This window comes from Pinus tabuliformis, chromosome J (assembly GCF_031772625.1).
Source record: "Pinus tabuliformis cultivar Carrire ecotype Pingquan chromosome J, CPIR1, whole genome shotgun sequence".
Classification (NCBI taxonomy): Eukaryota; Viridiplantae; Streptophyta; class Pinopsida; order Pinales; family Pinaceae; genus Pinus; species Pinus tabuliformis.
The window spans coordinates 759,805,194-759,949,372 of NC_142295.1; positions in this window are offsets into that span (position 1 = coordinate 759,805,194).

Consider the following 144,179-nt stretch of genomic DNA (forward strand, 5'->3'; position numbering starts at 1 on the left):
CAATACTGACTAATTCTAAATGGTTTGAATACAATGTAATGCAATAATTTTGGCGAAGTGTTGTCTGTTCACATGGTTGTCAAAGCGATTACACGAGGAAGGATATGCATGCTCTCACTTCTTATGATTTACTACATGTTGTTCCTTAACAGCCTTATGGCACACTACAAATAGAGCTCTATGGTTGAGAGTAAAAATTTGGGTGTGTTGATTGGAGATCAAGATTTCTACTATAAGCAGTGTTTCACATGGATTTAGTGGTTTCAGCAAAAATATTGCATTGTTGATGAGAAAAGGAGGTTATGAGGCCTTTGTTAATTGAAGATAAGGGTAAGGAGATATTTTTCCAAGGAAACCTTGACAGTAAAACTGAAGGGGTGCTTCCCTATAGTTGAGGATATGTTGATATAGATTATTTGGTTGCAACAAAGGGATTCAAATTGAAACCTATTCATACGAAACTAGCCAAGTGTCTAACGACATTGACAAAAATTAGTTAATCCATCTTATTGGAATAAGATGAAGACAAAGAAAGTAATAAGATATGCAAAGTAATTTGAACAAGATGATTCAACTATGTTTTGAAATGGAGGCCCTTCGAAAGCAAATTTGCAAATTTTCATTCCTGAGATTCAAAAGTTAACAATTAGATTTCACAATGTGAAAGATAAAAAGTTGAGAATACCTAATATTTAATCCCTTGGCCTTAAATGTTATACAATTCGTTAATATATTGGTAAAAAAGAAGAAGGAAAAGGTCAAACAAGAACACAACCAAATTAAATGGTTATATGATTATATCTACTAATGTATCAAAATACAACTAAGGGTACCCCCCTGGGAACCATGTAAATGGTAATTGATTGTTATCCAAAGGATTCGAACCTACAGGTCACTTTGAAGAATGACTTCAAGCACAACTAAACTTCCAGTGTATGATGCACTTATCAAGAGAGTCTACATATGAATATAGACATTGATTCAGGACTTTGAAATAAACTTTGGGACATAAATCAATAACTAATAGTCTATATAGTTGTTTCACCTACAAAGGATGTTATGCAGGCATCTTCCGACAAAGTCAAAATTTGACTCATTGGATCAGTGTTTCAAAGATAGTAATGCCTTAAAATTTAACACCTATGTCATAATATTTTGGCCAATGCAATAGACAAATTTTTGTGTTTATAGCACAACACTTTCTTTCCGAGTTCCAACAGGATTTCTTCTTGATCATTTTACGTTCCCTCGTGACAACGATGAATTTAGTAACATGCATTTTAATGTATTTGTTTTTTTTTAAATAATGGACTAGTCTCTTTTATGTGTTTGTATAGATAGGATTTTTGTTGTATGTGTTTGTGTTTCCATTTATTTTCGTAGTGTTTTGTATAGATGGCTGCCACCTGAGAAGTTCATTAGAGTAAGAGAGGGAGAGATGACTACTAGAGTGGCGGATTGGAAAGCGAATCAATAGAAAAATAATGGTGGCACAAGGCAATGATCTTATGGTCTCACTGGACGATATCAATGATCTTCATACTATTGATAGTAATCCAGAAGAGACAGATGTTGGGAATTTTACTCATCGAATCCTTGACATTGAGACATGTTCTAAATATTGATATGTGTTTTAACATCAGTTGATTACACCATTGGAATACCTTTAAAGTAATATTTTACGAAACAAACATCCTTATAAATCCCATTATATCATAGTAAAATTAGTTTGATCCTTGCATAATGAAAATGTATTTAAATTTTAAGATCAACATTGAGATATATGGCAGATTTTTGGAGAGTTGTAGCAATCGCCAAAGCTGAAAATGTTCAATCTTAGATCATAGGATTTCTCTACCAAAGAAGCTCGAATCACAAAGTTGAAATCTTTCAAACACGGATCAAAGGATTTCATTACAACGAAGCATGAACCACACAGAGGGAAAATGAGGGTAAATATAGTTGGTTGGAGTAAATTGAGGAGGCGAGCAAGAGTAAATTGGGAGGAAAATGAGTCAGCATTCAGGATCCATGAATATTTCTGCATTGAATGTGATTGGGTTGTGATTGAGTGTGTAAGTACTAAGGTACATCATGCAACTGGTAAGATGCAGATGGATGAGATGATGGATGTATGGCCATGAATTTGTCCTTAGGGAGTATTAATTAGTCTATAGGGTTGGAAATATTAGTATAATCCATTGTAATATATCAAGGTCACTCAAGAGTGTGAGATAGACAACACACTAGGACAAAAATATTGCTTACAATCACACAAAGAACAATGTATTAATGATCTACAATTTTAAATTAAAAATTCATGTGCATGACACCATAGTTGTCCATCCATGTGATAATAGAAACAATAGAAACAAAGCTCATTCCCCCCTACCAATCTAGATTAGCTAATTAATATGCAAGGATGAACCTAAAGACTAGAAATTGTGAGCTTACAATTTGCAAAAAATTATAACCAAACATCTCGTCTAAACTTTAAATTAAAATTCCTACTAAAAATAAAATTCAAATGACTTGAAAATACCTATATGAAAACAATGACACAAATGTTAGGATAAAAGAATGACACATTCATGGAATTTGCTTCAATTTTGAAGAAATGAATGCACACGCTACTATAATGCAAAAAGGTAAATTATGCATTGAAAAATTAATGGAAAATGGTTGTCAACATCAGAACAAGGTGATTTAGAAGCCTGTAAGACAATGGAAGTTAAATAGAAATTCCTAACATTGTAAAGTAGAGGAACTTTGGGTTGGAACATGAGTGAGAGACATCAAATTAATTGGGGATATTTGTCAATAGGGTGAGAGAAAGTATTTATCGCTAGTTTGTAAGCTATAAAATAGTCAATTGTTAGAGGGTGAGTCCATTTACATGAGTTTTATCCCAAAAAAAAAAAAAAAATCAAGTTAAAACATAAAATTTGAAGAAAGGAATTAAGGGAAGCAATAATAATCATATTACCTATTGTTTTTCCACTGTTCTATGCTTAGTACAATCACTTAGCCCAATTCTTTCTTCAATTAACAATCACTTTCAAATCATGTAATCGTCCAATAAAAAATAACAACTGTAGATAGAATAGTAAATTCAATGTAAAAGAGAAGACAACCAAGAGCAATGACAAGTGACACGAGATTTGGTCAAAGACCAAGGAAAAATCCCACCAGGGGGAAAACCCTTTCAAATTCTTCCTCTATTAGATTGTCATCAAATGTTCAACAAAGAGAATACAATGTTCCAATTCAACAATAAACAGTCAAAGTCAAATCTTTGAGTTATCCAACAATTAACCAACCAATATCCAAAAGATGATCCCAAAAGTCAAATATGGTCAACAAGTCAAATCTAGTCAAATTCAATAGCAGAAAATGATGCCCTAATTAGTCATCGTTTAGCAGTCAAATTAGCTCCAAAAAATTTGGTCCTGGCAGTAGAAGACTTAGCCTCTTTTTCTTGTCAAATTCAAGTCAATACAGTCCCAAAAATTCCTCTAAAATGGTCAAAGTCAAAGTCAACTTCTGAAGTCAAATGGAAGTTTCATATCTACAATCAACCAAAGTCAAAGTGCTTAGAAAACTTCGCTCTCCTTGCCAAAGAATTCATACTCCAAAACAGATGCAAAATCTGAAGTGATCCAGATGGCTCTAGAGAAGCTCAAAAATTGAAGTCTTAAAATTTGATTGAAACTAAGACCAGATTGAAGAGCTCATCATCCTGATTCCAATGGTGCAGATGATACCTCAATCTAACTTCGTATGTGAAACTTATCGACAGTCAAAGTTTCAAGTCAAAGAAGCAGGATTTTTGTTGCCATATAAATTTGGAGGCTCACTAAATTCAACAGCTCGAACAAATCTAGTGGATTCTACACAATTCGGTAGTGACAAACTAAGCGACAATTTAGCACTAAATGGTGGATGAAAATGAGAAAATTGTCGAATCGTTAATTTTTCCAGTGATCCCTCGGAATAAGGTGGACAGGTTCTATTTCAATTCAAATATATATATATATATATATATAGATATAGAGGTTGGTAGGCCTAGAGGACCCACCAACCCTCCAAACGATTGCATTTTATCTATATCTAATATATTAAAATGGTCAGGGCCCACAAGTTTAACCTTAGGAACCCGCCCAATGGCCCAACAACCATGTATTAAAAAGGGTCTGTGGGACTTGAACCTACATTGACCATCAGCTCGTCGACCTAATAGGCGGCCCTAAAACTTAAAACAAGGATAGCATATGTTAAAAATGGCATGGTCACGTATTGAACTTGGAACCCTCGTTAGCCGAATGCCTTAACATGGATACGCCTGCTAACCAACAAACAGGGAAAACCTTGTTTGTAACACTAACATTTTTTTATTTAAACTAGGATTTTTTCCCATACAAGTGGTAGAGGAACTAGGCCCAGAGCGAGCACGTTTGGAATAGTGAAAAGCGAAATCACAACAGGGACTATAGGCAGAACCATGATGCGCCCAATTCCAAGGGTGGAACCTTGATGTAAGGAGAATCTTTGATGAATCTTTTAGATGCCTTGGATGCCCAGATTTGACAGTGTCAGAATGGGGTCAACTTTATACTAAAATTTCATGATTTTTCGCAAGGGTCGCAACGACACAATTTGTTTTGGCATTTGAGCTACCAATTTTCAAGCCATCGCTAGTATGGGAGGTATAATGATACATTTTGGCCACTTTTTTTGTTTTTATTTTGGCGAGAGGATGGATGTATGTTGCAGGTTCTGGTGATCTTTGATGTTGTAGTAGGACAGCGAGATCTGAATCTTTACAGGAAATTCATCATTTTAGTCCTTGAACAAAAACCGATATGGTGCAATGATGAAAGAGGGCCATGTTACACTTTTCCATAAAGTAGTCACATTTATAGCCATTGGTCTCAGAATTTCGAGACGATTATGATGATGATGAGTATGATTTGAATTTGATCAACAGATTCAAGAGGACCTGTTACCACTTATGTGAGAGTATCCATTTATGCACATTTGTGAGAAATAATTTATTTGTCTTGTTGAAGGAGAAGTCTTTGTGGCTGAGAGTTCCTTGTATGAGAACATCTCTTTCTAAGAGAGACATTTTCACTCAAGATGAGAGTTCCATCCTTGTGTTGATGAATATTTTCCATGTATTCAATATTTTTTTTTGAAACTAATGAAGAAGCTCCCCATTATTAACCCAAATCCCGGATATGTAGTCCACACTAGACGAACTCCATTATCATGTCTTGTGTTATGATTATTTGCTTCTTATTTATGTTGATGGACTGATGAAGTATTGTTTAAATAATGTATTGGTAATTTTTAGCATGCAAATATAAGTGTCAGTAAAAGATCCCGCAAAATGAAGAGTTTTCTTTAAGAAAGTATTCAAAAAAAAATTCGGATCAAGTGGTAACAAAGTGATCTTACCATTTTTCCAGGGATTTTGAATGCCATCATGGGCAAAGGATTGAAGTGATAAATACTTCAAGAGTTGGAAGGGATTAACCATTGCATTTAAGAAGAGAATGCAAAGCTTCAAAGGTTTCTACAAGATGTAAAGGAAGAGAATCAGTGATTCAGGCTCATGTTAGAGTAGGTTGTGGAAGAACAAATGGGAGAATGTTCTACTAAAAAGGAGAGTTGGCCAAATAAGATGAACAAGTATCACCAAAAAGATGGAAGGTAAGAGAAATTCATTCTTCTCATGATGTTATTTTTATTGGAAGCATTGAGATACCTATTTCAGGAATCGATGTGAGATTCCTCACCAAGATGTGGTACAAAGGAGGAGGACTTGGTATTAATGGCCAAGGAATTACACAACGATTGGATGTTGTAAGAAGGCCTCAATTTGTAGGATTCAGGTATCTTAAAGGAGAATGTTCAAAGGCAACAGAAGAAAGGGATTCCTCAAACAAAGAATCCAAGACATTACCAAAACCATCAAGGAAAGAGGATGTTGAGAGCACACCACAATCTTCTTGTGATAGCGAGCATTGTAAAAGAAGAGCTAAGGTAAGTACTTCTCACCAGGATTGCACCAGAGACAACCAAGCAAGGTATATATATATATTTATATATAATGCAGTCATTGGGAGGGTTGGTAGGTCCTATGGGCCTGCCACCCAATTTTATATTTTTTGAATTCAAATAGAATATATATATATATATATATATATATATATATATATATATATATATATATATATATATAGGGTTGAGGTCCGCAGGTTTGACCCCGGGACCCCTCCAAATGGCCCAAAAACCACTCATTAAAATATTCGGTGGGATTTGAACCCGCACCAACCATCAACTAGCTTGCCCAATGGGTGGCCCTAAAACTTAAAACAAACAAACCATATGTTAAAAATGGTATGATCGAGTATTGAACCCAGAACCCCCGCCATTGAATGCCTTGACATAAATATGCCCACCAACTACCCAACGGGATGAACCTTGTTTGTAACATCGACATTTTTTTATTTAAACTCGGATTTTTACCCATACAAGTGGCGGGGGAACTAGGCCAAGAGCGATTGTGTTTGGAACAGTGAAGAGTAGAACCACAATAGAGGTCGAGGGCTAAATCATTACGTGCCCAGTTGTTGGGGTGGAACCTTGACACAGGAGAATATTTGAAGAATATTTTGGATTCCCTATAGGCTTAGATTTGACAATGTCATAATGGAGTCAACTTTATACTCAAATTTCATGATTTTTCACAAGGATAGAAATGGTGTAGTCTGTTTGTGAATTTGAGCAACCAATTTCCAGGCCATTGTTAGTATGGGAGGTATAATGATGCATTTTGGCCACTTTGCTTGTTTATATTTTGGCAAGAGGATGGATGTATGTTACAGGTTTTGGTGATATCTGATGCTACAATAGGATGGCAAGATCTGAATATTTGCATGAAATTCATCATTTTAGTCATTGTACAAAACCTGAGATGGTGTAGTGATGAAAGAAGGCCATGTTGGCACTTTGCCAGAAAGTAGTCATGTTTACAGTTATTGGTCTCATAATTTTGAGATGATTACGATGATGATGATGAGAATATTTTGAATTTGATCAGTGGATTCAAGGGGAATTGTCGCCACTTATGTGAGAGTGTCCATTTATGCACTTTTGTAATAAATCATTTCTTTGTCTTGTTGAAGGAGAAGTCTCTGTGGGTGAGAGTTCTTTGTAGGAGAACATCTCTTTGTAGAAGAGACATTTCCACTCAAGGTGAGAGTTACATTCTCTTGTTGATGAATACTCTCCATGAACTCATTATCTTTTACTGAGACGAATGAAGTGACCTCCCCACTATTGACCCAAGGCCCAAAGACGTAGTCCACACTGGACAAAATTTGTTATCACATCTTCTATTATTATTACTTCATGCTTATTTGCTTCCTATTTATGTTGATGGGTTGATGAAGTATTGTTTAAAGAATGTATTGTTCATATCTAGCATGCAAATATAAGTATCAGTAAAAGGTCCTAAAAAGTTAGTATTTTTTTTTAAGAAAGTATTCAAAAAATAAAAATTGGATCACCAAGTCAAACCAATCCCAAACTCCAAAATGTAAATGTTAGTCAAAGACATAATTCAACCCAATTAGAAATTTTCTCTCTCCTGATTGCATATGTAAAAGAGACCTGCAATTTGCAGAAGTAGTCAAACCTCCAAGAGAAGAAGAAGATATGTGATGATGATGCCTCCAAATGATGTGACATTAGGTGTATTTATATGTGTCCAAGGAGGTTGAATTTCCTTGCCCAAGCCAACTTGTACTTTTGTGTACTTGTGGATTTTACTTCAAAAATTAAATTTTTCCTTAACCAAATTAAATTCGTCCAAGGGATAGAAGTGGTCTTTCTTGATGAGGAAGGTTTTCTAAAGGAAGGATTTTGTCCATGAGCTACCAAATTAACAGTCCCTCTCGGTTAGGGAGAAATTTCCAACTTCATCGTGAAACTCATCTCAAACATCTTGATATTTCCATCACTGAATCAAGTCATGCCTCATCTATGCTCATCTCCATTCATCTATTGAACAATCTCGAAACTAAAGAAGAATAATCATCATATGGGAGCTCAAGCTACCACCCTCTATCCAAGGACAATAGGCAGGATACTAATTACAGTGAGGTAAGATCACAACTATCCTATTTCATGTTGATCTTCCCAACTTGACCCTAAAGATTCAGAGGTAGAACACCTCCATCCCCTCACTTGGGCAGGATACTACTTACCATAAATGGTAAGGATCACAACTATCCCAATTCTCCTCACCCATTAGGTAGATGGCTAGAAATCCTAACTAGCCCAGCTTATGGGTAGGATGCCAACCGGGGTATACTCTTCGAAGTCCCAAAGATGAAAATAGGTAGGATACTAATTACCATGTGGTAAGGATCACAATTATCCTATTGTCAGACAATAGACAGACTACTACTTACCGAGCGGTAAGGATCACAACTATCTTATCGTCCATAGTTCCCTCGACCCCAAGGTATCTTTGTCTCAATTCCTCTCCCTGGGAGCTCAGAAAGGGGGGAAGAGCATAACTCGGTGTCCTCGGCCAGGCGATACCCTTACCCAGGAGGGTTACATCCATCAATCCAAGATTCTCTCTGAAGACCAATAACTTCCATTTAAACAAAGCCTTAGTGAGTATGTTTGTTATCTACTCATCAGTTGAAATATGATGGAGTCTCATGGCTCCTCTCTACACCATGTCTCATATATAGTGATATATGATCTCAATGTTCTTAGACTTGTCATGAAACACAAGATTTTCTACTAATCGGATCTCACTCTTGTTGTTGCAATATATCACCTTCGTATCTAGGACTTGCTTAAACATCTCTCCAAAGAGCTTCGTCAACAATACTACCTCATGGCTAGTCATGGTAGCAGAAACTATACTCAAAGCTACGAACTTTTTCTGCCCTCTCATCCAATATATCATGGCAGAACCCAAACTAAAGCAACACCTTGATGTGTTCTTCCTGTCAATAACATTTCCATCCTAGTTAGCCTCAATATACCCATGAAGTCTAACATCTCCAAGAATATATATTAGACCAATATTAATCATCCCATGAAAATATCTCAGCACATGCTTGGTAGCAACCCAACGTGCATGAAGAGGCTCAATCATGAATTGACTCAAAGAGTTAACTGTAAAACATATGTCTAGACAGGTGTTCACGAGGAACATCAATGCCCCAATCAATTTTCGATACTTAGAGGGATTCACCAAGTCAAGTCCCACGGAATCTACACATAGATTATTGAATCTCATATCCATCGGTGTGGCCGGGGAATTTCATTCTACCATTCCAAATCTTTCGAACAATTTTACAACATATTTTCCTTGAGAAAGGAAAATCTCTTCAGGATGTTGCCACACTTCTAGTCCTAGGAAGTAATGCATCAATCAAAGGTCTTTCATTTTGAACTTAGCGTCCATATCCCTCTTACATTCAATCATTAGAGTCTCACTACCTATCAAGAATAAATCATCAACATATAAAACCAAAATGAGAGGCATACCTTGGACCATTTTGAAGTAGATGTTTGGGTCAACATTGCTTCTCGTGAATCTAAGCTTCACTGGGTAACTATCAATACGAGCATACCAAGCTCTGGGGCTTACTTCAAACCATAAAGTGCCTTCTTCAGCCTACAAACATGAGTCTTCCTTTCATGTACTTGAAACCCCAGTGGTTTCTCATGTTGAGAAATGTAACTAGTTTTGGTCTTCATAATTGTTGTACTCATTTCAATATGTATCCTTTGTAACAAACAAGTAAATAAAATAAAAATTTATTATTATCAAAGCATGGGTTTCATGCTCATTATTTATAGTATTCTAGGCAAAATCATGTTCTTCATGCTTCTAGGGTTTGCTAGGTCTTAGAATTTATTTTCTACAATCAAAGTAGTCAACATCATGTTTATAAGACCCTTCCGAGCAAAAGTAATCATAAAAAGGATTATTTTTTAGTTTGGAAAGTTTCGAAAACTCCAAAATTACAAGTCAGACCTGGAAGCATCAATTCAGCCTAAAGGAGGGAATTCCACCACTTGAGAAGGCTATATAAAGGAAGTAGTTTGACCTAATTTGGACACACTCACTTCACAAGTTCGATCTATCAAGAAAGACTTTGATATGAAGCTGGGAAGAAAGAAGAAGAAGTTCGAAGGTCTGGGAGAAGGAATAAGGAAGAATTATCTTGTTTCTGGGATCTATCTCTCTCACACATGCGAAGATATAGGGTATCTGGTGCTACAAAAGAAGGTAGAAATTGCAGGACGAGTTGCAATAGGACGAAGTGAAGAATCTTGTATCTGGAAGAGAGAAAACCCTATATTGACCTCATTGACCTTGGGAGAGTTGTCTTTCTCTAGGAATGTCTCATGAGGAGGCTATTTTAGGGTTTACAGAGAAGTTTCAAGGCCAAAATGGCAGGGTCAAAGTTGTAGGACGAGTTTAAGTATTGAAGCTGGCAAGTCGAAGCTGTAGTATTGAAGTGTTGATCTAAAGATGATCTGAGGTTGTCATTGATGTCAACCCAAGTAGCACGAAGGATGACCCTGAACTTCCATGGTGAATTGGGCATCATCATTCATGGTTTCTCGTCTCATAACAATTATAGGAATACTCTACTCAAAAATATATTTCTATCGGTATATAGCTCTCCTCGTAATTCCTCACGGTTTGTAAGTTATTCAAGATTGAAGTTAGTAACCCCAATTAGTGGGCTAAAACACCATGGGGTTGTGGCATGGCATTTATCATTGATTTTGGTCATTTAATAGTCAATAATTAATAATTTTTTAAGGTCCTAAAATCCCTCCAACATTCTCTATAGAAACCCCTCTCAACTCTATAAAACGAAATCGCATATATCCTGCAAAAGTAGTGATCGTGGAATTTTCGCTATAAATTTATTTCTGTGAAGTTTTAGATTCTGAAATTAAATCAAATTTGAGCCGAAATCTTGATGAACATCGTGACTGAATTTCATATCTTGGTTCACTATATTTTCGGAGATATGATCTATGAAAGTTAGGGTTTTTGCAAGGCTCCCAAATTTCATCTCAAAGAGGCGACCTTGGGAAAATATCCATAACTCTCTCTTTGAGAAGCGGATTGGAATTCTATAAAATGCAGTCTATAGTGCATGGAATGTAGTTTTCTATGTATGAATTTCATAGCCGAAGGAGGAAATAGTGACACATGGCACGCCATACAATTTCGCTCTACTAAACTATTCCATAATTAGATCATTGTGAGAGATTGGGTATAACTTTGCCTTGAATAATCCAAATCAGGTCAGACCTGTGGCATTGGAAAGAAGACACAGAGGGATACTACAGGACCGAAGATCACATATTGGGGATCTGAAATCACAGAGATACATCAAATTCAATATCGTGCTCCTAGAAGGCAAGAAAAAAAACTAGATAAAGTGTTGTCAAGGGGTGCAAAGGACCAGACTTTCTAGGGAAGCAAAGAGAAAGATGCAGCAAAATGATGCAGCAAAGGTAAGCTCTAGGTAAGTATATTCTGTATATGCATGTTCATACCTTAATTTCATTAGGTTATTTTTATTCTAATTTGTTTCTTTTCTTTAGCACTGACATATGCTCTGCAGGATGAGGTAAGTTTTGCTATTATCATGTCATGGGTATTTCCTTGAAGACTTTTTGCAGGTACTATATATTCATCAAGAGAAGACCCAATGCATAATCTAATGTTCTGAAGAGTGAGAAAGGGTAGCATGAAAAGAGCAGCAATCAAGGTGCAGAACAACAACAAGAAGTTCACCACATGAAGTCTTCAAGTGGGTAGCACTACATACAGTCATTGTAAAAGTATCATTGTACAGAGTCATTGTAAAAGCATCATTGTAAAAGTTGTACAAGTGTCTATCTGCCAAGATTTGAAGAGGCACTGTCGGGAGGTCTAGGATCGTCATTGGGTGGTTGTGTCATAGTTGGGGTTATGGTCTAGTGTTTCTTCTTCTTCTACATCATTCTATATCATTGTAAAGTGGATCATTTTCCCTGGTACAGGAGTCCATTCTTCTTTTATTCTTCTATAGGGAGGTAGGGTGGTGCTACGCTGGTGCATGAAGTCACCAACAGGTTCAAGCATGTGAAAACTTCAGGGTGGTAGGGTGGTGCTAGGGTGAATTGTAGCTCATTGGGTGTTGGGGCATCCGTTCAGTTGACTACTAAAGAATCTCGGGCATTGGAGCGTCCATTCAGTGGGAGCTGGAGAAGAATGATTTTCTAGGTTCTAGGAAATTGGAGCTTTCTTTTCAATTGGAGTTGAAGATTAAAGGATTATTAGAAAAGTGTTTAGGTGGTTTTTGTCCCGGAGAGGGTTTCCACCTAAAAAATTGTGTGCATTTGTGTCCCTTTTGTTTACGGCTATCATTTTACAAACACTGATAATAGTTTAATATTAAGTAATACTCTGGAAGATTAATAATAATACTAATTGAAAGGAATACTGATTCAACCCCCCCCCCCCCCCCAGTATTTCCAACAGTTGGTATCAGAGCTTGGTTCATTTAATAGCAGTTTAACAACTAGAAGGAGATCATGGAGCATACCAAGAATGGTGTACCTATGTTCAATGAAAATAATTATGCACTCTGAAAAGGAAGAATGGAGGTCTATCTCTTGGCGCAAGGTTATGAAGAATGGGACATTGTTCAAAATGGCTTTACACCAACTGTGGATGAACTAGGTAAGAAGAATTTGGTAAATGATGCAAAAGCAAAGAATATTATTATCTTATTGAATTTTCTTATCATAAGGTGTTGGGTTGTAAAATGCCAAAAATGTATGGGACAAGCTTGAGAATATATATGCAGGTGATTCAAATGTCAAAGAAGCAAAGCTTCAAATCTATAGAGAAAAATTTGAGCAACTCAGAATGAAAGAAGATGGAAACATTTCTGCATACTTCCAACACATTGATGAAATAAACAACACTCTGGAAGGATTGGGAGAGCCTGTTGACGAGAAAACTATTATACGAAATATTCTTATAACGTTACCACGAAGATTCAACCCAAAGGTATCGGTCTTATAATATAGTGAAAATATGGCCAAACTCAACAAATAGGAATTACATGGAGTTCTCATAGCATATGAAATGAGACTTGATGAAGAAGGGGGCACTTTGCATCTAGAAATTGTGTTCGCTGCATCTAAGAAAACTAATAAGGACAACCAATCAAAGGCAAAGACCTACACCTGCAAGTATGAAGAAAAGGAAGATGATGAAGAAGGTTTTTTAGATGGAGAATATGCTTAATTTACGAGAAAACTAAAAATTGGTAAGGGAAAATTCAAAGGTAAACTTTCATTGATATGTTTTGGTTGTGGTGAGGTTGGGAATTTCGTAGAAAAATGTCCAAACAAAAGTGATGGAAACTGAAAAGGAAAGAAAGGCTTTAAGAAATTCAACAAGCAAGGCAAGAATAAAGGATTCAAAATGAACTTTCTCTCTAAAGAAGATAGCTCATCATCCGATGAAGACAATGATAGTGAAGAAGAAGCCAATGAGAGAGTATTGTTTATGGCCAAGCACAATAAGCAAGAGGTATCAAACAACGAAGAAGAGGGGTTGATCATAGAATAATTTTCTAAGGAGGAAATCAAGCTTATAAAAGAGCTCAAGGTTGAGAAGATTCATTCTAATACTCTTGAAGAACAAGTTCAAGGTCTCAAAATTAAAGTTGAAGAACACGAATGTATTGAAGAGTCACTTCAAAAGAAGTTGGAAGAAAGCAACCGAGAAAGGGAAGCATTAGAAGCCAAAGTAGGTTCGTTGCGTAAGGAAGTGAAGACAAGAAACACTGTCCAAAACTATGCCAACATCTCAAGGGCGTTGGAAGAATTCATCAATAATCAACAATCTTACAATGACAGAACTGGCCTCGATTACAAAGAAGAAGAAGAAGGACCTTCTACAACCAAATACAATGAACCTATGAGATCTGACAGGCATGTAGACTTCATTGGACAAGATTTGCAAGAACAGCCTTGGAATACAATTCCTTGACGAAGATTTCCATCCAGGTACCAACATATTTTTCATGGCTATTGTTATTCATGTGGAAAAATGTGTCATAAAGTTGTAGAATATCGCACATCCCTAGGAACCAATACAATTCCAGGAGATCTGTCAAATATGAACCTCCAGGGCTCAAAGAAACATCAATAGATTTGAACATTTAAGAAATAATATTGAATGTTACAAATTTCGAAACTTTGGACACATAGCCAGAGACTGCAAACTTGAAAATCCTCCAAAAGAATCTTCGAAGCCACAGAACGAACAAGCATGGAAGAAGAAGAAGACTGATAATTGTGCTCTCACTCTCAAGGCTCAAAACAACAAAGATGTGTGGTATGTTGATAGCAGTTGCTCAACACATATGACTAGAGATAGAAAGAAATTTGTATATCTGACAGAAAAGAAGGATGGAACCATGTCCTTTGGAAATGATGGATCTTCAAATGTTATAGGATCAAGTACCGTCGGTCTCAGAAGAAAAGATGCTCTAGCCAAGAATGTTCTATTGGTTAAAAACATGAATCATAATCTGCTCAATGTTGGACAAGTCTATGATCAAGGAAACACAATGCTATTCAACTCCACAAAATGTGAAATCAAGAAAGGCAGGTATGCTAAAATTTTGGCTACCTCAAGTCGAGTTCCAAATGACATATATGTTCTAAATGAAGCAATTAAAGCATGTCTACTAGCTAAAGAAGATGAAAGCTAGTTATGGCACAAACGAATGGGTCACATAAACTTTGACAATCTTGTAAGGATAAGCAAAAAGGAAGTAGTACGAGAAATGTCGAAAATCTCAAAACCTTCCAACACACTATGTGAGACCTGTCGGCACGACAAGCAGACAAAATTCAAATTTAAAACAAAAGAACACTTTGCATCACATCCATTGGAATTGATACATATTGATCTATGTGGTCCTATGAGAGCAAAAGGCTTAGATGGAGAATTATATTTCATGTTAATGATAGATGACTATACCAGGATGACATCCGTCAATTTCCTAAAGAAAAAATCTGGAGCATTTGAGTGCTTTAAGATCTACAAGGAGTTGGTCGAAAATGAAACTGATTTTAAAATAAAGTTTCTAAGATCAGATAATGGCAAAGAATTCACTTCCAAATTATTTCAGCAATACTGTGATGAAAATGGAATAAAAATAAAATTTTCAACAGCACGAACACCTCAGCAAAATGGAGTTGTTGAAAGAAAGAACAGAACCGTACAAGAAATGGGTAGAACAATGCTGAAGGACCCAAAATTGGATGAAAAATTCTAGGTTCAAGCAATTGATACATCAGTCTTCATTATCAATAGAAGTCTTCTCAGAAATAATTGCAACAAGACCCCATATGAATTGTGGAAAGGAAAACCGCCTAATGTAAAATATTTCAAAATCTTCGGAAGCAAATGTTATATCAAAAGAGAAGATCAAAAGTTGGGTAAGTTTGAATCATGTGTTGACAAAAGTATCTTTGTTGGTTACTCACACAAACGAAAGGCCTGTAAATGCTATAATCTAAAACGAAAACAGATAGTGGAGCGCATAAATGTTACATTTGACGAAGATGGTGCTCTAATGAATAATGATGAGGATCTAGAATATTTGAAACTTGAGACAGAGACTAAAAAAGGTACAGAGGAAATTCTAGAACAAGAAGCAACTACCAACCAAGAAGAAGTAAATAATGATCAACAAGATATACAGGAACAACAACAAGAAGCTCTTCCAAGGAGAATAAAAGAATCGATTCAAAAGAACCATCCATCAAATAAAATCATTGGTGACATAAATGAAGGAATTGGAACAAGAAAAGGTCGACAGCTTCATTCATCACAACAAGCTCACATTTCTTTTCTAGCAACCTTTGAGCCTAGTAGTTTTGAGGAAGCCAGCTAGAATGAACATTGGGTAGAAAATATGAATGAAGAATTGGATCAAATAGAGAAGAATAACACCTGGGAATTAGTTCCATGACCAAAAGATTAAAATGTCATTGGAACTAAATGGGTGTTCAGGAACAAATTGAATGAAGATGGACAGGTTACCAGAAACAAAGCAAGATTGGTTTGCAAAGGCTATGCACAAGTGGAAGGAATTAATTTTGACGAAACATTTGCACCAGTTGCCATAATGGAAGCCACCTGGATGTTTCTCGCCTATGCATGTTCAAGAAAAATAAAAGTCTACCAAATGGATGTTAAGTCAACATTTCTAAATGGCGAATTAGAAGAATAAGTTTACATCGAACAACCTGAAGTTTTTCTACTATCAGAAAAGGAAGACTATGTTTGCAGGTTAAAGAAGGCTCTATATGGTCTCAAGTAGGCTCCTAGAGTATGGTATACTCATCTTGATGGATATCTACGTCAACAAGGGTTCAAGAAGGGTACCACTGATAGCAATCTTTACGTACAAATAGATAAAGATAATTTAATAATCATTGAGGTATATGTGGATGATAGAATCTTTGGTAGCAATGATGATCGACTAAGTAAGAACTTTGCCACAAATATTCAAAGTGAGTTCGAGATGTCTTTACTTGGTGAGTTGACATACTTCTTAGGGCTTCAAATATCTTAGCAAGGGAAAGGAATATTTATATGTCAAGCCAAGTACATCAAGGAAATGCTCAAGAAATTCAAAATGGAAGATTTCAAACTTGTCCTTACTTCGATGGTAACAAGTTACAAATTGAGCATAGACAACTCATCTAAGGATGTGGATCAAAGGTTGTATAGATCTATGATTGGTATTCTTCTATATGTAACAGCCTCCTGACCAGATGTTATGCAAGCAGTTGGATAGGTAGCAATATTCCAAGCAGCAAAAAAAGAATCACATATTATTGTCGTCAAAAGAATTCTTCGATATCTGTGGTATCCCAAGGGCAACAATCTCATTATTCAATCCTTTACAGATGTAGATTGGGCAGAAAGCGTTGATGATCGTAACAGTACTAGTGGAGCAACATTCTATCTAGGTGGTTGTCTCGTATCATGGTTGAGCAAAAATCAAACCTCAATCTTGTTATCTACAGCGGAAGCAGAACACATTGTAGAGGAAGCTTGTTCTACTCAAGTCCTTTGGATGAAACAAACTTTGCAAGATCTTCAAGTACAATTTAGTGAGCCTATTCCCATCTTCTGTGACAACACTAGTGCCATTAGCATCTCCAAGAATCCTATCACGCATTAAAAATAAAAAACACATTCCGATCAATTATCATTTTATTAGAAAACAAGTCACTGAAAAGAATATAAAACTTGAATATGTTGGCACAAAATAACAAATCATTGATATCTTCACTAAACCTTCACCTCGTCAAGCATTTGAATATCTTTGTCAGAAGCTTGGGATTCTCTCAAGTTCTCATTAGATTTTCCTTATTTAGAAAATAAAGGGGGAGTGGAAGTGTGTATACATTTGCAGGATGGTTGTGTGTCAGGGGGAGTTACCCTTTTCCATTAATTTCAAATAGGGAGAGAAGGCAGTAGGAAGAGGTGCCCTGATTGCAGGGGAGTACTTGTGTTGTCATCAATGCCAAAGGGGGAGACTGTTGATCTAAAGATGATCTATGGTTGTCATTGATGTCAACCCAAGTAGCACCAAGGATGACCCTGAACTTCCATGGCACATTAGGCATCATAATTCATGGTTTCTCATCTCATAACCATTATAGGAATACCCTGCTCAAAAATATATTTCTATCGGTATATAGTTCTCCTCGTAATTCCTCGTGATTTGTAAGTTATTCAAGATTGAAGTTAGTAACCCCAATTAGTGGTCTAAACCCCCATGGGGTTGTGGCATGGAATTTATCATTGATTTTGATCATTGAATAGTCAATAATTAATATTTTTTTAAGCTCCTAAAATCTCTTCAACATTCTCTATAGAAGCCCCTCTCAACCCTATAAAAAGAAATCTCATATATCATCTAAAAGTAGTGATCGTGGAATTTTAGCTATAACTTTATTTCTGGGAAGTCTTAGATGCTTAAATTAAAACCTATTTGACCCAAAATCCTAATGAAATTTGTGACTGAATTTCATGTCTTGGTTTTCTATATTTTCGGAGATATGATCTGTGGAAGTTAGGGTTTTTGCAGGCTCCCGAAATTCATCTCAAATAGGTGACCTTGGGAAAATCGTCATAACTCTCTATCTGAGAAGCAGATTGGAATTCTGTAAAAAGTGACGGATAGTGCATGGACTATAGTTTTTTGTATATCAATTTTAGAGCTGAAGGAGGAAACAATGACACGTGGCATGACGTACAAGTTCGATCTATTGAACTAGTCCATAATTAGGTCATTGTGAGAGATTGGGCATAAATTTTCCTTGAAGAATCCAAATCGAGTCAGCCCTGTGGCAATGGAAAGAAGACTTAGAGGGAGACTAAAAGACCTAAGATCACATATTGGGGATCTGAAATCACAGAGATACGTCAGATTCAATATCGTGCTCCTAGAAAGAAAGAAAAAAACTAGATCAAGTGTTGTCAAGGGGTGTAAAGGACCAGACTTTCTAGGGCAGAAAAGAGCAAGGTGCAACAAAAAGATGCAACAGAGGTAAGCTCCAGGTAAGTATATTCTATATATGCATGTCCATCTCTTAATTTCATTAGGTTCTTTGTACTCTAATTTGTTAATTTTTTTTAGCACTGACATATGCTTTGCAGGATGAAGTAAGTTTTGCTATTATCATGTCATGGGTATTTCCTTGAAGACTTTTTGCAGGTATTATATATTCATCAAGAGAAGACTCAATGCATAACTAATGTTCTAAAGAGTGAGAAAGGGTAGCATGACAAGAGCAGCGATCAAGGTGTAGAAAAATAGCAAGAATTTCACCACATGAAGTCTTCAAGTGGGCAGCACTGCATACAGTCATTGTACAAGTATCATTGTACAGAGTCATTGTAAAAGTTGTACAAGTGTCTATCTGAAAAGAGTTGAAGAGACAATGTCATGAGTTCTAGGATCATCATTAGGTGGTTGTGTCATAGTTGAGGTTATGGTCTAGTGTGTCTTCTTCTTCTACATCATTCTATATCATTGTAAAGTGGATCATTTTCCCTAGTACGAGAGTCCATTCTTATTTTATTCTTCTATAGGATGGTAGGGTGGTGCTAGGCTGGTGCATGAAGTCACCAACAGGTTCAAGCCTGTGAAAAATTCAAGGTGGTAGGGTGGTGTAGGGTGAATTGTAGCTCATTGGGTGTTGAGGCATCCATTCAGTTGACTACTGAAGAATCTCAAGCATTGGAGCGTCCATCTAGTGGGAGCTAGAGAAGAATGTTTTTCTATACTCTAGGAAGTTGGAGATTTCTTTTCAATTGGAGTTGAATATTAAAGAATTATTAGAAAAGCGTTCAGGTGGTTTTTGTCCCGGAAGGGGTTTCCACCTTAAAAGCTGTGTGCATTTGCGTTCCTTTTGTTTACTACTATCATTGTACAAACACTGATAATAATTGAAGATTAACTAATGCTCTCAAATATTAGTAATAATACTAATTGAATGGAATATTGATTCACCCCCCCGCCCCCAATATTTCCAACAATATTGATTCACCCCCCCTCTCATTATTTATATTCTTCTAGGTAAACGCATGTTCTTCATGCTTCTAGGGTTTGTTAGGTCTTAGGATTTATTCTTGAGTCAAAGGAGTCAACATCATCTTTATAAGACCCTTTCGAGCAAAAAGTAGTCATAAAAAGGATTATTTTTTAGTTTGGAAAGTTTCAGAAACTCCAAAAGTACAAGTCAGACCTGGAAGCATCAATTCAGCCTAAAGGAGGGAATTCCACCCCTTGAGAAGGCTATATAAAGGAAGTAGTTTGACCTAATTTGGACACACTCACTTCACAAGTTTGATCTATCAAGAAAGAGTTTGATATGAAGCTAGGAAGAAAGAAGAATAAGATTGAAGGTATGGGAGAAGGAAGAAATATCTTGTTTCTGGGATCTATCTCTCTCACACATGTGAAGATATAGGGTTTCTGGTGCTACACAAGAAGGTTGAAATTGCAGGACGAGTTGCAGTACGACGAAGTGCAAAATCTTGTAGCTGGAAAAGAGAAAACCCTATATTGACCTCGTTGACCTTGGGAGATTTTCTTGCTCTAGGAATGTCTCATGAGGAGGCTATGTTAGGGTTTCCAGAGAAGCCGCAAGGCCGAAATTGCAAGGTCAAAGTTGTAGGATGAGTTGTAGTTTTGAAGCTAGCAGGTCAAAGTTTTAGTATTAAAGTTGGCTGGTGCAGAATCAAGGAAGGAATTGAGGAAGGGTTGACTTGGAACTAGGAGAAGGACTTGGTTTAAGGTTTGGTTCGTTGGATCTCATTTGAAGAAAATTCTAAGAAGAGAATTTTTTTTGGGTTTTCCCCTTGGATGGATTTTTCCCTAGCTGAGAGTCTAATATTTGTGTCCTCTATTATTCCTATTATTGTTCCTGATAGGTTTTATGAAAGGATCTAACTAAAGAACATAAATAAGATTCACAAGAACTTATCAAGGTTAAGAAAAATAAGATTAATAGCTTCCATTATCCATTTTCCAACATGGTATCATAGCTAAGGTGAACAAGGAAGGCAGTTGGAAGGACACTATAAGGGATTTCTTGTAAAGGGGAATGGAAAAGGAAAATCTCAAGAAGATACAGAAGAAGAATACTTCAAGAAGGATTGAGGACTCATTGTTATAAGACCTAGTAGGAGGGTTTCTACTAAAGAAAATCAAGACTACATCGTAGAAAAATTTCAAGAAGGGTGTTGATCTCTCTTAAGAGAAGATCTATTTGGAAGGAAATTTTGAAGAAGGCATCAAGGATCTTGGAATTTGTTTTTGGAAGAATCCCAGGAAACATATTTCAAATACATTGTTGATAACTCTTCAAGTATCTTGAAGGCATCAAGAAGATTGAATACATCATCAAGGAGAATTTTGATCTCACGTAAGTATCATATTATTACATCATGTCTGATTCTTCAAGTCATATGGGTTCTTTCTACAAGGAGAGAAATAAACTCGTTGAGGCATCGAACTATCTAGCATGGAAGAAAAGAATTGACTTGATACTCACAAAACAGGAAGTAATGGAATATGTTACTGCGAAAATCATTGAACCAAGCAAGGACAAGACACAAGAACTAGAAAAATACAAGAAAGGGGAAGTAAGGGCTCAAAGGATCATAGTTTAATCAATTAAGGATTCTCTTGGTCCATTTTTTGCAAACCTAAAGAATTCCAAGGCCAGTATGAAAATCTAGTGAATTTGTACTATGTAAGTACAATAGGACAAAAGATTATTTGTGGAACAAGTTGAATAGAATGAAGAAATAAAAGGATGAGGATGTGGCATCCTTTGTCATGAGAGTCTCTCAACTAAGAGACCAATCGCAAGGACTTGGGGAACCTATTACTGATTCGGAAGTAACCATATGTGTACTAAATGCATTTCCACCATAATGGAGTAGCTTTGCAACAAGTATCTACTCCAAGAAGGATTCAAATCCCTTTGATGAGTTGTGGGCTCAATGCATATTGGAATAATAAAGCATCAAGGTCAAGGATGATATTGGATTAGATGAGAAATCTCAAGCCTTTCTAGCTTGAGTCAAGAAGTTGAAGAAGGGAAAATTTGGCAAGTCTAAGAAGAAAGACATGTCTAAGGTTCAATGCTTCAAGTGAAATGAGTTTGGACATTTTAAAAGGGGTTTTACAAGCCTACATAACAAAAAGAGAAAGGAAATAAGTGAATATCATGTAGTTGAATCTGTGGGAGAACCCGAGAAGAAGGAAAATAAGGAAGAAGTGAAGGATAATTACTACTAAAGAAGGTTCATTGACTGTCAGGTTCTTTGTGAAGATTAATCTTTCTTTTAGGATAGTATTTTTTGAATAGCATCATGAAAACAAGCATATGATAGTAGCATTTACATGATGGAGTTGTTTTTTAGAGATCATATAGATAGATGGATAGATAGACCATTTTTCATATTGATCATCTAGGTATTACCGAACATTATGTTAGAGGAAGTCATCTTGCTTAGGTGGATCATCATGATCCTGGAAGAAACATATTTATGAAAGGTTCTTGGTAAAAGGACTATGACAAAGGTTAGTAGACATTCCATGTAATGTGGAATCAATATTGGTAAAAGGATGAAAGAATGCAATGGGCCAAGATGCAAGCTCTTTGTGAGATATATGAATAGCTAGATGATCAGATGGAAGCATAGAAATGCATGTTGGATACAAAAACTTTGGATAAGATTCATATGTATAGAATCTTGTGGAAATAAAGATGGTCATAAAGTATGCTTAGGTATATGGATATATGGTTCTTGAAACAAAATAGGACTTGACTTAGTTAAGGATGTATAAAAATTAAGACTTTCTCTAGAATATGTAAGGTAATGATTAACATTCGGTATAGTCTCCGGAAGAAAAATTTGTAACTTGGTAATCAAGTTTGATCCTTGGGCACTCTGATGCATGAAGGAAGACTCATACAGAGATGGACCATGAGGATGTTGATGGAACGAGAAGGTCAGCATAATGAGGCAAGTATGCTTTTCATTATCGTTTGTTATCTGGTTAACATATTTTTTTCTACCTAGATGAAATGTTGCAGGAATATATGATGGAAATTGAGGCAAGTTCAACTGTATGGATGAAGGATATTGAGGGAAACTTGATATCTGGTACCTAGCACTATGAAATCAAGATATGTACATCTTGAGATTAAAAGGTAGCAGTGCGAGAAGATAACATGCAGGTCAAAGGAAGATCACTTTCATAAGGAAGTCATGATTAGCTTGAACATTAGGAAGGCTTAGTGCAATGCCTTCATGCTGAAGATGAAAGTGATGAGAAAGAAAGGTGACTTGGAACCTGTCACAATATTTAAGAGAGAAGGTGGCTCCATGATACCTTGAAAGAAAGAAAGTTCGATGATGTAGAGGAAAGGGGGAGCTAGGAAGCTATGAAGAACTATTAGTTGATACTCTTACGAAGACAAGTTGTAGGGCTTATGATGGTGACTTCCCAAATAGAAAGGAAGTCTAGATCTCCTCTAGTATTTAGAGGGAGTAAAGGAGTATCCTTGTATAGGATCAAGGTTGTATTCGCAATATTAAAGGATAATATGGATGTCCTCATTAGTTGAGAGGGAGTGATGTTGGACATCACATGTGCATTCTTCTCTTTAGGTGAGAAGGAGAGAATGGCAAAGACTTGGATAAACAATTGTGGTTTCCCTAAGGATAAAACATCCAAGAAAGGAAAGGTATTGACACCCTTTGAGGATGTGATAGGTATCCAAGAGAAGAGTGGTCGAAGAGGACCAATCTTCTTTGAGGACTCAAGATTGGAGATCCAAGATAAGAATATTCCTAAAAGGACATACCATGTAGAAATACAGATGGGGTATGTACCTTGTAGAGGTAGTGTGGTATCACACATAAAGTCTCCCATAATAATTCTCTTGATTAAAGTAGAGCTTGTCTAGTTAAGCCTTAGAGACAGTGATGGTCATGATGATGACGCCTATAGGATGGCTTATCAATATGATTCTTCTTGTGAAAACGTTTTAGTTTTAGATATGATGTTGTACTAGTTGTACAATTATGAATGTATCCCTAGTTAAGAGGGAGTGTTGAGAAATGTAACTAGTTTCGGTCTCCATAATTTTTGTACTCATTTCCATATGTATCTTATGTAACAAACAAGAAAAGAAAAAGAAAAAATATTATTATCAAAGCATGGGTTTCATAATCATTATTGGTAGTATTATAGGTAAAATCATGTTCTTCGTGCTTCTAGGGTCTATTAGGTCTTAGGCTTTATTGTCTTGAGTCAAAGGAATCAACATCATTTTTATAAGACCCTTCCAAGAAAAATGCAATCATAAAAAGAGATCATTTTTTAGTCTAGAAAGTCCTGGAAACTCCAAAAGTACAAGTCATCCTTGGCAGCATCAAGTCGGCCTAAAGGAGGGAGTTTGTCCCCTTGAGAAGGCTATACAAAGGAAGCAATTTGACCTCATTTAGACACACTCACTTCACAAGTTCAATCTATTAGGAAAGATTTTTATCTGAAGTTGGGAAGTAGGAAGAAGAAGAGTGAAGGTTTGGGAGAAGGAAGAAGGACGAAATATCTTGTCTCTGGGATCTATCTCTCTCACATGTGTGAATATATAGATTTTATGGTGCTGCAGAAGAAGGTCAAAATCGCAGGACGAGTTGTAGTAGGACGAAGTGCAAAATATCTTAGATGGAAGAGAGAAAACACTATATTGACCATGTTGACCTTGGTAGAGTTGTATTTATCTAGGAAGGTCTTAGGAGGAGGTTGGATTTGGGTTTACAGAGAATATGCAAGGCCAAAATTACAGGGTAAAAGTTGTAGGACGAGTTGCAGTATTGAAGCTGGCAGGTCGAAGTTGCAGTATTGGAATCAATGGATGGTGCATCAAGAAAGGACTTGAGGAAGGGCTGACTTGGTACTAGGAGAAGGACTTGGTCTAGGGTTTGGGTATTTGTATCTCAGATTCTAAGAAGAGAAGAGTTTCATGGTTTTCCCCTTGGAGGGGTTTTCCCCTGGCTGCGAGCCTAATATTTGTGTCCTCTATTGTTGTTATTATTGTTCTTGATATTGTTTGATGAAAATATCTAACTAAAGAACATAAATAAGATTCACAAGAAATTATCAAGGTTAAGGAAAATAAGATTAATAGTTTCCATTATCCATTTTCCAATATCTCAAATAATACATCTTCTTGTAGTGTGCCATGAAGAAATGCAATATTCACATCCATATGATGAAGAGTCCATCCATGACTTGTAGCAAGGGAAACAATATATCTAATAGTGGTATAGTGGGCAACGAGAGAAAATATATCATCATAATATTCTCCCTCTTTCTGGGATAAACCTCTAGCCATAAACCTTATTTTATATTTCTCAATACTTCCATCAGCTCCATGACTGATCTTGTATAGCCACTTTGAAGTCACGATGGACTTTACTTTATGTCTCAGAATAACATCTCATACATCATTCTTCATGATAGACTCATATTCTTCGGCCATGGAATCCTTCCAAACCTACTCTTTCACTACTTCTTCAAAAGTGGGCGGTTCATCCTGTATGATGGAGCTCATAACTACAACATATCCTTGGTGCCGGCATGGATTCTTGCATTCTCTAAAGGTTCCTCTGGCAGTGACATGTCTTTCAACATCCTATAATGTATCACAAAGCTAAATGGGTCTCTTTTTGGTAGGGGGATCACATGGAGGAGGATCTTAGGGGTCCAAGGGCTCCATGGGATCATCAACAATATCCTTCTCAAATTCTAGCACAAAGGGACCTTCTAGTAGTTCCATGTCATCATCATTCTTCTCAACAGGAGGAGGTGGAGGAAGGTCCCTTACTTTTCCAAGGGCAACATTTTCATCAAAAGTTACATCCCTACTAAACTCAATTTTCCTTTGACCAAACACATATATTCTAAAGGCCTTAGAATGTTCACAATATCCAAAAAATGTACCTTTATTTCCATTAGCTTCCAGTTTTTTCCTCTTGTCCTTCGGCACATGAAAGTACAAGGGGTAGCCATACATCCTTAGATGACCAACATCGAGCTTCACACCTATAAATACTTCTTCAAGAGTCTTGTCACATAGGGCTTGATGAGGAGTCATGTTTTGAACATATTGTTGGTGGTTGAATTTGCATGTTTTTACCCACCTTTTTACCTTGTTTCATGTATCCATTTTACACCATTGTTGGTCAATTTACATTCTAAACTGCATAGGTATACCTCTTGTCATGTCGTTATGAATCATTAATCAATGAAGCATAGTCATAGGGGATTGTTGCCTAAGTGGCTTGCTAATTCAATTATTCTTGCAGATTTGGAGGAAGTATGATCAAGATCATGGTTCAACAAATGGTGACCATCCAGTTGGCAACGCTATCTTGAGACATCAGCTGCAATGGTGGATCAATCTTTCAATCAACACACTATTATCTTTATATTTTGTTTCGCTTAAGAAACCACTATGTAGTTGTAGGCAGACAGCGACTGTAATTCTAGGAGCTGCTAGTGTTAACAACTTGTATAAGTAGAGTTATAGGGTTGTGAAAGCTGGCAGTTAAGACCGCAGAGAATTACATTAACTTTGATTCTATAACAACATACATGTATTATCCTTTTGATTAATGAAATTATGATCTTCTGAGCATTTCATGACTTCTTGATCTTGCCACAGCCCTGATCAGGGAGTTGGGCCCACTCTCTTGACCAGGTGTTGTTGGATAGATGTGTGCATAGGTTTATTTTAGTTAATTTATTTATCGCTGTGAATGATTATCAGTGTGTTGTTGTGAGTCTACTTTGTTGTTACTCGTGTCACTGTTACAGTAATTATTGTTGTTACTCTTATTTGTTGTTATAGTTATTGATTATTGATACACATTGTTAAGTTTAGAACTGAATGATCAGTACTGGTTAGGGAAACTGTGGCATGCATATACTTGGCATGATAGCCTTGAAATAACTCACAGAGCCTTGGGTTGGAAATTAATGTAGGATTGGGTAAATTGCATGATTCATATATGAAGACCAACATTTTGGCGTCGTTGTTGGGGAGGCTATTAAGGGTGCGAAAGTATGACAAGTATTAATCATATGACTGATCTCTCATCCTAGGGGGGGAATTTTTCACCCTACTCCAGGTCTTGAGCATTAGATCATTTTTTTGTTTCTTTGATTGTCTTGTTTTCTTTTTCATAGGAACCGCTCTCTCGTCCTGGGAAGGGAAGTTTTTATGTCACCCTGTTTCAGGTCCTGAGCTTAATTTTTTGATTGATTTATTTTCTTTCTTTTCTTTCTTTTTAGGGGCCACTCTCTAATCCTAGGGAGGGAATTTCGTACCCTGCTCCAGGTCCTAAGATTTTGATTTTATTGAATGTTTTCCTTTTATTTCCTGATTGTATGAACAAAGATACAAATAAAAGGGGTAGAGGAAGACCCTCGAAAAGAAGAGGGAGAGACCTAGGAAGAAATACCTACATCCAAAATATCATTTCAAGGGCTGAGTCAAGAGCATCATCGTGAGTTGTTGTTAGGGTGAGATCTCATACGAGATCTAGAGGGCAATCAGTTTCACAACCAGAACCCTCCCTAATAACAGAAGTGAAATTCAGGGAAGAAGAAGTAGCAAGTAGAGGATCTGAGGAACTGCATATTGCAAGTTCAGAGGAAGAATATTTGAGAGAATTATCTATGCCATTTGATCAAGGGAGCATTGTTAAACAACCTCAACCACCAATTATAGAATAGCCAGAGCTAGAACCTGTTGAGATTCCATGTGGGTATTGGCAGATATTCATGGCTCCTTTAACCTCTTCGATCAAATTTCTAATTGGAGATATCATATGTAATGTGCCTATGAATCCTATTCCGTTGACAACATTACCTAATTTCCATGCTCTTTCTTCTGAGGATCCAGAAACATTCCTTTTTGAATTTGACGTTGTTTGTCAGGGGTATGATTATATTTCTAATGCTCAGAAATTGAAGATATTCCCCACTACTTTGAAGGGCACAAATATGAGATGGTTTATGGGTTTCAGAGGAAAATCTATTGCTACATAGGACAATATGAAGACGATTTTCCTTGAGAAATATCAAGACTACTGCAAATCCTGAGATGTGAAGGAAGAAATATTTAAGATTATGTAGAAAGAGGATGAGAACATGGAGGACTTTGTGGAGTGCTTTCAATATAGTTTGCAAAGATTAGGCCATCATGATCTGAATAAGAATATTTTTAAAATAATCTTTCTCGGGCACTAAGGGAGGAATCTTTGGAACTATTGAATGTAGTAGGGAAAGGAGACATATCACAGGAGAAATTTGATGCCATCTACGAATTATGTGTCAAGTGTTCACAAGGGGTTGTGAGGCATAAACAGGGGATCTGAACTCTCAATGCATCTAGTGGTGGAGTTACAAAGCAAGGATTTGGAACTTGCTAGATAATTTTAGAACCGATATCCTGAGCACATTGTCATCACAGTTAACGTGTTACAGGAGAAACAGAAGTAGATATAAGTAGAGAAGGCTATGTCCATTTTTTGTCTTCAATGCAGGAAGAAGAATCCGCTGAAGGAATGCCCATTGAATTCCATCAAGACTTGTGCGATATGTGAATAGAGTCATTCCATTAGATCCTGTCCATCTCTTCCTAGGCTGAAGGAAGTCATTCAGGGAACAAATGAAAATGGATCAACTGAATTTTATGGGATCAAATAAGCCATGGAAACCATGGCCACAGAACATGAATAAAGGTATGCCACAAGACCCTTCTCAGTATTTTAATAATTTGAAGTTTGGGCTTTAGTCTATACCTTTTTCACCCTCATGGCCACAGTCTTATCAATATCCAATGCCCTGGAAACCACGGTACCCTCAATCTGGTCCAAACCCTTCATGGCCTTAGAATTGGCATGGACCTCCTCCTCCTCCTTCAGGACAATTCTCCTAACAATGCCACAATAGTAGCTACATCGGCCTTCTAATGTATCCACTAGTAATCGTCCTCTTTGTCTGCAACTGCCTGTTCAATCCAATCCAAATCTAATACAATCAAGGGGCTCAACAGGTTGAGACACTCAACCTCCCTACATATAATATTGCCATTGCGGAATGTAACGAACTGAATCTCTGGTCTAGTCGGGTGGTGAATACTCAGACTTCACCAACAATTGTTGAACATATCGATGATGAAGTCTCAAAACCAGAACTTAGAGATTCTACTAGAACAACTGGGGATGAGTCAATACAAATTCTTATGAAACAACAAACCCCTTCACAAACAATTTTTACTAGAGGATGTCAAGTTGGTCCACCTTATCTGGAGAGATTATCATTGAGAAAACCAAGTCCTCATCCTAAATTTGACTTTTTGGGGGAGTTGCAAAATTTATTTGTCAAAATCCCATTACTTCAGGCTATGAAGGACATACCGATTTATGCCAAAAAAATTAAAGAATATTTCTCTAAGAAAACTGGCAGAAAACCAAAGGATCCACTCATTATTCACGTTATGGTAAAATTATCATACATAATGTTGGGGAAGCTTATACCTGTTAAATACGGGGATATAATGATCCAAGTTGACTCAACTCCTGGATTTAACCAAGATATTTTGCTTTCATGATGTGATTAGAATTGCAATTAAAATAGCATAAAGGAACATAAATGCATGTTGTAAAGAAGAAGGAACATGACAAGAATCAGCAACATAATACATAAGGTGTTGATAACGGAGTTCGTCTAGGATGGACTACGTCTTCGTTCCCCGGTGTCAAGATGGTGTAGGCCGTTGCATTAAGTGTTGTCAATAGTGATGATGTACATAGTTGGTGACATCGCTATCATACAAGGAAAAATCTCTCACACAGGAGTGGCTCCACAAGATATTCCGCTACAGGAACTCTCAGTAAAAAAAATACTCCTATCAGTATGACATAATTTCACATATGACAATAATGAGCATCCCGCCAACATGGCATCAAAGTGATCTCAATTTAGGCATACATGGCAACAACATGAGTATCCCATCAACATGACGACAAAGGGATCTCAAACAAAATATGACGAATCATGACAAGTACATCCCATAGATGATTCCGTGTCACATCAATTAGGAATCTTGAAACAAGTAAGAAAACAAGATCCCACATCAAACAACAAACATGGATCTATGTTGCACAATGTATCTCATAGCAAAAATAAGTACATGAACACACTGCATATACCTCACATCCTGGGGCCATCAAAAGAAAAGGACGTCAAATTGCTGAAGCTGGCCGTACCATCAATCTCGTGACGTCGAATCACATGGAAACGACTGCTCGCACATGAATGCTGACACTTGCACTCCACTTCGAAAAGTGGCTGAAAAATGAAATGATCAAATGAAAAATCTAATTGCACCATCAAATTCGTGGTGTCGAATGGTGTAAAATCGACTGTCAAATTTATGAATTCTGAGAAAGTGGAAATCTGGGGCTACAGGAATCTTTTAGAATCCCACTAGATTCATCAAAGATTCCCTCCTCTAGGTCATCTGAAGATCCACTGCTCATATCAAAATTCTGACTGTGCCATCATGTTCGTGTCATTGGGAGGTGTAAAATCGACATAAAATTTGTCCACTTTGGACACTGGCAAAATTTTGCCCTCCTGAGAATTTGGCCCAATCATGGTTCCACCTGCTCTTTTCCTAGGTTCATGGTTCCACCTGCAAAATTAATAAAAAATTATGTCTCGGTCCATGTGTGCTCCTCCGCTCCTCCATGCTAGTTGCACTGAGCAAATGATAGGTTTATATGTAAAAAGTTGGGCAGATACAACAAGGAATAGGTCGTTGGCCTATTGGTTAAGGCGGAGAACCAAAGGCGGGAGGTCGGGGGATCAAATCCCGACCCCCTCCAAAAATACACATAGTTTGTTTTATTATTTTAATTCTGGCCCGTTATTTTAAACAACGATTATGCATGTATTTTTTCAGGGCGCGTTTGATTGCATTTACATAACCGTTTGGTGTATATGGTATACATTGTATGCAGGGTTGCTGTTTGGTTGGGCTACCCATGGAGTGGGCCAGCCACGTGGCGGGGCGGGTTCTATTCCTACTGGCCCAAATATATATATATATATATATATATGGCACGTTTGGTGGGGGCATGGGCTGGGTCCACCGGAGGTGGCCCGCCCACACCATATAATATATATGTTAGTTGTAATATGGAGTTGGGGCTGCCAAGGGTCATGGCTCATCAGCCATTAAAAAATTAATTTTTAAATATATATGTTGGTCGTTGGGGGGGTGGCCGGGTTGGTGGCCCGCCACCCCCAAAAAAAATATATATATATATATATTTTTTATTTTTTTATTATATAAAATAATTAGGCATTTTGAAAATTCGGAAAATTAACCGAAGGAGTCAATTTAAGTAGGCCACAAAATCGCTCGGGATCTGGCCCAGGTTGGCCAGAATCTGGTGGTTGGATTTTGTCCAAATTGTTGTCCCCTGAAGCCTGCCCAGTCACCCAAGTCAACCCTAAACTTTGACTGCTCCTAACTTTTGCATACGAGCTCGGTTTGACGAACCGTTCACACCACCGTGATCACGACGACGAGATCTTCAACATGAACCTAGCTTGAGCATAATCCAAATACTTTGATGTTTGACTCTTTCTGAGTCCTCTTGGACTTTTGCATGTGTCTGGAGCCACCTGGATCAATCCTCCCCACTAAGGAGCTTTTTTTCCTCCAAAAGCATGAAAAATAATCTACAACTTCTCTGTACCTTGTCTGCCTCACAAGCATCCTGAAAGGTCTCGCTTCCATCTCCTTCACCTTTGTTCTTCGGAGCCTTAAGCGATGAGCCAACACTTGCAACCTTTGCAACCTGTAGTACATTGTTTTTCAAATTGTACGCTTGACTTACATGACCAACTAATGATCCAAGCATTCCATACTTTCCACAAGATTATAACACATACTCGGTGGTCAAGTTTACATCAAAATGGAAACAATACCCCAGCTACGAAAACAAGGCCAACATATCATTGTTTCTTCAACAAGTGATGGAAAACACATCATCACTGCAACACATGATTTACAAAAATAAGGCCAAACACTATTGTTTCTTTGACAAGTGATGGAAACATGACATCACTTTCACAGTTTATCATGCAACTCAAAATAAGACCAGACATCATTGTTGCTTAACAAGTGATGGAAAACACATCATCACTTTTTACATTTTAAAATGCAACAAATGATTTACAAAAGTATGACCATGACAAGCTAACATATCTAGAAACCATTTTTCACTTATCGATGTGAATGGGTCATCCACTATGGTGGTTTTTCTTGTCGAACAAACATTTCATCTGGTTCATGCACTGACACTTTGTCTTTAAGGCACTGCTCTAGATGGAACCTCCAACATGTTGCCCTTTGGTGGCCACCTCTGTTGCAATGATTGCAGTACATCTTCTTCCTCCATATTTTCTTAACATGTTTCTTTACCTGTTGTGGAGAGGGTCTTTCATGACTCCTCCTTTTGTGTGCTGCTATTATTTTCCAACACTTAGAAAATGTATGGTTATGTAATCCACAGAAATGTACATGTCTTTCAATTCTATGATTTATGTCCATCATTAACAACAAGATTATAACTGAAAATAACATTCAAATATCGAGACCGGTTATACCTTTCCTTGCCGTCTTTGATGTCATTATGGTGATGAGTGCCTACCTTAGCTCTTTCCTGCAATGGCCACTACCATCGGATGATGGTGATGTGTTCCCATCATTCTCTTTCCTTGACTATTTTGATGATGTCTCAGAAGAATCTGACACCTTAAAGCATTCTCCTTCGATGTATCCCAAGCCTGCAAATCAAGGTCTCTGCACAACCTCCAATGGTTGAGTTATGTCTTGGTTATTAATACCAAGTTTTTCCTCCTTTTACCTCATCCTGGTAAGGAGCCTCAGATTTGTCCTTGTAATTAGTATCTCCACATTTCCAATAGAAATCATACTATGTAAAGATGAAACTGAAGGGAAATCAACATCTTTTACCTCCACTGTCAAGTTGGAAAGAACTTATGAGGGCTTCTCATCATCTGTTGTTGGTGGTTCACTGGCTATCTTGGCGCATTCCCCAACTTCCTTTCCGATATACCCAAGTCCTACTTGACGGGGTAACTCCTCTACATTTATGCGATTGACAATGCCTTGGCCATTAATACCCAAGCCTTTTCCTTCATACCCCATTTTCTTCAATAGTTTGGAGCCTATGGTATGATTTTAAAAAACAATGAAATCATCATCAGGAAACATACAAGAATTCGGAGAATTGCTTTTTACCTCACATGGGTCACGCTGCAGCTTTTCCAATGCCTCGTCCTTAGCTTGCAGCTGTCATAGCAAACTTTTTTTCCTCTTTCTCTTCTTGTAGATGCATATTCAATTCAACATTATCTGTTTGAAGGTTTTGGTTGTTGTGCTTCAGTTCTTCCAGGGCCTCTTCCGTGGCTCGCAACTGAAGCTGCAATCGCTCCTTTTCCTTTGTCTCTTTTTGTAGAGCTTCATACATTATTTCCACATTTTGGGAAATTTTGAGCATGGTCTCGTACATCGCTTTTTCATCCTCTGTCGCTGCATGTTCCATTGTTCAAGCTTGCAATTCACATCCATGCAAAGGCCGCTCTCATACCAAACTTGATCTGAGTTGACTCAACTCCCGGATTTAACCAAGATCTTTCACTTTCGTGATGTAATTAGAATTGCAATTAAAATAGCATAAAGGAACATAAATGCATGTTGTAAAGAAGAAGGAACATAACAAGAATCAACAACATAATACAAAATATGTTGATAACAGAGTTTGTCCAGGAGGGACTACGTCTCCGGGCCCCGGTGTCAAGATGGTGTAGGTCATTGCATTAAATGTTGTCAATAGCGATGATGTACATAGGTGGTGATGTCGCTATCATACAAGGAAAAAGCCCTCATGCAGGAGTGGCTCCACGAGATGTTTCTCTATTGGAACTCTCAGTAAAAAAAGACTCCTATCAGTATGACATAATTTCACATATGACAATAATGGGCATCCCACCAACATGGCATCAAAGGGATCTCAATTCATACATACATGGTGACAACATGAGTATCCCATCAACATGATGACAAAGGGATCTCAAACAAAATATGATGAATCATGACAACAAGTACATCCCACAGATGATTCTGCATCACATTAAGCAGGAATCATGAAACAAGTAAGAAACCAAGATCCCACATCAAACAACAAACAAGGGCCTATGCAGCACAATGCATCTCATAACAAAAAGAAGTACATGAACACTACATATACCTCACATCCTGGGGCCATCTGAAGAAAAGGATGTCAAACTACTGAAGCTAGTCGTACCATCAATCTTGCAGCGTCGAATCACATGGAAATGATTGCTCGCACAAGAATTCTCACACCTGCACTCCACTTTGAAAAGTGGCTGAAAAATGAAATGATAAAATGGAAAATCTGAATGCACCATCACATTCGTGGTATCGAATAGTGTAAAATCAACTATCAAATTTCTGAATTCTGAGAAAGTTGAAATTTGGGGCTACAGGAATCTTTTAGATCCCCCTAGATTCCTCAAAGATTCCCTCCTCTAGGTCATCTGAATATCTGTTGCTCAGATCAAAATTTTGACTATGCCATCATGTTTGTGTCACTGAGAGGTGTAAGATCGACATAAAATCTGTCCAATTTGGACACTTGTAAAATTTCGCCCTCTTGAGAATTTGGCTCAATCACGGTTCCACTTGCTATTTTTCCTAGGTTCATGGTTCCACCTGCAAAATTAATTAAAAATTATATGTCTCAGTCTGCGTGCACTCCTCCACTCCTCCATGTTGGGCGCATTGAGCAAATGATAGGTTTATATGTAAAAAGTTGGGCGGATACAACAAGGAATAGATCATTGGCCTGTTGGTTAAGATGGAGAACCAAAGGCAGGAGGTCAGGGGATCAAATCCCGACCCACTCCAAAAATACACGTAGTTTATTTTATTATTTTAATTTTGGGTGTGTTATTTTAAACAATGGTTATGCATGTATTTTTTTAGGGCACGTTTGATTGCATTTACGTAACCGTTTGGTGTATATGGTATACGTTGTATGGAGGGTTGGTATTTGGTTGGACTGTCCATGGAGCGGGCTGGCCACGTGGCCAAGCAGGTTCTATTCCTGTTGGCCCAAATATATATATATGGCATGTTTGGTGGGGGCATGGGCCGAGTCCACTGGAGGTGGCTCCCCCACCCCATATAACATATATGTTAGTTGCAATATGGAGTTCGGGCCGGTGGGGGTCATGGCCCATCGGCCATTAAAAATTTGATTTTTAAATATATATGTTGGTCATTGGGGGGGTGGCGGGGTTGGTGGCCCGCCCCCCCATATATATATATATATATATATATATATATATATATATATATATATATATATATATATATAGGAATTTTGAAAATTCAGAAATTTGACTGAAGGAGTCAATTTAAGTAGGCCACAAAATCGACCAGGATCTGGCCCAGGTTGGCCGGAACCTGGTGGCTGGATTTTGTCCAAATTGCTATCTCCTTAAGCCTGCCTAGTCACCCAAGTTAACCCTAAACTTTGACTTCTCTTAACTTTTGCATACAGTCTCGGTTTGAAAAACCATTCACACCATTGTGATCATGACAATGAGATCTTCGACATGGACCTAGTTCGAGCACAATCCAAACACTTTGATTTTTGACCCTTTCTAAGTCCTCTTGGACTTCTGCATGTGTTTGGAGCCACCTAGATTATCCAGGGAACCCGATTATGACAGTACAAATTAATGGGGTTGATATCCCAAATGTACTGGTATATTTGGGGGCAGAAATTAATGTTATAAGCTCTACCACTATGATTACCTTGGATCTGTGGAACCTTAAACCAACTCCCACCGTCCTAGAATTGGAAAATCAGTCTACTATAAGACCGGTAGGGAAGCTGGAAGATATAACTATTTTAGTAGACTCATGGAAATACCATGTCGACCTTTTGGCTTTACATACTCAATCCCCAGCCTTTGGACAACCTTTGATTTTAGGAAGACCTTGGCTTGCAACCATAGATTCTTACATTGGGTGTTGGTCTGGAAATATGGTAATATCCAATGTGGAAGTTACAAAAAATCTTATCCTTTACCCCCTGTCGAACCAAGTTCGTTCGATAAACCAGGATTTAGTGTGATGCAAAAATCTATACCTATGAAAGAGCACGACTCTGAGAATGAAGAAGTTATACATATCCTTACCATTAGTGAGGCTCTTTGTTTCAAGGATGAAACGGAGGATGACACCATTAACACCTTTCTCAACAATCCCAACTCTGTTTCTGACCCAACCTGCCAGCTATTCGAATCTGTCATGAGTTGCAACGTTCAGGAAAATATGGAACCAGAAACAGAAGTTGGAAATATTCCTATAATTGTACCCTGTGACAACATTTCTGTAGAAATTGAACCAGGGAAAACATTAAATATTAATCCTGGCCTTTCGCCCTCCCAAACTGAACCGTTATTGAAGGTCCTTTGCGAACATAAAGCAACTTTTTCTTGGGAGTATACATATATGAAAGGAATCCATACTGATTTATGCACTCATCAAATATATATTAAAGAAGAATGTCGACATGTTAGGCAGCCACAGAGAAGAATGAACCCTACCTTAAAAAACATTGTCAAAGATGAATTACATAAGCTATTAGATGTGGGTTTCATTTATCTGATATCAGACAGTCAATGGGTTTCCCCGCTGATCATTTCTCCTAAGAAGAATGGCAAGTGGCAGGTTTGTGTGGATTATAGGGAATTAAATAAAGTAACCTTAAAAGATCATTTTCCCCTACCCTTTATTGACTAGGTCCTTGATACATTAGTTGGAAAGAAGTTTTTCTCCTTTCTAGATGGATTCAGCGGATACAACCAAATACAAATAGCTCCTGAGGATCAGGATAAAACCACCTTCACATGTCCTTGGTGGACCTTTTCCTACTAAGTTCTCCCATTTAGTCTCTGGAACACACCTACTACCTTTCAAAGGGAAATAGTAGGGATTTTTCTTATCTAATCAATGATAGCGTTGAAATCTACATGGATGACTTCATCGCATATGGGGATTCTTTTGAAGAAGGTCTAGAAAACTTAGAGAAAGTACTTAAAAGATGTATACAGACACATGTTTCTATTAGTAAAATAAAATGTCATATGATGATGGAGGAAGGAATAGTGTTGGGACACCTGCTTTTAGCTGCAGGAATTCGGGTTGATCCTGCTAAGGTAGAGGTAATATCTAATTTTCCTACACCTAAGACACTGACACAAGTACGTAGCTTTATTGGTTATGCTAGTTATTATAGGTAGTTATAGAGAATTTTTCTAAGACAACATTCCCACTTTTTTAATTGTTACCTAAAGATGTAGAGTTTGTGTGGACAGATGAATGTGAAGCAGCTTTTAAAGAAATCAAAGAACTAGTTTGTAAAGCTTTAATATTGTGAGGTCTTAACTAGAAGCTCCCATTTCACATCTCTACAGATGTTTCTCAAACAGCAGTAAGGGTGGTCCTGGGGCAACAGGATGATAAGAAACCTTATGTGATCTATTATGTCAGCAAGAACTTGACTCATGTTGAACTGAACTATATGGTAATTGAAAAAGAGTTCTTGGTTGTTATTTATGCTATTAATAAGTTTTGTCATTATATTACAGTGTATCCTACTTTCGTTCACACTGATCATACAGTTATCAAGTATCTGATGAATAAACCAATAACCCCTGGTTGTATTACAAGATGGTTGTTGTTGATTCAAGAATTTGATATTACCATTGTATATAAGCTAGGGAAAGATAATGTGGTTGCAGATTTCCTGTCTAGGATGGATACTAGTGATGAAGGTACCCCTGTAGAGGATAGTTTTCTAGATGGACATCTTTTTGCAATTTCTACTCAAACTTTGTGGTATGCAGATATTGCTAACTATCTTGCTACAATAAAAGTGCCTCAACACTTACCTTATAAATAACAACGAAAGATTATCCATCATAGTGCCCTCTATTCATGGATAGAAGGATATCTCTTTTACACGGGACCTGACCAACAAATCCGGTGCTTCATAAATGAGGATGACATCTATGGTGTCCTGAAAGCTTCTCATGAAGGCCCCTACGGGAGACATTTTGCAGATAAGCAGACCGACCATAAGGTGTTTCAAATGGGGTACTATTGGCCGTCTATTTTCGTGATACAAGGAAATATGTTCGAGGGTGCGATAGCTGCCAGCGGATGAGTCAACCTGGTCGGGCAAATGAGATGTCGCTATAGCTTCAACTAGTTCTTGAGCCCTTCGAAAAATGGGCTATTGATTTCGTTGAGCCATTCAATCCGTCATCACATCATAAATACCACATACTGGTTTGCAAAAATTATGTGACAAAGTGGGTAGTGGCCAAGGCTGTTGTGAAAGCAACAGAACAAGTTGTCTCAAACTTCCTATTTGAAGAATTTTTTGCTCAGTATGGAGTTCCTAGAGACATAGTTTCAGATGGAGGGGCGCAGTTTACATCACATTTGATAGCAGGAGTTATGAAGAAATATGGGTTAAAGAATAGGTTAACGTCTCCATATCACCCTGAGGCGAATGGCCAAGTCGAAAGCACAAATAAGGTATCGGAAAATATTCTTACAAATACTGTAGCAAACCATTGCCGAAATTAGGATGAAAATATTCCTGAGGCACCACGGGCGTATAAAATGACATGGCGAAACACAACAGGATTTTCACCATACGAGCTTGTCTATGGGAAATTCCCTTTGTTTCTGGTGGAATTCGAAATTAAGATGCTCAAGACAACCCTTGAAGTAGGTTTGAATCTTTTAGAAGCCCAGAAACACTGACTGGAACAGTTAAATGAGTTGGATGAAATTTGTTTGGTAGTTTTCTAGAATACTGTTGCAATTCAGCAACAATGAACTAAATGGCACGATAGATTTATCAAGAAAAAGGTGTTTCAAAGGGGAGATTGGGCATTTCTCTATGCATCTCAGTTCAAATATTTTAAAGGGGAACTTTGCTCCAGATGGATGGGACCATATGAAGTTGACACGGTGTTAGATAACGGTATTTTTAGACTTATAACAATTGATGAGGCACGTTCTCCTTTGCTTGTAAACAAACATCGCCTCAGACTCTACCACCGTTCAGCTTCTAAAGACTCTTTTATCAAACAGTTCTCCAATAATTCTGGTTTTGAAATTATTAGTGCAGAGAACTCTTCCTCTGCACCTCTGATCTAAAAAAAACAATAATATATATCTATATATCTAATACAATAAAATGTTGTTACTACTCTATCATTCTTTTTCCTACAGGTATCTCACTAGTGTTGTTACTCTAATCATGACAATTTTTTTCAAGTTCTTCACTGGTGTTTTTACTCCTTCGGTGTTGTTACTCCGTGGCAATTTTGTCTAAGTACTTCACTGGTGTTGTTACTCCTCCAGTGTTGTTACTCTGATCGTGTGATCTTCTATGTACTCTAAAGTTGTTACTCCTCCGGTGTTGTTACTCCACAACGATTTCGCCTAAGTACTCTGGTGTTGTTACTCCTCTGGTGTTGTTATTCTGTCACGATTCCGACTAAGTGTTCAAGCGGTGATGTTACTCCTTAGGTGTTGTTACTCCCTCCAATGTGGTTACTCCTCCATTGTTGTTACTCCGTCAAGGTAAGTCGTCAGGTACGTCCTCGATCGACTTTGTATATTTGATCGATAATTCATTTGACATGACTCGATATGACCGCAGACGATCATCCCCTTAGTTGGGATGGGGTATTATAATAAATACAAATACACCATAATTAAAATGAAATAATGACTTGTCGCATCACTATTGAACCCTGTGTTAAGTGTGTACACTTCACGATCCCCACCATATTTCGCACAGTTATCCATATGCATTGGGACTTGAATAAGTATGATTGTGTTAATGGACAGTCCTTTCCAATGCTGTGAAATGATTACCATAATTATCACTCATTATTACCATAATATATCATGAATTTTCCATATTTTACCATTATCTTCCTAGATTTCACTATCATCACACCCTGTCGCCACCATAACCCTGTCACTACAATTTTACCTGCGACACTCCTCCTCAACGGTCTTGTTGTTACTCCAATTGCTGCTACAAAGCAAATGCAGAATGGGTGGTAAAACCATTAGGCACGAACCAAAGAATACAGTGCAGGTTTGGAGCAATCCAAACATATGGCATGTCTTTCTAGATGCAGGATGGCATGTGCATTTTGAGAGGCTGCAGGTATTTGATGAAGCCATCATAGTTGAATTCGCGTTGAATTTGGATGGAAATCATTCTAGAGTGCGTGGATTGGATATTCCCGTCACAGATGAAGTAATTTCGACTATCAGCGAATCGCCGCAAGGAGGGAAGAAATAGTTTTCAAGGAAATCTCCTTTGCCAGAGTTCCCATAATTTTTCTTGCAGGATGGAGAAACAATAGTCTAGAATGGTAGGGGGTATGATCGAAAGTATTTGTCGCACCCATGGGCCAAGATTGCATATTTTTTCATGAGGTACATTACTTGTGAAGGCCGGTTTGCTACTCTGTTTAAGTATCATTTTAAGCTTCTTGCATGCCTTCGGTTTCGGCATGCACAGATTCATTCTCTAGACATGGCATGTTTCCTATGGAATAGTCTTCAGCGAATTGCGCAGTCTGTTCATCGGTCTTGAAAAGCATTAGTGGTCCTTATAAATCATGGGTTGGTCACACTATTATTGGTGTATGCTCTGTCTTTAACTTTTGTGGCTTGGCCACAATTTACCGAGCTAGCAGAGGAAGAACTTGCGGCTATGATCCCTGTAAGGGAGGATGAGGAAGAATTGATGGCAGAAAAAGAAGAAGTCACAGCTGATGCTGCTCCATAAGAACTAGTGTCGCATGCTGGCTCAATGGGAGTAGAAGCAATGGAGACAAGAGAGGCCATAGTCAACGTTGCTCCATAAGAACCAACATCATTTGTTGGCTCAATGGGAGTAGAAGAAATGGAGATAGAAGAAAATGCAGTTGATGATCTTCCGTAGGAACTAGCGGCGACTGCCACTTTGAGGAGAGAATCGCCACCCTTATATGAAATTGCAAGTGGTGCTGACATACAAGAACCAACATCACCTATTCAATAAAATGAGGAACCTTTGGATGAGGCTGCAAGTGGTGCTGATACACAAGGACCAACATCACCTACCCAAGCCATTAAGGAACCCTTGAAAGAAGTAGGGGCCGCAATCGACACTGCTCCACAAGAACTAGTGTCAACTGCTGAACAAGAAGACAAACTAGAAGAAGCACAAGCAGAAAAAGAAAAAGGGATCATAGACCATCCAGTGAGTATAAGGGAAGGAGGACCTGAGGTAGTAGGCACTGAGAGAATGGACACAAAGAAATCATTTTTCATTCTCTACTCCTTGCATCCTTACCAAGAGGGGAAAGGAATTTCCGTTCCCTTAGGCACTTGGTGAAGAAAGAAGCCTCTCCCCCAATCTTCAAATTTTTCAAGGCGGTTGATGGCACCATCGTCGACACTGTTACACAAGAACCAGTGTCGACTAGTGAGAAAATTGCACAAATTGAGGGATTGGTAATTGGCGCAGTTATACAAGATCTAGTGTCGACCAAAGAACAAATTGAAGAGACTATGGTCGATACTTACCCATAGGGCCATTAGAGGAGAATGTTATTATTGACGCTACCCCATAAGGACCTGTAGTCGCTACAGATCCACCAAAGGAAGGTGTGGAGGATTTGAGATCTGAAGGAGAAAATGGTTGGGAAGTGGAGCAATCACAAGAAAAGGGTGTCGAAGACACTACCCCACAAGGGAATTCAGTGACTCAAGAACCATCAAGGCAAGATATGGAGATTTTGAGACCCGAAGGAGAATACATTGGGTCTAATCCCCGAGTTAAGGAACAAACGAAGGGTGTCAGGGTAAAGCAAGAGCCAGTTGACGAATTTGTCATCGTTAGTCCACCAAACCCCACACCAGCTGCGAGACTAGTCAAGGAGGTTGTTGTCAAACAAGAATTCATTGAGCAATATGCAAAAATAAGGCCTCCTCTTAAAGAGAGATACCAGTCGCAGTTTAGGGAAAACAAGCAAATAAAAATGGAAATTGTCAAGTTAAGGAAGAAGGTACGATGCTTACGGAGGAAAGTGAGGAGGCATAAGAAGAATGTTGTGAAACCTATGATTGAAACCATCTTAGCAGTAGTACAGACCAAAGACAGGCCCACAACCTCTGCGGCTACACAAACGGAGTCGTTTTTGCATGTGATCGAGGCATGAGAATTTTTCATGACTGCAGAAATTCAGAAATGGCAAGTTGTTACAACTCACCTTCAACAAAGGACCATTCCTTTAAAAGCCCACCGGAAGGAGTGAAGGGAGTATGTGAGCAAGCTGCAAAAATAGTTACCAATTACATGGAGCAAACAGAGAAAGGGAAACTAAATCAGGAGAATCAGCAAAAGAAAATCGAGGAATTGGAAGGGCAAGTGCAGCTACTAAAGGCTGATAAGGAAGAAATGTTTGCTCTGGCACAACAGGTAATGGCTTGCCGACCCCCTGTCCACAACTATGCTCTGTTCCTCCGTGAATAGTATCTATTCCTGTTAAAATTGGCAACTAGGGCCAAACTCCATGTGGGTCATCTTATTAATGGCAGCTAATTTTCTTGGATCCCTCTCATCGAGAGGTGTAGGATTGATCTAAAACTTATCTGATTCTGATAAGTATTCATGGAGATATGAATTTATTTGTGTTATGGAACAATTCGTCAAGGTCGGCCAGCAATCAAATAAACCCCTCTTGTGCTCAACATTTTAGTATAAATAGAGGTGCCTTGAAATTCACTTGGACACACATCCTCTTGGTGATCCCTTCCTCTCCACTTGTCTTTGCATTTTGGTGGGAGGAGAAATCTAAAGAGGATACGCTGCCCTAGACGATGCCCTAGATCCTAACGCTATCATGGAAGAGATTTTAACACAGTAAAGAAAGGGTTCTACATAGCTAGTCAAGATGCCTTCTACATAGCCCTAAAGGAGGAGTCTTGGAGGATCCCTACCCACAGGTATACATACCCTAGCCGCAATCAAGGAAGGAAGTAAAATATAAGCCCTCAACGCTATCAAGAAAAGGATCTCTAGTCTAAGCAGCTTCAACACACATCTAAGGAGTACTAGAGGGAACCCTAGCCACAGTAAAATGAAGTCTACGCACAGCTGAAGGATAAGCCCTCATACGTTGTCCTAAATATGCTATCTGTAGTTCATGATTTGTTGTCACAAGTAACCCTCAAAATGCAGTAAAAGACAACCTTGATCTAATGTCTGAGTATCTCCTAAACCATTGTCCTTAAAGATCCTAATCTGATGTCATAATGGAGACTCTAGATTGAGAAGAGTTCTATATGTTGTCTAGTGGAAGGTCATGAAGCTCTAGCAGTAGTGAGGAGATCTAAAAGGGAGATGTATTATGATGTCAATCTAGAGACATAATTGGCATCCCTCATCTAGCTCCTATTTTCCATCATGAAAAAGGTCTTATACGTAGCTCTACTGGCCACAATTGAAGAGGACCTAATTAGCAACATACAAAGACCTAAGACGCAGCAAGAATAAGTGGTCTTATGCCGCAGCAAAAGAAAGTATTTCATCAACACTAAAGTCATATTGTTGTAGGTGACTGTGTGACACATTTGAGATCTATTCTGGGCATACTGTGCTACAATAAGGCTAATTGGTCGACATTGTTCTTCAAGGGTAATAGTTGGGTACTGTATCATAACCTTGCTTACTACTGGGCTAGGCCGCAGGCCATAGCCAGCAGTATATTGTGTTAAGGGTTGCACAAGGATAAGGACTGAAGTTTGATGTGACTACTTTTGTGGTCAGCATGTTAGACAGCTTGGTTAGATGCAGCAGTTGGATGCAGCAGGGTATGAGAGATAGTAGTGAAGTGCAGCATAGTAGTCATTGAGCGTAGAGTGCATATTTGAGTGTAGATCCGTGATGAGAGAAGCTCAGTGATTGGAGCAGCACAGTGACGGGAGAAGCAGCATGAAGTGCCTAGCATGGTCATTAGGTCTGGCATTGTGATGATGAGTGCAACATGGTGTTGCACGGTGAGGTGCAGCGTATGGACGAGATGTAGCACAATGATAGGTGAAGGAGTCACCTTGGAGAATTATTTGAAGCAGCGTGTCTTCAACTGATCTCATGTAGATATGATCTATTCTCTTATCTTGAAAGTCGAAATTTTGACTTCCGTTGTAAATGTACTACCTCTCTCTCTGTGTTGAACTATTGAAGAACATATAAGAAGAATTGACCAAGGGTTTCCCCACATTGGGGTTTGTCCCTGGCTAGCGCCACATCTTATGTCCTCTTGTCTTGACTTGCCTTCTGTGATTTATATTTATGTTCTATCTGCAATTTACTTTAATGTTGATGTGATTGCTAATATGGAAAAGATATTGAGCTAACTGTGAAAATTGAAATAAATTACTCTAGCATAGAACATACCTAAACTTAACATGGTATCGGAGCTGAGGTGAAGACAAATCCCAAGAAAGAGTGAAATAGAAATCACCAAATCAGAGTATATTATCAGAATGGCACAGCTGAAGCTTATGATGGCCTACTTAAAGATCACTTCATAGTGAAGTCCGGATCTAAGGGAGGAAGGAAAGGAGTGTCTGAATGGTAGGGACACGTCACTTGATGATGATAACAATAATTCTAGGGACATCTTCAATGATCAGAGGAATGACAGGTAATGCAATTCATCAAAGAAATGACTGACTCTTCTGAGGAAGCAAGGAACTCCAGGTATGAAGAATCAAATGTTGTTTCTAATAAGATAAAGAAGCATTATCTTGTATGGGCACTCTCCTTCAGATTCTTTGGGAATCTGGGTTATTGATTGTAGTGCTTCAAGGCACTCCATTAGATAGAAGGGTGATCTCTCTAATTTAGAAAAAATGGAAACAATCGTGGGATTATACTTGGAGTCTATGCCACCTATCCCGGAAAGGGCGTAAGAAATGTTACCCCTTAATTAAATGTGGGTAACTCGATTCATTTACAAGAATCTCTTTTATGTACCTAATCGAAAGAAGAACCCGGTGTCCATTTCGGCAATGGAAGTCAAAAGGTTTCAAGGTTGGCATTCATCGATGGAAAGGTATGTGTTTGAAAATAGAATTTTCAAAAGATGTTTTTTCTCATGGGTTCAGGGTTGGAAATTTGTATCAAGTTGTAGGATGGTCCATTGGGGATCATATCAATTGACATATCTCATCTATAACACCGGAGGTATACTTATGGGGCCCTACCCGATGTGAGTCAGATGGTGACATGGATGCCTGAATTCAAGAAGAGAATGAAGGTACATGTTTGATATGTATTGAAGGAAAATCCTACAAGGGGACTATTCCCCTCATATAGCAAGTCCACGGGTTTGGAACAACCTGAGGAGTTTGAGATTCATGATCGGGAATATCATATATATAGGTGGAAGAAAGCCCTTTGTGGCTTGAAGCAAAACACCCCAGGGATAGTATGAGAGGATTGATAGCTGTCAGATGAAGCTGAGATTCACTAAGAGTAAAGTCGATCCAAACCATTGTTTGAAGGTTGTGGATGATAGACCTCTCATACCAGCACCTTCTGAGGACAACCTATTTCAAACAGGTGCAAACCCTCTCACTTGCAGAAGTAAGAGGGAGTTGGATTCCGGATGTGGAATGGTAAACTACATGTCCTTGACTACCTCGAGGATCTTAACTTTCAGAAGTTATATGGTGATGATGCTGGACCACATTTGGGAAATGCCTCTGAGTTTCATAAACTCATTTGCATTGATGTTCTTGGTGAACTTCCATCGAGACATATGTTTTGCAGTTAGGATGGTAAGCTCATATTTGGTTGAGCCTCACTGGATTGGTGCCAAGAATCTTCTGAGATATCTTCGGGGAACAATCTCTCATGGATTGAGATACGCTGTCGGAAATATGAAGATGCATGATTATTCGAATGTTCACTGGGCAAGCATTGTGGAGGATCACTAGAGAACTTCTCAGTGATGGTTCTCTTTGGGTTCTACTTTGATATGATGGATGAACATGAAGCAAAATTCGATTGCTATAAGCACCACTGAGACCGAATATATAGCTACAACTATTATCTCGTATGAAGCTGCCTAGTTGTGGAAGCTCTTCAGTGAGTTGTTTGTACATATGATGAATACCATCGTGATCCTCTGTAACAACCAAGGGGGGACTCGATTGTTGAGGAATCTCGTATTCGATGATTTCTCCAACAGATAGACATCAGATGCTACCTTATTTGGGATACGGTAAGGCGATGAGTGAGGAGGCTCCGTCGCAGTGAGACTAATGTATAGGTCGCAGAAATTTTGTCAAAGCCCTGGGGAAAGGTCAAATTCTTGACTTTCCGAGAACGACTTGGTGTCATTCAGAGACCCTCTTATGAGGGTCTTGTATGATGCACACGTTGACCTATGGGAGCTCCATGGGGGCACAGGGTACTTCTTGGAGCGACATACAAACACAGGGCGATTCACCCTCCCCTAGTGGTGCACTATGTATAGGGTGACAGGTTCAACCTTCCCCTCGATACCCCATGGCGACTGTGGAACAGGATGATTAGTTCTCCTGCGGGCCGGGATGATTATTTCTCTCGTGGACATTGTGAAACAGGATGATTAGTTCTCCTGTGGTCTGGGATGATTAGCTCTCCCGTGGAAACTATGGGATAGGATGATTCATTCTCCTGTGGATAGGATGATTAGTTCTCCTGTCGAGGCATCCTACCCATGCAGTCTGGGACTCACGGGAAGTACCTCTCGTTGATCAATGAGTAGGTAAATGGGGTTAGGGACCATAGTAGTACTATCGATGGAGGCATCGTTGTATCTATCGTACTCCCTATGCTAGGATGATCTCCATTGATCTGGGATCAATGAAACTGATCTAGGATCAGTATGAGTGGTTTGAGACACTCCCTTGTGATATTGATCTGGGATCAATAAAACTGACTTCGGGTCAGTAAGAGTGATATGACACACTCTCTTCAGATGAAACTGACTTCAGGTCAGTAGAGAATGCTATGAGACATTCTCGATCAATTCTTCTTCTTCATGGCCCAGCAGAGCAGAGAAGAACTATGTAGAGCTCAGTAGAGCATATCATAGTAGAGCCCAGCAGAGCAGAGCAGTGCAGGGCACTGATGGAAGAGATAGTACAGTCAAACATATGGATTAGCGTATGGAGTTCTCCCTAGTTGAGAGGGAGTGTTAAAATTGGCAACTAGGTCCAAACTCCATGTGGGTCATCTTATTAATGGCAGTTGATATTTTTCTTTGATCCCTCTCATCGAGAGGTGTAGGATTTATCTAAATATCATCTGATTCCGATAAGTATTCATGGAGATATGAATTTATTTGTGTTATGGGACAATTCGTCAATGTCGACCAGCAACCAAATAAACCCCTTTTGTGCTCAACGTTTTAGTATACATAGAGGTGCCTTGAAAGTCATTTGGACACACATCCTCTTGGTGATCTCTTCCTCTCCACTTGTCTTTGGATTTTGGTGGGAAGAGAAATCTAAAGAGGATACGATGCCCTAAAGGATGCCCTAGATCCTAACTTTATCATGGAGGATATTTTAACGCAGTGAAGAAAGGGTTCTACACAGCTAGTCAATATGCCTTCTACATAGCCCTAAAGAAGGATTCTTGGAGGAGCCTTAGCCGTAGGTATACATTCCCTAGCCACAATCAAGGAAGGAAGTAAAATATAAGCCCTCAACGCTGTCAATAAAAGGCTATCTAGTCTAAGGAGCTTCAACACAGATCTAAGGAGTACTAGAGGGAGCCCTAGCTGCAGTAAAAAGAAGTCTACACATAGCTAAAGGATAAGCCCTCATACACTATCATAAATACCTTAGCCGCAGGTCATGATTTGTTGTCACAAGTAACCCTCAAAACACAACAAAAGAGAACCTTGATTTGATGTCTGAGTAGCTCTTAAACCGCCATCCTTAAATATCCTAATCTGCGATCATAACGGAGACTCTAGATTGAGAAGATTTTTATATGTTGTCTAGTGGAAGGTCATGAAGCCCTAGCAGCAGTGAGGAGATTTGAAAGGGAGATGTATTACATTGTCAATCTAGAGACCTAATTGGCAGCCCTCATCTAGCTCCTATTTTCCATCATGAAAAAGGTCTTATATGCAGCTCTATTAGCCATAATAGGAGAGGCCCTAATCAACGACATACAAAGACCTAAGATGCAACAAGAAGAAGTGGTCTTATGCCACAGCAAGAGGAAGTATTCCATCATCACTATAGTCACATTGTTGTAGTTGACTGCGTGAAACATTTGAGATTTGTTCTGGGCATAATGTGCTGCAATAAGGTTGATTGATAGACATTATTCTTTAAGGGTAATAGTTGGTTATTGTATGATAACCTTGCTTGTTGTTGGGCTAGGCCGCAGGCCATAGCCAGCATCATGTTGTGTTAAGGGTTGCACAAGGATAAGGAATGAAGGTTGATGTGACTGCTTGTGTGGTCAGCATGTTAGACAACTTGGTTAGATGCAGTAGTTGGATGCAGCATGGTATTAGAGACAACAGTGAAGTGTAGCATAGTTGTCAGTGAGTGCAGAGTGCAGCTTTGAGTGCAGATCCGTGATGAGAGCAGCTCAGTGATTGGAGCAACACAGTGACAGGAGCAGCAGCATGAAGTGCCTAGCATGGTCATTAGGTCCAGCAATTTGATGATGAGTGCAGCATGGTGCTGCACGGTGAGGTGCAGCATATGGACAAGATGTAGAACAATGATAGGTGAATGAGTCACCTTGGAGAATTAGTTGAAGCAACATGTCTTATCTTAAAAGTTGAAATGTTGACTTCTGTTGTAAATGTAATATCTTTCTCTCTTTGTTGAACTATTGAAGAACATATAAGAAGAATTGATCAAGGGTTTCCCCACATTGGGGTTTGTCCCTGGCTAGCGCCACATCTTGTGTCCTCTTGTCTTGACTTGTCTTCAGCGATTTATATTTATGTTCTATCTGCAGTTTACTTTAATTCTGATGTGATTGCTAATCTGGAAAAGATATTGAGCTAACTGTGAAAATTGAAATAAATTTCTCTAGCATAGAACATACCTAGACTTAACAATTCCTTTGTTTAGAAAGCGTCTACCAGGAACTCAGCCATGTGATAGAAGACCCAATACAGTTTTTGCACATCTTGAGAAACCACAATATTTTGAATCGGTACTTGATGTGTGAACTTTATATGCATGATTACTTTCTCGATGATGATCAATCATTCAACCCAATGCCATAAATGGGAGATATCCAATTGAGAACCTTTACCTCCTACACAGTTAATTAGGTTAAATAGAAGAAAGCCTTCGACATGCTCGAAGAGAATCAAGCAAATAGGTAACTTATCCTTCGAATGGAGAATTGTCAGTTTGTGAATGTTTATAACAGACACCAAACCTTCTTAGGGATCGAGGGACGAAAAGGACAGATGCTGGAAACCTAGAAATGGTGCATTGACATATGTAAAAAAAAAATTTTACTTGCCAAGAGGAGGCTCAGGACAGGTGCCAAAAATGCTAGACTCTATCGTCATGAGCCGCCAGGATACATGAACCTTTTGGGGCCCCCAATTTTGCTTGGGATTTAAACAGGGTACCTTGGTATATTGCATTCATGCAACTTCGTGGGGTCTAATGGATGGGTTTGAGGTTCCTGTTCCCCCTTATCTGGCTTCTAGCCGATCAGTATACTCCATCTTACGAGGTAGGCGAGGATTGGTGGAAGGAATTCCTCCAGACATATTGATATAAGCCTCTAGGGATAGAAATGGTTGAAAAATATGATCTCACACATCTTCATGCTGATCATCGAAACTCCAACCCATATCTGCATAGGTGAGGGGCTGCATGAGGACATGCAGAAAGACTAGTTGGAGGGGGATGTTGGTAGTTGAATTTGCATGTTTTTACCCACCTTTTTATCTTGTTTCTTGTATCCATTTTACAACATTATTGGTCAATTTACATTCTAAAATGCACAGGTATACCTCTTGTCATGTCGTTATGAATCATTAATCAATGAAGCATAGTCATAGGGGCTTCTTGCCCAAGTGGCTTGCTAATTCGATTATTCTTATAGATTTGGAGGAAGTATGATTAAGGTCGTCATTCAACAAATGGTGACCATCCAACTGGCAGCGCTATCTTGAGACATCAGTTGCAACGATGGATCAATCTTTCAATCAACGCACTATTATCTTTATATTCCATTTTGCTTGAGAAACCACTATGTATTTGTCGGCAGATAGCTACCATAATTCTAGAAGTTGTTAGTGTTATTAAATTGTATAAGTAGATTTATGGGGCTGTGAAAGCCGACAGTTAAGATCGCAGAGAATGACGTTAAATTTGAGCCTATAAGAGCATACATGTATTATCTTTTTGATTAATGAAATTCTTATCTTCTGAGCATTTCATGACTTTTTGATCTTGCCACAGCCCTGATCAGGGAGTTGAGACCACTCTCATGACCAAGTGTTGTTTGATATATGTGTGCATAGATTTATTTTAGTTAATTTATTTATCGTTGTGAATTATAATCAGTGCATTGTTATGAGTCTGATTTGTTGTTACTCTTTTTATTGTTACAGTCATTACTGTTGTTACTCTTATTCGTTGTCATAGTTATCGCTTGTTGTTACACATTGTTAAGTTTATAACTGAATGATCAATACTAGGTAGGGAAACTGTGGCTTGCATATACTTTGCATGATAGCCTTGAAATAACTCGTAGAGCCTTGGGTTAACAATTAATGTGGGATTGGGTGAATTGCATGATTCATATCTGAACACCAACACATATATTATTGCTTTAGTGGCTTCTCCCCAAAGGAACTTCAACAACTTTTGATCATGTAAAATAGCTCAAGAAGCTTCCATGATGGTCCTTTCTTTCTTTCAACCACACCATTCTGCTTAGAATTATATAGTGCAATGGTCTCTTTTTTTATTCCAGTCTTCTTGCAAAAGTCAATGAACTCATTAGATGTATATTCCCCACCATTGTCAAACCTAAAGACCTTGATCCTCTTCCCTGTTTGATTCTCTATCAATACTTTGAAATCCTTGAACACATCAAATGCTTCATCCTTATGCCTCAAATAGAATATCCATGTTTTCCTAGAAAAGTCATCAACAAAGATTATATAGTAAAGTTAGCCACCAAGGGAATTCACTGGCGTGGGTCTGCATAAGTCAGAATGAATGAGTTATAGGATATCACTAGTCCTGCATTTACTATAGGGGAATGGTGCCATTGACTTCTTTCCATTGGTACTTCCCAGTCATACTCCATCATGACTAGCTTGAACCTCGGGCATTCTAGAAACCATCCTTCTAACTTTGGGTATGGCTTCATAATGTAGATGTGGAAATATATGATGTCATAGATCACTTTGATGATTTATATCATGAACCATTGCTTGTAGTTCTCTTCTATTGTCTCTATAGATTCCTTCAATTCTAGATCCCAAGGTGAAAGCATCCCTCATGCAAGATTCTGAGGGTCAAGTGAGGAAATTTTCTCTTATGAAGAAAACTCTCATCCATTTGTCTTCCAAGGCAGATATAGATACCAAGTTCTTATTTAATCTCGGAACATACATAACATCATGAAGAAGAACGGATTCCCAAGAGTCCAAATGAAATTTGACAGAACAAAAACTCTTCACGGGATAAGTGGAATCTTTAGATTAGACTCCCTCTCAACCAAATTTGAGAGGACTTCCTAGTACCTAGATAAATGTCTAGAAGCCCCACTATCTACCAACCAACTATCACACAAATCCATGTGAGAAGAACTAGAAAGAGAAGAAATAATAATATATTTAGATTGAGTGGCAGAAACATTACTTCCATACCTTAAATTCCTTGATCTCTTTTGCGAACGATAGCCTTCTTCACGATCATCAAGAACATATCTTCTTCCTTTATCATATTTCCTTCTATCATTAGATTTGTTTTTGTTGAAGCCATGATTGGACCTTGGAGCATCTCCCATTTTCGGGTTGTCTTGGGCATAGTGACCATGCTTGTGGCAGTTGTAACATTTAACTTTTAATAATTCCCTTTTGAATCTTCTACTGGAATCCATAGAATATTGAGCAGGGTTTCTAGAGATAGATGTTCTTCCTCTTCCTTTCCTTTTCTTGTGTTGAGTAGCCAAATGCATAGGTCTCTCCTTCTTCATGCTTTTGAATCCTCCCTCTATAGATCATCCTGGTTTCTTCTTGAGTGCACTTGCCAATGAGCTCAAATGTCGGGAACTTTTCATTGTTGCTTATAGTAGTAATGAAGGTTTCCCAAATAGGAGGAAGACCTTGAAGAGTAACAAGCACCAACTCTCTGTCAGATATAGGCTCTCCAACAGTCTACAATTGATCCCTTAGTTGAGATATCCTCATGACATAGGATTGCACAGATTCCCCCTTGTTCATCTTAATGTCCTTGAGTTGATTCTTTAAGGAGAGGATATGATTCAAATTGTTGATCTCATACATCCCAACTAACTTATCAAAGATATCCTTAGACTTCTTTAATTTTCCAACATAAGTAGGCAAATGGTCTTTCAAAGAATCAATAAGAATTGTCTTGGCTTTGAGCTCACCTTTCTTATATTTTGCCTTGTTAGCAACAGGAGAATTTTATGGTGGCTTAAGTACTTTTCCTTCCACATATTTTAAGACATCATTATCATCCAATATCACTTCCACCCTAATCTTCCAAACATTGAAATTTGATGAGTCACCTAGATTCTCGGTATCCTTGAAGTAAGAGGTAGACATCTTGCCCAAGTCAAATAGGTTACTTTAGCTTTTTCCAAAGATGATTGCTTCAAAGGTGAGTGCTATAGAATCTTGTCTCCTTGGGCTTTTCTTCACCTCAGCTCTGATACCATACTAATTTTTTCCATTGTTCTATGCTTAGTAAAATTACTTAGCTCAATTCTTTCTTCAATTAGAAATCACTTTCGAATCAATTTAAAGCAATGATAAGAGACACAATATTTGGTCAAATACTAGGGGAAAACCCCACAAGGGGAAAAACCCTTTTAAATTCTTCTTCTATTAGATTGTCATCAAATGTTTACTAGATATATCACAATGTTCCAATTCAACAATAAAGAGTAGAAGTCAAATCTTCAATTTCTCCAACAATTAACCAACCAATATCCAAGAGATGAGCCCAAAAGTCAAATCTGGTCAACAAGTCAAATATGGTCAAAGTCTAGTGGTCAACAACAACAAATGATGCCCTAACTAGTCAACATTCAACAATCAAATCAGTTCCAAAAAGTTATGTTCTGGCAGCTAAAAACTCAACCTCTTTTTCTAGTCAAACTCAATTCAAAATAGTCTTTAGTCACTACTTCAACTCATGACCTGATTCTATTCTTGCTTGGAAAGGCATGAACTTGCATGCCTTCCTCTAGAGATGCCTACCCAGTACATGCCTAAAGAAAATCGACAAAAGTCAATTAGTTCATGTTTGCACCTACCTTGTGCATTTGACAAAAGAGATCCAATGCTAACTACACTAACAATTAAAAACTTGAGGGTTCTTCTTAGCCTTTGTTTCCAGAATCGTTATCTTATTAAGTAAGAGGTATTTACTCTAAAATAACATATTGTTTCTAGAGAGCCATATGGACCACATAGTTGTGCATGGAAGGGTTGTATATGTAAAACAAATTTGTATGATGTAAATCCAAAAGAAATGGTTCAAGGCCACAATAGTGTTTCTTTTCTTACAGTTTTTTTCCATATCCATTGTTTCCTTCAGTTGACAGCATTTATTTTATCTTAATTCCATTTCCTCTTATTTTATTTACTTCACCTCAATGTTAAATAAGGACACATTGGATGGATTTTAGGTACAACCAAACAAGTATCTGTCATACTTGTCTTCGTCAAGTGAGGGAAGTTCAGGTAGAGTGGATGAAGGTAAAATATCTAGTATGTATAACAAATAGAGATCAACTAGGGGTGAGAAGATTAGAAGAAAATTCCATAAATGCATGGAATTCTGTATTGCTAAAGGAGGTCATGTTCTTATGATGCTGAGAGAATAGATGATGTCGAGGTGAACTTGAGGTGCCAACATTGAGTGAAAATATGGGTACCCAAGGAAATATGCATTTAGTTTATGAAGATTGGTTGTTTCATCACCTCTTGTAGCAACAAATATTTTGATACGGGTTCAATGATCTACACAGTCAAGTAAAGGCAGTTCTGGCATTAGCTAGCAAAGGTTTCTTGCAGTAAGGATTCCATCATCATTATCCATTTGTACAGCTCAGGTATGGTTGTAGTTAGGGTTTTGCAATTCAGTTGTAAGGGCATCATTGTTTAAAGAATATTGTACAAATGAAGGGTATTGGCAATAAGGTTGTGTTGAAATTCATTGTAAGTGGGATCCCACATAAAATTTCAGAAGTTGATTTATTGTAAGTGAACCTTTATCCCTGGTACGGGATTCCAAAGTAGTGTATAAAATTCATTATTATTTTCAGGGTGTTTGAATGATGTTAGGCAAGTGATTGAATTCACCTTCAGGTTGGAGCCTAAAAACACTTCAGGGTGGTAGGGTGGTGCTAGATAAAGTTGGAGCTTGCTAGGGTGTTGGAGCATCCTTTCAGCTAATTGTTGATAAAACCAAGACATTGGATCGTCCTTCCAGTTGGAGCTATAAAATTGAATGCTTTTCTATAGTACTAGGGAATTGGGGCTTCCCTTTTAGTTGGAGCTAAAGCATTTTTTATGTACTCACAAAATTATTAGAAAATTGCTCGGTGGTTTTTTATCCCAGAGGGAGTTTTCCACCTAAAACATCTTGTGCCTATTGTCTACTACTCGCTTATGTTTTTGAATTGATGTTGAATATTAATTAATTCTCTGAAAAAGATTAATAAGTTACTAATTGCTAAGAAATATTGATTCACCCCCCTCTCAGTATTTCCAAAAATTTGTATCAGAGTCAGTCATTGTGAAATTAGTCTAACCACTGAAAGGATATCATGTAGTGCATCAAGAATGGAGTTCATTTCTTTATTGAGAAAAACTATGCACTATGGAGTGGAAGGATGCAGGTATATATACTTGCACAAGGATATGATATTTGGGAAATAGTCAAATAGGGCTATGATGCAAAAGCCTCTCCTCCAACATATGAAAAAGGTATGAAACTTGTCAAATATGATGCCAAAGACAAGAATTCCATTATGAGTGGACTCACTCAATCTATCTATGTTAAGGTATTGGATTGTAAAACAGCTAAGCAACTTTGGGGCAAGCTTCAAAAAATATATGAAGGAGACTCATATGTCAATGAAGTGAAACTTCAAATTTGCAGAGCTCAATTTGAACAATTGGAGATGAAAGAAGATGAGAACATTGAAACTTACTTTCAATGAGAAGATGAAGTAAAAAATGTCTTGGAATGACTGGGAGAACCAACATATAAAAAGGTTATTGTACGAAAGATCTTGAGATCTCTTCCAGCAAGATGTAATCATCATGTTTTTGTCTTAGAAGATAGATTGGACTTAAAAAACCTTAGCATGGTCGAGTTACACGGGATTCTTACAGCTTATGAAATGAGGATTGAATGGCAATATGGTCCATCTAACCTTGAATCAGCATTCACATCAACCAAGAAGACCGAAAAGGATAAAATGGAATCAATACCAAGCTCTAGTCGCTACCAAGAAGAATAATACTCAGATGAAGAAATTGCTGACTTTGTGAGAAATATGAAAAGAGGAATAGGTAAGTTCAAAGGTAAACTTCCATTAATATGTTTCAATTGTGGTGATATTGGTCGCTTTGCAACTATATGTCCTCATAAGAACTCTGGAAATGAAGATGAAGCCTTAGGAAAGGGAAGAAGGGTCAAAGAAGATTCAACAAGCAAGTTAAGAAGGAAAAAAAAAAAATCTAAAGAAAACAACTCATCATTTGAAGAAGAAAGTGACAATGATGAAGAAAATGATAGGAATATTACTATTCATGGCTAGGGATAATAGGAAGGAAGCACCTAAAGAAGAAGAATAAGGGATGGATGAGGTCGAATTTCAAAATGAGATGGTCTGAATTATAAAGGATCTCAAGGTTGAAAGAGGAAACGTCTAATCTCTCAAAGCCAAACTGAATATAGAAAAATAACATGCTAGAAGCCTCAATGAGAAGAATGAAGAATCAAAAAGACATTATTAGCCTTAAAGAACAATTGGAAGAAGTTAGAAAAATTGAAGATTCTCTTAGAAGAGAACTTGAGGAAATCAACAAGGCAAGGGAAGATTTAGAATTAGAGATAGTATATCTACGAAAGGAAGCAGAGAAAATAAGAAACGTTCAGCAGAATTTTGTGAACGACTCCGGAGTATTATATGAGCTCATCAGCAGTCAAAATTTACACAGTGACAAGGCAGGATTGGACTACAACGAAATGACAAAAAGGGAAGATGGACAAAAAACTTATGCAACAATTACTAGAGGATCTATTGAGAAGGAAAGAGGATTCCCGACAAAACAAAAGGTTTAAGATCAGAATGAAGGATCATGGAGAACAGTATCACGAGAAGGTATCCTCCTCTTAGGTATCAAAATATCGTTCTTGGTTTTTCTAACTCGTGTGGAAATTTTGGATATAAATTTGTAAATTTTCAAGCTCGTTGTAGGAACAGAAGCAAATTTGGAAGGTCTTTGAGGAGTGATTATCCCATAAACTCACGGGAGGATTACAGGAAAAACTAAAATAGGTTTGGTTATTTAAGAAATGAAGTAGAATTCCATAAATGCAACAACTTTCTACATTTGGCTAAAGATTGTAGGTTAACCACTTCCCCAAAGGAATCATAACATAATCAAAATGCTCAGGTCTGGAGAAAGAAAATTGAAATATGTGCACTTTCCCTAAAATCTCAAAGCAAGAAGAATGTGTGGTATGTTAATAGTGGTTTCTCAACACATATGACTAGAGACAGGAACAAAATTATATCTTTGAAAGAAGGAAAGGATGGAACATTGTCTTTGGAAATTACGGATATGCAAAAGTTATAGGAACAGGCACAGTCAAGCTTGGAAGCAAGGATGCTATAGCAAAGGATGTGCTTCTCATTGAAAATATGAATCATATTCTGTTGAGTGTAAGTCAAATGTGTGATTAGGGACACACACTACTCTTTGAATCAAATAAATGTGAAATAAGAAGAGATAAAACCGGCCAAATGGTGGTTACTACAACTAGGACTCCAAACGATATATATATTTTAGATGAGACTGCTAAAGGTTGTTTCTTGACAAAAGAAGACGAAATTTGGTTCAGGGACAAACAGATGGGACACATAAACTTTGAAAACCTTGTCAGAATTAGTAAATTGGATCTTGTAAGAGAAATTTTGTTGATTTTGAAACCTACCATATTTACATGTAAACATTGCAAGCCTGGAAAATAGACAAGGGTTGAATTCAAGATGAAAGAACATTCCACATCAAAACCACTGGAATTGATACACACTAATCTATGTGGACCGATGAAGACTAAAGGACTGGATGGTGAACAATAATTCATGCTAATAATTGAATATTATACTAGGATGACAGTAGACCACATTTTAAAGAAAAATTCTGAAGCATTTGAATGTTTTAAAATCTACAAGGAAATGGTTGAAAATGAAACTAATTTGAATATCAATTGTTTGACATCGGATAATGATGGAGAATTCACATCCAAATAATTTCAACATTTATTTGAGGAACATGGAATAAAAAGATAGTTCTCGGCAGCTAAGACATCACAACAAAATGGAGTCATCGAAAGGAAGAATAAAACAGTAGAATAAATGGCCAAAAAAATGCTTAATGATTCAAAATTCGACAACAAATTTTGGGTTCAGAAAATTGATACAGCAGTATAAATTTTGAACAGAGGATAAAAGAAATCGTGATAAGACTCCATATGAACTATGTAGGGGAAGACCATAAAATGTCAAAAACTTTTGAGATTTTGGAAGTAAAACCTACATTAAAAGGGAAGACTGGAAGATAGGAAAATTTGACTCACAGGTATATGAAGGCATATTTTTTGGCTACTCATGCAAAATAAAATCATATAGATTTTATAATTAGAGACTCAACTGGATAGTTGAAAGCATAAATGTAACATTTTATGAAGCTTGTGGACCATAAATTGAATAAGGAATCTTATATTTAGATGAACCATAGACACAAAAGGCAGAACTAGAAAAGGTCAAAGAGGAAGCCCCGAAGCAAGTGCAAACAAATGAGGAAACAAATGCCAACTAGGAAGAGACAAGAAATGAAGAACAAGAACCTACGAAGACTCCCAAGAAACGGAATTAAAAGAACCATCCTTCATATCATATTATTTGGGACATCAATGAAGGAATAAGTACCAGAAGAAAGTGACAGCTATGCATGCCAAAACAAGCCCATCTTGCACTCTTAGCTACATTTGAGACTAGCCGCTTTGAACAAGCTAGTCATGAGGAACATTGGGTAGTAGCTATGAACGAAGAGTTGGATCAAATTGAAAATAATGATGCTTTGGAAATGGTTCTGCGACCAAAGGAAAAAAAAAAATCATTGGCACAAATGGTTTTTTAGGAACAAGTTGAATGAGGATGGACACGTTACCAGGAACAAGGCAAGATTGGTTTGCAAAGGATATGCATAGGTTGAAAGAATATATTTTGAAGAAAAATTTTCGTATGTTTCTAGAATGGAAGCCATCAAAATGTTCTTTGCCTATGCATGTTCGAGGAAGATCAAAGTATATCATATGGACGTAAATCATCCTTTCTGAATGGATAATTAGAAGAAGATGCCTTCATAGAACAACCTGGAGGATATTTTCTCACTAACAAGAAATATTATCTTTTCAAGTTGAAGAAGGCATTATATGGTCTCAAACAGGCTCCTAGATCTTGGTATGCTTGTCTTGATAGGTACTTGCAGAAATAAGGGTTCAAGAGAGGAAATGTCGATAACAACCTTTATGTAAAGGTTGAACATGACAGTTTAACCATCATTGAAGTATATGTGGATGACATCATTTTTGGCAATGATGATGACATGTTAAGCAAGAAGTTTGCAGCATATATGAAGAGTGAGTTTGAGATGTCACTACTTGGAGAGTTGACTTTCTTCTTGGGACTTCAAATATCTCAAGAAGGCAATGGCGTATTCATTTTTCAAACTACGTATATCAAAGAAATGTTGAAAAAGTTTCAAATGGAAGATTGCAAACCAGTCAGCGCCCCAATGGTGACTAGTTGCAAGTTCAGCATGGATGACTTATCAAAGGATTCAGACAGAAGGATGTATAGATCAATTATTGGCAACCTTGTATATGTGACAACTTCAAGGCCAGATTTGATGCAGGAAGTGGGATAGGTAGCATGTTTCCAAGTAGCACCAAAATAGTCCCATGTTACTGCAGTGAAGATATTCTTTAATATCTCAAGGGAACGAAAGATTTTATCTTATGGTATCCAAAAGGAAATTACTTAACCATCACAACTTATACAAATGCAGATTGGGTAGGTAGCGTTGACGATTGCAAAAGCACTAGTGGAGCAACTTTATACCAAGGTGGTTGTCTTGTTTCTTGGTTGAGCAAGAAGCAGGCTTCGGTCTCCTTATCCACAATGGAAGCATGATATATAGCATCGACAACTTGTTATACATAGGTCCTCTAGATGAAACAAACATTGCAAGATCTTCATGTGAAGCTTGATGATCCCATTTCGATGTTTTGTGATAAAACTAGCATCATTAGCATCTACGATAACCTTGTCATGCATTCAAAAACAAAACAAAATCCTATCAAGTATCACTTTGTTCGAGAGAATGTTGCAGAGAAAAACATCAAACTGGAATACATCAAGACAAAGGAACAAATAGCTAATATCTTCACCAAACCATTACCACATGAGACATTTGAGTATCTTAGACATAAACTTGGGATCCCCCCAAGTTCACATTGAAATGCTCTTTATTTATCCAAAAAAACAATGGGAGAAAATGTGGGTTACAAGTACACAAAAACAGGAAGATTGTTAGAGGGAGTAACCCTTTTCCATTGATGTCAAAGGGGGAGAGAAAGTATGATCCAGGTGGATATTGGTGGCCACCTGCCAAGTCCACCTGGACCCCCACCATTGTCTTTCTCAGCATTTCCAGTTTCCTTAATTGTAGCACAACTTACTATTTTTAGCAGTTTTTCGGGTCCTGAACTTCCGGAGTCGTTTTGAGGCCCTAAACGACGTTTTTTGGGGAATCCGGGGGCAACATGGGTCCATGGAATGGACCGATGTTGCCAATTCCAACAATGATAGTGCTCGGATAGATCTTTCTAATGAGCTATCGTACACGTCAAACGGAGATCATATGCCAAAGTTACGACCCTGGGAAGTTGATGTACCAATTTACCCCAAACGGGGCCCACAGTTTGGCGTTTCATCTCCTAGGGTTAGGTTTTGGAATGTTAAGGGTTTTTTCCATTGTTTCTCAACAATAAATAGGCCTTCGAGCCTCATTGTAACACAGTTCAGAGGCATGTAGCCATCACATCTCTTCTCAGAGATAAGCTACCATCGCCCTAGCTGGTTTATTTCCATTTCTGGTTGTAAGCATATTTCAGTATTTTCCATTAATGAAATGAAGTATTATTTCCGCTGCATCTTTGTGTATATGGTTATCTCTGTAATTTGTTGCGTTCCTGTTTAAATCCGGATCAAAGTAGGCAAGGAATATTAGAGGCATGGAGTTAGGGGGATCAATGATCGCAGGGGGAGTACATGTGTTGTTGTCAATGCCAAAGGGGGAGATTTTTGATATGTGGTTGTCATTGATTTACACCCAAGCAGCACCAAGATATGTCCCACGTTTTTTCAACCAAAATGACCTAGAAATTCATGGAGGTTCACATCAATATCATCCTTAATGGATTCTCCTCATCGATTTTTTTCTGGTGGTATGTGCCATGCCCCGCGAGGCCTCTCGATTTGTGAGATATGCTTATTTGAATATTAAGGACATAGGTTGTGGATAAAAACCCCAAAAGAATAATGAGGTGGCATCATCTTTTTGGTCAAGACACATTCTCATGCAACAAGGTTCCTCTCCAAAAAGTAAATAGTGGAAAAATACTATTTTAGTGGGTTTTAAATGTATTGTAAACATAAAAAATCTAAATAGGGTCATTGGAATTAAATTTCAAATTTAAAAAACCTCAAAGGAGGTTTTGCCTCTAAAATTGAATTTAAAAATTCAAAATTATCCTTTTAAAAGGGATTTGGTTACCTTTCTATGGAGCCCCTCAAAATTTGTTAAAATTCGAAACTAGGGCCAAACTCCATGTGGGTCACCTTATTCATGGCTGATAATATTTTTCCTAGATTCCTCTCATTGATAGGTGTAGGATTGATCTAAAGATCATCTGATTCCAGTAAGTATTTATGGAGATATGAATTTATTTTGATTATGGAATAATTATCAAGCCGACCAACAACTCATGTAGGCTCAGAAGCCCAACAGACACATCTATTCATCATCAACGTTTGTATATACATAAAGGAGGTCTTTTCCTCATTTGGACACACACATCTCATCACATCTCTCTCTCTCTCCTGCGCAGAAAAGAGGCTCTTCTCCTATTGCGCAGAAAGGGATTCTTCTCTCACACGTGTGGCAGGAAGGATGCAGAATTTAGGACTGCAACTGCAGATCGGAAGTTTGACCAGCATTGACCATCAGACTCTCTCTGATACTTGCGCTATAGGTGGAACTAACTCTCCTCAGAACGCTGCATTTTTTGGTGAAGGAATCAAGCCCATCCGACGATCAATTTGTAAGATATTGTTTTCCCTAGTTTAGGGTTGATCTAGGGTTTGTTGTTGCTGATGTAAATCAGATTTATGTACTATTTCTCTTTGCTGAATTATTGAAGATAAAGGAAGATTTGATCAAAGAGGTTCTCCATATTGGGGTTTGTCCCTAGCTAGTCGTCACATCTTGTGTCTCTTGTCTTGGCTTGTTTTCTGTCGATCGTTTAATGTTCTATCTGCACTTTACTTACTGTACATGTGATTGATAATCTATGGATAATAATAATAAAAAGAAGTAAACTGCTCTAAGCATAGAACATACCGTAACTTAATATGGTATCGGAGTTGAGGTGAAGACAAAGCTCGAGCAAGATCAAGTGCAATCACCGAAGAGAAGATTGGCATGGCTATCCTAAAAGAACTATGGGGTCCTCAACACTCTTCCCTGCCAAAGACAAGCTCCGTGAGAAGTCTGACTATCATGGATGGAAGATGTTTCTCGAACTAACCTTAGAAGATCAAGGAGTGTTGGACCATGTGAGAGGCAATATTGTTGAGACTCCATCAAATGCACCCGTTGCTGCCAAGAACAAATGGAAAACCGGTGAAGTCAAAACAAAGAAGATCATCTGGGACTCTATCGACAAGCGCTTGGTGGCCTACATCTCCGACCTGAACATGATCAAGTGCTCATGTCCTAAGTGTCGTAAAAATGCTCAAAATTTAAAGTGCTCAGAACTGGTTCAAAGTTGAACGACTAGAAAGTGCTCGTCCTCCCGATTCCAGCGCCGCAAACGGTTCAAAAAACGGTCGCCGTATGAGGAAGATATGGCAAAAAGAATAATTGGTCCAAAACATTAGAAAATTTAATTTTTTAAAAAAAAAAAAAAAAAAAAAATATTCCACAAAATATTCCTTGGAATATTCCAGCAAATATTCCCTTTTCAGCCACCAATCAGAGGCTGCCACGTGGCAGGCCCAGATGGCACGTGGCCCCAGATGATGTCAGCGAAGTTCGTTCATGGGCTGGGTTTGAACCCGCGACCCCTGCTCCATCACTTCAAAGGCTTACCAACGCGCCACAAAGGGCTCATTTGATTTATGAGCGAAAGAAAGTTATTTTAAAGTTTAAAAATGTTTGAGCGGGAAAACAAAGGGGGCCAGCCCCTAAGGGCTAGCCCCGATACCATATGACCACGCCCGGGAACCAGGGGCTTAAACCTAACCGCCAGCCCGCAAACAACCAGCACGCAATCCAAGGCCAGCATTAAATTTGACTGCAGTTCAGTTGGCGGCAGAATTGGTGGAGCGCCAAATTTGGCGGTCCCGCCATATTTGGCGGGCCTAACTGGCCGTCACTAAAGTTAACTGGGGTTTTGTTAGGCCAAACTGGCAGTTGGGAGTAAATGGCCATAACTTTGGCTAGGAAAGTCGGTTTTGGACGAATTTTTTTTTTATTTTGGGTATTTTCGACCTTCTGAAGCCATTGGTGCAGGTATTATAGCCATCAGAGGTCATTTTCTTACATTTTGGAGCCGTGAAAGTTCTAGGAGCCACTAGGGGCCAGTATTGGGAAGACTGTACAGGGTTGCAGGAATCCATTGGAGGTGATCCAATAGTCAATCCTGAAGGATTCAAGTGTTCTGAATCCATTTCTACCATCTATTTCTCCTGTAGATGCTTCTATTCAGCTGTATTTTCAATTTGAGCATTTAATAAAAACAAGGACAAGCCCGGTTGGGAGCTTTGGACCCAGCAGACGTAGCCCTGGAGGGGGTGAACTGCTTTATCAACTTCTTTTGCATATGTGGTTGATTTATTTTGCAGAACAAATTCATTTTAATGTGTTAAACAGTAAAAGGAAATAACTCTGCTATGCTTAAATGGGTCATGAACAACTGAAAATTTCATGTGTTTTCTTTCTGCAAGACATGGAAATCTTTTAAACATGTTTAATTCTGAATTGAATACCTTGCAAACAAATTTCAAGTAGTTTCAAATTCAGATCAGAACACCTCCAAGGAAATCTACGATATACTAATGAGTTTATTTAAAGTTAATGATGAAAATCAAGTTTTGTTTCTTAGAAATAAGCTAAAGGAAATTAAGAAGGGCAAAGATGAGAGCATGCAAGCATATTTCTTAAGAATCACCGAGATCAAGAACAATCTCCTATCTATTGGAGAAATTATTGTTGATAGGGAAATGGCACTCTCAACCCTTGGAGGATTACCATCAGAATGGTACGTGTTTAGGACTACTCTTCTCAACAATAACATAATTCCCGATTTCAAGGAATTAATGGCAAGATGCATTCAAAAAGAAACAAGGATAGAAGAGCAAGAAATTCCCATGCCTAAAGGTCCTCCTGTTGCATTTTCTTCTCAAGCTAAGAAAAGAAATAATTCCTGGACTAAATCAAAAAGAAAGGTTGGACCTAAGGGTGGAATAAAAGGATGATGTTACATTTGTGATAAAGCAGGTCATTATGCAATGAAATGCCCTAATAGAAGGAACTCTCACCAGGAGGACGATCAAAATCCCTCTCATGGCAATCAAAGGAATGGCAAATCTAATAGCAGAGGTAAAAGGAGTGCTGGAAATCAAGGAAGAGGACAACCATTCAAGAAGGCTAGAAATTCCAGGTATGAATCTAACACTGTTGACAATAAACATGATGAATATTATCTACCAGCTGCTCTATCTACCTCTGCTCCTCCGAACTTGCTGGGAAGTTGGCTTATTGATAGTGGTGCCTCAAGGCACTTCATTGGTTACAAAGAAGTTCTCCATGATCTGATAGAGAAAGAAACTAACCTGGAAATTGTCCTTGGAGGTAATATGAAATATCCCGTGAAAGGTGTAGGCAATGTCTCTCTTAAATTGAATCAAGGTAATACGATCCACTTACAGGATGTATTATATGTACCTGACCTCATAAACAACCTGGTGTCCATCTCAGCAATGGAAGAAAAAGGCTACAAGGTGAACTTTAGCGATGGCAAGGTACGTGTATGGAAAAACATGTTAAAGATGCCTTTACTCTTAGGTTTCGAGTTGATTCATTATATCAGGTCGGTGGAAGTCCGCTAGGTGTCATGTCTTGTGACACATCTCTTTAGTCCAAACTTTAGCATCGGAGGTTTGCCCACCTTCATTATAAATCTCTACCCGATGTAAGACAAATGGTGACAGGAATGCCCGAATTCCGAGTAGAGAAAGAAGGTGTATGTCCGGGATGTGCTGAAGGAAAGCTCAAAAGGGGACCATTCCCCTCAAGCCAAAGCAAGACCTCCGATATGTTATAGTTGGTTCACTCAGACATATCTGGTATGATTCCTGTGAACTCCTTGGGAGGATATTCATATTACCTTACTTTTACAGATGACTATTCTCGAAAGACTTGGATATACTTCTTGAAAAAGAAGGATGAAGTGTTCTCTTGGTTTCGACACTTCAAAGCCTTGATTGAGAATCAAACCAAAAATAAGATCAAGATCTTAAGGACTGATAATGGGACTGAATATGAAACTAACAAGTTTCATGACTTTTGTAAAGAGGTTGGCATTAAGAGGGAGACTACTACACCATATACTTCTAAACAAAATGGGGTGGCAGAAAGGAAGAACGTATGATTGTGGAAGTTGTCCATGCCATGCTCCATGATCAAAGACTTCTGAAGTTTCTATGGGCTGAAGCTGTAAAAACCATCGTATATGTACAAAATCGATGCCCTCATCAAGCATTGGGTTCCAAGACTCCTGAAGAAATGTTCACCGGTAAGAAACCTGACGTATCTCATTTTAGAATTTTTGGAAGCCCTGTATATTTTCATGTGTCGAAAGAGAAAAGGAATAAATTGGGTGCATCTGGAAAGAAAGGAATCTTCGTGGGCTATGGTGAAAATACTAAGGGCTATAGAATCTATGTAGCCGGTCAAAGGGAAGTCGTGATTAGTCATGATGTCACCTTTGACGAAGTTATGGCTCTCAGCAAGGTAAACAATCTTCCTACTTTAAGGAGCTCTCAAGAAGCTAACACCAAGGAACCAAAAGAAAAAGATGATGTAACAATGCTCGATGTGGATGAACCCATGGATCCTATTGATCCACCTGAGCCTTCCTCTTCTAGGAAAAGGTCCTCTTGGCTTAGGGGGCTACTCGATGATGCTGAAGGACACACTGCACCCCGAGGAACCTTCCATGAAAGTAAGAAACCTAACAGGTATCAGGGATACCTGACCATCATGAGCACGATCATACAAAATGAGCCTTCATCATGCTCAGATGTCGTCATGAAGAATGATGTCTGGGAAGTAGTTCCCAGACCCCAGTACATGACAGTTGTCACTTCTACATGGATTTACAGGATAAAGCATGCAGCATATGGAAGTACGGAAAAGTATAAGGCTCATTTTGTCGCTCGTGGCTTCTCCCAGAAGGAAGGTATAGACTATGATGAGATATTTTCACTTGTTGCCAGATATACCACCATCCGCTCGATCATAGCCCTTGCAGCTTCACAAGGATGAAACCTACATCAGATGGATGTCAAGACCGTGTTCTTGCATGGTTAGATCAAAGAAGAGGTCTACATAGAGCAACTCGAAGGATTGAGATTTATCATCGAAAATCTCATGTATGCAGGTTGAAGAAGGCTCTCTATGGGCTGAAGCAAGCACCTCGAGCATGGTATGAGAGGATCGATAGCTACTTGATGAAGTTGAGATTCACTAGGAGTGAAGCCGATCCTAACCTTTACTTTAAGGTTGAAGATGACAAAACTCTCATACTGGTGTTGTATGTGGATGACCTCTTTCTAACAGGTGCAGACCCTCTCATTCACAAATGTAATAGGGAGTTGGCTTCTGAATTTTAAATGAAGGACCTAGGATTGATGCACTATTTCCTAGGACTTGAAGTCCGGCAGAAGCCAAGGGAAATTTTCCTATCTCAAGGAAAATATGTGGTGAAGATATTGGAAAGATTTGGTATGGTGGACCGCAAGCCTATAACTACCTCGATGGAGCTTGACTTTAAGAAGTTAAGTGGTAGCGTTGCTGGACCTATTTTATGAAATTCCACCAAGTATCGTCAACTCATTGAAGCATTAATGTTCTTAGTGAACTCCCGTCCATATATATGCTTCGCAGTCAACACGTTGAGTCAACATATGGTTGAACCTCATCACATACATTGGATTGGTGCCAAGAATCTGTTGAGATATCTTCGTGGCACAATTACTTATGGGTTAAGATACACTACCGGAGATGTGAGACTACTTGGATACACTGACGCTGACTGGGCAGGAAATGTGGTGGATCGTAAGAGCACTTCCGGGTGTTGTTTCTCCTTGGGATCTGCTTCAATATCTTGGATGAGCAGGAAGCAGAAGTCAGTGGCTTTGAGCACTGCCGAGGCAGAGTATATTGCTGCTAGCATGGCCACCTGTGAGGCAGTCTGGTTACGAAATCTCTTCAGTGAGATGTTTGGATTTACATTAGATAACATTGTGATCCTGTGCGATAACCAGAGTGGGATTCATTTATCAGAGAATCTCGTATTTCATGATCGCTCCAAGTTGGTGACAGAGGTCATCAACAAGAAGCCTTCCAATCATGATAAGGCCGCACAACATGAGGTGTGTTAGGATGCCTTGATGGAAGAGTACAAATCCATCATGGTCCATGATGTATGGGAGGTCATGCCTAGACCAATTGACAAGGTTATGGTTGACTCCAAAGGATATACAAGATCAAGTATGTTGCATATGAGAATGTAGAGAAGTATAAGGGAAGGTTCATGGCTAGGGGGTATGTGAAAAGGTGTTGAGAAACCAAGGATAGGGTAGATTATGCTTGATTCCTCTTTACTTGATAATTACTTGTGAATGTTAGATTTTTATTATTAGTATTAGTTATGTATTTTTCATCTAGAAATTATACAAATGTTTAATCTTCTAGGATAAATAAAAATACAAGAGATCAGGTACCCTTGTATTCGAGATATGGTGCAGCGGGGAGCTATAAGGCTCCAACATATCAGTACAAATGAACAGGCCATCGACATTCTGACAAAACCCCTAGGAAAGGTCAAATTTTTTACTTTCCAAGAACGACTTGGTGTTGTTCAGAAACCCTCTGATGAGGGTCCTGTATGATGTATGGAGCTCTTGGAGCTCCGGGGGGGCACGGGGTACTTCTTGGAGTGACATATGACCACAGGGTGACTCACCATCCCTTGGTGGTGTATGTGTACAGGGTAAAAGAATCAAAACTTTCCCTATGACACCCTGTGGTGACTATGTAACAGGATGACCAGTTCTCCTGTGAGGTCTGGATGATGTGTTCTCCATGACGATTGTGTAGCAGGATGATTAGTTCTCCTGTGATGCCTGGATGATGTGTTCTCCGTGGAGATTATGGAATAGGATGATTCGCTCTCCTATGGGCTAGGATGATTAGTTCTCCATGGCATCCACTGGATAGGATGATTCACTCTCATGTCGATAGGATGATTAGTTCTCCTAATGAGGCATCCTACCCATGCAGTCTGGGACTCATGGGAAGTACCTCTCAGCTAATCAATGAGCAGGGAAATGAGGATAGGGACCATAGTAGTACCGATGGACGCATCGTTATATCTACCGTACTCCCTATGCTAGGATGACCTTCATTGATCTAGGATCAATGATACTGGTCTGGGACCAGTAGTAGGAGTTGTACCCACTATGACACTGACTTCGGGCCGGCTAAGGACTAGTATAGGACCAGTGGTACACACTTTGAGACTGGCTTTGAGTCAATGGAGGATGGTATGATACATCCTCGATCACTTCTTCTTCTTCATAATTCAAGCAGAGCAGAACAGACCAGAGCAGAGTAGATCAGCACAAGGCAAAACAGAGAAGAGCAGAGCAGGGGTCAAGTTGTATAAGGTAGTGAATTTGATGGATGGATAGTAGCGATAGATAGACGAATTTTTGATGAAGTTTTCCCTAGTTGAAAGGGAGTGTTAAAATTGGAAACTAGGGCCAAACTCCATGTGGGTCACCTTATTCATGGCTAATAATATTTTTCCTAGATTCCTCTCGTCAAGAGGTGTAGGATTGATCTAAATATCATCCGATTCCGATAAGTATTTATGGAGATATGAATTTATTTTGATTATGGAATAATTATCAAGCCGACCAACAACTCATGTAGGCTCAGAAGCCCAATAGACGCTTCTATTCATCATCAACATTTGTATATAAATACAGGAGGTCTTTTCTTCATTTGGACACACACATCTCATCACATCTCTCTCTCTCTCTCTCCTGCGCAGAAAAGAGGCTCTTCTCCTATTGCGCAGAAAGGGACTCTTCTCTCACATGTGTGGAAGGAAGGATGCAAAATTTAGGACTCCAACTGCAGATTGGAATTTTGACCAGCGTTGACCATCAGACTCTCTCTCAGAATTTCATTGTAGGTGGAACTGATTCTCCTCAGAAGGCCGCATTTTTTGGTGAAGGGATCAAGCTGATCCGACAGTCGGTTTGTAAGATATTATCTACCCTAGTTTAGGGTTTCTCTAGGGTTTGTTGCTGCTTATGTAAATCATATTTATGAACTATTTCTCTCTGCTAAATTATTGAAGATAAAGGAAGATTTTATCAAAGGGTTTCCCCATATTGGGGTTTGTCCCTGGCTAGCCTCCATATCTTGTGTCTCTTGTCTTGGCTTGTTTTCTGTCAATCATTTAATGTTCTATCTGCACTTTACTTACTGTACATGTGATTGCTAATCTGTGGATAATAATAATAAAAAGAAGTAAACTGCTCTAAGAATAGAACATACCATAACTTAGAAAAATTCTATAAAATGTCACTTGTTATATCCTCCAATGCATGAACTTAAATACATATCAATTGAAGCTCTGAAATATTTATTTTTCGGCCCCGAGGAGTAACGTTAATCAGATGAGAGAGATTGGAATTTATTTTATGTTTTACACTTGGGGATTCATAGGGTAATTGTTGCATGAGAATCTGTCTGTGGGTTCCATATTATTGAGGCTACATTTCTTTGGATCACATACCAACGAAGGACTATAGGGAATGGATCAACACATAAAATTTGATTACAGGAGGGTTTCTTGGTCATGTGAACATGTATATAGCATGTAACTCACCTCTAAACAAAGCTAATTTACCATTTTCCATGGTACAAAATGAATTCTTCTCTCATCATAAAGAATTGCAATCTTGGATGACATAAAATTCATTAAACTCTAACAAAATACATGATGGGTTTGAAGTCTAAACTCTATATTTTACAACCACAATATTAAAGCAACAAATGTTGTGTTTTGGCCTAAATTTAATCTGATTTGTTGACCAATATTTCCAATCTGGAGACAGTGACATATTGAAGTGGTTATCTCTACATTATGACCTCAATCTTGGCTCTTGAAGATACATCTATGTGGCATTGTTCACAATTTATTCTACAATCTCTTCAGCTCTGAATACAAGGGTGATTACTCAGCACTTAACCAGCAAAAATGCCTTATGACATCTACAAATGTTTATAGCCTCTTTTAAAGCAGCATATATCCGAAGTGTTGTTTCAAAACTTATGGGATATATGATCATTATAATATATGTAAAGGACTTTCCTTATGTTTTGGTTATCATCTCAACCTTCATATGATATAAGTTGCCTCATTTTATGGACTTGCGACCGAAGAGATCCTTGTTTACGGATGAGGTGTCTTCAACACCAGCAAATTAAATAAGATTTGATCGATTGTGCGGTTAGAATTATTGTATGATACCATCCTAAGGCACTGAAACCTACTGCGACAAATTTGAAGCCTAATATTAAAAAAGGTCTGGTTTTTCTTTGACTTATATTTACTAAAGCTCTTGACATATTGAAGCTATGTGTGACCAATTATTCAACAATACAAAAAGCATTTTGTAAACCTATTGATGCATTTGACATATTTCTCTCTTACACCATTATTATGAGTGAAAATATCTTACTAATAAGAACAGAGGTCAACACCAAGGATTCCCTTATGACATAAAATATTGGAGCAGATCTGATTAAGGATTTTGTGCATACATATTAAGAGGAATCAAATTTGTATAGTGCAGCCAACATTGGTATGACATTGAGTCAAATATGTTCAGTGCAAATCACACAGGCATAACATGCAACACTCTTGGTAGTGGTAAATAGACCTTGTAGGAGTCCACAAGAGATTCATTCATCTTGTTTTGTATTTGAAGCAAGGATTATTGTTCAGTTATGAAGAGTTTTTTATTAACATAAATTTGCATTCAGTTCGTGAAGGTTGTTTGTTTCATCAATATTAATAATTTACTACCTACTAATAAATATGGATTCTCCCCCTCTCAATATTTCCAACACCCTCAGGATGTGCTCTTTGTCAAACCAAAGCCCTAAATAATTTCAAGTGCCTCTCCACCATCCACATTGACCCTGTGTGTACAGGTCCACACAATTAAATCTCCTCAACTAGGTGTATGAGGTAGTGTTCTTTTGCCTTGAAAAATGTCGTAGGTATATACTTTTGCATTTCACACTTAGCCGAGGAGTTTCTCTCTTCCAATGATTTATATCGTCTTTATGTATTTCTTTCAATGGAAACCATCTGTATATGATGCAAGAAAATAATTACATGTTTCAAAAAAACATACTATATTACATTACAAGTAAAGCACATGTCATTAAGTTGAACAACTAATTGAAAAACCACTCGCGGGCATATAGATCACTACTTACCTCATGTATTTTCCAAAATCATATGCAACTTGTTTGACATTGTTGCCGAAGTCGTATGAGAGAGATAGTGGTAGAACATACTGTAACAATAAAAATGAATGATTATTTTTTTAATCCAAAGTAGACAAAAAAACCATAAAGATGAATATATACCAATATAGAAATATAGATACCAAAATAATTACCTTAATGAATGTATGTCAATCATGTGTTTTTATGCCACCAAATTCACCTTTCTTTGTTAAGATATTATTTATCTGTTTTTAGTGTCTATGAATCACCAATGATCAAATGTTCTCTTTCAATGTCAATTGATAGGGTCCTATGTCAAATTGTTATAGTTTCAAATAAAATTTGACCATTGGTCAGTTCTAGGTCATTACTCCTCCCTCCATACTCAAGGTCATAAAATGTTGTCATGGTCTTGTCATCACTCCTTGTGATGGGTCACCAAAAGAGTGTATTGGTCATCATTAAAGGTGATCATATCATTGTCATGCATACTGCAAGGTTTCAAAGGTCTTTAATCATGGTCTTAGATATCCATTTGGTGTCATCATTAGGCCATATCATCAACGAGTCATATAAGAGCCATGTCATCACCATAGTCATCATCAAGGGAGTTAGTAATTAGGAAAAAAGTGTTTTAAATGATTCTTAAGGTACATTTTACTCCTTATAAAGATGTAACTTTGCATAATGAAGTGATAAAGTTGTTGTACACTATCCTATCATTCAGTTTTTCAAAAAGACAAGTGATGTCATTTCATGACCCAAAGAAAAAACTTGACTTCCATCCCATAAGAATACCATCCAAGAATTCCGATTTCTCATTTCACCTTGATTGAGCACCTCTCTACCATCGAGCTTCATCCCATCCACCAGGGCATCCAAATTCCTCCTCAAAACACTTGCTTACCTCCTATGCTGCGCTTTTTGCTTCTATGTTGCGCTTTTGAATTTGGAGGCCAATTAAGCATCAAATGGGTTCCTTTCAACATTTCACAGGTTCTAGAATCTCCTTGGCAAGAAATTAGACATTTTCCACTCCTCCTACACATCATTTTTCTCAGAAAACTCAATGAAATTCCCTCTCCTAGGGTTGTGCTGCGCTTTTTCTTTCTATGTCTTTTTGCTTCATTTTAGTGGTAAAAAACCTACATTTTATGCTCTATCACCCTCACCCACACCTCATCTACCTCCCCTAAAATTTTCCCATACCCATTCCCTTCATCTCCCTCGTTTTCCTACAAACCCTGGCCTACACTGTGCTTTTGACAAATTCCTAGGCTAGGACTGTGTTTTGCATTTTTTCACACCTTTCCCTCACTCATTCCAAGAAATTCCACCTCCCTACTCTCCCTAACACCTATCCCTACCCCCTATAGTCTTCCCACAAATTTACCTAACCCCTTCATTCCATTCCCTCAACAAAACTGTCCCATTTCACCTATTTCCCCAAACCCTATCTTTCCTCCCTACCAAGCTAGGGTTTTATCATGCAGACTAAAATCGTGGACAGTGAGAAGAAAAAGTACAATAAAGGAGGGAGAGTTTCTAGGTATGAGCCAAATCATATCCAAGAAATCATGGCCTCATCTTTCATCAAGAAATCCTTTGAAGATGTGGGTTGCCTAGGTTTTTGTGAAAGGATTCAAGAGGCAAGTTTCCATGCCAAATTGACAGTCCTCTTTGCCACCAATTTTAGGAGGGATAAGGCCAACATAGTAGGGGTTGACTTCATCATCTCAGTAGATTACATAGCCTCAGCCACTGGTATCCCTAACCATGGGAAATCTAGTTTAAAGGGGTGGATTTGGACATTGAGAATTACAAAGTTTTCCTAAATCCATATTACAAAAATGCTCCTACACACAATTTTCCCTTTAGACAATTGCTTGACAAGTATTCCTTTAATGAAGATGTTCAAGAATTACTTTACGAGTGAGGGGAGGTTTTCAAGACTATATTAGTATCACATAAGGCTACTGATGCATTTCACAGCGATCAAACCTCTTAACCTACCTCACTACTTGTACAGAAGCCTTGTCAAGATGACAGAGAAGGTACAAATTAAAGGGAAAGATCACTAAGCCAACCTATTTCATTATGGATTGGTCAAATTCATTGTTCTACATGATCTTTCACAGGTTAACCTATCTTGGAAGGCATTCATGCAATCAGCTTCTCTTTTGCCTGCTACTAGTCAACCTAGAAGTCAAAGTACTCCACTGGCATCACCAAGGCCTCAAGAGGTTCGCTCTACAAGAAAGATTGAAGTGAAAAAGATGCCTACGGAATAGGTGACAAAAACCTGTAGCAAAGGTAAAAGACTTGTATTTTCTCCTGACAATTGTTTAAAGAGTTGAGCCTGCCACTGTTGGACAAGAAACATTAGGACACCAACATGATGCACCCTTGCATGAAGAAGAACAGGTACCTTTTGATGATGACATGGATGACCTAGCAGGGCATGAGAAAGCCAAGTCAGCTGAGAAAATAATCCAATAGAAAGAGGCATAAATCAAATAGCTTAAGGATGATTTGTCAAAAGAAAACTTCATGATAGCATTCTTACAGCAAGAGAACAGGCAGCTTAAGGTAAATCAACTTTTGCTCAGTAAACCTAAGGTTGATTTGGTGGTAGAGGATGATAAAGTTAAGGTTGTAATAAATGTGGAGCAACTTGAGGATAAATAGTTTCATATCAATCCAAGGAGGCCAAAGACAAGAGGACTAAAGAGGCAGAAAGGACAAGGGAGTGAGCCATCTCCTCCACTAGGTCAATAGGACATTGAGGATACCATTGCAGTTGAGCTTGAAAAGGACAAATAGTATTGGCTTGGCAGGGTCAATGAGAACATGGATATACTCCTAAAAAATGCCAATAGGGACACCAAGCTTCATAGACACATGGCAAGGCACTACTTCACTAGGAACCAGATTTGCAAAATTAGGGTTAGGAATATGAAAAAGAAGCTAAAGAAAACCCTAATCAAGCTAAAGAAGAGAGACAACCTTGATTTTCTTGCTGATGCATCATTGATTTTCTAACCCATCATTGACAAGGAAAAATAAATAAGTTAGAAACAATTTTGAGAAATTTTGGAAATTTTGAGTTTTTGGGCAATTTTGGAATTTTTGGCAATTTCATGATGCACAGAAGCGCAACGAGCTCACGCTACACTTCTTCTAAGAGCCACCAAATGATGAAATTTTTGCATGGATGGATATATATTGAGTAGTAAATCTCATATATGGACTTGGTTTTACATGTCACTTCACAGGTTGTAAGGAAAATCTCAAAAACCACCTAAAAAACATGTTTTTGCCACCTTTTTGGACCCCTCACTACGCTTCTGAAGTAGACTTGGGAAAATTGATTTTTAGTTGTACAGCGAAATTAGACATCCTAAGCTATATTCATCAACCCTCAATTCAGAAAAACGATCAAGGAAAGCCCCTAAAAAGTTCCCTCAAAGCCTCACGTTGTGCTTCTGTCCTTCACGTTGCGCTTTTGTCAGAAAGTCAAATTTCGAAGCTTTCTGAGTCAAAGTCATTGTCACATGATGTCATTTGTCTTCCTAGATGTTTTTATGATGTAATTGAGTGTAATAATGATGGTTAAATTTAAATCCATGTAAATTTCATAGTGATTAATGCTTGTAAAGTCAAATTAGTCAGTTTAAGCTAAACATGAAGTTGGTTTCTAACCTCCCTAGTTTTAGGTATGGTTAGATATTTTGATGCAAACAGTTCCTAATATGATGAAGTTGACCCCTAAGAGGGGAAATGTAGTTTTTCATCTATATGTAGTGTGATCTTAGTCAAATCAAGGGTTGGACATTTGGGAGTGAGAGGCTTGGAGCTAGTGCACACTTTGCAGGAATAATGCAAGAAAATGCAATTATTATCTTTGGATTCTTGTGGTATGCTTTTGTAACAGTGTTTTTCCTCTATTTTATCATTAAATTGAATATATATTTCTCCTTATTACCATATTTATGTTGTCTTGTGATCATCTCATAGGTGTTTAACGGAATTCATAAGTCTTATGCTATGTTTTGATGGTATTTTCATGTTATGTGTTCTTTCTTCTAATAAATGAATTCATAAGTTTATGATCATTTTGATCCTTCCCTATTGCAACCCTATACCAGAATTACAACTCCAATATGTCACTGATCATACATAACTTGCCCCATTGTATCTCTGCAACTAATCTTTAGAAACCCTGACCTAGTTCCCAGACCTATGACACTGGTCTAGCAAACCCTAAATTCAAACCCTATTGAGCTTAATATCTAGCCTAAAATCTATTTTCCCTCCCAGTGATTTTATTGGCTATGAGATTCTTAAGAGAGCCCTCTCTGATTTGGTAGGTCTAGCTACCAAATCTAATGATTGGTTTGAGGTTACCTCCGTCAGTCTCCTTTCTTAGCTTTGGGACACTGATGAGTGCTAACATGTTTGAAGAAAATTTTGTGGGAAATGTAATTTTCCAAATGATGTGTTTTACATCATCGTTTTTCTTCTCTTTTAACAACTATGGAAGGTTTTTTTTTCCTCCATCTTTATTTGATCGTATCCCAATTTTTATTACATGATTGGCTTCCACAATTCCATTACAAATTTTGAGGATTCTTTCTTTGTCCCTCCTACCATCTATTATTTGCCATAAATGTTTTGTCATATTCTTCCCGATATGCACCATATCAAATAAATGTGCTATTTTTAGGTGCTCATATTAGGGAAACCACATGGATTATACATCATAAATTTTCATTACTCGTGGAAGCCCATGTCTTTGATCACAATGATTTCTCTTATATTCCAGCTTCCATAGGTGAGGTGTCATTATTTGTGGTTTTAACCCATTCTCTTCTTTCCCATTGAAAATATGTTTTTCAGTAGCATGATACCTATGGTTCTTAGAGAGGAAGTTTTTATACTCATCAAACATCTCCTTTCCTAACTTGTTGAATGACGAGATTTCATCTTAGGACCACAAACTAGGCATGCAAATTCACCCTTTGTTTGAAGACCTGCAAGAGATTACTAAGATATTATTTAAAAAACATGCATGATATGATGTAATTGAAATAATTATACTATTAAATTGCAATGGAACTTTACATACCAAAAAAATGTGTTAGTCTTCGGGCATCATGAATTGACCATACAAGTATTCCATGGAATTGAAATTGCCTCTGCCCTGTTGGTTTACAAATGTTATACATAGTGATGTCATCCCATAACTTCATCAACTCGTCGATGAGAGGCTTGTTATATACATTCATATATTTAACTTGGTACTTACCTAATTGTTTAAAATTGCACATAATTACTACTATGATATGCACATATATGTAAATAAATAAATATAATATATTATGAAACAAACAAGACAAATGAAAAGGTTACAATATTTGAAAACTTAATGTAAACAAATACATGTAACAATCATTGTCAACATAATGTGCTTCTTCTTTATTGACATCCAAGGAGGAAGGTTATTGTTGATAACAAAAATTGACCACACTGAGTAAACATGAGCTCTCCAAATGGATTAACACCATCCGCTGCCAATGAAATCCTAACATTAGAGGTTCATCTTTAAAATGTGGTCATTTTTCCTCAATTTTCCTAAATGTGTAACCATATGCAAGAATTCGAAGAAAACCATATCCACTTCTCTTTCGTTCATGGTAATCCATAAATTGTGCTATGCTTTGACACTTAAACAATCACTAGAAATGTGAAATTATCGGAATATGACGAAGAACCTTTTGAGGAACCTTTTTTGTAGTTTGATCAGTTCAATATCTATTGCTCTCACATTTCAGAAATTTGTTTTCGATGCATGTTTTCTGTAATATATAATATGATCATTAGGACATGCATCTATAGCTTGATACTCCATTCCAATTTATTTCATAATGGCATATAAATCTCGATATGTGTGAGGTAACTTATTTGAATATATGGTAACAAAAATTCACCTAACAATCTAGCATAACATAAAAAATCACTAATTAGTGTAAAGAATATTAATCATAAATATTACATTCTTATTTTACACATTAATTAACACAATAAAAAAGGAAAAAAAAATCAACCTTTCATGTGATGAAACATATTACATTATACCTTAGAATTCGTCATACAAGTGTTTGACAAACCATTCAAAAACTTTAAGTTCACCAACATTAATATAACAGAGAGAATATTTTCTCTTGATCCTTCATAAAGTGGTGTCCCTATCTTCTCTAGCACAGGTTCATCATCAAAATTAATAACGTCATCATTCTCATGATCATCGAACAAGTCTTGGATCAATTCATTTGTCCCATCATCTTGAACTATGTTATTATTGTCATCTTCATCCATAGGATCATTATCTTGATCTTCAATATTCACTCTGTGTTCCTCAACTTGTAGAACATTATTTCTAGTACTACTACTTGGCGCATTTGTATCATAGTACCTAGGGGGCCACCTTGACTTTATAATAATTACAAACAATCACGTGAAATTAGTCTGCATTAAAAAAAAAAACATTAATAGTAATAATAATAATAATAATAATAAATAAATAAATTTAAATAAATAAATTTTAAAAATAATATTAATATAAAGAAAGTATAGACATCTCCAAAATAGCGAATTAGTTTTTTCAGCTAAAACAAAATGCTAGGGTTTTTGCGCTCTCTGCGACCTCCCCTCATGCCTCTGGTTCAGGCCTTTGGTGCCCTGCCAACCATGGTGCATCCGCAACAGCATCCTGGCACCCTCTCCTTCAAGGATCTGGTCTCTGATCGACCGCTAAACTAGGTTTCATTCTTCACAAAGTTTGCCTCTATCTTTGCCTTCTGTACGCCACTAGGAGGAAGCTCTAACAAAGAAGAAATCACTCATCCACAGCAAAACGAGCTGCCAAAAAGGAACAAAGACACAGTGAAAAGGAGAACCAAGGTAGGTAGACAAGGAAAAGGCCACAGACTTTCCCTTCCCTGCTAATGTCAATCCTTCAAAATCTTAGGAGCAGCCGTAGGATTAGGGGAAAAAGACTAAGGATAACTGCAACCCCAAAGCCAAGAAAATCCCAAAACTAGAAATCCAGGACCCCAAGGTAGCTGAATACAGAGAATACATGAAGGAACACAGAGTTATATGCAAATTCATGGGAATATGGCCAACTGAAAGAGCCCTGAACTAGTGGATTCAAAGAAAATGGACACCCAAAAGGGATATCAGACTTTAGTTGGGCTCCAAAGTATTTTTCACAATCATCTTTGACCTCCTAGAATATAGAGACATAATTTTTGAAGCATGACCCTATTTCTAAAACTTAGCTGGTTTATACATGAGATTCTGGAGCGAGAACTTCACACTGAAAAAGGATTATTTTACTAGGGTTCTAGTCCAGGTACACCTCTACTCCTTACCAACTGATTATTGGGCTCCTTCAGTCTTAAAAGGAATAGGATACCAGCTGGGGGAGTACATCAAAATGTCTGAAGGCACCAGAACGGGTCACTATGTTTCCTATGCTCGAATTTGCGTATATATAGACGTCTCTGGTGCCCTACCAGAAGCAATTAAATTAATCTTTAGTGACGAAGTCTCGCTGCAAAGTATTGACTATTAACATATTCCCTTCCGATGCAGAAAGTGCCATGAGCATGGGCATCTCTTCCGAGATTGTCCAATGAATAAAACCCCTCAAATGCAAGAGCAAGCAAGTAAACGAAAAGACAGTGAAGGATTCACTAAAGTCATCTCCAGGAACAAGAACAACAGGAAAAAAGTTATCCCCAAGAAGAACCTATTTAAAGAAGCAGGCCAGAATCAGTTCAATGTACTGAACAGTACCCAAGAGAAAATGGATCCTAACAAACTAATAGAAGATGAAGTAGGAGAGGAAGAAATGAACCCAGTAGACAGCGAACACAATGAAAGGGATACAGGTAATACCAACAGAGGAAAGGAGCATGCGCAAGAGGATACAGAAATGGAGCAAATAGAAACAGAGGAAACACTAGAGGAAAACGCTATAGAGGAAGCTCTGCAGGGGGTAGACCTTGCAACAATTGTAGAGGAATGGAAACAGAAAGGAATAAATGCCATATCAGAACAACAATTACAAAAAATTGAAGGAGCTTATTTCCTCCATGAAGAATTAAAACTCAAAGCTCACCATCCAGTATAAGAAAGCATAGTTTCAAAGGGCATATTAGCCAATATTCCAGTAGAAGGACTCAACCTCAAAGGCTCAAGCAGAAAGCAAGGTTGAAAGACCACCAGTCAGCTCCTTCAAGAACTGGGTGCCAAGTTAGTCAACGAAGGAAAGGTAAAGGCTTAGGCTCTAGCCATCTCCATGTCAATGAATTGCATCTCTTGGAATATTAGGGGACTTAACAGTGTTGAGAAGAAACGCATCTTAAAAAGCAAAATCTTGTCTGACCATCTTGACATTCTGCTAATTCAAGCAACCAAACTTGATTCGACTCACCCACCCATCCTTCTCAACTCGTGCTTCAAGCCTTACATCTTCTTAGCTAACACGGATACAGGTACGGCGAGGGCATAATGAAGTTTTGGAAAAACTCTAAATTCGACCTCATTTCGTCTCTGGCCACTCACCATTCCATAACAGTGATCTTGAGAATCATAGATACTAACGAGACCACTTTCATAACTAATATTTATATCCCACACAAGGTGAGAGATTATATCAAAATGCTCTAAATCATCTCCAATCTCCTTGACCCTTTGCACCACCCTCTCAAAATCATAGCTGGTGATTTTAATATGATAACTAACTTGTCTGAGAAGAAAGGAGGTATCCAGAAGTTAGATAAGGACTCTGAGGCTTTCCTCACCACCATTGAAAACCTCAACCTCATCGACATTCCCACTAGCAATGGCTTATTCACATGGAATAACAGAAGAGGAGGAGATCGTCAAATAGCCTCCCTTTTAGACCACTTCCTTCTATCCGAGGCAATTTATCTTACCTCTTGGGAAATGGAGGTGAGAATTCTACCGTAAGGAAGATTTGATCACTGGCTTATCTCTCTCAATATTCAAATTTCCAATGGCCTGAAGAATAAGCCTTTTAGATTCGAGGCCTTCTAGTTGTATCACCAAAACTTCATGGAAAAAATGAAACAATGGTGGACTTACATTCCCATTAGAACTGGAAACAAAATGTGTACTTTCCAACAAAAGTTAAAAAATATCAAAGAGGAAATCAAAAAATGGAACAGAGAAACATTTGGCAGCATCATCATAGATAAAAAAAAACCTAGAACACCAACTGGAAATTCTCCAACAAAACATAATTGAATAAGGGCTAACGAAGAACAGTAAGCAAGAGGAACAATGACTACAACAAAACTGGGAGGAAAGAGCCATTCAGGAAGAAAAGTTGTGGCAACAAAAATCTAGAATAAATTGGCTGAAATGTGGGAAAAGGAACACGGCATTTTTCCATAAAACAATGATACAGCAAATGAGGAACAACAGAATTCTGGTTTTGAAGAACCAAGATGGTCATCTCATTCACTCTCAAGAGGAGTTGGAAATAGAGCTCAACCACTATTTCAACTCTCTTCTCAAAGTGCCAAGGAATGACCAGGATCAGGACATCAAAAAGATCACCAAGAATATCCCCAAAATCCTCACGGAGGACCATAACAAAACGCTCCTAATTCAAGTCTCCTTCCAGGAAGTGGAAGATGTATTCATGGGAATGCCCAATGGAAAAGCTCCAGGTCTGGATGGTTTCACGATTGATTTCTACAAAGCTCGCTAGCCTATCATCAATTTGGAAGTACATGCTCTGGTTGAGGAATCTCAAATTCAGAAGTCTGACCTTAAAGCCCTAAACTCTACTTTCCTGACTCTAATGCCCAAAGGAATCTCTGCAAATTCCCCGAACAAATTTAGGCCGATAGCCCCCTGCAATGTCATATGCAAAATAATCTTCAAAGTTCTCGCCAATCGAATTAAATTCATCCTCCCTCTCCTCATCCCCCACCAACAGTATGGCTATGTGGAAGGAAGGAAAATAATGGATAGTATCATCCTCTCTCATGAGCTCATCCACTCTCTTAAATCCCAAAAAAGAAACTTGGTATGATGATTCAGCTAGACAATTCCAAAGCCTTTGACAAGATTAGCTTGAACTATATGAGACATGTCCTGGATGCGTTTGTTCCATAAAGAAAGCATCAAGTGGGTAATGGCTATGGTGTCAGGAGCTTTCTTCTCCATCCTCATGAATGGATCACCTTTGCAACCCTTTAATCCTTCCAGGGGTATCAGGCAAGGGGATCCAATCTCTCCCTTCCTCTTTTTTATAATGGCGGAAGAGCTAAGCCACTCTATCTCTACTGCCCTGCATGAAAATAAGCTCTTTAGTCTCCAGCCCCATGCCTCTGCCCCCCCTTCAACGCACCAGCAATTTGTGGATGACACCCTTCTCATGGGCCTCCCCTCTATCAAACAGGTTGCCTCTTTCATGTCCATCCTGTCGGACTTCTCTGTTGCTTCTGGTACCTCCATCAACCCCCTGAAATCTAAGTTGTTCTTCTTTAACACTTCACAACCCATTTGCAAGAAAATCGCCAGACTCCTAGCCATTCCCATAAGTTCCCTCCCCTCCACTTACCTTGGTGTTCCCCTTACAAATAGGCCTCTCTCCCGGGCTACTTGGGAGAACCTGATTAACAACATGGAGAAAATAATTTCCAACTAGACCTTCAGATCTCTCAATTTGGCAAGTCGTCTTATCCTGGTTAAATTTGTTTTATAGGCCATCTTGCTTTACTTGTAGTCGGCTCTCACAACCCCAAAAGTGATTTTGAAACAAAATCAGAAACCTTCAAAGGAACTTATTATGGAGATGTGGAGAGGTCAAACAAAAATGGGCTCTGGTAGCATGGGAAAAAATCTGCAAGCCCAAAAACGATGGTGGCCTTAGTCTTAGAGACATAGACCTCCTAGGAAAGGCCCTGGGAGCCAAAAAATTATGGAGATGGTTTGCAAACCCCAATTCCCCTTGGGGAATCCTATGGAAAGAAAAGTACACCCCCTCCCTAACGTAAGAGAAAATAATCAGGCTCAATGGAAATATCAAAGGTTCATTCATCTGGAATCAAGCATGGGAGAACAGGGACATCATTCAAAAACATAGTTTCTAGGAAATAGGTAACGGGAACAAGGCTCTTTTATGGGAGGATGCCTGGCAACAAAGGCCGAAACTTGATTAAGATCATTATCACCAAATAAAGGCTAAAATTAAAAAAAAAAAAGGGAAGATCAAAGTCAACTAGTACTGGAAAAAAAGTGAAGAAAATGACAGATGGAGAATTTGGATGAAACAAGAGGAATGGACTCCCCATATGAACCCCCAAGCCTAATCAGACCTCTCTTCAGAATTACAAAAAAGACAAATCCTCCTTGAATTTGTTGAGGACAAACTTAGATGGGGGAAAAACTCAGTTGGACACTTCATATTAAGAGAAACCTACAGATACATAGCCAAGCACGATCAACTTCAACCAGAACCGAAGTGGAACGCAATCTGGGACAAGAATTACTGCTAAAAAATTCTATCTTTCTATGGTTAGTCATGCATAAAAAAGTTTTAACGTGGGTCAATCTAAGAAGAAAAGGCTTTATTGGCCCTTCAAGATTCCCCCTCTCCCAGCAAGAAGAAGAAACCCCCAATCATCTGTTAAATGTCTGCCCTTTCGCATCCAATTTATGGAATTGGATTTCTCTAGTCTTTAACAGCTCTGATCGGGACCTCTCTTCTATTCAAAGTACCATCACGAACTGGAGAATTGTCTTCTCCCCACATCCTCTGGTTAGCCGTGCATGGAATTTAATTCATGGTCTGATCTCCTGGGCTCTATGGAAGGAGCGCAACACAAGAATATTTTGTGGTATCTCCACCCAGGAGGAAATCATTATCTCGAAGATAAAAAGCGCGCTCCGGATACAATGACCTCTCTACCCACTCAGATTTTCAAAGCCCCTTCCACCTTCTTCGAAGTGAGAATTCTCTCAATGTTGGATCTCCTTCAGATCAAGGTCTGTGATGTCACCCCCTCTCTAGGCTCGAAAATAATAATAACACCTAGTGGCCGCCAGAGAAGGGGACCTTCAAACTCAACTACGACAGCGCAGCTAAAGGGAATCTGAGCCCAGTTGGTTTTGGAGGAGTCTTCAGAAATTCTAAAGGAGAGATAATATAAATATATGAGGGAAATATAGGTTCAGCCAAAAACAATGCCACAGAACTTCATGCCCTGGAAAATGGAATCACCACACCGCACAACCTAAAGCTTATTCCTTTGATAGTTAAAGGAGATTCCACGTTGGCCATCTAGATTGGAAAAAAACTTCAGCAGGGCATCAAGGTGAACAAAATCTTAGAAAACTAGCACCTAAATAAAATAATATTACGAATTAAGTAAGGAATTGACAGCATGGCAGGCCTCCACTTTCATGCAATCAAAAGGAAGGGAAATAAACTCACGGATAGACTGGTGAATGAGGGTACGGCTGGTACCCTACACCTGAAGTCCCGAGCGTGGAAATAATTGGAGGAAGGTGAACTCCATCAGCATTTCACATCAATCAATGACGAAGATAACCACTCTACCAAACAATAATTGTTCGCGTACCAATCATCATTTGAAGGTTGATTCTCTGCTCAAATGGAAGGACATGTGGATGGCGCTAGAGTACGGACTCATCCTTGGCTCACCTGATTCTAGAGCCCATGATTCCACCTCCCCTCTCCCATGTGTGATCGTCTCCTCATAGTCACATCCTCTTTGCTTTGTCATTCCTCCACCGCCCTTCATCAGATCTTCACATGCTTCCCCTTCCCGCCCCTCTCCCTTATTCCGGCCTCCCCCTTCTCCCCCTCATTCTTCTCTTTACCATTATCCCTCTCCATTGGTCCTTCACTCTCTGGTTCCCCTTGTTCTCTAGCCCTTCCGCTTCTCTCATGCCCCGAAGAATTTTGCCACCCCTAGTTAAGTCAGGGAGGTGCGTGCAGTCGCGCAACCTCCTGCTGGCAGTCCCTGGGCCTAGCCCCTACAACTCGCGCGGAGACTTCTACTAGGTGTACAGCTCTGTGCTACGCAGCGGCAGTTAATCCAGAAACTCAGCAACGAATTTCAGATTTAGAAGCCCAAGAAAATGTTCTTTGTAGAGAGGTCTCTACTGAGGAGGCTGACACCGAATTTTCCTGGATTCTGGAGCCTGCTTTCACCTGGGAAAGCGAAAACCTCTACGCGTGTACTATCGAAACATGGTGGCAAATGAAAACCATCAAGGGGCTGGCAATCCAGGAACAAGAGGAGCATACCAAGGCTCTAGAAACAAAGATTGACCGGCTTACTGAGAAGTTCATGATGTATGTGGAAGCCATCCACCATTGCATATTCCTCACTCGGGACGCTCCGCATTACACTGTTATCAAGAAGAAGTCAACAACAAAGGTTCATTCGACTATTGAAATATCCCCTAGCATCAAAAAAGAGGATGTTGGGATCTCCATGAGTCGACAGATCACCACCGTGCAGTAGGAGGGAATCTCTTAGGAGACTCCCATTCGTCTGGATGAGGATCTGGTCACCACCAACCAGGAGTGATGTCGTCAACTTCCTTGTTTTTCTTCCTTTTTTTATGCTCCTTTTCCTCCATGAAAGGCTTTCTGTCATGGAGGAAAAAAACAGTTTCTTGGTCAGCCGTGATAAGGCTTTCTTCTCTTTTATCAGCTTCTATACTCTCAATTTTGAAAATGTTGTAAAGAGGGCACCTCTCGGTTTCCACCTATGTACTCAGAACCCTCTTCTGTCATGATCGTACTGTAAAAAAGACAATTCTATGGCCATCACAAGGAATTTGGTTGGGTCTTGTGTCGGGTTCTCTCTCCCACACAACCCAAATTTTGTAATATGTCCATATACCAAGTAATATATTTTATCTTATTTACAAAAAAAAAATATAAAGAAAATATATATAATGATTCATAAATAGCTTGTCACTAGACGATATTTGTTCCCCCCTTCAATGTGCCCATTCTTCCTACAATGTCTATCATTTGTAACATATGAAATTCTTCACGGATGTGCACACCCACAAAGAGTGCAAAGGAAATAACATTTCCCATCATCGACCCCTGGATGATTAGTTCACCATCTAATGTTTTTTGACATTCTTCCTAGCCACAAAAAAATTATATAAACCAAAAAAAAAAATTCACTCACGAAAAATAACTTATAACCTTTCAGAATTATTTCACTTATAACAAAAATGAAGCAACATCTCTTACATGTGAGATATTTATATATTTATTTATATTCAGAATTCTGATGTTATATGACTAGTCAAAGTCAAAGATGACCAATCAAACAAATGGTCAAATTTTCATCAAAATACCGACTCCATATAGATTTTACGTCAGAATGTTGATGATATATAGAACATTCATATAGTCATCGAAAGAAAAATTCCATACCATCGAACTATGTCATCGAAATTTAGTCTTATATGTAGTAGTGCCAAATTCACCCCATTTGACTAGTATACATATACAATGAGAGTTCCTCATTTTAACCACACACAACAAGATAACATATCTTCTCAAGCAACCATAGGAAGGAGGAAGAATTAACCAAGTTTTGACCAAGTCAACAGAGCTATTATTTGACCAAGTTTGACCATTTGTTTGACCAAAGTATCTAGCCTAGATTGACCGTAGAAGAGGTTGCCTTTGACCGTTGAAACAGGTCAATTTTAATCTCAAAAGAATTGTTTGACCATGGGTTTGACCATAGGTCCAAGTTGATCACAGGAGTCAACTGCAAGTCCGAAGTTAACCGCTTGATATAAGTTGATGAGGCTGAAATTTGAATAGATTTGACTATTTGGGTGATTTGACCAACGTTGACTAGTTGATAGTTTAACCAGGTTTGACTAGTATTTAGACTTGGATTTTTCCACAGATTTCTAGACAAATTTGCATTTCTAAACCTTGTTGAAGAAATTCTCTCCTAAAAGAATATTTGTTGGGTTTTCTCCCAAGTTTGGGTTCCTAGGGGAAAATTTGTTATCTCTATTGTGCATGGTTGTCTCTTGTTTCTATTGCATTATTGTTGGGATTTTTTGTGTATAATTGCCCAATGATATCAGATACATAAAAATAATTTTTTAAGCATCATTAAGTAGTAATTGTTCGATGAGAATATTGGTTTCGCCTATGATTATTGTAGAAAATTCAACATGGTATCAGAGCCAAGTTAAAAGAGAAGCCATTGAATTCATCCCTAGAGACAAGTGCTCAGCAGCTTAATTGGTTTTTGTCTCTTGCCAAAAATGGCACCAATTATTAAAGTTGATTATAGGATGGATGGTGCCATCAATTTCAGATCTTGGAATACTAGGATACTCCTTATCTTGGAAGAGAGTGAACTTCAGGATCATGTGAAGAAAGTCATCTAGCTAGAGGGAGCTGAGGAGAAAGCGAAGTATAAGAATAATGAATCCAAGGAAAAGAGAATCTTGGTAGATTCCATAAAAGATCACTTGATTCCTCATGTAATTGGATTAAAGACTACCAAGGCAGTATATGATGCTCTAGTAAAATTGTATGCAAGTAGCAATACCAATAGGAAGTTAGCCTTGAAAAATTGTCTATGTAATGTCACAATGACTAGATCAGATCATGTTGTCTAGTATCTTATGAAATTCTCCCATATTAGATATGAGCTCGTAGCCATTGGAGACACCATTGATGATATAGAGCTTGTTACAGTTACTCTCAATGGATTTCCTCCCTCATGGGAGCCATTTATTCAGGGAATTTATGCACGATCAAACCTAAGCACATTTGACGATCTATGGATTGATTGTGCTCAAGAGGCATCCAACTTAATGTCCAGCAATAACCCACAAAATTCATAGAATGAAGAAACACAAGCCCTTGTAGCTCATACTAGAAAAGGAAAGGGAAGAAGGAACTTTGGAAAATTTGACAAAAAGTACTTAGCAAGAAGAAATCAAGTAGAAGACACACTCTCATTCAAGAGTAGAAGAAGAAGGATATGTCTAATATTAAGTGCCTCATTTGTCAAAATTTTGGACACTATGCATCCCGTTTCCCTGAAAGAAAAATGAAGGAAAAGAAGCATGCATCACCAGCCAATGTTTATAATGATGATGATGAGCATCCACCTCAAAAGAAGTCAACGGATTTTTTCATTTAGATTTGTAAATTCCCTTCAATTCTCAATTGTTTCTTCTTAAATTAAGAGATAAGTACTTCATATTTTTCTCCCTTGATTATTATTATTATTTTATTTAGTCAACCTCTTGTATTTTTATTTTTTATGGCCTTGATATTTCCTTCTTACCTCCATTATGAATTTTCCTTTTTCCATGGCCTCCTGAATGAGGTTTACGGAAAGGAAGAACAAGTCCATTGAGAAGACAACTATTACGTAGATGGCAGCATCAAGAAGTACAGGGCAAGGTTGTGGCAAGAGGAATATCCCAGTAAGAGGTAGTGGACTACAAGGATATTGTTTCTCTGAGTCTCTGATAGATAGGCCTAAGGGATCAAGCACAAACATATAAGAGTGTTTGGTGTTCGAAAGGAAGAAATTGTATAGATTATTAAGACATCCAGGATCATGCCCAGTGATAGGAAGAGCTTCATGTTCTGAGGGAGAAGGTCTTCGAGCAAAGTGGAAGGAGCATATTTACTAGAGGATGTCATGGGTTGATATTTTCAAGATTCTCAGAGACAAAAGGTCTTTAGGAGCAGTGTGCCTTCTTTAGGGGGGCACCAACAGCAAAAGGAATTGCTTACATGACAGAGGAAGCAGCAATGGTAGAAGGACTTTCTTACATGATAGAGGGAGAAGAAGTGGAAAAATAAATTGCTTATGAGGGAAAAATAGCGATAGGAGGATTTTCTTTCATGACAGAGAACAGCCAGGACTACCACAGGAAGACTCGCTTCAGTGTTAAAGAGAGTTGGCCTCAAAAATTGAAATAGAGGATTCTAGCCAAATACATTATTTGTTGGGATTAGAGATTCATATTTGGTGGATCTCACATTGTATATGTAGTTGATTGGATCCTTGATATACCTAGTTAACACCAGGCCTGATATTTTCTTTGCAGTGAACACCCTAGGCCAGTATGCGGTCAAGCCGATGAAAATACATTAGGTTGAAAAAAAAACATGGTTGAGTTACATGTGTGGTACATTAGATCCGGTTTGAGATATCTCTCAGGTGGTGAAATGAGGCTACAGGATATACAGATTCAAATTTGGATAGGAATGTTGAGGAAAGAAAGAGCACATCAGGGTGATGCTTCAACTTGGGATCAGCTATGATATCTAGATTTAGAAGGAAGCAAAATTTTGTCACACTTAGTATAGCAGGATCAGAGTATATCGCAGTCCTTGTCACAAGTTGTGAAGCAATGTGAATTCGGAATCTTATTGCAAGACTTCTTGATCAAGTCAACATGGTGTAGAGAGGAGCAACGGAGCTCCAATACATACATGCAAATGAGCAAGTTGCAGACGTTCTTACCAAGCCTATATCTAGAGTGAAGTTTGTATACTTCAAAGACAAGCTTGGCGTGATGCAGAATGTCTCCCTCATTGAGAGGGAGGGTTGATATCTTTGTAGGATCAAGGAAAACCATCTCCTAAGGCCATAAAGGAGTTTGGTTGGGTCATAAAGGACTTTGAATAGTGGATATCGATACATTCGCCTTTGAAGCCAGAAGGACTTGGCTAGGTCATAAAGTAATTTAACCATAAAGGTGAATGGACCAAGGCTATTAGAGAGGAAAAATAATGGATTGGACAGATATTCTCCTAGGAAGCCAAAAGGACTTGCCTGCCATAAGGACTTGGTTAGGTCATAAAGGACTTTGACCAGAGGAGAAATATGAAATTCACATGAAAATCCATAAAGGACTTTGGCTAGGTGAATAGCCCAAGGGTAGATTACCTCTTAGGAAGCCAGAAGGACTTGGTTGAGTCATAAAGGACTTTGACTAGATAAGATTGATACATTTTCCTAAGTCATAAAGGATTTTAGCCATAGGTAAAAGGCCTTGGACACTCACATTTCCTACTTTGGGGTGGATTTATTTATAGACATGCATAAACTTAGCAAGCTCATGAACTTTTCATGTGGAGGAGAAGTTTCAGCTAAGGGGAACTCTATTGCAACCAAGTAGAATACATCCCTCGCCAAGAGGGAGTGTTGATTTTTTTGTACCATCGAGAGGTATTTCCGCATGCCAAGAGACCTCCTAAGTTGGCCTAGGAAAATTATGAAAATTAAAATTAAAATTCTATTTTTTGGGCTTCATGTAGGCCCCAAAGAAACAAGTCAACTCCACCATGATGTTAGAAAATTCAAAGTGGCAACTTATTATATCAATTTTTCTTAATCTTAATATTTTCTCGTGAAATTAGTTAGTCTTCTTTGTTATTTATTTATATTTTTTCATCAAACAAATATCAAGAACATAAACAGTAATAATAGAGGACATAGAAATTAGGATCTCAGCCAAGGCAATACACCTCCAAGGGGAAAACCCTTCTTCTTTTATATAATTTGCTTCCAATGAGACAACAAAAACCCAACCCCTTGACCAATTCCTTCTTTAAGTACCAAGTCATCTTTTCCAACAAGTCCTTCCTTCATTCTACACCAATTAACTTCAACTTGTAATTTTGAGCTACCGGCTTCAATACTATAACTCAACTTGCACTTTTCGTCCTGCAACTTTGCCCCTAATTGTTATTGTAGAAACCCTAGTTCGACTTCCTCTTGAGACCTTCCTAGAGAAATACATCTCCTCCCAAGGTCAACGAGGTCACGATAGAGTATTCTTCCTCCCAACAACAAGATATTACACTTTGTCTTTATTGCAACACAACCTTGCAACTTCAACCCTTTTTGGAAGTTGCTGAAACCCTAATCCTTCAAACGTGTGAGATATTAAACCCAAAAATAAGGTTTTCATCCTTCCTTTTTTCTCCTAGACTTTCGCTCTCTTCTTCTTTTGCTTCCCAGATACAATTTGAACTTTGCTATTTAGATCGAACTTGTGAGTGAGTTGATGCCAAATGAGGTCGAACTACTCCTTTATATAGCCTTTCCAGGGGGTTAAATTCCCCCCTTTAGGCTGATTTGTACATTTGGAGTTTCCAAGACTTTATCGACTCAAAATAAATTATTTTTCCAATTACATTTTTCCCGAAAGGGTCTTATAAACATGATGTTGACTCTAACTCATGACAATAAATCCTAAGGCAGAACAAATCCTAGAAACATGAAGAACATGATTTTACCTAGAATTCCATCAATAAGAAGCATGAAACCCATGCATTAATAATAATAACTTCTTGTTTTTTTCTTTTGTTCGTTACATAAGATACATATTGAAATGAGTACAAAAATTATGGAGACCGAAACTCCTTACATTTTCAACACTCCCTCTTAACTATAGAGGTATTCATAATTGTACAACCAGTACAACATCATTCTCAAACTGAACAGATCTCATAAGAAGAGTCGAATTGACAAGCCAAATTGTAAGCATCATCATTATGACTTGCAGTACCTTTGAGGTGTAACTAGACAAGCTCTACTTCATTCAAGAGCATTATGTTGGGAAGCTTTATATTTGATATCACACTACCTCTACAAGGCATATACCCCATCTGGATGTACACAAGGTATGTCCTTTTAGGAATATTCTTATCTTGTATCTCCAACCCTAATCCCTCAAATAATATTGGTCCTCTTCAACCACTCTTCTCTTGGATACTTGTCCTATCCTCACAAAGTGTCGGTACCTTTCCTTTCTTGGATGCTTTTTCCTCAATGAAACCACAAATGGTTATCCAATCCTCCACCATTCTCTGTTCATCACTTGAAGAAGAGAATGCGCATGTGATGTCTAAACCAGAGAGGATAGCCCTATTCCCTTATTTCCAAAGGAATAGATCCTTGCCCCTATTAAGGAGACTCCTTTTCCTTCTCTCAAAACCAAAGAAGATTTCAAACTTCCTTTCTATTTGGGAAGTCAACACCGTAAGCCTTATATATTTTCTTCATAAGAGTATCAGCTACCAATTTTCCATAGCTTATTGGCTCCCTCTTTCCTCTACATCTCATTGTACCGAGCTTGCTTCCTTTCAAGGTATCATGGAGCCATCTTCACTCTTCAAACTTGACAGGATCCAAGTCAAATTTTCTTGCTCATCACTTTCATCTTCGACATTATTGCATTGAGCCTTTCCAAATTTCAAGTTGATCATAGCTTCATTATGAAAGTGATCTCCTTTGACCTTCAGGTTATCTTCTCGCACTACTACCTTCCAATATCTTGAATTCACATTTTCTAGGTACCGGATATTGAGCTTCCCTCAATATTCTTCATATATTTATGTTCGTACAGTTGATCTTGCCTCAATTGTCATCATGTATTCCTACAAAATTATTCCAGGTAGCAAAATAATATGTTAACCAGATAACCAACAATAATTTAAATCAGACTTACCTCATCATGATGACCTTCTCATTTCATCAACATCCTCATAGTCCATCTCCATATGAATCTTCCTTCATACATCAGAGTGCCCAAGGATCGAACTTGATTATCGAGTTACAGCCTTTTCTTCTGGAGATTATACTAGATGTTTAATCATTACTTTACATATTCTAGAGAAAATTTTAATCCTTAAGTAATTCAAATTCTTCCTTTTAAACATCATACAATCAAACTAAGCATGTTACAAATTTTTTTTCACGTGAATCTTATCCAAGAGTCACTATCAATGAGCATTCTTATGCTTCTAATTCCATTATATATATATATCATAAAGAGCCTACAACCGGACCCATTGCATTCTTTCATCCTCTAACAATATTGTTTCCACATTACATGGAATATATATTATCCTTATCATAATGATTCTCCTAAGAGCCTTCCAAAATGATGGTTATCCCAAGCTCATAATGATCCACCTTAGCAAGATGACTACTCTAACATAATGTTAGATAATGCCCGTATGAACAACATGAAAAATGGTTTATTTATCTTCTTAAAGACTAAAGGATTCCTGCAAAGAAACTTAACCAAGTAGACTCTACATATGCTACTACCACATGCTTCACTCTATGATGTTAAACAAAATCAATATTCCTTCAACAATGCATGTTATCCTAAAGGAAAGACCAATTTTACCAAGAACCTGACAAACAAGATGCCTTCTTTAATAGTAAATATATTTCACTTCTTCTGTCTTCGTCTTCTTCTCAGGTTATCCCACATCCTTAGCTATGTGAGCCTCACTTCTTTCATTTCCCTTGTTGTTTTGTTGACTTGGGAAGTCCCTATTATAGTGTCCATATTCATTACACTTAATCATTGAACCTTGGACATATATTTCTTCTTGGACTTCTTGAATTTTCCCTTCTTTAGCTTCTTGACTCGAGCAAGGAAGGCTTGAGACTGTTCATCTAATCCAGTGTCATATTTTACCTTGATCCTTGATTCTTCCAAAATTCATTCTACACACTACTCATCAAAGGGATTTGAATATTTCTTACATTTTATGCTTGTTTCAAAGTTGCTCCATTTAGGTGGCAATTCATTTGATACACAGATGGTCATTTCCGAATCAGAAATAGCCTCTCCAAGCCAATGGAAGTGATCTCTTAGTTTAGATATCTTCATCAAAAAGGATGCCATGTCCTCATCCTTTGACTTCTTCATCTTGTAAAATTTATTCTACAAAGGCATATTTTGTCGTAATGTACTTACATAGTACAAATTCACTAGCTTTCCATACATAGACTTGGAAGTTTTCAAATTTGCAACAAATGGAACAAGAGGATCCTTGAAATATTCAACTATGATCCTTTGTTCCCTTACTTCCCCTTTCTTTTATTTTTCTAGTTCTTGAGTCTTATCTTTGCTAGGTTCAGTGATTTCCCTAGTTACATATTCCATTACCTCATGCTCTATTAGTAAAGGACACAGAGATCAGTCTCCCAGCCATGGCAAAACCCCTCCAAGGGGAAAACTCAGAAAACACTTCTCTTCTTATAGAATCTACTTCCTATTAGTGTCAGTCAGTTCAGCCTATCACCAGTGATCAAATATGCTTTTACAAGTTGTTGTTAGGGTGTCAAGTCAAATTTTTGTCATTTCAGTGAGTCTTCAAATAAAAATTTGGTCACTGGCTGTTGTGTCTAGGTCACTGCTGCTCCCTTCACTTACTCATGGTCTTCATCACTCATCATGGTCATTTTCTTCTTCAAGGTATCATATCTTCATTTAAGTGTCTTGGGTCATGAAATGGTTAAATTCCTCATTTTAGGTCATGGTCTAGGGTTTCACTCCATGTGTCATCATGATACCATATGTTGCCAAAAACATGTCCATCATGTGATTCAGTGGGTAAAGGGAGTTAGAAGCTTAAGGAAATCAAAATAAAAGTAAAGGTAATGTTTTATTTCAAATAAGACAATGTTACAATACACTACCTCGCCTCATCATTTCTCATACGGACATGTTTGCTTCAAAATATGTTTTCGACCAAATGGAGAATACTTTTACAAAAGTGAAAGAGGTTTTTTTCCATTATAGTCCAAGGAAAAAAACCTCCTTCATTTTATGCACAAGTGTTATGATTTGAAAGAAATCCCAAAATACACTTGCTACGGGAGAGTTGCTACACTTATGGACAGCTTGACATCAAGACCGTTTTTCAGGGGTTTGGAGCAGGTGTTGGCAGTTCTTAAGGAATCTATTGTGTATAAGACATCCTATGCTTTCCAATTGTACCTTTAGATCATGATTTGGATTTGTGGAAGGCATCAAAAAGTGCTTTGTAAGTTGGAGCTGCTCTTTTGTCAGAGACACCTCGGGTTTTGGAGTTGCCTTGGGAAAATCACTTTTTCTCCCTGATGGAGTGTCCAAATTGCATCCTTGAGAGTCTATATTATAGAATACTTCAAGAGATTTCCAACGAGTTATCAATTTCTCAATTTGGAGCCGTTTAGGACCTCCAAAAGTGGTTTGTAAGATGGCATTGCGCTCATAGACACAGCGTTGCGCTCAGGAACACTGCGCTGCACTTGGGCCAGAGTACCTCAAATTTGCTAGGAACTCACCAAAATTGATTTTTTAAGCTTGCTCACCTATTTTCTTGAAACCCTAAGCTCATCCATAAGTAAGTACACCACTTTACTTGCCTTTTTGTTTTGCAAGATGAATTCAAGCCAAAGATTTCTTCAATTAGGGTTTCTAGTGAATTTCTCATGAAATGATGATAGGGTTAATGATGGTAATTTTGGTTTCTCGATTTTAAACATGTAAAATCTTATCCTAAACCTCTACACATGTTGGATATGCTATATGAACCACTGAAACAACCTCAGAACATTAAATTACCTCACTAAAAGTGAAACCCTAGCTCATTCCTATGAGTTTTGGGCACTTTTCCTAAAAACTTCGTTTTTCCCTTTCACAAATACATTGCTCCCTCATTCCACTTCCTTTCACCTTTATTAGTTGTTCATAGTCCATATCCACCTCTTTCAAACTCCCTCTGCCATTTTTTCAACTCCACCTACCCATCATTTCATTTTTCACTCATCCCTCACTGTTTTTCCCCTTTCCTGTCATCTAGAGTTTCAAAAATGAAATGAGATTGCTTCACCAAGACACATCAGCATAGCCTATGGATGTAGGGTTATCAAACAAATCAGAGGAGGTTCCCAAGACACCTACACCTGAGGCAACCAAAACATACCAGAGAGGATAGAGGCTTTTGTTTGCTTCTCATGGTGAGAAAGGGGCTAAGCCTTCTTCATCAACAAAGCAAGAACCGATAGTGAAACAGAAAGACACAATTGGGCATGACTTTGAGATAGTTAATTCAAAGCTTGAGGATCAGACTTCAAGCATGCAATAGACAAGCAGAGATAAGGACTATCAAATCAAGGAGCTTACAATCAATTTGGAAAGAGAAAAATATGTCATATCATTCCTTGAATAGGAAAATAGTCAGCTCAAAGCAAAGGAGTTGATCCTAGAAAAAGAAAAAGCCAAGTTATTGCAGCAAGTTGGCAAAGGCAAGGAGATCATAGAATCAAGCAAGCCTGAAGCATCAAAGGGGAAAGGAAAGAGGAAAATACCAAGAACAAGAGGCCTCAAGAAAGCTTTGCAAGAAGAGCAAGAACACATTCTGTTGAATGAAAACCTTGACCTAGAGGATAGGATTTCCCTTGAGGTTCATCAAGATAAGGAATATTGGCTAAATAGGGTAAATGAACACTTGGAGAAGCTCCTTGAGAAGGAAAACAGGGATAATCAGTTGCTCAGACACATGGCGCACCACTACCAAGCTCAAAACATGATTGCCAATGTCAAAGTAAAGCAACTTGAAAATAAGCTCAAGGAGGCCAAAAAAGACCAAAAGGATGAGGGAAACTTGGAGATGCTTGCTGAAGCATCTATGAAGCTTTAAAAAACATGTTTTTACACCTTCCATCCAATTTTGAGCAAATTTTGAGCACATTAAGGTTTTTGAGAAATTTTGGTCTAAATTCAGAAATTTCGCTACTCCAGAAGCACAGCACTTTGGCGCTGCGCTTTTTCCTCAAGCCTCCATTTGAGGAAATATCTACATTTTTTGAAATATCTTTCCATCCTCTAAAAACCATTTTCTCATATTTTGCAAAGGTGGCTTAGTTTTGGAGAAAAATGCAAAAAAGTGGCAAAAAACTAGCATTTTGGACCTTTTTTTGACAGTTGCTGCGCTTCTGGAGCGACCTTGGGAGAATGGATTTTTGAAGGTGTGGAGCACTGGAAAGGTATGTTTTTGACAAACAATTTAGTAACTTTTCAATAACAATTGTAACCCTTTCTGCATCATGAACTCAAAGAAATTAATAATTTTAATAGAATGTGTGAGAATTAGTATGGAAAGCTTAATCGCTGATAATTGTTATTTTTCTATGCAGGAAAAGGTGGAAACGAAGAGCTGCCATTAAAAAGGGAAAGACAAAGGAGAAATAACTGTTTTCCCTCTAGAAGGAAACCGGATGCAAACGAGATCGAACAGATCGAAGCAGAATGACCTAGGAAAGAAAGAAGGGTTACCAATTCGGCGGAACAGGGAAAGAAAAGTAAAGGATTAACGGCTTGGCGAATCCCTCGGGATCTTTGACCCTGAGGGATCGCTGTTTTGCTTATTTTTGTTACCTGGATACTTCCGCCGTTACTTTTATAAAAAGGAACAGCATCGTTAAGCAAAGGGACTTTTTATGTAATTTTGAGTTTCAGACTCAACTTTGATCATCGACTCTCACTGAGACTTGGTTTGTTGTACGTTTGTTGATGCATTAATATAAAAGACTTGGTGTTTATTTCATCTCTGCGTCTGGAGTAATCTAAGGCGGTGTACCGTTGGAAGCTAAGGGCCCGGCTCCGAAGGACACTTTCTTTTGTATCATTATGATTTGATTTCTGCGTGGTTTTCTTATCTTTATTGTTCAGTAATCTGATATGCTTTTCATATGTTATTCCATACTCTATTACGATTAATTTATTAATGGTTTCTTCAGGAGATTTATGTAGTAACTCTGTATTGTATGAGTGAATCTTTTCAGAGTTGATTTCATGTTATCAGTCTAAGCCAGCCATTTCTGTTACAGAGCATTTGTACTGAACATTACTGTTATTGGATTCATTTGAAATCCCAATTGTTGGAATCCGGAAGTAATGTTATTCTATTTGGAAACATAGTCATATTCTCTTTAACCATTAGATTGCTATATTAGCGTGTTGTGTGTATATATGGTTGATGCTTGCTGTTTCATAATTCATCAGTGAGTGTTGTTCCATAAAGTACATTCCATCTAATTTGCCTTAAGATAGAAGATTGCTTTCTTATTGCAGAATGTGAGTTTGGTTCAATAGAGCAAGTTTAGTTCTAACTCGCGAGACTTAGTTTATTTAATTGTCCTTCCATTTACTGTTGTTCCATTTTAGATTTGTTGTTCCATTTTACTGTTTGCTGTTCCATTTTACTTTCTGTCGTTCTATTTACTTGCAATTGCTGCTTTGGTGTGAGAGAAGGTCTAAGGTTGTAGTGAGTCTCAGCTGTCGCTGCCTAGCTCCCAGACCTATGGTCCATGCTCTAATTTCCTTTCCATCAGTTTCTAGAGAGATGGGTTATCGCTTCCGCACCCTTGACTGATAAGCTGCCTTGTGTGATTTTATGCCTTTAAAGTAATCTAGTCATAGTTTAGCATCTGTTTACTCTTGTATTTTCTGAACACTGTACTACTAAGCATTACTCCGACGAATAGCCTCGGATTGAGATACTCTTTGCAATAACAAAGCATTCCCGGATTGACTTATTAATGTGGCATAACTAGAGGTGAAAGAGACCCTTGTTATAGCTTTACATTTTGGCGCCGTTGCCGGGGAAAGAGTATAGCCATTTGTCTTTTACAGAGTAGTGTACGAGTCTGCTAGGGGAGAGTTGGATTTTAAAAATGGAAGGTAAGAACCTGCGTACGGAGCATGTAAAAGCCCTGCTCCACCGTCCGCTTTCCTGGCAGAATTGTGGGTTGAATAGGATCTAGTAGTTTATAGAGTGCATGACTAAGCAGAAAAAGCCAGAAAAGAATATCAAACCTCCATTCAAACCCGAAAAAGCCAAAGGGCCGGTGACCCTTGGCCGAACAACCTTCATAGATGAAATCTACAAGAAAACTGAATCTCAGCCATCAGTAGGGACCAAGAAAACCAATTCTAAGCAGCCTACTAGCTCCCTTCAGGCCACAGGATCACCATTTGTAGCCTTCGCTGAGGTGCATAGTCAGACTGATGAACAGGACTTTCAAGAAATTGAAAATTCTATTCCAGAACGACTGCAGGAAGGGAATCTAAGCAATCTTTGTGAAGGAGAAGGGGAAACAGGGGAAGTTGAGGAGCCAAGATCTCCTCCTAGGATAACTCAGCCATTAAATAGCCCGAATAAAGGGAGTGCCGCAAAAATCAGTGTTGAAGGGATTCAATCTCCTCAAACAACAAGGACTCTCATTATTCCAGACAAAGGAAGTGCTATTAAAACAATCCCTGTCAAGGTCGTTCCTTCTCAGCCTAGGAATACCCTCCTAGAAATCCCGGAAGGTTATTGGCACATATTCGATCCCATGGCACAGAATCAGCCAAATACTCAAACTTCTACATTACAATATCCTATAGTGGATTCCGCAGCAAATGCTCCTATGAAAGCAATTCCCCTTCAACACATTCCTACATTTCACGGACTTACATCAGAGGACCCCGATGCATTCTTATTTGAATTCGATGTGTTATGCAGGGGATATGATTACACCACTGACCCCCAGAAATTAAAATTGTTCCCCTCCACTTTGAAAGGGGCAGCTTTAAGATGGTTTATGGGTTTAGGCGGTGCAGTCATAAATAACTGGGAGCAAATGAAAGAATCTTTCCTAAAGAAATATCAAGATTACTGTAGGTCTAGAGAACTGAAAGATGAAATATTTCAGATGATAGCTAGACCAAATGAAACATTAGAAGAATATGTAGAAAACATCACTACCTCTGCCTGATAATGTGTTAAAAACAGCATTGATCAGAGGCATGAAGGAACAATGGATTGAAACATTAAATATCATGGCAAAAGGGGATATTTATCAAGAGAATTGTGCTGACATCATCGATTTATGTATCAAGAGCTCGAGAGGCAGCACAAGGATAAAACCAGCAGAATATGATCGGTTTGTCAGAGATAACAAAATATCAACAGAAGGAGTAACACGTGTAGAACTTGGAAATTTATTAGAAAATTTTAAAACTGATATTCTGGGGACATTAACTACACAACTTGATATTGTGCAGGCTAAACAGAAGCAGATGGAGGCAGAACAGAATTTGGCGATCTTCTGCCCCCGATGTAGAAGAAAACATAGCCACAAGGAATGTCCATTGGATGCAGTTCAAACATGTGCTATCTGTACAAAAGATCACCTTACTGAGAGCTGCCCCTCACTTCCTTGATTGAAGGCAGTATATAAGGAAGCGGAAGAAGAGCCAGAATCAGCATACTTCATTAACCAGCGTCGCCAATGGAAACCAAGGCAATCTGGTATGTTTTCAGACCCAACTTCTTCTTTCCAGCCTCCGCAGTATAATGCTCAGCAATATAGTATGTGGCAAAACCAATCTCAACCCCCATTTCCGAACTGGTCATCACAACCGTTTCCTTCTCCAAATCCGTGGATGAATCAGACAAGCCAATTTGGTTGGCCGAATTTTCCTTACGCCCCACCATATTGGCAGAATAACCCATATCCTCCACAATGGACCCCCCCTACTTCACAAGGTTCACCTTGGCAGGCAAACTGGCCAAAATCGACATATCAGCCAACAGGAACTATTCTGCTCCCTCAACCGACTCTGCTAGCTTTACAAAAAAATCCCCAGTCTAATCTGAGACCGCAACTCCCAGCCCAACCCAATCCCAATCCAAATAATAGACCGGTCCAATCCCTCCAAATCATAGAATCATCAAAAATCGGACCTGATCTGAGGGAGTGCAATGATCTTCAGTTAAGATCTGGACGTATAATAGAAACAGAGGGAGACAAAACAGTTCACATTGAAGATTAGTTACCAACAGAACAGTCGTTACAACAAGAGGGTGTAAATAAGGAGCAGACTCATCATCAAGCAAGTACATCCTCTCCTCCCTTCCCAGAACGATTAGTCATACCACAACCTGTACAATATCCAGACTTTGACATTCTGGGAGAGTTACAAAACCTGTACATAAGAATTCCTTTCCTCCAAGCCATTCAAGACATCCCTATATATGCAAAAACTATAAAAGAATTGTGCATAAAAAAACCAAGGAGGAATGCAACCACTAACCCAAGAGTCCAAGTAGTCGGTACTTTATCTGACCTGTTATCAGGAACACCCATTAAATATGAAGATCCGGGAAATCCAATCGTAACTGTTCAAATCTATGGTCAGACTCTGACTAATGCTTTAGTTGATCTAGGAGCTGCAATTAATATTTTGACAACTTCTACTTGCCAAAAGCTCGGCATTACATCGGTAGAACCCACTTCTACTTTGTTAGAATTGGCCGACCGATCTGTAGTGTGACCAGAAGGTACTCTATACGATGTCATGGTCTCTATAGATTCCTGGGAATACCCAACTGATTTCCTGGTAATTAATCCCAAAACCCGACTGGATGGACACCCGCTAATCTTAGGTAGACCTTGGCTTGCTACCGCCGATGCTTACATTGGTTGCCGGCAAGGAAATATGACCATAACCAGAGGACCAGATATTAAAAATCTAGTTCTATACCCTCCAGCACAGCCAAGTCTTACAATGATAAAAACTAACCAGCACCTTGTATCATACCTTACTGACAATATCAGATCACCATTGACTGTACAGAAAGCCCTAGAATTTAAAGACCAAACAGAAGATGATGCTATCAATAACTTCATTAGTCAAACTGAATCTAGATCTCACACACAGTGTTTCATGATAGAAGCTGCATTCGATAGCGAACTAGAAGAAGATCCCTTGAAAGATGCGCATGACTAAACAATACCTGTGATTTCTGTTGCCAATAGTAAAGTAGTGGAAATTGAACCGGGAAAAAATCTGAACATCAATGCCAACCTCACACCGGACCAAGAAATAAAACTCATCCATCTGTTACGGAAGTATCAAGAAGCATTTGCGTGGGATTACCCTGATATGAAAGGGATTGATCCCCAATTGTGCACCCACCATATTTATATAGAAAAAGATGCAAGACCTGTCCGTCAACCGCAAAGAAGACTCAACCCTCATCTAAAAGATGTTGTAAAAGCTGAACTTCAGAAACTTTTAGATGTTAATTTTATTTATCCTATTTTTGATAGTAAATGGGTCTCTCTGCTTGTGGTTGTACCCAAGAAGAATGTAAAATGGAGGATTTGTGTGGATTATAGGGAGTTAAACAAAGCCACACAAAAAGATCACTTCCCTCTCCCATTCATAGACCAAGTATTGGACACTTTAGCAGGAAAGAAATTCTTTTCTTTCCTGGATGGCTTCAGTGGATACAATCAGATTCAGATTGCCCCTGAAGACCAGGATAAAACTACTTTTACTTGTCCTTGGGGAACGTTTTCCTATAGAGTTCTACTCTTTGGCCTATGTAATGCTCCTGCCACATTCCAAAGGGTTGTCCTTAGCATCTTTGCAGATTTAATAAATGATGGACTTGAAGTGTACATGGATGACTTTACACCATATGGAGATGATTTTGATCCAGCTTTAGACACTCTAGAAAAAGTCCTACAGTGTTGCATTGCTACCAGGCTTTGCTTAAGCCATGAAAAATGTTACATGATGATGACTGAAGGGCTTATTCTAGGACACTTTGTCTCAGCAGCTGGCATTCAGGTAGATCCGGCCAAAATTCAAATACTTTTGCTTATCCCCACCCCCACTACTCAAACAGAGGTACACAGCTTTCTTGGATTTTCTGGGTATTATAGATGATTTATAGAACATTATTCACACATTGCTGCACCTCTATATGCGCTAACTGGTAATGTTGATTTCATGTGGACAAAAAAATGCGACCGCGCTTTCCAGGAATTAAAGAAGCTTGTATCAACAGCTCCAGTCCTTCGAGGACCAAACTGGAAATTACCATTCCAAATCTCATCTGATGCCTCAGATACAGCAATCGGTGCAGTCCTTGGGCAGGAAGAGGATAAAAAACCATATGCTATTTATTATATAAGCAAAAATTTATCCCCTACTGAATTAAATTACACTGTCACTGAAAAAGAATTCCTGGCTGTAATACATGCTGTCAATAAGTTTAGACATTATATTACAGGCTATCACGTTATTTTATATACAGATCATTCTGCTATCAAATATTTAGCGAATAAGCCTGTCACAAATGCCAGAATAACTAGATGGTTGATCTTATTGCAGGAGTTCGATAACACAATCAAGGATCGACCCGGCAAGGAAAACCGTGTAGCTGATTTTCTCTCGCGAATACCAAAATCAATTGAGGCAGCAGTAGTGGAAGATCAATTTCCGGATGAGCACCTGTTTGTTGTTGTTGTTCAAACACCCTGGTATGTTGATGTTGTCAATTACCTTGCAGTAGGTAAGCTACCAAAACACTTAACCCCTAATGAACGTAAGCAGATTGTTCAGAAGAGTACTCGATTTTCGTGGATTGGGGGCTATTTGTTCCACACAGGGGCAGACATACAAATTAGGAGATGTATTCGAGAAGATGAAATTTTCGACATCCTAAAAGCCTGTCATGATGGACCATGTGGGGGACACTTTGCTGAAAAAAGAACAGCACGTAAAGTATTGCACACAGGATACTACTGGCCTGCAATTTTTAAGGATGCGAAGAAATTCGTTCAAGCCTGTGATAGCTGCCAGCGAGCTGGACGACCTGGTCAAGCTGACGAAATGCCTCTGAGGCCGCAATTAGTTATTGAACCATTTGAACGATGGGCTCTTGATTTCGTTGGACCTATCAATCCATCATCAAATCAGAGAACATATATCTTGGTTGCCACAGAATATGTCACTAAATGGGTTGAAGTCGAAGCATTGCCTAGAGCTACAGAAGATTCTGTAATACAGTTCCTGTTCCATTTGTTTGTACGTTATGGCCTTCCGAGAGAAATAATTACAGATGGAGGACCACAATTTGTCGGAAACAAATTAGCTGCAACACTTAACAATTATCACATCCAGCATAAAATTACTACCCCATATCACCCGCAGGCGAATGGGCAAGTAGAAAGTAGCAATAAGGTAATAGAATCAATTTTAACAAAAACCATTGCTTCACATAGGCGTGATTGGGCCGCCCGACTACCTGAAGCACTGCGGACTTATAGAACCACATGGAGAAGTACCATCGGTTATTCACCCTATCAATTAGTGTTTGGAAAACAACCTATTTTCCCCATAGAATTTGAAATCCAAACGTTACGAATTGCACAGGAAGTTGGCCTAGATTTAAGTGAGGCACAAATTAATCGATTACAACAGATTAATGAATTGGACGAAATAAGGCTCTCTGCATTACAGAATACAGCACTTATTCAACAACAGCGAGCTAAATGGCATGATGCACTTATCAAGAAAAAAGTCTTTCACGAAGGAGACTGGGCTCTGTTATATGACTCTCGGTTTCAAGACTTCCCGGGGAAACTGCAGACTCGTTGGTTGGGACCATACGAAATTCAGAAAGTACATGATAATGGGACCCTTACTCTGATCACAATCGATGGTTCTGGATATGCATTCAAGGTAAATGGCCACTGAGTTCGTCTCTATCGCAGGCCACTCACTCGGGAATCCTTCTGTCGGCAGCTACGTCGAGACACTGATATGGAAATTTTAGGAGAGGAAGTAAAATCTTCCTCACCTGTAATTCAGTAAGGAATGCATTTTTTTTATAACTTGTACATAAGTTTTTGTATATACGTTTTCTTAACATTTTTTTTTATCTTTTTTAATTTTGATTTTTGCATTCTGCGTGTCTTTGCTGTTCCTTTTCCAAAAGGAACAGCATTTGCTTGTTTTTGTGTTTCTGCTATTCCTTTTCAAAAGGAACAGCATTTCTGAGTTTTTGTTGTTCCTTTTCAAAAGGGACAGCATTTGTGATGTTCTGCTGTTCCTTTTCAAAAGGAACAGCATTTGTGAGTTTTTGTTGTTCCTTTTCAAAAGGAACAACATTTGTACGTTTTTGTTGTTCCCTTTCAAAAGGAACAGCACAGCATTTGTGAGTTTTTGTTGTTCCTTTTCAAAAGGAACAGCATGTGTGAGTTTTTGTTGTTCCTTTTCAAAAGGAACAGCATTTGTGAGTTTTTGTTGTTCCTTTTCAAAAGGAACAGCATTTGTGAGTTTTTGTTGTTCCTTTTCAAAAGGAACAACATTTGTGAGTTTTTGCTATTCCTTTTCAAAAGGAACAACATTTGAGAGTTTCTGCTGTTCCTTTTCAAAGGAGACAGCATTCATGATCTCCGGCTGTTCCTTCTCAAAGAACGGCATCTTAACTATTTGTTTTGCATGGATTCTTCTCTCCTGTTCCTTTTTCAAAAGGAATACCATAGCCATGTTTTTGCTCTCTGTGATGATTTATATTGAGGATGCTTTTAGCCATGTTCTCTCCAGTCTTTAAGATACAGCTATGCACTTATGCAATGAACATAAATTACGACATACCGAAGTCAGCAGATCATAGATCGCTATCTTTATAGGGCCTAGTATTGATAAGAGGACAAGAGGAGGGACATACTTACCTCTCATCTCCGTTGTCATCGACTTATTCCCATTGTTTTGATTGGTTATCTTTATCATGGCGATTTCCCTAAAAATTTTCTTTGATTATTACTTAGGGATAGGAGCAGAGGATTCATATCTTCCTGTTGGGATGATAAGACTTCTTCCACCATTCCCACTCTTAAGGAGTGTTGAACCACCCTTATGTGTAAATAAATAAGAAAAAAGTGCTTTGCAAAAAGAAAAAATGAGTATGGATTATTAATTGTCAAATGCAGGATAGGGGGTCTCATCACGAGCCAGCCTACCATGATCATCAGGATGGAAGCAAAGTGGCATTCCCAGTATGGCCACCACACCAGGGATATGGTCCAAAAGGTACACTAAATAAACAGACCTTGGAACAGGGGGTCTCATCACGAGCCGGCCTGCCCATGTTTCGCACCTTCCTTGTGAATGGCATTATGGCTACCTGGTTACCAAGCCAGCATAATGGCCTGCATTTCGACAAAATATTTTTCAAAATACACACAAAGGATCATGGTTCCGAGGGTGAAATAAACAACTCTGCCAAGGTTATGAACACCTGTCGGCAGCAGAGCTCTGTTAATGGTATCAAAGTCGTAATGGCTACACCAACAGGGATGATATTAATACTTCTTTGTCTCTTCTATCCTATGAATAATTCATATTTTATCTCCCGATGAATATATCGCATGAACACTCATTACCACCAATCATGGCAAAGGAACTGACAATGACCTCTGGAGATTTCGTACGATTGACAGACGTCCCATCCCCCGGCCTCGCATCATATCACGCAAGCTCTTATGTAAAACGCGATCCACCTTTTTGCCTCGATTTCGGTATTTCGTTGTCCATCTAAAACATGGCGTAATTTTATATGCTATTCCTTTATGACTGGTTACACGATGGCTGCTGCTCCTCTGGGGCAGCCTATCACATCGCGGGGGGGAAGGTAATCTCATTACTCCACGAGTTACGTGTCAGCACACCACTCGGGGAAGATAGTGTACGAAGGTATGGCATGGTTTAACGGTATGATAATTCTATTTTATGCAAAGTTGCCATCCACAATCCATTCTGTTGCATACTCTGTTTTTTTCTTGCGACGATCACCCTCTCTGCGTCTCAAAACAGCACAGGCAGTTGCTGTTCCATTGGAAATTCTTAGTGGAACCATGGGAGGAAAGGCAATCTGAAGCGAACCTCAGGAATTGACAGTCTCCGTTGCTGCCTGGGAGATCTTGGAAAAGGCAGGATGGCTGAATTATTTCAGTCGCCTACAAGAATCAAACGAGACAGTGGCGTTGGAATTTCTGCAAAACTTGCAGGAGGACTACTCCATAGTAAGAGAAAGGCGGATAGCGGTCACTGATGATGTAATTGTAGAGGTTTCAGGACTACCAGCCACCGGACCTGTATGGACGCTGAAGAAAGAAAGATTACAAAAGATTATGGAGATTTTCCAGGATGAAGGCCAAAGCTTGACAGTCAAAGGGAAGGGAGTTCTGCCAGCAACGTTAGGAGAACCCTGGACTGAACTAGAAAAGATAGTGCAGAGCTACATCACTTGCGAAGGAAGGAAAGACGTGGTAAGACCATGTCATCTTAAACTCTTAGCTGTTTTGAAAGAAAAATGTTCTGTAAATTTGTCTGCACTTTTAAATTCATTATTGCATGATGCGGCGCGAAGCTTGAAAAAGGCACAGCATGTAGAAACAGTTGTTAGCCACCATGGATTGATTCGATTGATAGTGAGCCATAGTCTCACTCAACAACAGAGCAGCTGGGAGGAGCTCATTGCATCGATTGAGGGGGGATTGGCTGCACCATCCCCAAAACCTAAACATTCATCTAGCACACCGGAACGATCAGAGAAACGGAGAGAATCGGCAGCAGAAAAACATATTGCTCCAAAACGTAAACATTCTTCAAGTACACCGGAACGACCAGAAAAACGCAGAGAATTGGTAGCAGAAAAACCTGTTGCTAGTACACCTGAACAACCTGAGAGACCAAGAAAATCAGCCCGGCTAGCTCGAATACGAGGAAGGCTGGAAAAGATTCGGGAGAGCACCAGCCAGCCAATCGAGATTACAGACGAACCTCCAGAACCAGAAGGAGGACCTTCCGAAGAAAATGCTGGACAATCTGGGGGCGAGGCTGAGCAAGCCGGAGAAGGAGTCGAGGAGGGAGACGTGCACTCCGAAATAGAAACAGAAGCTGAACACTCCAAGGCAGTCACTGAGCAGGACAATCAGGAGGAGGAAGTAGTACAGCCAGAGAGCAGCCCACTGCGAGACCCTGTGGGCGAAGATGAATTGGCCGCAATCCTGGCCAATATGGGGGACTATGGCCAACCCTCCAACCTAGCAGGTCCTCCCGATGGACCTCCAGAGGAAGACATACCTGATAAGTCACATGCAGAAAAAGCAGGAGAAGAAAACCCACCCGTTCATGAGGAAGAAATAAGGGACACCAATCGGGAACAATTTGTTCCCAAGGCACCAGAAGAAATTCTAGACAGAGTAGGAGCAGATTTAAGGGCCAGTTATAAGCCCTCTGCTGAGGCAAAGGAAATCAAGAAATTAAGGAGAAAACAGCAGAGGCTGCTGAACACTATAGCCCAGCTCCGACAGCAAATTCGGATTCTGAAAGCCAATCTGAGGATACAAAGGACCACAAGGAAAAGAAAAAGGGCCACTGTAGCAAAATCCCGGAGAACAAGAAGACGAAGGACTTATAGCCGCCCTGTTGGTCAAAACCCTGCTGGAAGACCTACTGCTGTTCCAAATGACGTTGGAGAACAGACTGCTGTTCCAAAAGACGTTGAAGAACAGACTGTTGTTCCAATGGACACTGAAGAACAGACGGTTGTTTCAAATGACGTTGAGGAACAAACTTCTGTTCCAATTGACACTGAAGAACAGACTGCCGTTCCAATTGAGGCAGAGGGACAGGATGATGTTCCATTAACAGGGGAACCACAGCAACCTTTCATTCGTGTTAAGAAAGAAGAGGAGAATAAAAAGATCCAAACAGAGGCACCACCCTCAGGGGTAATTCGGGTTCTGAACTCCAAACAGTATAACAAAAAGGTTCAGGTAAAACTCCCGGCCTCTACGGCTCTATGGAAAAAAGATCCGAAAACAAGAACCTTGCACAAGATGATGAAGCAAGCTCAGCAAGAAGCTGAGTAGCTGAAAGAACAAACAGTCCCCCGGGAGAAATATGAAGAGTTACAACAGCAACTTCGGGATATTAGTCAGTCCGAGAGCCAGGCCTTCGAAGGCTGGCAAAAGGAGCAAGAAAAGGTTGCCAAGGTAACTCGTAGATTAGATATTGTTGTTAGGCAGATGGACACTGTGTGTTCTTTGTATAATGATGTTCTGGCCTGTAGGGCCCCTGCTAAAAACTATGCTTTATTTTTGCTTGAACGATATTTACGATTAAAGATAAAAACTGTCAGGGCAGGTGCCCCTATACAAATCAATATTGTTAATGATTTCATAGATTGTTGCAAGCATTATGGAATTAAGGTTCAAAGATTATTGTGTGAATTTTACTTGCATAACCTCGTGCTAGACCATGAAACTGATTTAAATCCTGGCCCTTTTGTTGGGGACATACAATTGCAAGCCTTCGTTTCATTCGGGGTTAACCAGCTAAAATTGCTCAAGGCTTATAACACTTTTCAGAGACAGGAAAATAGCCTAGACTTGTGGGTGAGAGCCGAGCCTAGAGACCCAGTGCTGTTATGGAGAGCACATAGGAACCTTATGAGAACCTCGGGTGTTATGGAGACATTAGGACCCATGCACGAGGACTTAATCCGACATAGTCTGGAATATTTTCTGACTATTAAAGACCTCGCCATCGATGCTGCAAAATTCCGGTACCAAATTTCTAACCCAAACATCCAGCTCAAGGAACCTTTCAAATACGAAAATTTTGAGCTGGCTGCCAGCCGATTGAACCTTTATGGCGAGCGTATTTTGCAAGCAGGGCCATCCTAGTTAGGGTATCGATTTCGTAGTCCAATCATTTGGCACCCTGCACCCGGATATCAGGCCTTGTATGAAATGCCTGAAGGTCAAACAAATCAGTTCTTTGATGATCTAGTTGCTCATCACAGTTGTAGGCCTCCACACGAGGTTCCCTCTCCAGCCTATTCTCTTACCGCCTTGCATGTCAATTATAATGTTTTCATGAGGGCATGAAACAGGATAAGCAGGGGGGTGTGTGGAGCACTGGAAAGGTATGTTTTTGACAAACAATTTAGTAACTTTTCAATAACAGTTGTAACCCTTTCTGCATCATGAACTCAAAGAAATAAAGAATTTTAATAGAATGTGTGAGAATTAGTATGGAAAGCTTAATCGCTGATAATTGTTATTTTTCTATGCAGGAAAAGGTGGAAACGAAGAGCTGCCATTCAAAAGGGAAAGACAAAGGAGAAATAATTGATGTCCCTCTAGAAGGAAACCGGATGCAAACGAGATCGAACAGATCGAAGCAGAATGACCCAGGAAAGAAAGAAGGGTTACCAATTCGGCGGAACAGGGAAAGAAAAGTAAAGGATTAACGGCTTGGCGAATCCCTCGGGATCTTTGATCCTGAGGAATCGTTGTTTTGCTTATTTTTGTTACCTGGATACCTCCGCCGTTACTTTTATAAAAAGGAACAGCATCGTTAAGCAAAGGGACTTTTTATGTAATTTTGAGTTTCAGACTCAACTTTGATCATCGACTCTCACTGAGACTTGGTTTGTTGTACGTTTGTTGATGCATTAATATAAAAGACTTGGTGTTTATTTCATCTCTGCGTCTGGAGTAATCTAAGGCGGTGTACTGTTGGAAGCTAAGGGCCCGGCTCTGAAGGACACTTGCTTTTGTATCATTATGATTTGATTTCTGCGTGGTTTGCTTATCTTTATTGTTCGGTAATCTGATATGCTTTTCATATGTTATTCCATACTCTGTTATGATTAATTTATTAATGGTTTCTTCAGGAGATTTATGTAGTAACTTTGTATTGTATGAGTGAATCTTTTCAGAGTTGATTGCATGTTATCAGTCTAAGCCAGCCATTTCTATTACAGAGCATTTGTACTGAACATTACTGTTATTGGATTCATTTGAAATCCCAATTGTTGGAATCCAGAAGTAATGTTATTCTATTTGGAAACATAGTCATATTCTCTTTAACCATCAGATTGCTATATTAGTGTGTTGTGTGTATATATGGTTGATGCTTGATGTTCCATAATTCATCAGTGAGTGTTGTTCCATAAAGTACATTCCATCTAATTTGCCTTAAGAGAGAAGATTGCTATCTTATTGCAGAATGTGAGTTTGGTTCAATAGAGCAAGTTTAGTTCTGACTCGCGAGACTTAGTTTATTTGATTGTCGTTCCATTTACTGTTGTTCCATTTTAGATTTGTTGTTCCATTTTACTTTCTGCCGTTCTATTTACTTGCAATTGCTGCTTTGGTGTGAGAGAAGGTCTAAGGCTGTAGTGAGTCTCAGCTGTCACTGCCTAGCTCCCAGACCTATGGTCCATGCTCTAATTTCCTTTCCATCAGTTTCTAGAGGGATGGGTTATCGCTTCCGCACCCTTGACTGATAAGCTGCCTTGTGTGATTTTATGCCTTTAAAGTAATCTAGTCATAGTTTAGCATCTGTTTACTCTTGTATTTTCTGAACATTGTACTACTAAGCATTACTCTGACGAATAGCCTCGGATTGAGATACTTAACAAAGCATTCCCGGATTGACTTATTAATGTGGCATAACTAGAGGTGAAAGAGACCCTTGTTACAGCTCTACAGAAGGCTTTCCCATGGTCCAAATTAAGAAATTCAAACTTTTCTGGAAGCTAGACTTGAAGGGCTAGTTGAGCGCTCTCTCAGTTTTTCATTTTGACCCCTGGAAGTCACCTCAAAATCAGCTCCAAGTTGGTGTTGCGCTTCTGCACTTTTCTGTGTTTCAAATTGTAAATTATACTATGTAAATTCTAGTTTCTAGTTTGACTTAGTCAAAGTCAAGATTCTTTATGTTATGGCACTAGTTTCGAGGCTAGGTGATTTATACATGAGTAAATGTACATCATAGGATGTTTTTGATGTTTATTAGGCCTCATAAAAGAAGCAAACTCCCAAACAAACTCTCCATGAAGTGTTTGAGTTCCACCTTCTCACTCTCACTTGTTGGTTGAGAGAATCTTGGAGTCAATTCCTCCACCAAGGAATTCGACTCCTGAAGGTCGGCAAGTGGTCTAGGAGAGTCTATATGTATCATTTCTCCTCAGGAGAAGAGGGTTGAATGTTTTGTGAAGGAGGCTGGCATGTAATCATCTTTTCAGCTAATACAGAGACAGGTTGCAGCTATTTTCAAGGCACTGTAGCCGAGTGAGTTCATGGTGTCTGTACTTCATTCTATTTGTATTTTAATGGTTAAACATCTTGATCCACATGATATCTCTTCTTTCTATGGATTCCTTTCAATGAAATATGCAGAATTATTTCTTTTCAAGCTCTATTATCTGGTTTTCATAGTTATGTTTATGTCTTCCTAAGCTAATGAAATCATGTTTACTTATGCTCATTAGTTTTTTCTAGACTTTCTCTTCTATACTACACTGAAAATATTCCAAATACACCATGGCTTCTGATATCTGGCTCCTTCTCATATTTGCTCCTGTAATCCTATAGCCTAGACGTATTTGTGGCTCCAAACCCTAAGTTCAATAAACCCTAAAACCCAAATTTACACAAACAAACAAAGAAGTACATATATCTAGCCTAAAACTCATTTTATTTGAAGTCATATTACTGATAAGAGACTTAGAGATATCCCTCTCATGCTTAGTAGGGCTAGCTACTGAGCTGAAGTGGCTTGAGGTTACCCTTCTCGATTTCCTTTTCAGCCTAGGAGATTGTAAGGACTAACACTTCCAATGAGACAACAAAGACTGAATCCCTAGACCAAGTCCTTCTCTAAGTACCAAGTTAGCCCTTCCAACAAGTCCATTGATTCTGCACCAATCAGCTTTAGCTTGAAATTTTGATATGCCAACCTCAATACTGCAACTCGACATACACTTTTCATCCTATAACTTCAACCCTTGTTTCTGTTGTAGAAACCTTAGTTCAATTTCCTCTTGATACCTTCCTATAGCAATACATCTCCTCCCAAGGTAAACAAGGTCAAGATACAATATTCTTCCTTCCAGCAACAAGATATTGCAATTCGTCTTTACTGCAACACAACCCTGCAACTTCGGCCCTTTTTGGAAGTTGCAAAAACCCTAATCCTTCGCATGTGTAAGAGAGATTAAACCCAAAAACAAGATTTTCATCCTTCCTTTGTTCTCCTAGACTTTTTCTCTCTTCTTCTTTTGTTTCCCAGCTACAGATCAAACTTTCTTCTTTAGATCGAACTTGTGAATGAGTGGATGCCAAATAAGTTCAAATTTCTCTTTTATATGGCCTTTCCATGAGGTTGAATTCTCTCCTTTAGGCTAATTTGAAGTTGCTAGGGCCAAATTGTACTTTTGGAGTTCCTAGGACTTTCTAGACTCAAAATAAATTATTTTTCTAATTACATTTTTTCTAGAAGGGTCTTATAAACATGATCTTGACTCCTTTTACTCATGACAATAAATCCTAAGACCTACCAAATCCTAAAAGTGTAAATAGCATGCGTTTACCTAGAATACCATCAATAAGAAGCATGAAACCCATGCTTTAATAATAATAACTTTTTCTTTTCTTTGTTTGTTTGTTACATAGGATATGTTGTCGCTTTTTCTAGCACCAGTAGCACAAGTGCTTAGGGAGACATAGAAAGCTTCTTAGAGACAACCTCTGGGTTGATTGTAGACCAGTGCCTAGGACATCTTAAAGAGAGGAGTGCATGGAAGATTATCAATGGGGGCTTTCTACTCCATTCCAATTGTCACGTAGTTAAAAGGAGAATAAAGGGGGCTTGGTTCAATAGGCCTTAATTAAGGTAAACTCAAGTTGATACATGGATCTGAATTCTCAGGGGGTAAATCGGGCCAACCTCAAAGAGAAATGTCTCGTTCTGGTGGCCAACACAAAACAACAGGAAGCTTAATATTGATGTTGCAGTAAAGTGAAGAGGAGGGAAGGGAGGAGGGAATCGGTGTGTAAGGCTGATCAGGAGCTCAGGACCAAGTGTCGTAAAATGGTCAAAACTGAAAGTGCTCAGAACTGATTGGAACCTGAACGAACATAAATTTCTCATCCTCCCGATTCCGGCACCACAAACGGTTCGAAAAACGGTCGTCGTATGAGGAAGTTATGGCAAAAAGAAGAATTTGTTAATAACATTGGAAATTTTAATTTTTGAAAAAAAATTAAAAAAGGAATATTCCATAGAATATTCCTTGGAATATTCTAGGGAATATTTCATTTTCAGCCACCAATCAGAGGCTGCCACGTGGCAGGCCCGGAGGCCGCCACGTGGCCCCCAGATGACGTCAGCAAGCAATGGCGCATATAAAAAAAATTTGGCATCGGTCGGGTTTGAACACGGGACCTCCCGCAGACTAGGGAACATGCTTACCGTTGCACCAACGCAGCCACATTTGACATGAGGGCGGCACAAAGTCTTTTTGAAGTTTGAAAAACGTTTTGGGTGGGAAATGAAGGGGGCCAGCCCCTAAGCGCCAGCCCCCCACCATATGACCACAACCCGAAAACCGTGGGCTTAACCCAACCGCCAGCACACTAACCGTCGGGCACGCAATCCAAGGTAAATGGTCACATGTGCATTTAATATAACTACAGTTAAGTTGGTGGGATTCTGGGCGGACCGCCAAATTTGGCGGACCCGCCATAATTGGTGGACTTATCTGGACCTCCACTACAGTTAGCTGGAGTTTTTCTAGGGACAGACTGGAGAAACATTAAATGGCCATAACTTTGGCTAGGAAAGTCGGTTTTGGACGAATTTTTTTTTATTTTGGGTCTCTTCGACCTTCTGAAGCCATTCGCATAGGTTTCACAGCCATCTGAGGTCATTTTCAGGTGTTTTTTCTTCGTGGAAGCTCCACGAGCCACTAGGGCCAAATCAGTTTTGGAGCTGCGTTGGGAATTGTGCAGCCAGTGAATGTGGAACGAAGGTCATTCCTGAAGGTTTTCAGCATTCTGAATCCATTTCTACAGCTCGTTTTTCCTTCTGAGGCATTCTTCTCACTGTTTAGCTTCAGGGAAGCTTTCAGGGCCACCAGGGCCATTTCAAGGATTGAGTTGTTTGGGGGCTCTGTTCATCCATTTTTGGTGATTCAAAAGCTTATGTCTGCTATTTTCGACCTTCTGAGTCTAATGGAAGAGGTTTCAGAACCAATTGAGGTCATCTTCACCTCGAAATTCTCCATTCAAGTGTAAAGGGCCACCAGGGCCAATTGGGGAAAGTACTGTATAAGGTACAAAATTAACTGTTTAGTGTTTGGGAAAGAGCATGTTTGGCTAATTCCTATATTCTGATTTTGTATTTACAGTCAGATCTGTCCTTTGAGACACCCATATTCTTGTATTAGCCTTTGTAGCAGTTTTAATACAAGAGGACAAGCCTAGTTGGAGAGGCTTGGTCCAGCAGATGTAGCCCAGAGGGGGGGTGAACTACTTTATCATTTTGATGTCTTTATTTGCTGAAGATGATATGCTAAACAAAACTAATATAAAGTATTAAATAGCAAATAAATATAACTTGCATACACACATAATCACCTATTCAGCTACAGAAAGTTGTTTGTCTTATTCCGCAAGACCTTAAACTTCAAGCATGTGTATGTCAAAGACTTCTAAGTGTTTACTTGTTTATTTCTTTAGGCAGAGCCTGTAGAGGGCCAGGTAGCCTCTGGAACTCATCCTCTCTTTAGAGGTGACATGTCCAGTGAATGCCCCTACAGTCTATCTCTGTATAAGAAATGAGAAGTTTACACATTTTTTAGAGGTCATTTGGAGTGTGTAGCTCACAGTTGAAAGTATTGAAAATGGATACCTTGCACCCTTAAACAAGTACATTCCATTTTCAGATCAGATGGTATCAGAGCACTAGGTTTTCTTGACTGACATCACTAGGTTGATTGTGTAGCTTGAAAGGTGTCTTAAGCAGTGTTGAAGATTGACTGCTTCATTATTCTGCAAACTACTTGTTGTTTGAGTTGTTGAAGCTCTTTTGTTCATTTTTACAATGAAAACTTCCATAAGTGAGTTCTCAAAATCGTCCTCCTTCACAATATTCTTTGATGAAGGCTTGAAGCAAGAATTTTTCATCATGATGAATATGGTGAGAGAAATGTATGAGGATGAAAGAAACAGCTCTAGACTTCAAGAGCAGTTGAATTCCATGAGGGAAGAGAATCAGTTGCTTTCTAACCAATTGCAGGAAATGGAAGGCCAACTTCATATTGCAAACATGAAGGTTGAAAGGATGCGTGAGTTGGAGACACAACTCCTTGTTGCCAAAGAAGCCTTAGCCAAGTATCAGCTTGAAGAAGAGGTAAACAATTCTAGTTTTTCTTCAAATTCTTATAAGAATGTTCATGTTGGTTCTTTTGAGAAACATACCAGAGGCATAGGGTCCAAGTTGATGTCCAAAATGGGATATGAAGGACAAGGATTGGGAAAACATGCACAGGGTATAGTTGAGCCAATAATGGTTGAGGTAAGGCCTAAGAATTTGGGTCTTGGTTATGGACAATCTTATGGAGAAAGTTCTAAAGCAGCCATGAAGGCTATTGAAACAGTTCCTAGAAGGAGTTTCATTTCAAGTTCTTTATCTCAAGGTTGTAAAGGTTGTATTCTTGAGGAATGCAATAGTTTGAAACATGCTTTGCAAGAAGAATGTGTGCATAAGCATGCACTTGAACAAGGGAGTGGTGAAAGCTCTAAAAACGTTGAAGGGATTGATGGTGTTTCAAAAGGAGCTTCTTCCTCATTTGATTCACCTCCTCATGAAGGTAATGAAGGTGAAAGAGAAAGGTATAAATCTGATTTCAATCATATTTCCTTTGATTATGTAAAGCATGGAAAATTTCCACACAAGCATTGGAAAAGAATTGCATGTTCTTTTTGTAGTATGTTTAACCATAGTGTTTCTAGATGTTGGAAAAGAATGGCAACATGCAGGAAACTTTTGAAGGAAAGGAGGCAAGAAGCCAAAGTTCCAATGAACAATGCAAATCATGCTGTCAAGAAGATGAACATGTGTTGCACTTATTGCCATAAGCATGGACATACTGTTGAAAGGTGTTGGACTCTGAATCCAACAATGCTTCCACAAAAGTATAAGAAATTGGAGCAAGAGTATGGCAAGAATGGGAAGGAAGTTTCCATCATTGATATGTGTCAGGATGATACACATGTTGATATTGATGTGCAGTTAAAGGAGGCGCCTTTGAGATGGATTGGTAAGAAATGGTTAGAATTCTTATCCAATTGAAGTTGCATGTCTTTTGATTGAATGCATTTCTTTGTTTAGGGAATGCAAGTTGCGGGATGGAAAGCTGAGTATGAGACTCACTCTATTGCAGCGCAAGTTATATAATTTCATTTCAGCTTTAAAATTACATGTACATGTGATCGAGGATCTTGTACTTATGATTGTACTTAAGAGAAAGTTGAAGGATAAACTGCATGCATGAGAATGATATGCATGTGCACACGGATCATGATGATTTCCTTGTTTTTTTTTAAACATGTATGTGTGATTAACTTGAAGGGTTGATTACTTTGTTTTTAACCATGCATGTAATGTAATGTTGACTTGGAAAAAGTTAATTTGATCTCCAAGATTGTAAAGGGGAGAGATGATGAAGTATTTCATCTTTGTAAGAGCCTTCTCATTTGGGAGGCAGTTCTTCTTCTGGAGCAGAGGTGCCGTGGATGGGCATCGTGACAGTGGAAAACCCACATGTTTAGAGAAAGATTTCAGCTCATATATCAGCAAGTTTCATTGCTGGTTTCTGCAAACTTTCAGTTTGTCTGGCAAACAAGCTTGGTCGGGATTCGACAAGTACGTGGCTTATGCAGCAAAAAGTCGCCATGATGACAGTTGATAAGGAAGGACATTTTGGCATCAATATGCTCTTTTGGCTGAAAGGGAGAGGATATTTCTGTTCCTCAAGTGCTGTACAGTTCAGTTCAATGATTCAGTAAGCTTTTGGGGACCAAAAGCCTTCTCATTTGGGAGGTGTGATCAGGAGCTCAGGACCAAGTGTCGTAAAATGGTCAAAAATGAAGGTGCTCAAAACTGATTGGAACCTGAACGAACAGAAATTTCTCGTCCTCCCGATTCTGGCGCCGCAAACGGTTCGAAAAACGGTCGCCGTATGAGGAAGTTATGGCAAAAAGAAGAATTTATTAATAACATTGGAAATTTTAATTGTTGAAAAAAAATTAAAAAAGGAATATTCCACAGAATATTCCTTGGAATATTCTAGGGAATATTTCCTTTTTAGCCACCAATCAGAGGCTACCACGTGGCAGGCCCGGAGGCCGCCACGTGGCCCCCAGATGACGTCAGCAAGCAATGGCGCATATAAATTTTTTTTTGGCATCGGTCAGGTTTGAACACGGGACCTCCCGCAAACTAGGGAACATGCTTACCATTGCGCCAACGCAGCCACATTTGGCATGAGGGCGGCACAAAGTATTTTTGAAGTTTGAAAAATGTTTTGGGCGGGAAATGAAGGGGGCCAGCCCCTAAGCGCCAGCCCCCCACCATATGACCACAACCCGAAAACCGTGGGCTTAACCCAACCGCCAGCACACTAACCGTCGGGCACGCAATCCAAGGTAAACGGTCACATGTGCATTTAATATAACTACAGTTAAGTTGGCGGGATTCTGGGCGGACCGCCAAATTTGGCGGACCCGCCATAATTGGCGGACTTATCTGGACCTCCACTACAGTTAGCTGGAGTTTTTCTAGGGACAGACTGGAGAAACATTAAATGGCCATAACTTTGGCTAGGAAAGTCGGTTTTGGACGAATTTTTTTTTTATTTTGGGTCTCTTCGACCTTCTTAAGCTATTGGCATAGGTTTCACAGCCATCTGAGGTCATTTTCAGGTGTTTTTGCTTCGTGTAAGTTCCAGGAGCCACTAGGGCCAAATCAGTTTTGGAGCTGCTTGGGAATTGTGCAGCCAGTGAATGTGGAACGAAGGTCATTCCTGAAGGTTTTCAGCATTCTGAATCCATTTCTACAGCTCGTTTTTCCTTCTGAGGCATTCTTCTCACTGTTTAGCTTCAGGGAAGCTTTCAGGGCCACCAGGGCCATTTCAGGGATTGAGCTGTTTGGGGGCTTTGTTCATCCGTTTTTGGTGATTCAAAAGCCTATGTCTGCTATTTTCGACCTTCTGAGTCTAATGGAAGAGGTTTCAGAACCAATTGAGGTCATATTCACCTCGAAATTCTCCATTCAAGTGTAAAGGGCCACTAGGGCCAATTTGGGAAAGTACTGTATAAGGTACAAAATTCACTGTTTAGTGTTTGGGAAAGAGCATGTTTGGCTAATTCCTATATTCTGATTTTGTATTTACAGTCAGATCTGTCCTTTGAGACACCCATATTCTTGTATTAGCCTTTGTAGCAGTTTTAATACAAGAGGACAAGCCTAGTTGGAGAGGCTTGGTCCAGCAGATGTAGCCTAGAGGGGGGGTGAACTACTTTATCATTTTGATGTCTTTATTTGCTGAAGATGATATGCTAAACAAAACTGATATAAAGTATTAAACAGCAAATAAATATAACTTGCATACACACATAATCACCTGTTCAGCTACATAAAGTTGTTTGTCTTATTCTGCAAGACCTTAAACTTCAAGCATGTGTATGTCAAAGACTTCTAAGTGTTTACTTGTTATTTCTTTAGGCAGAGCCTGTAGAGGGCCAGGTAGCCTCTGGAACTCATCCTCTCTTTAGAGGTGACATGTCCAGTGAATGCCCCTACAGTCTATCTCTGTATAAGAAATGAGAAGTTTACACATTTTTTAGAGGTCATTTGGAGTGTCTAGCTCACAGTTGAAATTATTGAAAATGGATACCTTGCACCCTTAAACAAGTACATTCCATTTTCAGATCAAAGGCTGATTGCGATGCAGAATCCGAAGCCACGATGTTCCAGTAGAAATATGGAAGAGAGGGAGATGAAAGAGCGGAAAGAGTGGAGCGCTAGTCAAGGTTTAATGCCATATACCTCATGGGCACATTTGTCACCAAAATCATAAGTAAATATGTGCACATTACAGGTACATAAGTAAATTTGTAGTTAACAAAGGTATTGTCGCTACTTAGTAACAAATATACAATCATGAACAAGGGCAAAACCTGCAGCTTCATCACACTATTTCAGAGAAAGAAAACATATATGAAATGAGATTTACAATGGGGAAAACATACTGCGTATTGCCATGATTGGAATCACCAAAGAGTTTCATTAATCTTCAAAAGGAGTCCCATTCACCAGTGCATTTACATTCAGCAATCTACAGCTCAAGTCCATCGTGAACAAGCAATTAGAACCAAAATGGAACCAAAGAATTTGGACCACTATGGTGTAGAATTCTGGAACCTATATTAAGTGTTTCTCCCCCTATTTATACAGAGAAGGGGGCTTTGAATCAAGGTTTATAAAATATCTCAGCCAAGGACCAATTGTCTTATCGACTAGTCGTCTCCGCGTGCGATATCCCTGTTGCCCACAATTATTTCATTCGGATTTGATTCTGTTCTTGGAAATATAGAAATTACAGGAAAATAGAAACAAGGAAACTAAATAATGATGGAGCAAAATATCACGTTGCGTTTCCTGTGAAGGCCCCTGATAAAGCCACGTATTTGTGCTAATGTTCCTCTCCTTGCAACTTGGCTGGTTCCTGTCGCTTTCATCTTAACTTCCTGAATTCACCTCTCTGGAGTTGATAGCGATCGACTATGGTTGCATGTTATAGAGTAGAAGTGGAGAATGTCATGGAAGTCCTTCATTTTATATATGAGTGGAGATCCACACTAAGGCATTAAGTATTCCTGAGTCCCCATATTCATTTACCACTGCACCATGCCTTCATTCAATGTCTCAGCTGCCGACCCATATGCCTTCAAAGCTCTATACCATGTTATCGGAACATCACCGCATCAGGACTCTTACTCTTAAAAGAGTTACAAACAAAGAGTCTTGATCTCCTTTGGCCCCCTTTGGTTTAGCCCCTTTCTGCCTTTATTCTCATCTGACCGGGGGGTTGTGACCTGGTGCTTGGCCAAATATCAGAGGTTGGAAAATCAGAAATTTCATATCATTGTCCTTGGTGCATCCTCCTGAAATTTACGATCGTTGATCACCCTTTGTGCTTAACCCTTGGTTCCTTGACTCTTTATGTGATCGCGGGCCAGCCCCCTTATCGGAGTCCCCCAATTAGAGGTTCCCAATCGGTGATTTCCGTTTTGATACACCACAACCGTCGATCACCAATCGCCGATCACCCTCCATGCTTAGCCCTTGGTTCTTTTAGCTCTTTATGTGACCGCATGCTAGCCCTATCAGAGCCCCTTTCTCGACGGATTGCAATCGGGGTTTTAACCTTGATGTAATAACATGCCTCAACCTGCAGATGCCGATTTACGATCTTTGATGTGATGTCATTCTTTGCCACGTGTCACCTCTTGAGTGGTGACACATGTCACCCAAATATTCCCTCTTTGGAACCTTGAAAATTCCAGATATGTGTGCCACATGTCCTCCGTATTGCCACTTCATGCTGACGTCAGCGCCACGTGTCTTTACCGGATCCAATAATATTCCACCACGTGACCCCTTGGAGGAGAGATAAAAAGGCCCATCTTCCCATGGTTTTGCGTTGATTTCCTTTTTAAATCACTTCCGGCCTTCCCATTGCTTCAACACTAACATATCGCAACTCACGATATCACAATATTTAGAGTTTTCACCCCGCTGGCGTGCCAATTAGCCATGGACCTCTGACATTTGTGATCACCGATATGCGTGATCGTTGGAACCTCTTATCTCTGATATCGATGATCGTTGATCGCTGGTTTTCTCTGCCCTCCCTTGCTGTTGCTTTCAAAAAACTCTGATAGTGATTTGCGATATGCTCCCAGACCTCCGATATGAGATTCTTTCCTCCTTTCAAAGGTGACAAAACCCCGATCTTTAACAAGCCATATCTTCTTATTTTGGGGTCCATTTGAGGAGTTCCATTTACCATTGGAAAGCTTATTCCGAGCACTATTCAATGGTTTGAGATATGGCTGCAACTTTTCTACTCTTTTGAACCCTTTTGACAGCTCAAAACAAATTTTGCAGTGAGTGACAACATGATACATATTGAAATTAGTACAACAATTATGAACACTGAAACTAGTAATATTTTCAACACATGAATGGGTGTGACTCTTGGTCAAATTCACCCCATTTTACTAGTATATATACACAATGAGAGTTCCTCATTTTGACCACACACAACAACATAACATATCTTCTTAAGAACCACAGAAAAGGAGCAGATAAAGAAGGACGAATTGACCAAACTTTGACCAAGTCAACAAAGTTATTATTTGACCGGGTTTGACCTAATGTTTGACCAAATTATCTAGCCCCATTTAACCCTAGAAGGGGTTTACTTTGACTGCAAAAATAGGCCAAGTTTGACCACAGAAGAAGGATTGTTTGACCACGGGTTTGGCTACAAGTTCGAGTTGACCGCAAGAATCAACCACAAGTCTAAAGATTACCATAGGAGATAAGTTGACTAGGCCAAAATTTTACCAAATTTAAATATTTGGGTGGTTTGACCAGTGTTGAATGGCAAGTATTTTGACTAGGTTTGATTGGTATTTTGACTTGGATTTTGGTATAGATTTCTAAGCAAATTTGGATTTGTAAACCTTACAGAAGAAAAATTCTCCTAAAACAAGAGTTTTTGGGTTTTCTCCCAAGTTTAGGTTTCCCAGGGAAAATTTGTCATCCCTATTATGGATGGTTGTCTCTTTATGATCTTATTGTTTTTAATGCATTACTATTGATATTTCTTTTTATAATTTCTCAATGATATTAGTGACATAAAGTTAAATTTGTAAACATCATTAGGTAGTAATTTTCAGATCAGAAGATTGGTTTCTACTATGATTATTGTAGAAAATTCAACGTACACCACCATGCGTCACTAATCCATAAATTGTCGTGGATATTCCATTGGACAGTTCATCACAACATATCTAATAATATTATATTAAAAATCTGAAAATTCTACACTATTAAAGCTTATTAAACTTTAAGATCTGTGGATTTAACAATAATTGGTGCATGCATGTGAATGGAAATTATGCAGAAAAGTAGAGAACAAAAAAATAAGCTCACACACACATAAGACACAATATATGATTTCTAGGAAACCCTTATGAGAGAAAACCAGCTGGAAGGTGAGGCTGCTTCTCTCTCTTTCTCTGTCTGGAAATATGTTGCAGGTACAAAGAAGTAAAGCATGTGGCCCATGGGCTACTACAGTGCACCAATCCTTTCTATGTGCTCTACCTCTTATCTCTCTTGGCTATCTTTTCTCAGCTATGGAACAAAAATCTCTCGAAATAATGGAATGCCTCTTCCTCCTAATGGTTTGGTTATAACACTACCCGATAGCCTACTAGTGATTAAGTTTGACTACATCAACTCTTAACTATAGTTACAAAATAGACTCTTATATATTCTTTTACATCACAAACACGTGGATAGCCCCTTTTCCATGAATAATGGGGGTTGATGCAACATCCTCCCGAACTATAGGTGTGGAAACAGGAAGGTCAACTTCTGAGTGGCATAACTTTTGCATACGGACTTTGATTGATGTGCTTCTTGCATCGTTGGAAATGACTCTGTGTGCAGAATAACATGAAAATATATCACACAAAGTGACAATGTTTTACCCCCCAAAAAATGTCATTTGATGCCTCAAAATGCTCCTAGTGTACCATTTAGCTTTGCTTGGAAATTGTCCCTTCAATCCAATCTACCAAAGGTCATGCTGCCCCTGTCTTATAGTTCTAGACCTGCTCTGCAAAACTGTATATTTTGTCAACTCTGCCTAAGCGTCAGGTGCCAAATCCTCCATAAAAGGTAGGACTTGTTCCTCTTCCTGATATAGGATGGAAGGCTCATAGAGTTTCTAATTCTCTATATTCACAACTAAGTAAATGTGCATATATGGTGGTAAACTGAGTTTATTAGCATTATCACCCACCTATTCTAGTATCTCAAAGGGACCATACCTTAAAGCCTTGATTTTCTTACCAAGCCATTGTAGCCTCTCATTGTTCAACTGTAGCTATACACTATCTCCCACCTTGAATGATTTCTTTGTTTTTTGTTGACCATGCCTAGCCTGATACTTCTCCTGTGAATTTTGCAGTGTTTCATGTACATGTAGTTGGATCTGCCTGATCTTCTCTATAAAATTTTCAACCCTCAAGCATCTCCTGTAATATTTTCCCTCACTCATCCTTGTTTCCCATATGCAATATCCAAAGGTGAAGGTAGAAAATATCCAAAACAATTCTCAAATGGGGACTTTCCTCTACTCTATTATAAGAATGTTGTATATATACCATATTTTCATCCCAGGTCTTCGGATGCTTCTGGTTGTATCCCATCAGAAGTTGCATCAAAGTCCTGTTGACTACTTTTGTCTACCCATATGTCTATGGATGGAATGTTGTAGACCTCTTCAACTTTATGTCCATCTTCTCCCACAATGTAGTCCAAAATACACTGAGAAATCTTGTGTCCCTGTCTGAAATGATGCTCCTTGGTATCCCAAAGTGCACCAGACCTGTGCAAAGAACGATTTTGTTTCTTCTTGTCCGCTGATGGTCTTTTTACAGGGCATTAGAACACAAATATTTTCGAACCTATCAACTACCACAAACAGGTAGTCGTGTCCCTTCCTGGTTTTCGGTAAACCTCCCACAAAGTCCATGGAAATTCTTTCCCAAGGACAAGTAGGTATAGGTAAGGAATGATACAGACCTTGTTTCATGTTGCTAGGCTTGTTGGTACAACAAACCATGCATCCTCTTATGAACCTAGATACTTGCTCTGCAAGTTAGCAACGATCTTCCCTACACCAAAGTGCCCTGCAACCTTGAAGGTGTGAACCTCTCTAATCAGCTGCAAATGCTCACATTTAAGAACACATAAATTATCCAGCCTGTAGAGTAACCCATTGTGGATATGGTATTCAACGGTGTTTTTGCCATCGTGCACATGACTCTGACACTGCAACTGTTGATGCACCTTCTTGAAATCCTCACCTTGTGAATATGCCTCTCTATATGCATCATGAGTGAATGGCTCCATGTGCATAAGAGTCCCAAAAGTTGTAATCTTTGATGTGGGTGGCCTTGAAAGCATTTCAACCAACTTATTTGTGTTTCCCTTCTTAAACTTGATCACAAAATGAAACTGATGTAAAAACCCCATCCATGTGTAATTCTTAGTTTGTTGTAGCTTACTTTGGGCCTACGAGTACTGTGACGGTTGGTGACCTGTGTGGATTACTATCTCCTTTCCCATCAGATAGTGCTTCCACTTCTTCACACCTTGCACCATGGCATAGAGCTCATTATTGTAGGTAGGGTAGTTAAGAACTTCCCCATGAAAAACTTTAGAATGGTAGCATACAGGCCTTCCTCCCTGCATCAAGACAGCTCCCATAGCATACCCACTCATATTTGTCTCCACTTTGAAAGTTTGTTGCAAGTTTGGTAATGCCAAAACTGGTTCTTGACTTAACTTTTTCTTTAACTCCTAGAAATCCCTCTTCTGACCTTTTCCCCACTAGAAATTCTTGCCACTTGTTGTTATGGCATGGAGTGGTGATGATACCGCTAAAAATGAGGCTATGCATTTCCTCAAGTACTATGTTGCCCTATTGAAACTCCTCACGTAGGAAACATTAGTAGGCACCTGCCATTTCATGATGGCCTCCATCTTGGAAGGATCTATCTTCAACTCTCCTCCACCGATCACATACCCCAAAAACACTAAGGAATATTGCGCAAACTTGTCACTTCTTGAGATTTTCTAGCAGATGGTGTTTCTTCAATGCCTCCAACACCTGTGTCAAATGTGAAATATGCTCCTCCCAAGTAGCACTATATACCAGTATATCATCCTAATAGACAATAATGAATGAATCTATAAAAGGGTGCAGTACATCATTCATTAATCTCATAAACATAGCTAGTGCATTACTTAGGCCAAATGGCATAACTAACCACTCATACAAACCTTGCCTGGTTTTGAAGGTGGTCTTCCACGTATCTTTTTCTTTGACACAAACTTGGTGATATCCAGACTTCAATTCTAACTTGCTAAAATACTTTTCTTGCTACAACGGATCTAGCAGACCGTCTATCTTGGGTAGGCGGTATCTATTCTTGAGTTAATTTTATTCAACACCCTGTAATCTATACACATTTGCCAAGTCTCATCCTTATTTGGCACAATGATGATGGGTGACCCATAAGGTGATGTACTCGGTTGAACGAAACCCTATTCCAGTATCTTCTGCAATTGTTTCTTTACCTCACTTTCTTCTATAACAGATTGTCTGTAAAAACCCAATATTTGGCAATGGGAAGTCTGACAATAGCTGGATCTTGTGCTCCACTTCTCTCTTAGGTGGTAACCCTTTAGGCTCTCGGAAAACATCCTTTTATGCTTGTAATAACTCCTCCAATTGTTTTTGTTGCTTCTTAGTACACTCCTCTAGGGATGCCTTACCTCTTATTGAATCCTCTTCAGGTTGATTTTCTCTTAAAAACAATAAAACATACTTCTTGCTAGAACTGATCAATTTCTTGGCTTGGTTGGCACTTACCAGTGAAATTTTCGACTTGCCTTTGTTTGCGTTGATGATGAACGATTTTCCATCCTCGATGAGCCGGTACTAGTTAGCTCTCCTCATGAATATTGCATCACGCATGTGCATATATGGACTTCCAAACATGACTCCACATATATCAAGGGGAACCACATCCAGATCTACGTCATCAATAAAATCAGCAATGATAGAAAATCTAATTTTTTATTGTTTTGTTACCTTTAGCTCTGCATCTTTATTTACCCATCCCAGTGGATATGGGTTTGGATGATCACAAACTTCTAACCCCAACTTCTTGACCAGCGCTGTTGCAGTGAGATTCACCTACGATCCTAAGTCAAACAAAGCATCATTTTGTCTTCTTGACCTATATCTTTATATGGAAGAGTTTGGTTATTTCTTTCTCTTCATGTTGTTGAAGGTTGCTCACATTCACCTCCTTCTACACCAATGTACTGAAGATCTTCTCATCCTCGTATGCGCTACTTTCAACTTGGTTGCTCGAATCTATGGCCATGATATTCTTCTTCTTCTTATATTTCTTCTTGTTCTTTGGGTTTATCTCTGGATGCAACTTCCAACACTTTTCCTTTGTATGGTCATCAATGTTGCAATGGTTGCAATGGTTGCTAAGATCTTTGAACTGGTGTGTTGTGGTTGTGGTCTTTTTATCTTTTCCCCCTTTTTGCTTCTTCATCCCTTCCTTAGAAGCTTCATGTTGCTCCTTCTACTTCGATCTACTTGATTGTGTTCTTTTCAGGTGTACGTTCTCCAGGTACTATGTTTGTACACAAGCCTCGTCCATGGATTTTGGCTTGAACAACATCACTTGCTCATGCAGATAGCATTGTAGAACCCCCAAATACATGAGGATTACATCTGTGTTCTTTTGAGAGATACCCACCATTAACCATCTTTCTAAATGTTTTGGTGTACTACTGCACACTTTGGCCCGGCTTTTGCCTAAAGTAATGCCACCGAATCCACTGATCCTCCACGTACCCAATGGGATAAAACTGTGACTTAATGAGGGTTTTAAAATCCTCCCACTTAGTCACTATAGGTTCTCCCTAGAACCTCAGGGTTTTTGTGTGGCTCTCCCACCAAGTCAGTGCATGGCCCTCTAAATTTAGTCGCGTGAATGAGATCTTTTTCCCTTCCTCGATCTAATGGACTTTGAAATAAACTTCTAGTTGCTGCAACCAGTGGTTCAACTTCAGAGCGTCAATCTTATCGTGGTACGACTTGATATCAACTTTTTCTTCCATTTTGAATAGGGATTCATGACACTCAAACTGGGTTGATCTTTCTTGGGTTCTTTCTTTGGTTGGTTCTCCATGTCTTCCCAATCTCTCGATCCCCCTTCTAATTTTTCCTCTGCATTCTAACCCCCATCTTCTACAAATATCCCCAATGTATTGCTTAGGGTTTCCATGAGGAGGTTTACATTGCGGTTTATATCTGTGAATTGTTATTCAAGCCACGAAAACCTCACCTCTATAGGATCACGAGGTTTTTTTATAGATTTGTCAGCCATGATTAGGGTTTTACGATTTTCGACCCTGCCGACCTAGATCCCCTGGAAATATCCACAAATACCCAAAGAAACATTCTATGATACCAAATGATCCGTGAATTTTCATGGATATTCTATTGGACAGTTTGGCACAACAAATCTAATAATATTATATTAAAACTCTGAAAATTCTATACTATTACAATTTATTAAACTTTAAAATATGTGGATTTAACTATAATTAGTGCATGCATGTGAATGGAAAGTATGCAGAAAAGTAGAGAACGAAAAATTAATCTCACACACACATAAGACACAAGATATGCTCTTTGGGAAACCTTTCAAGAGAAAACCCAACTGGAAGGTGAGGTCGCTTCGCTCTCTTTCTCTGTCTGGAAATATGTTGCAGGTACAAAGAAGTAACGTTTGTGGCCCGTGGGTTACTACAATGCACGGATCCTCTCTATGTGCTCTACCTCCTATCTCTCTTGGCTATCTTTTCTCAACTATGGAATAAAATTCTTTTGAAAGAATGGAATGTATTTTCCTCCTAGTGGCCCGGTTATAACACAACCTGATAGCATACTAGTGATTAAGTTTGACTACATCAACTCTTAACTAGAGTTATAAAATATGCTCTTCTAGAGTCTTTTACATCACAAACACATGGATAGCCCCTTTTCCATGAATAATGGGGGTTGACGCGGCATCCTCCCGAACTATAGTTGTGAAAGCGGGAAGGTCAACTTCTGAGTGGCATAACGTTTGCATACGAACTCTGATTGACATGATTCTTGCGCCGTTAGAAAGGTGTATGTGTGTATAATAGCATGAAAAGGTATTTCACTAAAGATACAAAGTTTTACCCCCAAAATAAACGTCATTTGATGCCTCAAAATGCTCTCGGAAGGTTTCAGACCCTGTTTCGCCAAACTTGGTCTCGTCGATAAAAATGGTCTCGTGAGATGATTCCTCCACTTTTTCCACTCAAAATTCATCGATATGGATGACAAACAATATAATGATCCAATTCAAATCAGTCACAAAACAAAACAAAAAGCCAAAAATTGTGTGTCGACACAACAAAAAAAAAAAAAATATATATATATATATATATATATATATATATATATATATATATATATATATTCAAGGGAACTAGCCCTAAACCTATGTGTAGAGATGCTTTCACCCTCCCTGTGAACCCCCTAAACATGAGGTACTTCTCCCACCTCATCATCCCTATCTTGTCCTTGATGCAATGTATAACACTAAGGGTAGTTTGAAAAGAATATAACACATACCCAACATTCTCCCACTTGTTTTATTTACACATAGGAGGTCATCAGAGTATACGATTAGAAATCCACGAAAATAATGCCCATTGTTTCTCTACACTAAGATAATTTCTCAGTTCTCACATATTGAATCTGTAACATTCTTCAAAGCATCCACCTTCACCATCCACACCTTCTTTTCTTCAACCATATCTCTCACCAAGTGATATTGAACCTAAATATTATGCTTTGTATTAGAATGATACATTGGGTTCTTCACTAAGAAAATTGCATTGTAACTATCACAATCTATCCTCATAGCTCGATCTACCAACCCAATAGTTGAACACAAGTTTTGCAACCATATTGTTTCCTTGCTTGCATGAGTGGCTTCCATGTATTCAGCTTTTGTAGTTGAGAGTTCCACTACATATTGTCTCTTATTCATCCAACTAATTGCTCCTCCAAATAGGTTAAGCACATACCCACTTGTAGATCTTCTACGATCGAGATCTCTAACACAGCCTGCATCAAAAAATCCATGCATAAGCAACACTCTATCCAATATTGATCTTATTTGGGAGCACAATCCATAACCATTAGTGTCACAAAAATACTTGAAAACACTCTTTATTGTTGTCCAATGCTCCTTCCTTTGTTTTGACATATACTTTCTCAACACTCCCACTACATGTGTAATGTCCAATCTAGTATAGAACATTTCATACATCAAACATCTAACTGCATTGGCATATGGAACAAAGGACATGTCATTTTCCTCTTCCTGTGTCTTGGGACATTGTTTTGCAAATTATTTACACATATAAGAATAGGGACCTTTACCAGTTTACATTCTTGCATGTTAAACCTTTGCAAAATTGTATTGACACATTTCATGTGATTTAACCAGAGTTTCATGTTTGTCCAATCTCTTTTAAATTTCATGCTCAAAATAAATTTGCAGCACAAATATATTTCATGTCAAATTTAGGGGACAATTATTTTTTCACTTCCTAGATGTTTTCCTTGTCATTTCCAATCAACAACTTATCATAAATATACAACACCAAATAAATAAGACGATCACCAACTAACTTAAAATACACATAGTGATCCTCTTTTCTCCTTGTGAAGTCAAGTCCTAATACACAAGTATCAAATATTTGATATTGCATCGTTGATGATTGATTTAACCCATACATGGACTTTTTCAACCTACATACCAACTCTTTTTTCATTTACCAACAAAACATTATGGTTACTTCATGTATATTTCTTCTTCCAAATCCCCATGTATGAATGTTGGCTTTGCATCCATCTATTCTACTTCAAAAGCAAATGGAACACAATAGATAAAAGAAATATAAATAATTTAACTTGAAAATATTTGAAAAAACTCACAAATATCAATTGTGTTTACCTAGGAATAACCTTTTAATACTAATCGATCTTTGTATTTCTCCACTCTACCTTTTGTATTAAACTTCTTCTTAAATACCCATTTGTTGCCAATGATCTGTCTTCCAGCCAACAATTGCACAAGATCCCGAGCCTCATTTTTTTCCTAAGACCGCCATTTCTTCAACTGTGGTCCTTTTGCAAAGTTTTCTCTCCTTTTAATCCACTGACTCCTTAACAATTCTAGGATCATCATCAATAATAAATAAAACAAAATTTGAGGGGAAAGCAAGTGGAGTATACCTTTCTAGTCATCTTCTTTCTTGAACCTATATCCTCAATACCAAAGTATGTGGTTCTTCTTCTTCTTATTCATGTTCTTCTGTAGAGTTTGATTCATCATTCCTCAATTCAAATTCAATATTTTCTAGTTCTTTCTCCCTTGGTGAGACTTATTGTTTGAAAAAATCAATTATTTCTCTAAATATTATATCTCTACCATACATAACATTCTTATTTTTTGGGTTCCAAAGGTTATAACATTTTAGACCATCTTTATATCTAATAAGGCTACGCTTTTCATCTTTATTATTTAGTTTACTCATGTTCTCCTTTCAAACATTTACATAAGCATCACAACCAAATACCCTAAGTTTTTAAGAGAGGGTATCTTACCAGCCCGTACCTCATGTCAAGTTTTGTCATCTAAGGCTAATGTGAGTGATCTAGTTACCAAGTAACACATAGTGTCCACTATCTCTGCGCAAAATTCTTGTCCTAATCCAGCACCACTGAGAATGCTTCTTGTTTTCTCCATTAGCGTCTTATTCATCGTTTTAGCAACTCCATTCTATTGAGGTTTCTATAAAGTAATATTTTTCCTTGTTAAACTGAACTTCTTACAGAATTCTTCAAATTCATTCCCACAAAATTCTCAAACATTATCTATTCTCAACACCCTAATTTTCTTCTCTATCTGATTTTCCACAGGAACCTTAAACTCTTTGAATTTTTCAAAGACCTCAAATTTATTCCTGAGTAAATAAACCCATGTATTCCTTGATAAGTCATATATAAATGAGGAATAGTACACTAATTTACCTAGTGATGCAACCGACACAAGTCCAAACACATCATTTTTAACCAACTATAATATTACCTCTTACCTCGTAATACCAAAGGAGAATCTTACCCAATTCTTCTTACCATATAAAAATTGTTCACAAAATCAAAATATACAGAGAAATTAGCCATACTTTCTATCAGACCACTATCATGTAGAACTTGAATTCCCTTCTCTTCAATATGTCCTAGTACTTAATGTCGCAACATAATCTTTTCTTCAAATGTTATAGGAGTTTTTCCCTCTTCTACTCCACTCTCAATTATTATAGGTCATTTTGTCACATCTGGTCAATAGGCCTTCAACTAGATCAAATAACATCCTTTGACCTCCTTCTCATCATCCTTGCACAAAGCCCAAAGAATGACTCATTCTCATCCCTGAGTTTCTGCCTGAAAACACCTTGTTTCGGTCATTTTAAGGACCATTGTTCCCAAGCCTTCTACTAGAAAACGTTTACTATCAGGTTGCTCTACTTTGCACCTACATTTATCACCAGCATGTTGCTTAGTGTTGGGGTGCATTGATACTAGAAATTTGGGAAAAAGAGATAGAATCCCGAAGCCTCTTCTTCCAGAAGCTTCCAGGATCTGTTGTAACCATTTACCTCAAATAAAAGTCTTGAATGCTATCCTATCCTACCTTGGAGTTTTCATCCCTTATCCCTTGAGCTCATCCTCCCATCAAAAGTGGATTCAATCCCTAATTGGTAAAAGGATCCTTCACCTATATATTGACTTCCATCCATAGGCAAGGGGTTTGCTTTTGGAGAATGGTTCTACCCTTATGCTGCTGATGTGAGAGATATATTTCCATGCATTAAGGTAATTAGAGGTGCACTTTGTGACAAGGAAAGGACAAGTCAACATGGAGGAGCTCTTTTACGAGATCAACACCTATTTTTGGTTGTAACTCACTCAATTTCTATTAGTTCAAAGAGTTGTTTTTTTTCCTATATATGATGTTATGGTTTCATATATTTCAATACCATGTTGATCTATTGAATAAAGTGATTAGATGATGCTACATAGATTTTGTGGATTGTTGGCTTGTGTTATCTGACTATGCATGTTCTAATCATAGTGATCGAAGCTAGGATTGGATCATTCAAACCAAGGAAGGAGAAAATCATACCACAGATTCTAGGTAGGCTTCATCTTGCTATGTATTTACTTTAAGGAAAACATTAGTCCCTTAGTCTTTATGTTGTTCTAGGTCAGTCCACCAAACCTAGGGAAGATACATATGTGCACATTCATAGATTTTGCATAACAAATTGGTGACCATACTAGGGATTAGTGTGTTCCCTTGGTGGCGTCTTTGTCCATTTTTCTTGTCTTACCTCTTCTTCAGACCTTTACTTTCTTATTCATTCAAGAACATACCTAGGAATACCTTGCATTGAGATTTACTTGCGTTTTTGTGTCAGAAATTGGCTTTCCTTGATCACTGCACCCTATGGTCTAGAAACAGTGTGTGGTAGTGCACCCTAGCAATCTATGCACCTGTGTTGCAGTCCACCATAGCCCTTTAAGCACCCAATATGATCTTGGTTTGATGCAAAAAAAAAAAAAAAAAAAAATTGTGATTTTCTCTCTGATTAAGTTTGTTTGGTTGGTCCTCCTTGTGTCCCTGACTGTGTCTTGGTCTCTCATAAGCCTCCATTTGGTTTTATTTTGTTTTTGAGTGCCTTTGATAAGATTTTTTTAGATTTTCCTTTGTTATTGTCATTAGGTCATTAGCAAACTAAATTTTTCAGTCATTGAGTTCTTGAAAGAATTGGTGTTTAGTCATCATTCTAAATAGTTTTCTTTAATCAATTATTAGACAAATATCTTAGTCTTCATCTGAAAATTAAGTGGAATCCAAAAGAAAAATCTTATGCATCATGCATTACATATAGGGCTTTTATTTTGATTGGGATAGTGAGGAGATCGATGGTTGCATCACTTATTTATTGCATTGTTGATTAATTTATCCTTCCCCTACTTAGTTAGGCCTTTAATTGTTAAAAGGAAAATGAAAAGAGTTATTTTTGTCATATTAGTTGCATCATAGGCATGCTCAGGTGAAATCAATTTTTGACCTTTGAAACTAAAATCTAATTCAAGATCAACTCTAAAATCCATCTCAATTAACCTAAGGAGCATTTGCAACTTAACGACAGACATAGAGGTCTAGGCTAGAGACGTGTTTTGGCATCTTTAAATGTAGGAGTTGTCATTTTTTGTCAGCATTACAATCTAGGGGTGATATCTTGTTCCATGTACATAAGTGTATAGGATCATTCTCCATGTACCTTCAGGTATATCGGATGGCACTCTGTTAGTGCATGTCAGTCCTACCAGTCACCAGTGATCAAATATGCTCTTACAAGGTTTTTATTAAGGTCTCAAAGTCAAATTTTTATCATTTCATTAGGTTTTCAAAATGAAAATTTGGTCACTCCCTAGTGTGTCTAGGTCTATTACTGCTCCTTTCAAGATTTTCATGTTCTGGTAATTTCCATCACTCAATTGGATGTGCCATCACTGCAAGTTCATCATCATCATCTCAATCATATCATCATGATCCTCATTCATCTCCTTGTCACCATTAGCTCATTAGGTTCAAAGTCATCAAAATTTGTCATCTCATTCATAAATCTTGGCAACTACTACGTTTTCATTCCAAGGCTGCAAACCTCTTTGTAGTGATTTCTTCCATTATATTCAGGTTGTGTTGTAGCAAATACAGGTTGGTGGCATCTCATGAAACTCAATAATCTCTTAGTTCTCTTAATTGTGATTGCAACGCTTGATTTCCCTCTCCTAGGGTTTTGAAAACAGTCTTCAAAGATTTCATCATTTCCGTGTTGAATTGTTGTTAAAACTTGTATCATGTTGTTCATACACCTTCATATATTCTAACCACGCCTTCCTAAATACCCTCCATCAAACCCACCCTCAAATTTCATCATTTTCACTTAAACCCTAGACGGGGCACACCTTCTAAACACAACACTGTGTTTCTCTTGTTTGGAACCCTTCCACTCACCCAAATTCTAAATTTTCACTTTCCCTAGCTCCCTAAACTCCCTCACTATCCCTCCAAATTTTGCTAGAATTTTTCCAGTTCCCTATCCCTTTCATTTCCCCAAATTTCCTCACAGCTATCAAAATCCCCTGTTTTCCCAAAACTAAACACTAATTCTTCCTCCTAGTGAGCTAGGGTTTCACCTTGGAAGCAGAGGCCGCACACACTAAAAAGAAGAAGTACAATAATGGAGGACATGTCTCAAGATTTGAGCCATCTAACATCAAAGAGATCAGTGCCTCCCAAACTCATCAAGAGGTCATTTGCGGCACACAGGTGGTTTTGCTTCAAAGCGTGTTTCTGGGCAAATGGAGATCAACTTGACAAAAGCGGAAGAGGTTTTTGTCAATCATATACCAAGGGACAAAAATGTCCTTCATGTTTTACATGGGTATCATAGATTAGGAGATATGCAACTTTCTTGGAGACTTATATCAGAAAATCAAAAAAATTCAAGTTAATTTCCTGTTTTAGCCATGATTTTGTGGCATGGATTCCGAGCAAATGAAAATGAATTTCCAGAAAATGAGAGATTTTTTTCTTCAAAACATCCTTATCTACAAAAACCTCTCTCATTTTTCCAAAAATCTTTATGGTTAGAGAGATATCTCTCCATCTTTGAGGCCTATTTTCGCAAAAAAAAACCCAAAATTTTGACCCTGCTATAAGCGCAACGCCTTGGCGCTACGCTTTCACTACAGACCTCCAAATGACAAAAAAATTGTATGCTTGGATAGATAATCACCTACACTTATTAGATAACTACTTTTGCAAGCTTGTTGAAAGATAAATTGGGAGAAAAAGCCAAAAAAAGAGGTCAAAAAGTCACTTTCTGCCACTATTTTGAAGCAGGCACTGCGCTTATAGAGTCACCTCGGGAGAATCAATTTTTGAAGGCCTTCCCATGGGTCATTTTCAAAAATAAAGTTGTTCTGGAAACTAGACAGGAAATTCTATTTTATCGTTCTCTTAGTTTTCAAATTTGGTTTCAGGAAGGCTTCCAAAATCTGCTTGCAATATGGCGCTACACTTATAGTTGAGTGCGCTACGCTTATGGCTAAATGTGCTACGCTTATACCTATAGCAGTCTTTTTCAGTCTATTTTCACCAAATCTTGGTTTTGTGATGTAATTTTGATATTTTAAAGACTTGATGATGTAATTATTGAATGAATTAGCATGATAGGTTGTTTTGTGCTTAATTAGGCCTCATAAATGAAGCAAAACTCAAATCAAAGTCTAAGAGAAGAGTTTGTTTTTTAACCTTCTCACTCTCTCTTGTTGGTTGAGAGATTCTTGGGAACTATTCCACCACTTAGGGGTTCGACCCCCGAAGGTGGGGAAATGGTTTTTTTGAGTCTATATCTATCATTTCTCATTCAAAGAGAAGGGTTGGACTTCAAAGGGGAAGACTTGTATCTTTATGCTTTCATACAGTTAATCAAGGAGCAGTTGCAGCTATTTTTCAGGAATACTTGTTCAGTGAGTTTGTGGTGTTGTTTCCCTCATATATCAGTTTCATATTGATGAATTCATCTCTCTCAACATGCTTTGCTTTCTTTGTGTGATTTAACTTATAGTCATATAGGCAGAATTCTTTAGGTTTAAAGCTTTGTTTATGTGGAAAATCATGTTCATGTATCTTTTCTTATAAATTAATGAATTCATGCTAATACATGCTCATTATGATTTCTTAAAATTTCAGACCCTACACTACATTGACCAAAATCTTCAATCCACCACAAAACATTGTTATCTTGCTCCTTTTTATGCCTGCTACTGCAAACCTTTAACACCTTGACTTAATTGCTTGCTCTCATCCCTGGTTCAACAACCTAAAAACCATAAATTTCCAAACACTCAAACAAAACCTATACATCTGGCCTAAAATCTATTTCTTTTCCAATCATTGACCGATAAATATTTAGATAGATCCCTCTCTGGTTTAGCAGGTGTTAACGGGAAAAGTGTCTACTCAGAACGCCCCTATCCCACTAAGGTGTGACAGTACCTTAGAAACAAACAGAGAAAACTACTTTCGTATTCTTCTTTATGAACTATAAACGAAGAGGAATAGGATGAACCAACCTGTGTCTTGCGCTAGTCCTTTGATCCAATCTCTCTCCTCTTTGACAGCTTCCAGCTACCTGCTCCCTTACTTGCCCAGCTTCACCAAGTTCCTGCAAGATCACAGAAGAGGAAAACTACACAAAGACATGGATTTATATTCATAAATAGCTTAGGATCAGATTTAAGCTAAACATGCAAATATAACAAAACATCATTGATACACAAGCATGTAGGAGAAACTCAAATAGTTTTATTGATATAACAAGAAGGTCCAGGAGGAGTTACAACCGATGATTCCTGATCCAGCATCAACCCCCCAGCAAAGGAATCCCCTCTTCACCTCCAACAAAGCATAAATCACCCAATACTCTGATCTCTATCTCAAAACCAACAGCAATTCTCTGCAATGTACAAAATTCCAGCCTCTGGATCTCTTGGTGAGGGATCCATATATAGATGTATGCAAAGAGGATGAGTCAGCTCATGAATTGATTAGTGGCCTCTCTCTGTCAGTTCTTGCTTCCACTTGGAGACTGAGAGCCTCTTACTCATCACTGGTCGAATTCAGTGAGGCAAGTGTCATTGGAGAAGATTCTGGAAGCTTCCATTGTCTCTCCACCTCGTGGAATGACTCTGCCATTTGTCATTTCCCACTCAACGCACCCTGGTAGTGCATTCAAGTGTGTTGCAACGCACCTAGCCAGTGTATTTGGGTGCTTTGCAACGCAGCTAGCTAGTGGAGCAGCTGAAATGATCCTGATTTGACTAGTTCTGAGCAGTTTCTGGTGGAGAACTTCTGGGAGAAGCTGTAATTTGTTGACCTTGTTTCTTTAGGAGCTGGAACAACACTTTTAGGGACTTAGGATCCCTTGGTTTATGGAAATTTCATACTTAGAGCTGTAAGGCACAAAAATGTCTATAACAGTTGCCCCCTAAAGTATGAGGTCGTTTATCGGGTGAAATGCTTTATTAGGAGGATCCAAAGTTCTTTCAATGTTGGGAGGAGACCTGTAATAAGATACAATACAACACATTATCTTCATACTGTTTTCATGATCTAGCTTAGGCGGGCATTCCCATGCTCAGCTTTATAAATTCATTTTCATGTACATAGGACAGACAATCGTCTGATGGTAGACTGATGATTCTGATGAAGTCATCATCCTTTTGGTAGGATGATTATCTGTGCTGCAATGTTGTACATTTCATTGTCTTTATTTTTCCTGAATATATATTGCAGCCCGGATGGATGAAACTAGATCCGGGGTCTTCAATCTCGTTCGATCTTCACTCGAAGTATAAGTCGATCCATGTGAGAAATGTTTTGAAGTCGAACATGGAAAGACATCGCTTGATTACCAGTCAATGATGTAAACTATTAACAAGTGCGAGAGGAATCACCGATAATGATAATGACCCTCAAGGTACTGCAGTACAATTCACGTGGTGTGAATAAAGGACTTGGCGTCGAACACCACGCAAAATCTTTCGGTCGAAGGTCATTGATGTATACCTATCGCCGGAAGTGAGAAACTTTCCATTGAGGCATGCAAGCTTCAAAGTACTGAAGGGGTTGTTCCTAGATCAACTTCTTGGATAATGAGCTGATGTCGACAAGAAGCGATCCGTCAAAGGAGGGCCTTAATGAATCCCACATCAATGACACGGAACGGAGCAAATGATTTTGATGGAGGTGAAAACGATCTGGTGATATATGGTTCAGGGTGGCGGTCATGAAAGAATGAAGTATAATGTATGGTAGTGGATGGGACACGGGTGACTTCTCTGGATGACTTCTCTTGAACATGTCGGCGACACTTATGTGATGGATTGGTAGCATTTACCCCAAATGTGGATGGTATGGCGTGACCATGGCGATGTGACTGTGAATGAAACAACCCAACCCGACTCAGGCACGGAGTGGAAGTGTCATGTTCAAGAGCGACTTGCTACCAATAAAGTTTCTTTGAGTTTTCTTCCCAATTTTTCCCCAGTCATTGCTGACCAGTACCTCTTTATTTTTGTCAAGCTTGAGGAGGAAAACATGTGCTTGTTCTATAATTTTCCCTTCGGGCAAACCCATCGTTATGTTTTAACGAGCCTAGCGATAGTGAAACTCGTTCTCGCCTAAGGACAAGTTTGTCGCTATTAATCTTTTTAACGAGTCTAACGACAAAGATAACTCGGTCCTTTTCATTTTTAGAGAGTTTGAAAAGGTACGTAAAGGTAACTCAAAAATTCCTTTTTCGTTATCTAATCCCTTAAGTCCGAAAAAGTATAAAACAATACAGAAGGGATGAATTTTCGATTAGCTTTAACGAGCCGAACAAAACAAGCGCTCGATCTTTTTGTGCAATAATCCCTCAGGTCCAAAAAGATTAAAATCTAGATGAGGGATAGCATTTCCTGTCGCTTTAACGAGCTGGAAGGCCAAAACTCGGAAATCTTTTCATATTTTACGAGTCAGTTGAAAAGATCTTAAAGAAGACTCGTGTTTTGAGGAACGAGTGATAAAATGGGTAGCAGCTGATTCCAGGTAAGGTTTGGAATTTTCCAATCACGGCAGTGTCACAAGGATGGCTAGTGAAATCACTCTTCGCAGCTGTTCCTCAAAATGGGTAAACAATCAAATGGAGGTGAATGATCGGCCAATGGAAAAGTGGAGGTGACGGTGCAAACACGACCAAGGCTTTAATGGCTGAAAATGCTTCATTCACGGTGGTTATTTACCGGGGGATAGTTCATTTTTTAACGAGCTTAAACGCGGGTGGAAACATTTGCTCGGTCTTATGTTTATTTTTTAACGAGCTTGAACTATGCGCTAAAACTGCTCGATTAATCCAGTCATATGATAAGAATGTCTCATATAAAAGCGGCAATCTTTCGAGTGTTGCCTCATATCCTTTCTTTATGCAAGTTAGGAAACGACCAATCCTACGAGTTTAAAGGGTTATAGGTCCTATAAATTTAAAAAATAAAAAGTCGCTCTTCGCTTGCATTCCAAAAGGTTTGCATGCCCCCAGGTATAAAACAGAGTTTCAAGGTTACCTCTACTTCTTTCCGCCAAAACATTTGTTTTACCGAGAGAGGCCTACCTTTTATAGGTTACCCAAAGATTGTTCTATTTACGGTGTAAACAAAACACTTCTTCGGCGATGCTGCTCGAAATAAACAAAGGTGAGTGACGATGCCCGCCAACTCACATAACTTTAACAAGAGAATCTTATTCTAGAATAACCCCTCTTCCACTAACGGACGAAGTACAGACTAGTCATATTCTCCCGCGGAAACCTACTCTATACTCGAAGTTCCCTGCCGAAGCATACCAGGGTGCATGCCCCCTGGGTTTCAGTCATATCCCTCCGAATTACTCGCGCTCATCGGGAGGACGGACTGGGGGTTGAGACATTTCTTGTGTGAAGAGACCATTTAGGGATGGTATATGACTATTTGCTATGCGTGATCCGGGAAATGAAAGCTGGTCCACGAGCTTGACCACTCTTCCTTCGTGCGGAAAACACATTACTCTAAAGAGTGAGGAGACAATGGCTCCCATGCAATAAATATAGTCTCGTCCAAGGAGTAGGTTATAATCCAAGGGTCCTTGAACTACCATGACGTTCATGCGAACTGTCTTCCCTCTCAATGTTATGGGCACATCGGGAAGGATCCCTAAAGGTCGATTGGTTCCTTTATCAAAGCCTGTCAGATTTCTCATCTCAGGCAAAAGCGATGGCGAACCAAGCGCTTTCCAAGCAGTAGAGGAAAGGATACTCACAGAAGCCCCCTCATCTATGATGGTACCAGCCATGACCATTCTATATATTTGAACGATAATTCGGAATGGTATGCTTGCTGGTAAACGGGGTCTGCCTAGTTGATTCCAATCGAAGGAGACAACTAGGTTGCTTGGAGGTGGGACCGAGTAGACGGCCGGGTATGGCTCTGACGAACTTCCCTCCTGCGATAAGGGAATGGGTAGATTTCCCCCATGTTCGTCGAAGTCTGTTGATGAAGAGAATTTGGACGGTGTCATCTTTGTTCTCTTCAGTGACTGTATCATCCGAAGATAAAACCTCTGAAGGCAAGACCGGGTCAACTGCCGCCTCGACCTTTTGACTTTCGTCTGGTATGGATTCAGTTGGTTTATCTTCAATGATAGGCGCTTCAGCCGACCACCTGAGCGGGCCAGCTGGGTTCTCAACTAGTGACGGACTCGGCAAGAGTTTTTAATATCCAGGAGGGAGTCGTAACGGTGAAACCGGACGATCATCCAAAACTCTTTTAGCTTCATCTAAGAAGGGACAATGGTGGAGGGCATGGTTGCCTTCACACAGTTTACAGGGAAATCTAGCTTTCCCTTTTTGTCCTGGGGCTTCACTTTCACTAGTTGACGGTGTGCTTTCAACATGATCACCAGAGGTTGATGACACCGGATTGTGCAAACGAGGAGACCAGTCCCTTAGTTTCCGGGGGATGCAAGGACAATCTCTGTGAAAGTGGTCTCCTTTGCAAATGACACATGGCGATTTAGGCCTGGTCGGTGCTGTGTGTGGATTTTCGTTAGACGACACTCGTTTTCCCCCATTCGCCTTTGGCTCCTTCTTATTTTTCTCTTTCTTCTTCTTTTCCTTCTTCTCCTTAGGAACTTGGCTTTTAGCTTTACCAGTCCCGTCAAGCGAAGAGGAAGGAGGGGAGGAAGAATTAGAGGAAGTAGAAGGCTAGTGGGTAACTCTGGACTAGTCTAATTGCTGATTCGATTGTTCAGGAATAGTGGTGTTCTGAACGACATTGGTTGAGAAGAGCCATACTGGCAAGCCAATTGTCAGTCCTGGAAGCGACAATGTGGCCATATGGGGCGCACCAACATCTCCCCAAGAGGAGAAGGGACTAGGATTTCCATCAAGGGGAATTCCTTGGTTGGTAGGCTCCATTTTCTCAACCCAAAGATCAACGTAGGAAAAGGGGATGAATATTTCACTTAAAATAAACTTTAACACGCTTTGACACAACTTGTTTTTTTCAGTTTTAAAGAGTCGAGAAAAAACAAAAGATGACTCTAGTCTCCTTCGATTTTTAATGAGCCTGAAGTGACAAGTGCTCAGATGGACCTTTTCTGTTAAGGAGTCTGAAAAGGAACGAAAGGGACTGCTCTGGAGGTCTAGGTAGAGGGAGTACCAAACCAATCGCAAAACTGCAGAATACTTTTTACGGTACGGCAGTCAATCTTCCCGAATGATGTGTTCGGTGCATTGCGATCAGTAGGGCGGCCGACACGGCTTCCTATGGATAAAGGTTTTATGCCTATAGGGGTCTCCCAACATATACTCGACGGTACATGGGAGCACAAGTTCGTACTGGCACTTATCGTCTCAAAGTGGAGGAATCACCCAACCATCAGTGAGGACAACAGTTACCAGGCTTTACGACGCCGGAATACATCTCTAGCCTAGACCTCTAGATGTTGTACGTTAAGTTACAAAGCGTTGTTAAGTTCATTGAATTTATTTTAGGTTGATCTTTCTTATGAAGTTTGCCTTTTGGGTTCACCACGAGATGTAGATGTAATTCCTGAAATGCAATCTAAAGATGATAAGCAAGCTTTTATCTCTTTTCAGCAATGAAAATCCTAGCTACAAGGGGAAAAGAAAGACACAATCTTTTCTCAAAGAGCAAAGAGCACACTGTAAATGCACTTTTCCTAAATCAAGCCAAACAGACTGTCAATATGCAAATGCACATGTGCATGTATTTGTTTTTCACTTTCTTAATATTGATGTCTAAAAAGAAAGTTGTTGTACAAATTTGAATTCGTTTTCAAGTGAAAAACACAAACAAGCTTCTTTTCGAAATCAAAAGGTAGAGACGATTACGACACTTTATGATTTTGAAATAAACACTTGTTTCGACACTAGAAATTCACAAATTCAAGCCAAAGGCAAAAGTAAAAGCATAATCAACTGTCAACAGCAAATAAACTTTCTCCTAAGATCAAAATCGACACTTACGACAGATCTAAATCAAAGGACGACAGTATGGCTATTCTACTTTGCAATGGGAAACTGTAAATGACGCAACAAACACACAAAAACAAATACAGTTTCTTTTATACAACTGAGGCGGAATTAAGACAAAGAAAAGGGGTTTTTAAACAGACACACACACTGATCACAGGCTGCAAAAATCAGAGACAAAACTGGAAAAAATGAGCAAAGAACCTCAGCTGCACAAGGCTAAGCTGATCAACGCACCTGGTACACAATAAAACTGGATTGCAACGCAGGTTGCCCTCTCGGGAACTGCGCTGAAATGCAGAAACTCTTCACAGCACCTGCGCTGGGGCAGAAACGAGAATTCTATCCGGGTTCTGGGTCACGGTTTGCAGTTTAATCTATGGTTTTTGGTCGGGTAAAAGCAATCAGTAATGCGTAATCAGAGGGTGGATTTAAAGGAGGTCTAAGAGCTATCACAAAGGGTAATCAGATCATTTGTGAATCAGCTGTTCAAATCATAAACAAATCCAGTGAACGGATTGAAGTAGCAGGTGTCTACTTTGCATTTGATAATGGCAAATGCAGTTCGATTGCTACTTCTGTGTTTATGAAACAAACAACAAGAGAAACACAAACAAACTAACTAGACACGATCCCCAGTGGAGTCGCCATTTTGTTAACGGGAAAAGTGTCTACTCAGAACGCCCCTATCCCACTAAGGTGTGATAGTACCTTAGAAACAAACAGAGAAAACTACTTTCGTATTCTTCTTTATGAACTATAAACGAAGAGGAATAGGATGAACCAACCTGTGTCTTGCGCTAGTCCTTTGATCCAATCTCTCTCCTCTTTGACAGCTTCCAGCTACCTGCTCCCTTACTTGCCCAGCTTCACCAAGTTCCTGCAAGATCACAGAAGAGGAAAACTACACAAAGACATGGATTTATATTCATAAATAGCTTAGGATCAGATTTAAGCTAAACATGCAAATATAACAAAACATCATTGATACACAAGCATGTAGGAGAAACTCAAATAGTTTTATTGATATAACAAGAAGGTCCAGGAGGAGTTACAACCGATGATTCCTGATCCAGCATCAACCCCCCAGCAAAGGAATCCCCTCTTCACCTCCAACAAAGCATAAATCACCCAATACTCTGATCTCTATCTCAAAACCAACAGCTATTCTTTGCAATGTACAAAATTCCAGCCTCTGGATCTCTTGGTGAGGGATCCATATATAGATGTATGCAAAGAGGATGAGTCAGCTCATGAATTGATTAGTGGCCTCTCTTTGTCAGTTCTTGCTTCCACTTGGAGACTGAGAGCCTCTTACTCATCACTGGTCGAATTCAGTGAGGCAAGTGTCATTGGAGAAGATTCTGGAAGCTTCCATTGTCTCTCCACCTCGTGGAATGACTCTGCCACTTGTCATTTCCCGCTCAACGCACCCTGGTAGTGCATTCAAGTGCGTTGCAACGCACCTAGCCAGTGTATTTGGGTGCTTTGCAACGCAGCTAGCTAGAGGAGTAGCTGAAATGATCCTGATTTGACTAGTTCTGAGCAGTTTCTGGTGGAGAACTTCTGGGAGAAACT